This window comes from Telmatherina bonti (genome assembly GCF_933228915.1).
Source record: "Telmatherina bonti genome assembly, chromosome: 15".
Taxonomy (NCBI): domain Eukaryota; kingdom Metazoa; phylum Chordata; class Actinopteri; order Atheriniformes; family Telmatherinidae; genus Telmatherina; species Telmatherina bonti.
Genome location: NC_136613.1, coordinates 11,427,590 through 11,571,768, shown reverse-complemented (window position 1 = coordinate 11,571,768; position 144,179 = coordinate 11,427,590). Strand labels below are relative to the sequence as shown.

The 144,179-nt window shown below is 40.1% G+C and overlaps 1 protein-coding gene across 1 annotated transcript; it reads right to left on the bottom strand.

The window, feature by feature from the left end:
- Positions 1 to 24,829: 24,829 nt before the first annotated feature.
- On the bottom strand, positions 24,830 to 136,490 carry sema5ba (sema domain, seven thrombospondin repeats (type 1 and type 1-like), transmembrane domain (TM) and short cytoplasmic domain, (semaphorin) 5Ba). The gene is made up of 21 exons (XM_079253892.1): positions 136,271 to 136,490; positions 117,764 to 117,863; positions 117,148 to 117,193; positions 85,075 to 85,137; positions 84,272 to 84,370; positions 83,962 to 84,175; positions 77,014 to 77,299; positions 64,186 to 64,321; positions 63,288 to 63,495; positions 62,965 to 63,172; positions 51,366 to 51,483; positions 49,642 to 49,826; positions 48,302 to 48,445; positions 47,284 to 47,431; positions 46,503 to 46,728; positions 43,940 to 44,152; positions 37,439 to 37,609; positions 34,818 to 34,955; positions 32,454 to 32,498; positions 30,589 to 30,794; positions 24,830 to 27,412 (listed from the first exon to the last, which is right to left on the bottom strand). The coding sequence occupies exons 1-21, from the start codon at positions 136,452 to 136,454 to the stop codon at positions 27,236 to 27,238; spliced, it is 3,315 nt and encodes a 1,104-aa protein (XP_079110018.1). The 5' UTR covers positions 136,455 to 136,490; the 3' UTR covers positions 24,830 to 27,235.
- Positions 136,491 to 144,179: the final 7,689 nt, after the last annotated feature.

Here is a 144,179-nt window from a genome sequence, read left to right as displayed (position 1 = left end):
ATCTGAATGAATTTGTTGAGGCTGACCATATTCTAGCTTTGTTTTATTTGGTTTTACTTGGATATAATGTAAACCATAATACTTTCTTTAAATGGTGGTCTTTCTGTGTGGAGTTTGCATGGTATCTCTGTGTATGCATGGGTTCTCTCTGAGTACCCCTCCTTTCTCCCACCGTCCAAAGAGAGTGAATGGATGTTTCTCTCTCTGTGTGGCCCTGTGATAGACTGGTGATCTGTCCATGGTGTACCCTGCCTCTCGCCCAGTGATTGCTGGGATAGGCTCCAGCTTCCCAGCAACCCTAAATTGGACTAAGTGGTTCAGAAAAGGGACGGATGGAGAAAATTGGATGGTTTTCTGGTATTGATGTGCTGAGTAAAGGCTTGTCTTAGTTTTCCTAAGTTTACTGCTTTGTTTGCTTCTTTTCTAGGAGTGAGTGGCGTTTACCTGGTTTCCATGTTTGTTTGTTTTTAGTTGTACTGAACTTTACTTCCTGCTTTATAATCTGCCTCATTTTTAGTAGTTTTTCTTCCTACAAACAAAATCTCAGTGACTGGTTGCAGTTCAGCTGCTGCTGCTTCCATCTGCATATATAACACTTATTTGTTTTTTATCGTTGCTTTTCCCCACTTGCTCCTGCCATTCTAGCTCATGTGGGATTGTCCTTTTGATCACTGTGGACTTTAAACAGTTTTCTGCTTTGTCTTGTTTGGAAATAATTAGACTTGTGTTTGCTGTCTTGAATTTGGGTCTTGAATATGGGTCCTATTTATCCCCTTATGTTCTGACACAGATACGGTAATGTGAGAGAAGCTGTTGTTGTTGCAAAAGTTTTAGTAAAACAAAGCTGTTTATATAAACTTGTTTGTATATAAATAAAGTGCTTATGGGTCTTTGTCAGCTTGGTTTCACAGATAAATCTCTCTGTGAATTTTGAACACATCCAGATTTTTATGCTTTCAGACTTTGATTTGTGAATTTTCCTAGCATTCCTTAAAAAAAAAGTAATTTAATTTTTTTTTTTTTTTAAATAGCAACTTTTTCATTTAAGTGCTAGTTTTACTTCCGTTCTCACGAGTGACGGCAGCTACATTAAATGTTTTTCCACTCAGGGGGGCATTTATATGTTGTCTAACTGTAACAGCTATTTTGGTAAAAATCCACCATTTGGGATGAACATGACTATATTTTTGCAAACATAACGAAAAATAAAGAAATGAGCCACAAATGTAATTAAACATCATAAAACCCAGAATTCAACCATCAGCTTATCCCCTTAACTTTTGGGTGTGGGATATCTTTGGCTCAGTGTCGTTGGACCCCACTGGTTGCCCTCCAAGTGCATCCAGGAACTTCACTTTATTTGACAATTCTTTAGCAATTGTGACAGTTTGGGCAACATTCAAACCATATAAATGTGATCAAATCAAAGCATTAGAAGTTGAATTGAGGTTGACAAGTTACAGTGACTGAAAAATGACTCTCCGTGTTGACTGAATACTTTAAAACTAAGCAGCCATAATGGTAAGACCTTCCTTTGTCCTCATCTCAGACTTGACTGGTTGGGGCAGGAGCTTGGGGCCTTTGGGGTGTCTCACAGTGTCTGGTACCACAATGCTGACAGCTGAATGAATCCTGTGGGTCTCAGGGTGGCGTTCTTGAGTTTATTCCCATCAGATCCACTTTTTAAAATGTGATTTAGAGAGTTTGAGAAAGGCCCCTTGGGTTCAGTTTTGTGATTCTCGAATCATACTCGTGCAGTAATAACAGTGTGATGGGGCGCATTCTTTTGTTCTTGGAACTTGAAGATAAAAGTTAGGTGCCATCCATTCAGATAACAATTGTGTTTTAAAATCCAACATCATAAAGTTCATATGTGAATCCATCTGTCCATTCATTTCCTAAACCTAACCCATCCCTGTCATGGTTGCAGGGAGTTTCAAAATTCACTGTATGGACTGTAAAAGAAACATTAAATTTGTCAAAATCCTGGTCTAACAAGCAGGCACAAATGGGTCCAGCTGGAATCTTATTTCTTTCATTTATTTATTGTCTTTCAGACAGTATGGTGATGGTACTATCGACTGGACCACCACATTGCTTTTACACTGATAAACTGACAGTGTGTGAAGTTATTTAACTATTTGTGTCCTAAAAAGATGCAGTCAACCTAGTAAACGTTTTACAGAAATCTATTTTAACTGTAGGTCAGCTCTTTGACCCTAAACAATAGTCCATCAACATTGTAGTTCATGCCACATGAAGCATGACTCTCCGTCCGTTTCAAAAGGGCACACAAAAAGTCACAGTAATGCTGGTTGCTTTAAAACTGGTGGCTTTTGCCTTTTGTGACCCCCACTGGGCAGAAAATCAGGGGGGCAACATCTTGGTTTGTGTCGGGTCTGGGTCAGTACTTTTCATTAACCCTTCCTTGCTCCTGCAGTGCAGAAACAGGGCACCATATTCTGCAGCTGGAGTTAGCCATCAGCAACCTGATGTTGACTTCAGAGAGCTGCTGTAACACGCCAAACAGCCACCAGAGGAATGGTCAAGAAATATGTGTACTGACATGAAACACAAGAAAGCTGAGTTTTTATTCAGAGACCAAGTGACCCAAGAAACACAAGCTGCTACTTCAAATCTTTTCTTTTGTTATCTCAGTTTTTCTCCTCTGGTGCCAATTCTGAGCTGAGTGAGATTTATTTTACTTAAAAGCTGTCTATTGGATAATATTACTAGAAATTTAAATGAGAAGAATCATTTTTAGCAGCATAAGTAAAATAACAACTTGCCCCCATGATAACCCTACTTTTTCTTTAATTCTCAATATAGGGATGCCACGATTGCTTATTTCTACAAATAATTGCGGTATTAAACATTATGATTATTTAACCATAAAGATCCCACAATATTATCATTTTCTATAAAAGATTGAACCATAACAGCAAATCAACGCATCTTCTGCATGGAATGAAAACAAAGTTTGCTGCTTTTGTTGCTTGGTTTTGGCTTGGTGTGAGTTGAAAAAGTGTTGAAGTGGGACACAGCAACAGTTATTCCATCCAAACAAATGGATTAAGCCATCGTTGTCGAATCTGTTTCTTTCTTTTTCTTTTGTGAGAGAAGGAGAAAAGCACTAAACGCCTTAAGGCAGAGGGGATTTAGTTGGAATGTAATGACTTGGTTATTTTACTTTGTAATATTAAAACTTAACCTATCAGTAGAGTTAATGTGGTCGTAGACAGTGATAGTGTTTGGAAATTAACACACAGGAAATTATTTGGCAATCATTCCACCAAGAAAATCTCTAGTTGTGGTATCCATATTCTCACGGAACAGGGGTATCCAGCGCCGGCCCTTGAGGGCCACAACCCTGCAGATTTTCCATGCATCCCTGCTCCAACACACCTGACTCAAATGAATCAGTCATTGTGCAGAACTTCATAGGCTGCTGGACCCTTACAGTGCAAGTCTGGAACATTTGAACAGATGTACATTAAATGACTGCAGGACAGCGGCCCTCAAGAATCAATCTGACACTCCTGTCATAGAGTAACAATAAGTTCAGTTAGACATGAGTTCAGTTTTTATTTCTGGTACACATATTAATCATAAGACAAAAATAAATCTATTTTAATTGGAATGCATCCCAACCAAATCACATTACTTTGTTACTTTTTTGCCAACATGAGAAAACTTGGTGCCATATGATCACATAGTTTTTCTTTTTGAAGTTCTCTCTTTGAAACAGGATGCATGCAACATATCCATAATTTAATACACACATTTCCTTGCAGCTGCTGGCCTCAGAATATAGAGCAAACTCTAAATTTAGATGAGAAATATTAGTCTTATGTAACAGAACTGTTTAGCCTTTACAAAAGTATCACTGCTGTTTCCCAATCTCCAGCATACGTAGGATTAAAAATCTTTAAAGTACACAAACAATGAAGTTAAGTCCTGGTTTCTCTTTTCAGTTAAAGGCTTATTTTCATACTAGCGTTGATTGACCTTAAAAATGTTCATTTTACTCACTAGCTGTGTGTAAAACACTTGGGACTTTACTTGGAAATGGTCCAACAGACTGAGAAGCTCTAATTATCATGCCCTTTTTATTTTAGCTTTGTAATTATGTCATGGCTAAAGCTGTGGCCATTTGGCTTTACCAAAGTTGTACATCATGATTAAGTGGAGAATGGGAACTAATTAAGCAAATGTTTGTATTATATTGTCCACTTTCCAAGAGTATACTTAGGTTTTTCTTCATCCTGGTCTTCTCTGCTGTTCATTAAGGCAAATAGACTTACATGCTGATAATGCAAATTTCCACTTTAAAGCTACAGGATCAACTGTAACAATGATGGCAGAACACTTCTCCCAGGCACACTGATGTGGAATTCCACATTTGAGAGGGACTTCATTGATTATTTATTTTAATATTTAACTTTAAATTGTAAAGCTTAATTAATTTAGAATCAAATCTTTTAATATGAGCATTTACCAAACCAAAATTAGATAAATTTTATTGCTGCTTTACACACACTATATGTGTAGCTTTTGCTCTGACAACCTGAAAAACATAAATATTCTGATATCTAGAGCCAGCTCCTCTGAAAGGATTTCTTTTTAAAGCTCTATTTGCTGAAATTAATATTTAAAACAACAATAGAAGTTTTGTTTTCACGTAATGCACACCAACAGCAGATGGTGTACAGTTGTGCTTCAGTTTAATTGCTCGTCATTTTTATCACTGCAGAGTCTGGTCTATTTCACAGTGCACAGAATCATGGCGAGAAGCCTCGTAATGCTGAACTTTCCGTGTTTTGGATAGATGTAGGAGGGCTTTCTCTGAATTGGAAGGTGGGAAGCAAAGATGAAAGATGTAGCCAAATCTTCCTGTGTTGCTCAAAACCCAAAAGCTTGCAAAGCTTGCAGCCATCTTTCGTATTGACTGATTTCATAACTGGGATGCAGAGCAAAACTGCACAGCCAGACTGCAATTCTCCACATTCCTGGCTTTAACTCCTACACTCTGCTGATCTCAGCGGAGCACTCATGAGCAAGATGAAAAAAGAAATTATGTCCTTTTTTCTATCAAAACAACCCCAGTTTGCATTGCAGCAGGCACAAAGATGCACCGTGACTCATTTCAGCTTATTACTCTACATAACATTTTAGTGATCGGTTTTTAGAAGCAGTGGAAGAGTGAAGCTAAATTAGTACTGGAAGTAATAATGCCCTAAGGCGGAGCAGTGTTGAAAATTACCTCATGGTTCACTAAGACCTTGTCTGTCTAGGCTGCTGTGTAGCTTTAAAAACAAGTTAGCAAGGGTCAAAGCTGATGTAAAAGAAATATTTCTCTGATTTTTTTTAAAACTTGATTGTAATAGACATTTAATCTGGTGGTATAATGTTTGGATCTTGACAGCTAATGTGCAAGAAAAGTTTCTGATAGAAGCTTTTCTTTGAGAAGATTTTGTAAGTTAATGGAACACAGTGACTTTGATCCACATTTATGTCTGATTGTACTTGAATGACATTGCAGGAACAAGCATCAAACAAACACAAGGACGAGAAAATTGCTTAAAAGCCTGTCGGCGTGTGGTGCATGCCTGCTCTGGTCTGAAACCAATTTGTAATTACTTTGTCAACCTCTGAAACTTTAATACCCATTTTTGTTGGTGCATTTTTAAATTCCCATGCCTCAGTTGGAACCCTACATACAGGTGTAGCCTTAAATTACATTGTATAAGTGAAGCTGAGGCTTGGAAATGATTTTGTTGAACAACATGTCCCCATCTAGACCTGGAAGCAGAAATTGGTCTGCCAGGGCTGCTTAATTCAGACCTATGAGGTCCACAGTCCTGCAGGTTTTCTATGCAAATACAATGACTCAATAGAGTCAGGTTATACATTGAAAAGCTTCAGACTTGCAGCCTCTGTAGGTCCTAATTGGTTATCCCTGGTCTGTGCTGGATGGATTAACCCTGCACCATGACAGTAGGCATGGAAGTCCATGCTGCAATGCAAGCCTACCTTTTTACAGGGTGGTTCCACTTTCAGTGACTGAGCTTCATGAAGTACTACTACTGCTTCTGCAGAACATAACATGAGCCCAGAACTTAAAGCATATTTGGTTAGGTGTGTATGTGGATGAAGTGACAGTTTTTGTAACTTTGCATGTGTTTACATCACAGTAGAATTGTAATAAAGCAAATGAGATCTCATTGAGGTGTAAACAAAACCAGTGATTATTGAGAATTTATAGGCTTTTTAGTAGATCCTCTAGTCAACAGTAAGCATGCAGTGTGGTTGGAGATACTTAAATAAGCTGCAGGAAGAGCTGTGACGGCATGTTGCCTTCCTTCACATCCAGACATGAGATGTCCCCATCAATATTTCTGTGTCATCAGCAGTTTTATTTACAGCACTGCCATCAATATAGCCTCCTCTCAGTATGGCTGCCAGCCTTTACAACCTCTGTCCGCTGGTTAAGTAGATTGAATAAAACGCAAATGGCTCACTCAAGCTCTGCGCTGCGCAACTACCATAAACTCCAATGTTTGTCAAATGAGCTTCTTGGAAACAGGCCCTCTACTTTGCAGCAGCCACTTTAACGGCTTGGCTCTGTGTGAGAGGCAGGCGTTGGAGGTGATTTAACATCGTTTGGCCTCCCCTCTCTGCTTTATTAGGAGGAGGAGAGGACCCTCGATCACTGCCTGCTCACTCATTCCCACTCATCTCTCTCTGTCAGCTGGGGTTAACTAGTGGTACCCCTAACCCATCCTGTCCTCTTACAATGAAATGAAAGAAGAGCACGCCAACTTCTCCTTCAGCTACATGAACTTGTGACCTGCTGGATTAAAAAAGAACTGTTAGAGAGGTGTTTATAGTTGTTTTTAGGCTTATCATGTTTGCATTTGAGGTGTTAACAAAAAACAAAACTGTAAACTACTATATATATATATATATATATATAAATATATAAATATAAATATAAAAAAGCAACACATTCAGATATTTTCATATTGTAATTTACCGGCAATGCATCTGAATGCCACTGAAAGTTAGGAATGTGATATCATTCCTTTTCTACTGGATTCCACAAAAACAACATGTGAAAAGGCCTTATTCTGGTGCAAGTCACATGCTGATATTTATTACCTCCGCCAAGGAGGTTGATTTTTACCGGCGTTTATCTGTTTGTTTGTGTTCAAGATAACTCAAAACTTTCTGAACAGATTTTCAGAAATTTTCAGGAGTTGTTGGAAATGTGAAAAGGAAGAACTAGTTTAATTTAGGTGGTGATCTACATCACCGTTTTGGATCCAGGAACTTTTTAAAACTGTGGCCCTTGCTGGAGGTTTGAGCTCTCCCAGTGCTATTCTAGTTTATTTCTTTATTTATATATTAATCCTGCCATGTCTGTTGGGTGTGACAAGCAGTATGAGTAGCCGTGTTTGATGCACCCTTTGCTAAACAGAATACAATTTGGGATCAAACAGACTACAAAAAAAGACATAATCTTGCATTAATGATGAACATGTGAGGCTGCAGCTATTATAGCTAGTCACATCTGCTGGGTTCATTTTTCAAATAATTCAATTTTCAAATCAATTCATTATTAAGTTATAATTTGAGAAACACAAGGATAAGTTGGATGAGAAATGTAAAGGAATTATGTTTCTGTTCTTTGGTAGTGAGAGCATGTACTTTAAAATGCTTATTTCTTTAGTAAAATGTGGACTAAGTGTGATTTCTGGTTGTGTGCAATAGAAACATGCTGAAAAAAAGAAAAAAGTTAAAGATTAAGAACTGTGACTTTAATGTTCTTTCTAGTTGAGCACAGCTGATCAGAGAAAAACTGAGGTTTGATTATGTTTTGTTATATAGGTTTATGATTATTTTAGATATTGATGAGAAACTGATATTCAGCTGACAGTCATTACCTCACAGGAACCAGCCCACCTATCTGAAACCCTCCACAACTTCTGTGAAGTGTGGTTGACTAACCAGGCAGTGACAAATGGCAGAAAGCTATAAAAAGTCTCACTAAAATTGTCAAGAGAAAACAACAAAAAGCCTGTGATTCAGGGAATTTCCTGAAAGATTCTTTTCAGTGTTGCAATATGTCTTGTCAAAAATGTGCATCTTGGTTTCGCTCAGTAAGAGCTGAACACTTTTTTAATGTTGTTTAAAACATGACGGATGTCACTGTCATCGAACAAGTCCGGAACGTGTTTTAAGGTCAAGAAGTCACGTAGCGCGTCTTTAAAATGATGTCATGTCGGCCAAGAGGTCACTGATGATCTTTTTTCTGCATTTTGTCAACTTTGCAATGAGCCTTTTATATTGTAACCTATAAAACCCATGGGCCAATTTTTAAGTATTATTGCGACTTATAACAGTATTTGTGGTGTGATTTATGATCGTCATGGGGAAACCTGAATGGAGGAGTAATGCATGTTGGTTGAAACCCCAAACAGAGTAATCTAATGATGGGTCTGATGAGTGAGTGTTCGTTAGACTCCTGCATTGTGTACCACAGTATATTTGCTTTCAGTGTTGTCTACAGTTAAGCAAGTTCCTGCCTCAGAAGAACTAGTTCAAACTTCAGTTCACATAAATTAAAGCTAAACTAGTTTATATTAAAACTTCACAATTAAAAGTTCTGAACTTTACACTCTCAAAATGATCTAGTTTATGTTCATTTCTCTTTTTTCCCCATCTAATTTCCTTTTAAAACTCTAGATTATGGGGTGTATAGTTTTATGGAGTGTTGTAACACACTGGAAGCCCAGGTCCAGGTCATATCTGCTGATTCATGAACATCTCTGCATTTATCTGTTTTATTAATGTCCACCAAGAAACTAAATCCAACTGTGATTCAGAACAAACAGAAAGACCAGTCATAGTCGACTCTGTGATGATATGTGCACTGATTATAGCGTGATGCATGCACCAGCAGAGGCGCAGTGGCAAACAGTCTTCAGTTAACATAAGGTAACTTCAGCTGTTGATGAAAGATGCAGCTTCAAACAAACCAACAAAATTTCTATGTCTAAAAGACGGCAAGAAATGAGAGCAGCAGCTGTTTGACACAATCTGGTGTGGAAGCTCTGCGGTGAATAAAAATCAAACCTTGGCAGCTCATGACACAGGTGAAGACAGTCTCTCAGCTGCCTACACAGAGGCCAAAATAACAGCTACATTTGCATTTCTGGTTCTCTCCTCTGGCTTTATGCTTTGCAAAGCTGCAATTTAAATCCTCCTTATTTAGCTGGCAGTCATCTCTCTTGTTTTTTTTTGTTTTTTTTAAACCACCTTTTGGATACCACTTCTTGTCTGTTTGTCAAACTTAAGAAATGCTGTTGCTTTGTGTTCCACATATGTAACGTCACATATCTGTAACTGGCCTAATACTTGCTTTAGCTGTGCATACAATGCCTTTATTTCTGTGACTGGAGCTTTTATGTAAAACAGGGCTATTAAATTTGGTCCTACAAGGGATGTAGTCCTGTCGGTCTGAATGTTTCCTTGCTTCAACACACCTGTCTCAAATTAAATGGATCCAACAGCCTATGAAGTTCTGCACAATGACTCATTAATTTGAGTCGTGTGTTGGAACAGGGACACATGGAAAACCTGCAGGACTGCAGCCCTTGTGGGACCAAACTGAATGGCCTGATGCAAAGTTTTCACCTCTGCTGGAGGATGCACCCGTGTTTAATTCACTTATTATGCGATTTTCAATGGCGTGAGAAGGAGCTGCACTCAATGCCCTCTTTGTGTTTGTCTGCAGAAAAAACTTGTTCACAGAAAATATCTTTTACTCCTGTCACGTGCGATATTATATTAATACAATTATGAACAACGTTGTCTGAAAAAGTGGTGGCCAATCCCAGCCTTCCAGAGCTGCAGTCCTGCAAGTGTTGGTAGTTTCCCTGCTGCAACACACCTGACACACATCAATGGGTAATTTGCAGACTTGTGCAGAGTTTGATGCGTACGTCTGCTAATTAAGTCAGGTTTGCCACCCCTGGTCTACAGCCAGCTAAACTACAGTACAGTTGACTGCAGTGTGTTTTTAAGTTTTCTGATAGTACTGAATTCATGAGCAAACAAGCTGGTCAGTCGGTTTGACTCACTGTCTCTCTTACATAAAAACTTCTTACAATCAAATAACAAGGAGAAAGCTAAATGGGTAAATTAGGAAATGTTCTTCAGAATGTGGTGAACAGTGAGATAATTGTGACCTCACTGAAGTGAGTAAAGTTGTTGTAGTGTGTCGTACATGTATGGTTCTTCTTTGTTGGTAAATACAGGAAACAAAAGTATCACATTAGATGGACAGACTTAAAAGCTTCTCTTGGCCTCCACATGATTATCCTTTAATGGTGTCAGGACGCTTAATTCCTATGCAACAGATTTCCTGTGGGCCCTTTTGAAGACTCCAGTGCACCTAATTGGTCAGTGGATTTCTATTTAGCTGATGAATCATATCAAACGGTTGCTTTGTTTTCCCGTGGAGAAGGATACAGAGTTATAATGGCAGAGAAGCAAAGTCTTAATCCCCGCAGGCTGTGATGGCATTGTTGGGCTGAAACTTCAGACACTGTGTGATCTGCCCATCCTGTGTCACAGAGTGGAAACACAGACGTCTGTTTGCCAAACGCCTCCTGAGACACTGAGTATTACACATCAAAACAGCAGGCTGTTCTCTCTGTAAACATGACAACATGGAATCTTATAGTCACATTATACTGCAGTGAAGATCTGTGGAGGCTGATTAGTATTTCAAGTATATCAAACCGCTACATGGCCTTGCAAATACTTAATAAAATTGGTTTTGTATTATGATTGTAGTTTGTTAATGATGAACTTTATTAATTGTTTATACATTTGATTCTTCAGATCAATAAAAACACAATAATGAAAGAGAAAATGAGACATTTGTAATTCTGCATTTATTTGGGAGCCAAATTATTAGACACAGAGAAAACTCTGGACTGCATGTTTATAATTAATCTTCTGATTAATTTTCTGATTTCCACAGTGGTAATGATTCTTAAAACCTGCTTATGATTGTAAATGAGAGCACATCATTTCTTAGTAATTGATAAATAAACATGTCTTTGGAGAATTTGGTTTTAAAAGTATTTTATTGGATTTGGATCGTTCTTGCATTTACTTTAATATCCACTGCAGACTTATAAAAATGTTTATTGATATTTTCTCAGAATATGGGCCTGTGCTTCCTTATTCAACTTTTCAACTATTTGTATTGCGTCACTTCACAACAATGTTGTCACAGGGCACTTTACATACACGAATTTCAAGCCAATTCATACATATCCTATAATAGAAACCAACTGATTGTATTGAGTCTTGACTTCAATCCAATCCTCCATCCTGAGCTGCACGAGGCAACAGTGGGAAGGAAAAAACTCCCCTTTAACAGGAAGAAAACCTCTGGCAGAACCTGGCTCAGGGAGGGCAGCCATCTGCCTCGACTGGTTGGGGTGGAGACGACAGGAAAGACAGATCAGGACAGGAAGGACTATCTCAGATCTGCTTTTATGCTGTTGTGCCATCTATTTTAGTGTGTGTGTGTGTGTGTGTGTGTGTGTGTGTGTGTGTGTGTAATAGAAATATGGTATCATATGTAGTAATGAGTCTGTTTTAACTCTTCAGTGTAAGTTTCTTGCATGTAACATGCATACAGGCATAATAAACAGGATTTAATTGTTTCATGAACTCTGTAGCTGTAGCAGCTAACCACGGTGTGAATATGACACATGAGAAAATCATTTAAAGGCATGGTAGGAGATGTTTTCCAGGAGCATCTTTTACTAAATTGCTCAAATCCCCTTCACAACCAGATAGTAGTCAATAATTAAATGCTCTAACACAAAAATAAAAATGTACTCATATGTGGGACGGACAGGAATTAAAAAACACCATTGATTGTTTTACCAAGCTTTAAAAAGCTTCAGGTGGCATTTCATGATGCTTTTAGAATATTGTTGTTACTTCCAAGATGGACGAGTGCAAGTCAGATGCTTGTCTCACATAGTGTTCCTACATTTTCATGCTGTACTGAGGAATTTCATGTAAAGATTTGTGTGTCGATTGAGGGAGTCAAAAAATGTAATTGTAATGGCTATGACTGAGCCAAAATGAAGTGACACAAGGTATTTCTCCTGTTTTTGGAAGCACTGGAATGAATGTCTGTCTCTACAGATCTTTTTATAATTATTATGTGTGTATATGTAGGCTGTGTGTCTATATATGAATGTGTTTTTTTTTTTTTTCATTAATTGCTGATAATGACCGATGCGTCTGGAATAAAGATTATTGATTAACCGGCCCGTTCCAAAGGATTGGATAGTGATATGTCTATCATGAATTGTGCACTCTCAGAGGCCTGAAGTACTTGTAAAGCCAACAAATCAAGAGCCAAATCTTAGCTAGCTTCTGTCATCCTCCTCTAAATGTAAGGCTGCAAATTTGTCAGTGTCTTTTATAAGTAATGGGGATCAATTAATTTGTGGTGGATTATCTTCACAGTTGTGATGAAACACCCAGACGCCAAAAATCTGCTTCTCTCACCGAGATATTGCCAAATTCTGATTTTAATTTGCAACATATAGTAACTATTGTTTATGCAACAAAAAGATATGCAAGAAACAAAATGCATTAATTCCAAAGATTAATGTTTGCATTAATTTAACTTCAACACTATTCTATTAACTGGTTAAAGACTACAGCAATGCTCATTAACTGTGACTTTAAAAACATATCTAACACCACTATACAGTCAGGAAATATTAGTTATTTAGGTATAATAATCTCTCCCAGACTAACCGAATTAATAAAGTTAAATCATGATCAAATAATAAAAACAGTAGAGGATGACCTCTCAAGGTGGAACCGCTTGCCCATATCACTTATGGGGAGAGTTTCCACTGTTAAAATGATGGTTTTACCAAAAGTTAATTACCTTTTCTCAATGGTTCCCATCAGACCATCCTCCACTTGGTTTAAATCACAAGACTCCCACATATCCAGATTTCTCTGGACAAACAAGCCATCCCGCATTAGTCTAAAAACTTTACAACAGACCAAAGACAGAGGTGGGTTGGACCTGCCAAATTTTAATCAATATTTCTTATGTAATAGGCTGCAATGCATCTCCAAGTGGCTTAATCCAAGTTCTTTGGATGAGCCATGGCTGGATGTTGAGCAAGCATTGTGTGAGGATTTAGTCATCTCTGATTTACCATTCATCAGCTCAACTGTCAAGTCATATAAGTGTTTCAAAAGCATTAACATCAGCTCCAGTTTAACGGCTTGGTGGGAATTCCTGAAAGTAACCAAGTCTGCGCTTATTCCATGTAAGCTCACACCCATCTGGAACAATCCTGACTTCCTGCAAAACAAAAAGATGATAAACGTCCCTCAGTGGAACAATAAAGGAGTAAAGCAGTTAGAACATATAATAGAAAATGGAAACTTTCTGCCATTTGATGCAATTTCTTCATGGTATGAATTCAGCAGTACCAAATTCTTAGAATACCACCAACTTAAATCTATTATAAGTAAGAAATACACCACTGATCAACTAAACTTACAGTTACCCATAAGGGTTGCAGAATTCTTAAATCTTAAGGCCCCGAAGCTACTATCCAAAATATACAGATTACTATTGAAGCTAGAAGATTCCATCTCTCTCCCAACTTCTAAATGGGAAGCAGACTTATCCAGCAACTTCAATCAAAATGAATGGTCACAAATCTGCTCAAACACATTCAAAATGACTAAGAATTCAAACATGCAATTAATACAATTCAAAATTCTACACATAACTCATTATACAGGACACAGGATGTTCAAGATGGGTCTGTTACACTCACATATCTGTTCACACTGTACTGACAACATGATTGACAGCTACTACCATGCCTTATGGTCTTGTCCACCTGTCCAGAGATTCTGGCTCCAGGTATGTAAAGATCTGTCAGACTGGTTTAAATGTAATATCCCTGCAAACCCCAAACTGTGCCTATTGAGTCACTTAGGTGAAAATAACATGGGGTTTAATTTAGCAAAACCAATCCTCAGTAGCCTGTGCATTGCAAAGAAAACTATCCTTGTGAACTGGAAAAGCAAACAGAATCTGTGTATCCAGCAGTTTAGAAATCTGTTATTAGATTACATGAAATGATGTCTGCCTCCTCAAAGGATCAGTCAGTTGAATTTCACTCTCTCTGGTCTGCTGTGATCAGCTCCATCACTTAGTGTAGGGGGGAGAGTGTGACCTCATCCCGCTCGGGGCTGGGGAGTGGCTGGGTGGCTCAGGTGGCTATGGGTCTGGGGTGGACCCCTGGACGGGGATCTTGGCTGCTTCATTACTGGGGGGGCTAGGTTTCCAGACCTGGCGGGAGGCCTTGGGTTGATCAATGGTTGGAGTTGCCTTGCGGCGGTGGGGCGAGGTCGCTGGCAGAGGCTGGATTGGTGGGTATTTGCTCCGTGACGGGTGGCCGTGCCGCTGTGGGGTGGGCTGGGTGCGGGTCCTGGGCTCCGGTGCCCGGGGCTGTCCCCTGCTTCTCGGGGATGGGGGGTCGGCCCTGCCGTGGGGAGGTTGGGCTGACCTGGACCTGCCGCTGCAGTGGGGGCGGGTCCGTGCCCTGGTGCCCGGCAGAGGGACCCGGGCCCAAGATAGTTGAGGATGGGGGGTGGCTGTGTATATATGGGGTGTGTATGGAGGAGTGTATTGGTACATGAATGTATGGGGGGTAGGGGTGCGTGTATGTGGGAATGTGTTGAGGCATGTATGTGTGGGGGTGTAGGTGTGGGGGTTTAGGGGAGTCCGAAAGTACATGAGTGTGTGGGGGTGTAGGTGGGGTACATATGAGGGAGAGCGGTGGTGTATATGCGGGGTGTGTATAGAGGATTGTAGTGGTACATGAAGGTATAGGGGGTGAGGGGTGTGTATATGCGGGAGTGTGTGAGGGGTGTTGGGGTGGAGGTTTAGGGGACTGTGATAGTACATGAGTGTGTGGGGTGTAGGAGGTGTGTGGTGGTTTATATGTGGGGGGTTTATGGGGAGTGTAGTGGAGCATGAGTTTGTGGGGGGTAGGGTTGTGTGTAAGGGGGAGTGTGTTAGGGCATGTAGGTGTGGGGGTGGAGGTTTTGGGGAGTGTGATAGTACATGATTGTGTGGGGGGTTGGGGGTGTGGATGAAGAAGTCGGTGGTGTGTGTGTGTGGGAGGGGGTAAGGGCTTGTGTGTGGATAATGTGGTGTTAAATGCATGGGAGATAGGGGTGTGTATATAGAGGAGTATTGAGGTGCATGTGTATGGAGGGTAGTGGTTCGTGTGTAGGGGGGAGTGGGGGGTGCATGTGTATGTAGGTGTATAGGGGGGTGAAGGGTCATAATTATGAAGGGGTTAGGACTTCAGTGAGAGAAGTGGGGAGTTGTGGTGGTTTGTTCTAGGGTAGGTAGAATGGGAAGGGGTGTTTTGTGGTGGGCAGGGGGGTGAGTGGGATGTAGGGTTTTGGAGGTGGACTAAACTTTTGGACGTGTGTATGTGTATAGATGTATGTGTGGGTCTGTAGGTGTGTCTGTGTGTAGATGTGTGTGTATACCAGGCTGATGGTGAGGGGGTGTGAATGTGTTGGTGTGTAAAGGAGGAGGGAATGCAACGTGTCTCTGGGTGGGGGCGTCTCCTGGGGGTGTGGGGGCGGTGGGCCCTTGGTCTGTCTCTCCTTCTCCCGCCCCTCCTCTTCCTTGCCCCCCCCCCCCCCACTTTTGCATGTGGTTCGTTGGTGCCTTCTGGGGCCGGTGGCGGCTCCTTTATTGGGGTTGCTGAGGGCCCTGGTTGTTGGGGCAGCTGCCCTTGGCCTGTCCTGGCCTTCGGGGGCCCCGGGAATGGGGGACGTGCCTCGTGCCGCAGGTGGCTCATCTTCTTGAGGGAGGCGCGCTTCCCTCGGGACCTAAATCCCCGGACCCCCCTCCTTCCCTTCTTCCACCACACACAGGCAGGGCGTTGGGAGGTGGACACGTTGATCTGGATGGTGAGAGAGGCCATCAAGGTGGTCTCGATCGCTGCACCCAGCATCGGTTCACCTCCCAGTTTTAATTACACTTAGTCAACATAACACAAAAAACACACACGGACAACACATGGACATATTTTGGGGGGCAGGCCATGCGGTGGGCGGGGCTGCTTTGGTGGTCCCGCTCCCAACATGATGTGGTTACTTCTTCCCAATTTTAATTGCAAACAACACACACTTCACAATCATTCATAAGCTGGGAGGGAGGGGGTGACAATGGGGTCCTGCCACGCCCCTATTTCCGGGGCTGTGCCGGAGGAGTTTGGGCGGGGGAATGGTGCTGTTCAGGGGGCCTGGGTCTGGGATGGGCTGGCCGGGGTGGGACTGCTGCTGGCCCTGGGTGGTGCTGGATCGGCTGCATGTGTGAGGTGGTGGGGGGGCGTTGACAGGGGTGGGGGGGTAGTTGTGGGGCCCTGATCGGGGCCCTCCTATCCCCTGCTCCCCCGGGGGTATCTCACAGGGGACATGTTGGGAAAGAAAGGTGAGGGCGTGCATGAGCCAATGGATGAAGTGGTGAATGAATGTTAGGGTAGAGGGGGGAGGGGAGGGCAGGGGGGGGGGGAATCAGGGTGAAAGAATTTAGGAAAGTGGGTAGCCGCTGGGATAGGAGGAAGGGGGGGTGTATGCAGATGGGTGGGAGTGTGTATGTGGGGTTATGTTGGTGGTATGGGGGAGTGATGGGGTGGGTGTACAATGAGGAGTGTGAATGTGGATAGAGGGGTGTAGGGAGGTATGTGTGTGTGTAGAGTGGGGTATGCGTGTATGGAAGAATGGGTGATTATAGAGGGAGCAGGGATGTGTGTGTGAGGGGGTGTGTGTGTATAAAGAACGGGGGTAGGAGAGTGTGAGTTTGAGCGTGTGTCAGAGAATGGGTGGATAGGGTGTGCTTAAGGAGGAAGTGTGGATGCGTGTGGGTGGGGTTAGGTGTGTGTGTGTGTGTGTGTGTGTGCGTGCGTGCGTGCGTGCGTGCGTGCGTGCGTGCGTGCGTGGAGGGTCTTGGTGCTCGGGGAGCGCTGCTGGTGCACTGGGGTGCGGCCTGGCTGCCGCTCGGTGGCGGTCTGGGGATCCCGGCCCTCCGTCGGTGTGGGCTGGGCCCTCTGCCTGCGGGGGTGGGGGGTTGCTTCTGGGCTCTTGGGGCCGTTGGGCCCGCGCTCTGTCTGCCCTGGGTGGCCGGTGCCCGGCGGGGCCGGTCCTCGCTGGTCCGGGCCTGCTGGGGCCTGTTCCCCCTGACTGCGGGGGACTCTGGCTGGGACCCCCCTCTGCCGCCTCCTGGGTCGGTGCATGGCTGGCTCCGGGGTGGGGCGGTTGGGGTCTGCGCCTGGGGGTGGCTGCCGATGGCCCGGGTCTCGGGGGTACTCCTGGCGTGCCTCTTGCCTTTGTGTGGGAGGGGTCACACTGTCATGATCACCTTTTCCGGAACACGTTCCACTCTGCATGTTCTGCATGTGACACAGTCACCGAGTCGTCACGCAGTTTTATTCACTAATAGCAGCTAGTTTTCTCATTTGTTTGTTTCTCATTTATATTTAACTTTTTAGTTTCATAGTTTAGTTACTATGATCTAAAGTTGGCTTGTATGTGTATGTATATGTGTTAATACTGGCAAGTGCGTATATGTTTGTACGTATGTATGTGTGTGTATGTGTGTGCATAGAGGTGTGTGTGTATATGTATGTATATAGGGATATTTAGCTTTCAGGTGAAATTTATGGAAAACGCAATATGTTCATGCTACAGTGATATATCATAAAAGTAAGACATTTAAGTAGAAGGATGCACTACTGATTTCCTCATCTCAAAAAATTCATTCAACACAAAAGGTAACAACAATGGTAGTTACACCACAACAAAAAATTTGAACGTCTCAATATCTCGTCATGTGCCCTTGAGCATCAATTACAGCTTGACAACGACGTCTCATGCTGTTCACAAGGCAACTTATTGCCTGCTGAGGCATGGCATCCCACTCTTCTTGAAGGGCAGCCCTCAGGTCATTGAGGTTCTGGGGTGCAGGGTTTTGAGCCTCTACACGACGGCTCAGCTGATCCCACAGGTTTTCAATGGGATTCAGGTCTGGAGAGAGTGCAGGCCATTCCATCTGAGGTACACCAGTCTCCAACAGCCGTTCCCTGATGATGCGGCCTCGATGAGCAGGAGCATTGTCGTCCATGAAGATGAAATTAGGCCTTTGCTGTTCATGTAGGGGCACAATCACTGGATTAATGATGTTATTCAGGTAGTATGGGCTTGTCACTGTACCATTCACAAAGTGTAGGGCAGTTCTGTACCAAGTGGACACCCCTGCCCACACTGTAACACCGCCACCACCAAAAGCTCGCCTGGTGACAACAGTGGCTGATGCATAGCGCTCTCCCTGACGTCTCCAGCATCGTTGCCGGCCATCATTTCTGCTCAGTGTGAATCGACTTTCATCAGAGAACAGCACTGAGGCCCACTGGTTCCTCGTCCAGCGTAAATGCTCCCTGGCCCATGCAAGAGGATGATGCCTGTGCCTGGTGGTGTGGTCAGGTACCCGTGCAGGTCGTCTAGCACGCAGACCACGCTGATGGAAACGGTTTCAAATGGTCTGACGTGACACTTGGGTGCCTCTCATCTCTCTTAAACGTGCCTGGAGTTGAGTGGCATTCATCATCCGGTTTCTCAGGGCAGTGTTCATAATGTAGCGGTCATCAGCACAGGATGTGGCCAAAGGACGTCCACTTCTAGGCCTTTCTGTGACTCTTCCAGTCTCTCCATATCTCTGTTGCAACCTGCTGATGACACTCTGTGACACTCCAAGCTCAGTGGCCACTTCTGTCTGAGAACGTCCTGTTTGAAGCATCGCAATGGCAAGGGACTGTTGTTCCATTGTTAGGTGTCGTTTTGGTCTCATGATGTCAAAATGTGAACAGCATGATGAGGACAACTGTTTAAACACCAGCTCTAATTGAACCACAACATTTATTGGTCAATTCAAGGATCACACACCTGCCATGATTTTTGCCGTTAAGCTCCTTGTTAGAGAACAGCAACTTGTGCAAAATTTATTGAAACATTTAACAGTTGGACATGTGCATTTAAAGGCTCTTTCTTTTTGTTTTTGGGTTATTTTTTAGTTGTTTTTATTTCTCTCCCTTTTCTCTCCCTTTATCTCTTTCACTTTTCTTATGAGGTGTTTTTTCTCCTTTCTCTTTCTGTCTTTCGTCTGTCCTCTCTGGTCCAAACTCTACAATTCAAACAACAATACAAAATAAATATAGAAATAAAATAAAAATTCAGAAAGTCAAGGGGATCATTATATCTATAAAGCTTCCCTTGGCAGAGAAAATTTGCTCAGCAGAACACAGCATCCAGACCATCATTCTGCTTGCCTAAATGCTGGACAAGACAAAAAAAGAAGAAAAAAAAAAATTTAACTTCAACACCCCTGATTAAAGAGAAATCCGATTTCTTTTCCTATAGATTTAGAATATGTTTATTTAGAGTGATATGGGCCCCTGAAACTATTTTGTGACCACTTTGTGGATCGGGAGGCTGCTTTAACATGACACTCAGTAAATTCTGTGCTGATCAGACCCCCCCTTCCTCCCAGTAACATAGCTACGGTTATAAACAGGTGAGTGAGTGCGTGAGCAACTGGAGGAAAGGTTGCAGAAAACTTACTTAGTTTCTGATGTTATCAGACACTTACTGAGAGTAAATAAGCTGCAGTAATTATATACACCTTGAACTATGAACAGTAACGGGTTACAGATTAACGGGTCAGTACAGCAGACTACAGGAAAATACTTTACTTCGTGACCCACATAAAATCTCCTGTAACCCACTTTGGGGTTAGGACCCCATTTTTAGGAGTGACTGGCATATTATATCATAATACGGTGCACATGCTCCACTTGGCTTTGGAGGGGGAGTCTGCAAAAAAGGGTTTGGACTTCTGAATTGTATATTTTCAAAATATATCTTGCTTGTTTATCCAGAATCTCTTACTCTGCCTTTATATGCAACGTGAAAGCTTCAGTCAGGTGGAAACTCATGTTAAAAGAATATTGGATCCATTTTTAAGCCGTAATACGACTAAGAGATGACTGTGATGATGGTAGATTCAGCTTGTTCAGGTATTTACGTCCCTGCGATGGACATGAAGTTCTCGGTGTAACAGCAGAACAGGAGAAACGTTCCGGCTGATCCTCATTGGACCACAAGCGTTCCCATTGTCACTTTCATAGGAGAGTTTAAACTCTACTATTTTTGTTTTGCTGGTTTTGTTTTCCGGTGGGTGTCAAGAACATCACTGACCTCTTGTCTGCTGACTAAAGTTTGCTCACGTGTGTGTGTATGTGTGTGGCATCAGGTCAGTACTCTGCTGTGAACACAGAACAGCAATGACATGCTGTCGTAACTCAAATAACATCAGCCTGTTTAGTTTTTAATGAAAAATCACAGTGTTAAGCTGTTTTAGAGGAAGGGGAAGCTGAAGTTTCTTCTGCTGTAATTTGCTGCTGAATAGAAAAGTGAAAGTGATCTTCTGGTGGTGCAGTAGAAAAAAAAACAAAAACACCTGAGCTTCTGTTGCACTTCATTTGATAAGAAGTCATTTTATCATTGCAAATGTTGACACATTTGTAAACACTCACCCTTGGGTAGCAAATAATTTTCAAGATAGTCTGTGATGGAGTGTGGCGTTTCTTTTGTTGGAGACAGACTCATTTTTCACTCTGCTTGTATCCTCTTTTTTATTTAAACCCAACTCATTAATATTGCAGAACATCACAAAAGGTAGTATTTTTCCCTTTGTTCTTGTCCGTGTTATTGTCGTCCCTCACTGTCTTGTGGTGGGTGAGTTATACAGCAGAGTGTGTATTCTTCCCACTCTTTTGCCACCATCTCCTCCCCATCTTCTTCCACCATCTTATCTGAGCAGCCTCCTTCAGCCCAGACTCCTCCTGGCGACCTCCTCCTGGATGTCAGCCAGAATGCCGATTTCCGCAACTGTCTGTCAGCAGAATACCAACGGATTAATGCTTTCACTGTGGCCATTTATAAAGCTGCGCAGAGGCTCCCCTAATTGAGGAGTACAGCTTAGACTGCATTGGGCCAAATGAGAAGACTTGATGCATCATGGGGTTTGTGTGTTTTGAGCGATCAGCTATGAACATTGGAGCCACTTTATGCTCTGACAGTCATAAATATAGTCCTTCTGGAGTCAAATGCAAATGGAGCTTTTCAGTATTTATTATTTGTGCACGATACTGATACACGTGTCAAAGCTCATCTACAGCAGTAGTTAGTTACAGCACTTAGTGATGATATATTTAGTACATTTTCAGACCTCTGACTTTTTCAGGTGTTATTGGACACTTTTTGAGACCGACGTGAAAGCACGTCTCCTGCGAGTGCTGCCACAGACCCTCCCCAATCCATCGCACAAACAGAACCTCGTCGTCCCGCAGCATCAGCCAGACAGTCAGATTTAGAGGTGTTCTGTTGCCAAAAGCTGACCCCTCCCAAGCTTAAAATAAATGCCTTTTCATGAAGAGTGGATGAAAACATTAAAAAGTTAGAAAACTGTAATGTGTTGTAGACTCTTGATTGCAGACCAGTCGCAGTCTTTAGTTAAAATACTTGAAATGGCACTTTAGCTTTATGTCAGTTCAGTTTTGCCTGTGGATATTTTCTGTTTTTTTTCTACAATTTTAAATCGAAATTCAATTTAAGTCATTTTTCAGAGTTCACAGTATTAATGTCTGTGTCTATTATTTGATTCAGTTGACCGTCAAAATCCATTTAAATAAAAAAATAGTTGCTTTTTTAGGCAAATGTGTTATGAAACTTAAAATCTGATAATTGAGATTTATTAATTACAAAACCTAAATCATTACATTTTAATCCCCATCCCTAATATTCATGTAAGGGCTGAATACTGCAACTGTACTCCATGTTTTCCTATTTATTGTCTTTCCCTGTTGAATATGATAAAAGCTTTTGATCTCAACTTTCTGCAAAACAGCATTGTATAGTAATGATAAAGTATTAAAGTCTATGCCACTGGCACCAGTAGTGATCCACGGGCACTCTGCTGGACACACCCTGCCTACTTGGCTCTTCTGTCTCATCCATCTTTGCTGTTTTCATACAGTGGAGGATTCCAGAGCTGCAGTCATTTGTTCATTGGATGAAAGTGAGAAGATATACTTGTATAAGATTCTTCAAACTTTTTTTCTGGTGTGCAGGTTAGCATGTGCACATTTACAAACGGGATAGTTTAATTTAGAATACAACTGCATGATAAGTATATTTTATTCTTTTACTTCTTTAAATCTCATAGACTGCATTGTCCTAAGATTTTAGCTGCATTTGCTTAAATTCACCTGTTAGTCATGCACTTTACAAGTGAGGTTTAATTAATTGCTAACAGGTAGTGCAGAAAGGGGAGCATGTCTCAATCAGAAAGATATCCCCTTAACCTCTTCATCACGAGGCCTGTTATTATATACCTAAGGTCTGAAATGACATCCCCAACATAAATTATCTTCATAACCACAAGGCCTGTATGTATACTCTTGGTTTAAAATGTAGGATTATGAGACAAGATTACTGCACAAGTGTCTGGTTCAAGATAGGTGTTACTGAGTCAGTAAATTACCTGGAAGACAGTAGAAAATGTAAATGGTTATCTCTGCTTAAAAGAGAACCACGTAATTTTAGTGAAACCCATTTGATAACAGCCCAGCTTAACTGTGCCAAAGTAGAAGCTAAAAACATGAATCTGGACAGTTTTAACAGAGGTGTTTTATTGGTAAACATCTTTGCAATCCACCAGCAGATTTTGATTATCAGCTCTTCTCTTCATCATCATAGTCAGGAGAATCAACAGAAAGCCCCAAAGTTTACCTCAAACACTGAGCATCCAGAAAGAATGACCCCAAAACAGTATTACAGGATGTGGGAATACTTCACGATAAAATTGTCTTTAATTGTGTGTATTTTTTTATGCTAGCAGCCAGAGTCGCACAGAGCTTTTGTCACACAATAATGAGACAGGCATCTGTTACTGCCTTCATATGACACCTTGTTTGTGTGGTTTGAAATGGAGAAAAGAGCAGAAACTCCAAAGTGAACAGCGCTGTTCTCATGTTTTTGTTAATTGCCAATATAATGGTTTGAGGTTTGAACTGTGCTTTTGTTTGGATGGCAATGCTTCACAGCTCTTGCCCAATGATTTTGGTATGCTACATGTTTGGATTGGTGTTTCCTTGTTTGTGCAAAGATCTTCTGTACAGCACGGATCTCATGCTGGCCCCATACAGGGTTCTCACACGAAGACGAGGTTAACAGTTCTTGTCTGTTGAGCCAAAGAATGCCACTTATTTATCAACTTAATTCCAGACGGAATAATGTGCCCATCAGACCTTGCCTACCTAGATGCTTTTCTCAAAGATCACTTATCTCCTCAGTAGAAATGTTACACATCTAAAATGTAGCTGCCACCAAACTGTCATAAACAGAGACGCTTGTGATCAAGGCCTTCTATTTTGTTAGTGGTGTCTTTTGTCACAGGACTTTTGGGCTGTTTTATGTGCTCATAGTTGACTGCCCTGTATGTGATCAGAAAGTTTTCATTTTTGGAACGTTTCAGGATTGCAGTGCATGATTAAAGAATTCACTATAGCCATTTTCAAATGAGTAATAATAATAGAAATAATATTTCCATCTTTGAAAGATTTTTATTCAACAATTTGTTGGTAAAAACAAATTTTGATTGGACCATTTTTTCCTTATTGGTAAAGAAGGGAGCCATCTGTTTTTACAGTCAAATGGATATTTATCATTTTGTCCATTATTCTTCTGTCGCAGTTTATATACCTGGTGTATAGCAATTGATTAAAGGCCTTTTATTTTTTGGCTTTTAACACTGTGTGAGTTATGTGGTCCTCTGTGTCTTTTTTTTTATTTTTAGTTATTTTGTTGGATATTTATTTTTGTTTTACTGATTATTATGGCGACATTATTTAATTTTATACCAAAGTGCGGCACTTTGGTGACATTCTGCTTTTAAAATGGGGTTTATAAATTAAGTGGATTGGATTGATTGAAAAAAACCTACTTACCTGACGGTGGTGGTGGTGATATCATTTTGACAACAAGCCGGGTTTAATAGCTACTTTAAAGCAATTCCTGCAATATCACTCTTTTTTTTTTTTTAACCATTTGGATCTGAAGCAGTAAGATCCAAAAGAAATAACTAATTGAAGTTATTTCACAAGTTGACATCAACTTTTGTTACTGTTAAAAGAAAAGAGTGATCTGTCTGTAGATTCATGGTGGTTGCCAGGTCTCTAAGCTCTGCTGTTTTATGGAAACAGGAAACACACCACTACTTTTGGTTGTGAGGATTGTTGACCCTTTTTCAGCTTTTTCCTGAAAACCCAGTTATCTTGGTGTAGTTTGTTTGGGCTGGCCAGCAAAACAGGTGTGACAATGGATTTTTTTTTTTTTTTAAACAAGGCCCAGTATGATGCTAATCTTCCAGGAAAATGCATTGCACTTGCTACACTCCTATGACTACCAGCAGTAGATTTGCACCCTGACTGAACAAGCATCCTGTAATGTTTGAAAGTAAGAAACCCATCTTGGGCTGTTTGTGTTGGCATCAAGGTTTATTGTCCTTTATATAATGTACAACATACAAAAATATAGGGTACAAAAAAATTCACAGTGTCTAAAAGGCAGTGATTATAGTCTACATGACAGGTCTAACAGTACACCTGGTAAGTTGCATAGAAGGGCAGAGAGCCTCACATCACGGGAACAGAGCTCAAAATCTCCAATCACATTAACGGCTTTAAGACCAGGCCGAGAACGTCTCATTTAGATTAAAATGACATCTTTTAAATTCAATTAACTGTTACTTGATTATTTGCGGTGTGTAATATTTCACACTAATAAGTGCTACAGTAAGTTACTTTCACTCTAGGTTCAAGTGTTTTGGAAACGTGATGTTTGAGCAGCTGGGAAAGGCCATTCAGCCACAGGCGGTTGGTCACATTGTAGAGCTCTGTCCCCAAACAAACCTCATGTTTTTTGTGTACTTAGCTGCTGCACTTTTGTTTTTAACAACTCTAAGGCTTTTTTTTTGTTGTTTTGTTTTTTTCTTAAACAAACAGTGTTAGCTATACAATATACAGATAAATTTACACAATCCTCTCCAGGGACATTAAATGGGCCGACGGGTGCTGCTCCTATATACAGATAGAGCTCATCTCGTGCATGTACATTAGCGAAACAGAAAAGCATTGCTTGATTAGCATTCATCAGTCAGGCAATAACAAAATATAGCATTGAAAATGCCCTTAATAAAACCAAGCTGTGACTATAAATAATGTCCATTTCACCACTGTAGGAACCAGGGGTGAGATTCTTTAACTTAAAATGGTTACCATAGAAAAACCAGTAAAATGACGACAGTGACAGATAGAAATGCACAAATCCTCCCCCCCCCAAAATCACCTTTTACTCATGTAAGCATTTACATTGTACAAAATACAGTAAGTTCCTTTTGTTTACTCTGGCACTCAAACAGTACATGGGTTTGCATGTACACATTCACACACCCATGCATCCGTTTTGCTTTTCTTACTGGCAAACAACTAAGCAAGCATAAGTGACTTTATTTTCAAGTGAATTGTTAGTATTTGTTTTAACAAAGCAAACAAAAGAAAATAATCACAACTTATTGTTTTTAATTTGGGAACACAATGTACTGGATATGCAGTGGTTATGATGCTGCTGAACAACCACAAACCTAAATGTGTTCATTCAATGAAGTGAAATTAGGGACACAAAAAGTACGCAGTTAACTTATTTAACAAAATATCTCCCACTATGCTTACGGCTCATCTGAGCATAAAACAATCATCTTGGGAAAAAAAAAAAAGAAGTGCCACTTTACCAGCTTATTCTACCATCATAGAAAAACCCAATCCACTTGTTCAGCTCAGTGGCCATATTTGATATGACCACAAAGCTATTTAGCACTCAGTAGATTCGCGTTCGTTTAGTGGAGAATTAATTGTAGAATCAATCAATTCTCACCCAGAAATCTTCTTGGAGACAAAAAAAAAAAAAGATAGAAACATATAAATGAAGCTGATATCGCCCCTGCCCTCTATTGTATCCAGGCACCCACGGCATCCCCAAAGCTTTGACAGTTCTGAACGCTCTCCACACTCCTAGTTTTGACTTAAAAAGTAACTATCCTTCCCAACAAAAAGCTTGGGACTCTGATCCTAAACTGATTTAGAAAATATTTCACTCCACTTGAAGGTAATGTTGCGTGTTACTTTTACACAGTTTTACAAAACCTTAATAATCTTCAAAGTCTTTCTTTCCTGTCATGAACTACCAACAATGGAGGAGAGCATTTCCCCCCAAACCACCAAGCTAATATTGATCTCTAATTTATTTCATCGACTTCATTGAGTTTTTTCTTTTGTTGTTCCCTTTCTCTGTGCTGTGTGGCAAGGACATGATCACTTTCACCTTTTGTTCTCTGGAAGTGCTTTTGTTGTGGAGGGACTCTGTTCATTACAGGCTGAGAATGGGGTTTGTAATGAAGATGCATGTAATGGTAACTTAGATCCACAGATTTTTTTTTCCCCCCGTCTTTTTGTCATATTCGTCCAATATTGTGGGTGTTCATATCCTTGCATCTGTACTGAAGTGGCGTGGTCCCAACAATGTCCCCAAACCAGAAGTTGTCAAGTTTTTCCACTTGTTCCCCACATGAAGCAGTGAGTTGACACAGCTATATCCAGTCAGATCCTCAGAAAAACAAGCCTTCAGCTGGTTGCATAAGTTCATTACTTTAGCAGGGTGAAGGCATTGTTCTCTAAACCCACTTCTCTTGGTGGAAAGTTCCAGAAACCCCCCTGAAAACACAAACCCACCGTGCATGAGAGACTATGGGAGCATAAAGGGGGAGGCAACGGTGAGCAGAGGAACCTAGCCAAGCTTGGAGTAGAATTTCAGTTCATGTGGGTTCAGTTGCGTCACCATGGCATTGAGGCGGTGTCCATTAGGGGCGAGGGCATAGAGAACTGATTGCAGATCTTTTTCAGCTGTTGTTGCTGTGGTTGTAGGTCCTGCATGGAGAAGGGGAGGAGTTGGGTTGGTAGTCGAATTTGCCAAGTGTTGTGGGATAGTAGGTGGTGGTGTAGACGTTCGTCTGCTGGTGTGGCGTTGGGTATAAGTTGGATCTTTCATCTGGCAGCAGGTTGTTCTTGTTCAGTGTCTGAAATGATGGCATTGTAGAAAAAGACTTTAACACTTTTGTGGTGGAATCACACATCTTTATTATGATGTTCATATTACCGGATACAAGTAGGTATTTGTAATCAAAGACAGGCACATTTTACCTCTTATCTTAAAATGCAGCCCAATAAGCTTTTCTTCTACCTTGTTTCTTTCTCTTTAATGCTTACTGTGTTATAACATTTAATTGAATGCCTCTACCTAAACGATATCATAGTTTTGTCGAGGAAAAAATTCTGTCAATCATGAGGACGCTGGTTCTAAACTGAAAAGATTGCAAAGTTTATTGAACAGTTTTGAATGAACAGAGTGATGCTGATTCGAATCAGCAGAGAGTAAGTCATGATCTGCCTAAGGGCAGAGATCTGAAAATGCTCTTAGTTCAGAACTAACCATCCTTTTTACCCTTGCATAAGGGCGTCAAATGCCTGCCCTAAGTCTATGTTCATCTAAGCAAGAATGGTCTGTTATCTCAGAGTAAAAGCCAGATCTCCACCAAATAGCTGTAGCCTCATGACATCCGACTCTGCAGCTATAAACCCATCTAGGTAAATCTGATCACAGAGTGCAGACACCTCAAGGCCCTAGAATTTGGTATGTCTGTCTGTGAAGACACTGAGCATACACTGTAACTAGACTGAAGTTCAGGAGATAGACCGTATATGAAAGATGGACGGAGCCTCCGGCGGTTAAAAGTAAAGCCTATGCGGAAAACTGCAGTTCTTCCCTCATCCAGTAGGGGCTGGTTGCAAAACAGAGTAAATCCCCATTGACACCCATGTTAAAAAAGCCAACTTCACAGCAGAAAAAGCATGTTTACAGTCTGGTACAAAAATCCATTTTCGGTTAATAGGTCAGGTTTACCTTCATGACAACTGTGGGGGGAGTGAATTTTTTTTTTCAAACTATCCCGTTTAAAAGTAATTTAATCTCAAAATTCAGCACATTTAGGGGTGTGTCCTTCTGATTGACAGGTACCCGATCTTCCGCTTCAAGTAAGAAGAACGTAGAACAACTGCGGTTTTTAGCCAGTTAACAACGTGACTTAGCGTTAGCCCGCTTACCTCCGTTCGCTGGTTATCTCTTAGCTACAGGCAGCTTGGAGTTTGCTAGATGCCAATCATCCACCATGACGCTCACAGCCCCCCTCTCAGCTCTACCTCTTTGCCATATTTGTGTTTTCTGGGCCAGGCGACACGCATGCCCCTGCCAAGATGGCGATGGTAGGAACCTCCCACCGAGCTTCAATTCAGCTCTTCAGAAACCTATGGATGATGTCACGGAGGCTCCGTCCATCTTTTTATATACAGTCTATGGTTCAGTATCATCACTTCAGACCTATAACAAATGCATAAGGAATATGGACTATGGATTATTTGAATAAAAAGCTAAAACATGAAATTTCCACAACAGTTTTATAAGGATGAAATACATAGTTTAAGGTGGTCATTGTATATGTAACACATCTGTAAAATGTATAAAGCCAAGGGAACTCCAAGTCATTTTACAGAATCACTTCATTCTTCCCTTTCTGAAGTTAGTTTTTAAAACCCAGTTTTTCTCAGTAAGAGAAATTGACAGCATAGAAGAAATTCTTGGGGGAAAAAAACCCAACAAGCTTTGAGGTTGTTTGTGTATTCATAACTAAAACAAACCATTTAAACTAATTCAATTTGAAGCTTGTCAAGTATACTCAGTACTCTAATAGAGAAGATGACAAAAATTTGCTGGAGGTCTGTTCAAGAAAAATAAGACAATTGCCAGGTCTCTAGTAAAAGCTGAACATGGGGCAAAACACTTTCCAGGGGAAGCATTAGACTAATGTAATCCATCGGAACAGCTCTGGGGACCAACGCAGGAAGATAATCAGGTTAGAGTCAGTAAAATATACAAGCGGGCCAACATAAATTGGCCTGGAGGAGAAGGAGCATATTGCACAAAAGTGCTGTTGTAGTACACAGTGACATTGCCTGCACATCCAACATAGCATGGGCCACCTCCTGTGGTCATTATAGGTAATGAGTTCAGGCTCTCCACACCACATCCACATAACCACAACAAGTATCAGGAGTCACAGGTATGGGGAAGTGTAGCAAGGTACATTATTACAGCCGTGCTTTGGTTTGTCAAATATTTGAGCTTTTCCTACATAATGTGTTCATAAGAAAAGTTTTAAGGTAAAGTTGTGGTGTTATTGTATTTGCATATGGCTGTATGCTGTATATAAAGTAATTTATATTAATCTGGTATTATATTCTAGTCATTCATCACATTACAAGGCACCAACAAGGTGCTCCTAATTTGTTAGATTTGGACATTTAAAAAAAGATGGTGAATTCCTGAGCATCGAAAGTCCAAATTTTGTTCAAGTTTCACATTTTACTCATATTAACTCCAGTATCTCAAACATGTTGGAAAATAAACCCAATGTGACATCCAGACAGCTTTTTTCTACATATTGATTCCAATATTATACTCATGTTATGTCTGGATATCATAGAATCACATCTATCTGCTGCCCAGTGTAAGACTGATGTAATGAATGATTTTGGAGGTAACGACTCGGAATAAATCCTGTTATTCTGATGCATTAACTGTTTTCATAAGAACAAAGCGACATGGCGTTTGTCAGAGACACTAAATCTCACTGACTGATGGAATGATTATATTTACGATAAAGTTCTGTTGCTTGGTTTAAAAAGTTTTAAAGCAATTAAACTTCCTCCCATGTATGAATGGACAGGAAATAATTAATAATAATGCAATATAATAGAAGTCAGGAATAGGATATTAATTTACAGTTTAAAATCTGAATAGTTTGACTTGCTGTAAATGTGAATGCACAGCAGACGGATGGTAACGGGAGGCAGAGGGCTTACTAATGCTTTCCAAATTTAATGGGACCCATTCATATGAACTAGGTTTGTGTGTAGGTAGAAAAGCATAATTCCTCCACTACAGTTTCTGTGTTGAAACAAGGAGGTAGGAAAAAAAGAACAGTAATTCGTCTTCTGTGGCGTGTGCACTATTTAGGTTTATGAGTTGTTAAAAGCTCTCGTTGCCCTTGAATCCAAACATTGTGATTGTGTGCATTTAAATAACCCCAAATTACCAATCTTTTGGTAAATAAAGAATGCTTCGTTGAAGATTACATACCTTAAACTCCATGGGGGTGTACTTTTCATTCTTTGGTGTGGTGTTGCCCTTGTAGTTTAGGTGGTTTGGGGTGGTGGGATGAATGATGGCAGACTCTTGTGATGGTTTGTGGAAACGCTGACAGTACACGTAGATAAGGAAGGACAGCAACCCCGCCCCAAGGAAGCAGGAAACACCGGTGGCAATTAGATGGATGGAGGTGAACGCTGAAAAATAAAGAATCATGGTGTTAAAAAGGTGGACATACATCATCCCTAACCTACAGAATTCACAGACAAGCTTTATAAACCTTCCATATTTATCAGAAGTCTCATGGCTTCAGCGATTCTAAATTAATCTGATTAATCAATATACAGAAGAGAGACTAGTGGTTAATCAACTACACTCATATCCTTCAAATGAAATTGGTTAAGCTTATTTACATTAATATATCTGTGGCATGCTGTTAATTTAAAGCTCTGGCAGTCCCACCTGGAGTCAGTTTATTTTAAAGTCAGTTCAAAGACGCCACACCACCCTGCTTCCAGGTACTTTGTTCATTTGTAAGAGAACAGCGTGTGTATTTAACATAGAATAAAGATAAAGGATGTCCTGTGATCATTATGCGACCTTGAGTTTGTCATTTAGTCATCACTCTGTGAATTTTGGAACCAGAATTTCTCCACAAGGGATATTTCAGATTAGCAAGCCATTTGGGAAGCATAGCGCACACCCAAGGTGGCCTTCAGTTATGCATAACTTTAATCTGGAAAGCAATTTAAATCTGGTCAACTACCAAGAAATTTGTAATAAAAGCTAAAATGTTTTGTATTTTTAAACAGCCTATAAAGTTATCTTTGCCTATGATCCTGATGTATTATGCTTTTATGCAAGAGAATAACTCCATAAAAGTCAGTAATCAACTGGTAAAAGAAAACCTTTTTTTCCCAAAAAACCTTTGACTTCCAGTAGTAATTTGTAGCGCGATTAATAAAAACAAATCTAATGTGTAATAGAAAATGAGCAATTTAGGGAGAGTTAGGAACAAATTTGTGCTACCAGTAAAAATTTGGAAAGAAGAACAGTTGGATTGATCCCAGGCAGGAAAGCCCCCCCCCCCGTGGTTGAATGTGAGGCACAGTTGCAGTACGTCAAGTGAGACACCTTCACGCTCTAATATAACCAACAAGTGAATTGTTTGCACATCTGGTTCCAGAGAACTTGACCGTCCAGCTCAGCTGACATAGTTTTTATAAATCATGTTGCTTTACAGGCCAGCTCCACTAACTTGAACCTGTTGAAGTGGGTGTTTGATAGCTGAGCTGCAGATTACAGCCTTGCATACATGTTGAATGTTGTTGTGAAGCATTTCATAGTAAAAAAAAAAAAAAAAAAAAAAGTTTTAACACTGAATTAAAAGTGCTGCTTGGAACATTTACTGAACTCAGTGAGTCAACTTGTAATGTTAGCTGGCATCGTGCTCAAAGTAAACCACTGAAAAATATTTTGCTGATTTCAGTCTTAATGTTCTTTTTGTTAGCTTATCGAAAATAATTTTCTAAAGTGTTTTTCTTTTGTTGATCTCAGCCCAAACAAACAAAGCAATATGCATTCTGGCATGTCCTTTTTTCTGTATTAAATCTGAGAACATGAAGGAAAAAAAAAATCCATTTTGATGTATTTACAGTTTCCTGGCACATGAAGCAAAGCATTTTTCCTCTTTCCTGACTAGTTATTAGGATTTTGCAGAGTGAAATAACAAACATGAAAATGCACATATAATGCATGAAAACAGACATGTTCCAGACCTCTGTGGAAACATTCAGGGGCAAAACAAACTTGAACGTGCACACAAACAAAGTGGTGGCAGCTGTTAATCCACTTACCTCCACATTGTTGGTCCTTATCAAAACCAGATGCTGGGAGAATGACTGCAGAGAGGAGAGGAACACAAGTCAGACACACATGCATGCACACACACATGCAAACACACACTCTCCCAGGAAAAATGGCACAGAAACACAGCCACCGACTTGTGACATCAGGGGAGTTGACATGCAGAAACAAAGACTGAATGACAAATTGAAATGTTTTGTCTGTGTTGTGCAAACAGTCCAAAGGGATTTATTCAACTTAATGTATCAGTGAATTTTCTGCCCCATCCAACTGAGCTTGTCTAGATGCAGCTAAACAGTGAACAGGTTCAGTATGTCCTTTCTTCAGAAGGGGGAAAAGAAGGGTTGGTTTGTTTGTGCAACATATCAGAATTTTTTTTAAAATTAAAATTAATTTTCAACTTCCTCACAGCTGCCTCTCCTTTGTAAGTGACCTTAACCAATACATCCGTCACGCCATAGAAATTTACAGTAAAATTAGATGTGTTTTGGTGATTTAACACCATATTAATATATAAAAAAAAACAAAAAAACAAACAACTCATTATGTATTCTGTACCCAGGGAGGCATAGGCTGGCAGGCCATGAAAGATTATTCCAGGAGAAACTTTGAGATCGACATCAGCATGACAAGATGCACTGAGGGCAGACAGAGTGAACTGCTGACTTACTGGATTCACATGGACATAATTAGGTAGGTAATTAACATACACAGATGAGTTTAGTGTACAGTGGAGACGTCAGTTAGACACACAGTTATGTTTATAGATGCATGAGTGAGGATGGTAAGAGATGGACTAAATGATATGAACTTTTCCCTTAAATTAATCAAACTTTACAAAATGCTGGAGCTAAAGTTAAGCTGAAAATGCACAAATAGACATTAAATAACTTCACACCAGATGTAGTGTACTTTTCTTTTTGCACTTCTGCAGCAAAGCAAATATTGTTCCTATGTTTTTTAAACATCTTTTGTTTTACTAGTCATAACTACAATTTGGTTATACTGATCTGCAACCAAACACTATTTCTCAATAAACTCAACCTGGTGCTATTATATTTTAGTGTATTGTTGACAGATTAACAAACAGGCTTAAGATGATTTGAATATTTTGTCTGAATAAATGGCGTGGCAAAATTCTGTCCAGTGATTTTGCGAGTTTTATGTATGTACTGATGACTTTATCATATTATTCACATCCAACAGACACATAATTGACCAATCAGAGAAGGTGTGTTGACAACGTCACCAGAGTTGGTCACAAGCCATGCAAGCGTCAGCTGTTGCTGCTTTTTGATTCAAACTTTCTTTCACCATGGCCAAGTGATTTATTCTTAATTTTATCAGATTCTTCAGGTTACGTAGTTCTTGACTTATGACATTCATTTAATATATGTGAATTAAAAAAAAAGATTGTTTTGAAGTTACGAGGGTCCATATAAGCTTTTACGACGTGTGACACGGAAGCCGAGATGACGCCTCAGTGTGTATTTTAATTACATGTACTGTTTTTCTATTAATATGATGTAAATTACATGTATTTAGATAGTTATTTAGTGATAAAGGGGGTATTTATGGGGTATTTACACAGAATTTCGGGTTCTGTCGCAGCGGCAGGAACGGAACTCGTCCATAAACCGAGGGTTGCCTGTAGTTGCTGAACCAGATTGTCCCACAGACATCCTGAAGTGGCCATGGTCCAGCTTCAGCTCCTGGCCTTATTTAAATTCCCCTCTTTTCTAGAATAGGATGTACCCAGCATCAGCTTTGCATCAGCACAACATCATTGTCCCTTGGTGTGGAATTCATGTTCGTTTTTGCCACCTTGCCTGTTTTAGAATTTTAAACGTTTATTCACTAATTTGCACAACGTTTGGTGTGCATAGACAAAAACGTTGATTTTTCACGTCTGGATTATTTGCAGTTTTGTGTTGTTTATTTGCATCAGTGTGTAATAGCCTTTAATCCGATGAAAAGAAATTTCTTAGACTCGCATTGTAAAGTGAATATTCTATGTAAACTCTGAAGTCTTGTGATTTGGTTTCTGGTGTTCCAAGTTATTTTCTTTTAGTAATCTTAGCCACCATTATCACAATACCTGCATACTGCTTCTAACCTATATTGGAAGTGCTTACCTTTTACATATATTCCAAAAAAAAAATCTTCCTTCTACTTGAAGGTACCCCACAGTTTTTCGTGATGCATAGACCTCAAACCAAAAATACTTGCAGTGTGTACTGAAACTGCGTCCTTAAATTTCTAACAAAAGAACAATGCTGTCATTTTGCCTTTGAACAGCCAACCTCAGCCTCTTGTGACGACATGAAAAGGCATCTGAGAGCTGACTGACTCACCAGGTATTTCATTGCAGTCTCTGCGCTGAGTGCTATTCCCCACACAGGGACTGTTGCCCTGAGCACCACACACCCGACTCCTCATTTGCAAGCCTGATTCATCACAGGCTGACCACAGCGACCAGGCCATCCAGCCACCTAAACAGAAAAAAGATCAATCAATGCAAACCCAGACAACCACAAGGCAACATCAAACTTGGATGGCCTGGAAACCACTGCGCCCACCCAAGCTGTCACCACCTGCCCCAGTAACCTCACAAACGGGCCAAGAAACCCAAACACACCAAAGCGTTTGTGATGTAAACAGAATTGAAAGAGTAAACCCAAAGAGTTTGTTTAGTGCATAGCAGAGATATTTGTCTCCTGAGCCAAGCTTTAGTGCTGTTTCCCCGCAGCAGGCTACCAAGCAGTAAACAAAAGCTCCTACCCAAGAGGAAAGAGAAAATTCCCAACTCTGCTCCTCCCTTTGAACCATGCACTTAGTGCACTCTTTCAACCCACATTCAAGTGCACCGGAGTGGAGGGAGCCAGGCCACTGCAGTGAAAGCCTGATAAAAAGCTGGTTTGTTACTCGGCGTGCTCTCAAGTGTGCAGTTTTGGCAGAAAGAGCCCAAGTGGAAGCAGAGGGAAAAGCCCTTTTACCTTTCCTATCAGTCTGGTGTTCACCAAGCAGCTGCTTAACCTCCACAATCTGTTGCTGTTTTTCTGCGTAAACATCTAAACATACAAAAACAACCACATGAAATGTTCTCAACTGCGTGTGACTTAAAGCTGCTTTACTGGCTTCATTTATTCCCTTTCGTCATCTGAAAGACCTGGGTGATCGTTCTGTTGACTCAGACGAAACATCAAGCCTGGGGCTGCTTGTTAGTATGCCATACTGACTATTCTTTCTGCTGTCCTCCATTACCGGCAGAGACTTTAATCAAATGACCTGCGACAGCGGCATCAAATATCTCTGTGACAGCCAGCTTTCCTCTAATTACACATGCAAAGAGGGCCGTGGCACCGGGAGGACCCCAATAGATGACTGATGGTGTGAATGTCAATAAATGAGCAGACAAGGAGACATATTGGGCCTGGTGCAGAGTTAACAGGATGTGCTGGTCCACGTCAAGCAGGAAAGCATTAACTTGATATAAAGGAAGCTTGATTAGCATCTGCTAGAAGAAGGGGCACAAATCCATTAAAGATTCTGTGTAATTACCAGGGAGGCTGACTATATGAGTTACTCTCTTTGTGACTGACAGATGGAAAGATTCAAAATGAAAAGCCTCTGGAGAAAATTTGGATTAAGGAGTAACAACAAATGAATCCAGGCAGACAAAAACTAACATGAATTTAAACCTGTAGTGTTAAATAAATGACCTTTCTGGGTTATTGAGTTAAAAAAAAAAAAAACCCCAAACATATTAAGATCTCATATGTATAATTTCCCTTCAGGGAATAATAAGGAGATTAAATAAATTGTATTTAAAAACCTAGAATCAGAGTAAGGCTGAACCCTTATGAGTCTTGATGCTGTACTTTTTAGCCTTCTGGATTGGCTGGCAGATTTCATGAATATTTTAGTGCCCTGCTGAGCAGAATGGGAGTTAAAGGGGGAGGCAGGGAAGGCATTTCTATACTTCGCATGTATTGTGACATGTAGCAGGAACAACACTAACCACCACAGAAAAATGAAAGGTTTAAAAGCCATTTTTGCTAAAGAGTTAACAGTCTGAGCTAAGTTGTAATTTACAGAACAAACAGTCTGCAGGAAATAAGGTATCTGAATTTTACAGAAGGTCACAGCTGTAGAATGGAGCCATGAAATCATGTGGAAAACATATTTGCAAGGTTTTGCACTTTGATTTACGGCCTGGTGCAGCACCAACTTGTATTATCTATATGCTTGTAGCAAAACAAAAAAAAAAAAAGAGCAAAATGCTGTTTCCTCCATTGTGAGCTCAGCAGAAACAGAATATGTTTTCTCACACAAACCTTGTAGATGGACACGGGAAAAGTAAACCAAATGGTACAAAAAGCACTGGATGTAGATACAGGTTAGTAATCATGTTTAGACATCCTCTACAAGCATCTAAGACTCAACAGAGGGGTAGCAGCAAAAATACAAAATATTGTTGTAATTTATGCAAATAAATCTGAGGAAGATGACCTTTTGTGGTCTGGGTTTCATGGTTTGATTATCAAGTATTAAATGATCTTTTTGCATAAATATTTGGCAAGATCCAGAATTTTGACAGACTTTAATTTTGTGTCGTTTCCGTCTTTTAGTAGAATCTGATGCACATAGACAGCCAGAAGATTTCCTTATGCACAACGACACGACTCGTTCTCTTTAGACCTTTCTGGAGAGGTTACCATGGTGCTCAAAGCTCCAGCAGCACATCGGACGCAACGCGGTCGGAGGATGGCTTGTTTTCTCCGCATGAATGTTTATCTCCATTTATCTAAGAGCTGCTTCATTCATTAGGATGGAGATGAAAGAAATCATTTAACTCAGGAAACAGCACAGAAATGACGTGGTGTGGAAGCTGACTGCCAGCTTAGAGGTGAGATGAAAGTAGGTCTGGATGTGGTAGCATGACCAGGTCGACTTAATTTACTTGTGGAGTTACCGTCACATGCATGTGTGTTACAGAGGGCCTCCTCGGTGTGTAGGCCTATGCAGATGTCTCCTCCATTGGCAGGTGCAGGGCTGTTACAGGAGCGTGTCCGTTGGTAGTGACCGCCACCGCAGCCCACTGAGCACTGAGTCCAGGGGGACCAACACGACCATGTACCTTTAACTGTAACACACACATTTGCATTATTCATGTGGTCTTTATAAATATGATAATGTGCTGTAATGTCAGGTGACCCAAACAATTTAATGTAGGAAAGGCATCCTCATAAACCTCCATTTACCTCAGTTTTAGCATCTTAAAGTATGAACAGAAGTGAAACTTTTGTCATTTTTATATTTTTCTGATTATGTAGGTTTTTTTTTCTCCCACAACTGTCAGACTGAACTCATCAAATTCTGGAGAAAATAGTTTCCGCTCAGCTACATGCCCACCTGAGCAGAAATAATTTATGCGAGGAGTTTCAGTCAGGATTTAGAGCTCATCATAGCACTGAGACAGCATTGGTGAAAGTTACTAATGACCTTCTTATGTCCTCAGACAAAGGACTTGTGTCCGTACTTATCTTGCTTGATCTTAGTGCTGCATTTGATACAGTTGATCATAACATTCTGTTACAGAGACTAGAACAGGTGATTGGAATTACAGGTACAGCGTTAAGCTGGTTTAAATCATATTTATCTGATAGACTTCAGTTCGTTCATGTAAATGACAAGTCCTCCTCACAAACTACAGTAAGTCATGGAGTTCCTCAAGGTTCTGTACTTGGACCAATACTCTTCACGCTATATATGCTCCCTTTAGGCAAAATTATTAGACAGCATGGAATAAACTTTCATTGTTATGCAGATGATACTCAACTATACTTATCCTTTAAACCAGATGAAACAAATCAGCTCAATAGGCTACAAAATTGCCTCATAGACATAAAGACTTGGATGTCTAGAAATTTTCTCCTCTTAAACTCAGATAAGACTGAAGTAATTCTCGTTGGATCTGAAAAACTCAGAGCTAAATTTTCCGGTTTTGTAATGAACCTGGATGGCATTACTTTAGCTTCCAGTGCTACAGTGAGAAACCTTGGACTAATATTTGACCCTGACCTCTCCTTTGGCCCACATATTAAGCAGGTTACTAAAACAGCCTTCTTTCATTTACGTAATATAGCCAAAATTAGGGACATTCTGTCTCAGAGTGATGCAGAAAAACTGGTTCACGCTTTTGTTACTTCGAGACTAGATTACTGTAACTCTCTATTACTGGGCTGTCCTAAATATGCCCTGAAAACCCTTCAGCTGATCCAGAATTCTGCAGCCAGAGTCCTGACCAGAACCAGCATGAGAGATCATATTTCTCCAGTTTTAGCCTCTCTTCATTGGCTGCCTGTTGAATCTAGAATAGAATTTAAAATCCTTCTCCTTACATATAAAGCCCTCCACAACCAGGCACCACTATATATCAAAGACCTCATTGTTCCTTATATACCAAGCAGAGTACTTCGTTCGCAGACTGCAGGCTTACTTGTGGTTCCTAGAGTCTCAAAGAGCTGAGCAAGAGCCAGAGCCTTTGGTTATCAGGCCCCTCTCTTATGGAATAAGCTCCCAGTTAGTGTTAGGGAAGCAGACACCCTCCCCACCTTTAAGACTAGGCTGAAGACTTATCTTTTTGATAAGTCCTATAGCTAGGGATGGTTAGCATCCCTTAGTTATGCTGCTATAGGTTTGCTGAGGGACATTTCCTGATACACTGAGCTTCTTTCTTTTACCACCCCCCCCCCCCCAATAACAGTGTTGCATCATTAACATGTATGTCTCCTGTCTCAGCAGGTCTCCCTGGCCGGGAGTAGCAGTTCCTGTTGTCTGTTGTCTTTCTGTCCTCTTCCCCCCACACAGCAGAGGCAGATGGCTGCCTGTCCTGAGCCGGGTTCTGCCGGAGGTTTCCTTCCTGTTAAAAGGGAGTTTTTTCCTTCCCACTGTTGCCAGTGTGCTTGCTCAGGATGGGAGATTGAGTTGGACTCAACTCAATCTGTTGGTTTCCTTATATAGGCTGTTATGAATTGGCCTTCATTATGTTTTCCCCTCTGTCTGTAAAGCGTCTTGAGATGGCATTGCCGTGATTTGACGCTATATAAATAAAGTTGAATTGAATTGAATCCGTACATTCATAATATGTATTATTTATATTTCATTGTTAAATACCTCCGTTTTAACTACCTACATCATCACACTCTTTCATAATCCACCATCACCATGTAAATATGTATATGGCTTGTGAGATTGCTTTAATTTACACTTTTATATGTATATGTTTATGATGCATGTTTTTTTCCTGTTGCTTTCTGCACTTGATTCTGCTGCTTCAAGAGCTGCTGTAACAAGTGAATTTCTCCACTGTGAGATAAAAAAAAAAGTGTATGCTTAAAGAATTTAGATGTAAAGATTTAACTGAAAAGATCCTAGATTTCTGTGGACTCGACACAGTTGGTTAGATAAAAACGACAATCTGAGGTTTTAGTTTTTTTGAAGTCGCTGTAAGAACAATTGCATAAAGGCAACTTGAGCCACAAAGGAAGCCTCAAAGCTGAATGTCGAGTGTTTTTCTACAGACTCTAACAGACACTGTGATTCACCCCCCAGCAGGTGGAGTTGGCCAAGAGGAGAAACACTCGAATTCCACAACGATACATAAATGTTTCCTTGTTCATCTACTGGCTTGTCATAACAAATCAGTTACCACTTTTCTCTCAGGGGGCACTATTGACACATGAACAGTACACGCTGCTGCTGATCATACTACTTCTTTCCTGTGTCCTACACTGATATTTATTCCCATGGAATGGTTGGCGCTTCATCAGAGAAGTGTGACCGACTAATTGATCGGCTGGTTGACTGGCTGATGTCTGAGTGATGGAGGAAGGCAGCGTTGCCAGGTAACGTCACAATGCTGCAGAAAACTTCTCTAGCTGAGTGGATAAGCGTCGACACACAGTGAGGCAGGCTGTGACCACTTAACTCTGACTAGCTCTCACTGCCAGCCACAGCTCTGCCTGACTGACTCTCACTAACTGGCTATTTATTCGGCTGGCTGGCAGAGCATCTGACTCACTGAATTACTGAACAAGTCACTGACTACCTGACTGACACATTGTTTTTACGACTGTCTGCCAATCTTCTTGTGTGGCTGAGTTGCTGTGTTCCTCTGAAGTTTAAATGTGGGAGAAGTGCCACTATGAACCACCGACTATGTTCACGTAGCTGCTGCACAAATGCCAAAATCACAATGTGTCCTAAGTGATGGAGATGGGTGACAACTGCAGGTTTTTTTTTTTTTTTTTTAACAGGAAGCATTTCCATGCTCTTTTATGGGCAACAACCCGTTTCCATTTAAAAAAAAAAAAAAAAAAAAAAAGGGGGTGCGAACCACATGAGTAATTCAGGATAATTTTTTTTATTTGAACTGAACTGTTTCCATCAACTGTGTCTAAAGCTGCCCTTTAACATACGCATTAACACTGATGTAGATTCTACAGAGAGATTTAACACATAACATGCAGCTTGTTCAGTATTGAGACCAGCTTTATGAGACCTGATTTGGACTGACCTGAAACTTGCTATGATTGGTTTGGGACTTGACCTGAGCTTGTATTACATCTGTTCCAAATTGTCACTTCCTTTGATTTGACAGCAAAAGCAGTTCAGGGACTGAGATGGAGCCAGCTTAAATATTTATAGTTAACTTTACATCAAATGAGGCAAAGTTGTGGAGTTATTACATTTTTAGGTATGAATACATTTTCATGGAAAGATTTCAGTGAATTTAGGTCACTGATGGAAACATAAGAGCCAGTGGCTCAGACCTCCGACCACCACCAAAACATCTGGACACCAGAAATGTCGATGGAGACAAAAAGGTCAGTTGTCTTGGCACATTACTGGGGGAGTGGATTGGAACCACCAACCTTCCAGTCATTGGACCACCTGCTCTAGTGCCTGAAAACAGGATCTTGCCTTGAATCACTAAATCATCTGACAATCTGCTAATGAACTGTTGAATGTTGACAGGAGTCTTATGGTGATGTGGGGAAAAATGAAACATCTTTCAATTAATAGGTTTAATATCTGTGTACATCATGAAAATCTTAAATTGGGATGCTTATACAAACACAGATTAAACCTCTTTGTCATTATGTGGCACGTTTTCTATGCTTGAAATATAACAATTGACATGTACTTTAATTTTCACGATGGTTCTTTGATTAAGTTTAATGTAATTTAGTATTTAGAGTTCGGAGAATAGGTGCCAAAGTCTGGGCTTCCCTGCTTAGGCTGCTGTCCCTGGATAATGGGATAAAAATGGATGGATGGACGGAGTTTGGATAAAAGTTTCCTGAACAGTTCTGTGATAGTCACTGATTCACTAAAAGGCAGCTTGAGTCCAGTCCCTATGCTATTTCTGGCCCTCCCACTTGATCCGAACCCTCTATTCATAAGCGGTAAAGACCCCTTTTTCTCTAATTAGTGGTCACCTCACCATCCCGTGGCAATGAAAGGTCCAGACGAAGAGCGAAGTCAAAGGTGATTAAATTTACTTGGGTCGTGATCTCTGTTAAAAACCAGTAATCTCGTTTACTGGTACAGACATCATCCCAGCTCGTGTCAGGCACTGGGGTTTCAGAATACATACTCGCGTTTTTAGGTCAGAACTTCCTATAAGGAGACACATAATTGGACTCAGGCCAACTGTGACTTGCCAACTGTCATAGTGGCTGCCCACAGAGACATCCCTGCCCTCTTCATGCACACTAACACCCAATTCATTTTAATCTCCTCAGCAATCTATATTACTTCCATCCCTCTCCCTCTAATTTCATCATCAATTACTATTTCGCCCTCATTCTCTCTTATGTCACTGGCCTTGTCCTTCTCACCTGCATGTCTTCTGGGGACTCACGTGATAAGGCTGGCTGCAAACGTGATTGTGATAGCAAAATGCTGCTTACTGCTGAGAGGTAACCAAGGCCGCCTCATATAGACTTCCTTTAGTTACATGTGTTGGTTGTTAGGCCAACCCCTGAGGATTGCATCTTGATATACAACTGCTATTCAAATACAGCACAGGAATTTGATAAGCACAGAAGAAGCCAATCATAAATCATTAATTCATACGGCGCCACGCATGAATATTTAAAAAGATCTCCCAAGAGGTGTTCAGACCTTTATATAAGGCCAGTGCATGTGTGTTAGCAAGCGAGTGCATGCTCGTACTCAGTCTGTTTAATAATTGTAGCCTGTCCGTGCTGTAGTCTGTGGTCAGCAGAGTTCTGGGTCAGCTGATTATAGTTTGATGAGAAGTTTGAAACAGATAACTTCATTTGTTCAAGAGCTCTTCCTGCACGGCTGCTGGTAACCATTAGCTAATGAAGTTAATGATCCACTCAGCATTATTTTACTACCATCATTGACCTCCTCCTCTGTCTCCATCTCAGTCCCTCTCTGCTTGTCTCTTCTTTATGAACCCATAATATACTGAAGGAGTTAAAAAATAAGCCAATTAGAAGCTTTACATACATTCCTGCATACCACTAGCTTCTTCAGCTTCCTGCATGTTATTTTAGCCGAATGGAAAAACTGTCTGGACAACTTAATGGTAAAGAAAACAAACAACAAATTGTTTAGATCTTAAGGCTGAAAAATATTCTGCAAGTATAATGAGAGTGGCAGTCTGCAGTAGTGGTAGCTGTAGCTCTTAATGACAAGCTTGGACGTAAAAATGCCACATTAAGTATGAGTAGTGATTTTAAAACTTACTTGTGCTCGTCATTACCTTTAGTGACACTTAAAGTTTGCTAAACCAAATAACGTGCACAGATTTTATACCCTCTGCTCTTAAATTATTTTACTGCTCTCAGAAAACTCTAGCAGTATGACCGCGAGAATATAAACAACATAGAACAAAAATAAATGTCATCATGATGTCAATAGATAACAACCACTGTTATTTTTTTATTTGATATTAGTTGGTATAACCATGGTGTTTTAATATTCTGGTCATATATTGGGCTTTAGGGGTTTTCATAGTGATATATCACTATATATAGCAAAGGGAATAATTCTCTGCCACGGAACACTGATCCAACACAGTGTGAAATACCTTATTTGTTGTTGTCCTTGTTTAGAGGCTTTTCTTCTGTTACTTATCTGTGTGCCAGTGTAGTTCATTTGCATATCTGCCTACAAGCTACATTGGTATGCCTCCAACAAAAAAGAGCTACTGGGATCTGAAACATAGCTTTATAGGATTTGTCACAAGGTGCTGCAGCAATGAATTATAAAAAGATATGAGATTGTTTAACATTTACAGACACAAACCGATTTTGATTGACAAGTTAACATCGGTGATGTGTAAATTAGCATTTATTGGTGTCTTAAAATAACTTATAGATTATTTAAATCCTCATGCGAATATAGTTGTGTTATTTTGTGCATCTTCACTCACCAGGGCAGGGCTGCACGTTGCAGTCCTGGTACTCCACAGGCGAGCCGCGGCATGCAACAGGGGCGCTCTTCCCCTCTGGCCCAGCACAGGTTCGCCGACGGGTTCGGTAGCCTTTGGCACAGCTCTGTGAACAACTCGACCAGGTCTCCCATGCCGACCAGCCTAATCCGGCTATTCGCACTATTGGGGTCTTTAGAAGTTCCTCAACGAGGCCTGTGGAGAGAAAATGAAAACACGTCCGGGTTAAAGACAGAAAGATAAGCACTGCTGTCATAATGAGTTAGAAATTTGAAGCAAATTGCATGTGACTTTGCTAATGGCCATTTTTCTGTCTTTGCATCCCACACTTCCCAGCTGAAGGTGTTTCATCAGTTTCTTAGAGTCGATACAACCCCCCAGGAGGCTGACACAGGGAGACAGATAATCGATTTAGGAGAGGGGCATGGAAAAGCCACCAGCGGAGAGCAGTGGACTGTGACCGTGTGCAACTCTCTGTGCCTGTGTGTATGTAGGAGCACTGGACTGTGACCCTGTCACTAACGGCATGTAGGGGAGCTAACAGGTCTAATGGGGGGCCTTTTAAACATGTCACACTCTGACTGGAAGAAATCTTTGCATGCTGTTGCCTTCGCGTTGATACAGGACTGAATTGTAGTCTCTGCGTGGCAACTGCAGTACTGGATCCATGTTTGTATATATACATGGATTTTTATCGTGTAAAATTTGAACATTTTTTGCTCTGCATACTTGTCTGTTATTCCTATAGGATTTATTTTATAGAGTTAATTCCTATTGGTTTTCATCTAGGCAGCTGTATTTCAAAGGTAGATGAGTCTGCATCACCAGCATTAAAACACTGAATCATAAAATCAATGAAAGATGACAGATTTACAAACACTTGAAGTTTACTGCAACTAATTGAGAAGAGATGGGTTTTACATTCACACTTAACTATGTTAGCTTACCTCCAAAATCTGTAGTGAAAGTGTTTTTACTGAAGAATTCAACAAAGTACCTAGTTACAGAAGATCCAGTTCAGACTTTTGCCTTGTCCTGTACATACAGAGATTCCTCCTAATTCTCTGAATCCTTTAATTTCATATGCAGATGGTGAGGGTCTTCAAAGTTTTTGCAGTTTTAAAGCATCCACCCATCTTACATCGAAGAGGCCTCTCTATATCCATCATGTTAGTGACCTGTTGCCAGTTAATCTTACGAGATTTGTCCCCCTATCCCAACATTTTTTAAGATGTGTTGCCTCCATATAATTTAAAATGAGCTAATATTTTCCATAACACTATAAAAAGTCATGATTTTAACATCTGATATGCTTATGGCTTTGTGAGATTTGCAGATCATTGCATAATGTTTTTATTTACATTTTACAGCGTCCCACCTTCAATATGAGGTGGTGAATCAGGAACTAAGCCGACTAGAGAAGCAGGGAAATCCAGTGAAATGAAATGCCCGTGATATTTTATATTTAATGTTAACATTAGCATCCCCACCAGAGGAATGTATGTCCGGGTACTGCTGTTCTGAGATTGGCTTGATATTAAAATCAGCACCTTCAATAAACACCATCTGCTCATTCTGTCATGTAACTGCTGATGGTTGTGGAAACCTGTAAGACCAAGATCAGCTCAAAACAAGCTCAAAAAGCACCAGATGCATATAGGAACCTTTTAATTCAGCCACCCAGCAGAGGAGAGATGCTGCTGAGAAGGAGAGAAAGTGATACTTTTTTTGTGCCTGCTCATCTGTCCTCATGTCATTTATACCACAATGTAAACAAAATGTTCTGCCCTTGCAAGATTCATGTGTTTGACATCAGAGATATTGATCATGGTAAATATGTCCTTTTAGATTAGTGCTTTTAACGTCAAGATTCATTTTATTCCGGGAATGACAGCCATTTAAGGCCTTTAAAAAGTCCAATACTAATTTGACCTTCTTCTATTATAACATGTAAATTAGTTCCCACGGTAACCATATCCAATTCTTCTCATGAAACTGCCAGAGTGCTAAATAAATAGAAACATATGGAAATGAATTGTGCAATTAATATGACAAGTAATTGCTACAAAAAAATTAATTCATGCAACACTACCAGCAGCAGCAAATACAGCACGTACAACATATTTAACATCTGGAAACACCGTTCAGCTGTTCAGACTGCTTCAGTGCAAAATACCACAAATACAAAGATACCTCCCCTTGTTCCAGTTTAGCTCAATGCCTAATGCAGAATAAAAAAAACATCACTCAACGGAACAAAAGCAGCCATTGCAAGGCCTGCAGAGAAAAAACTGAATTTATGGTATTGATTATATCTCCATAAAAATGTCAATGAGGTGTAGAATGGCAGCCAGAGCAGTGCGGTGGGTGCTACATCAAAGAAAACATTCAACATCCGATATTAAGAAGAATGCATTGAATCCAGCTATTTTGTGACAGTTTTACACCGACTGTGTCGTTACTCTGTCATAGAGAAGGTTTCACTCGACTGTGGAACTGACACGTTTCTACATGCACTAGATCCACTTCCAGCTGGTCAACTTACTGTCTGTCTCACATGCCACCGTTCCATCATTCGGACAGAAGCGCGTCTCCACCTTCCTCCGGCCGATCTGCAGCTCGTGGGGATCGGACAGGTGGGCCCGACACATGAAGCGCATCCTCTGCTCTTGACGGGCTCCGCCCTGGGTTACATTAACAGGTATCCAGGGTGTCCAAGGTGTGTTCCTCTTCACTTCTGGACATGCCTCCAGGTTGCAGGCCTTGTATTCCTGAAGGTGATTCGTGGATTTAGAGTTTCATTCATCATTTCACAGCAATTCCTATGTTAAAATATGATGGGAATAAAGAAATCTTCTGTGTTTCTTAAAAAGTACAGCTGATTGTGTTATGTGATGTCCAGAAAATATTTCCTGCATCTCTTAAAGAAATAAATGACAAAATTCATTTCTCATACAAAAATGACTCCTGGTGTCAAAATATTTGTGGAAATGTTTCTGTTGCCATTTTCCTTGCCAAAATATAAAAAAAGAGATATCAGTGTGTAAAGTTTGACAATCTGATGGATCCATCAGAGTGATCGGGTCGGGAAAATGTCTAAAACATGCAGTTTTACTGTTGTGCACACTTCATTTTCAAATGAGGATTTTTCTAAATGCAATGATATTAATGATTATTTAACTGTAATTAACACTTTGCCATGTTATGTATAACATTAAATATACAAAAGGTGCATATTTGACATTTTTTTCTATCATATTAGCTGGTTCTGGCTATAATCATCTGAGCATGAAGTGTGTGTGTGCGTGTGTGTGTTTGTTTCCTACTAGTGCACATCCTGGGCAGCTGTTTCCATTCTCACAGCTTCGGACTCTGGAGTGGACACCACCTCCACACTCTGTGCTGCACTTGGTCCAGGAGCCCCAAGGGGTCCAGAAGATGGGCTGAGGACAGGACACACCTTCATTGCAGAACCTGTGGAGGTATGAATGATGTTTAAAACCATTAGAAATAAAAGAAAATGAATGTAAACTGCACTTTCAACCTCAGTCCTTGAGTTTTACTCTGAACATAGCATGGACATGTGTGTGCACATCAGTACATTAAGCTTAACAGTGAAAATGTTCCACACAGTTTTTTTTGTTATTTATATTTTAAAAATCGCTTGGTGTTTCTCACTCATACAGGGCTGGGTTTTGTATTACAGATGTACTCTGTATGCAGCACTTATTTTCTGTTTTCCTTCCTTTCCACATTCACTCACATGAGCACAGCAGGGATAAGTGGACAGCTCAATATCTCGCCCAAGGACATGGGGTCCAGTTAAATAGTCTATTTTAGTAAGGAACCATCCTGACCGAGTGAAATGGCCTGGAAGTATCAGCAAAGCCATTAAAAGAGCTGTTTGAATTCTCTAAAATACTAAATAAAAGGTAATATTGGAGCTCCTTTTTGTATACATGGCTCATGAATGCAACTTTCCAGCTGTGCCAATGTTGGGGAAAATTGTTATGAGTTTGGTTTGAATTAAGTATTAGACATATATGCATTGATTTGCTGTGATCCTGCTGTGTTTTGTGTCTATGCACAAAGCTTTCTTTAAGTTGTATGATCCTTTCCACCACACCAACTAAGATTTGTGGAGATAAATCGAGGATCTAGGGGTGAATATAAATTGCACGTAGCATGTTTTTTTTTTGTTTTTTTTCAAATCTTTGATCGTAAAATATTACATATATTTAAATACAAATATGATACAGATGTTTATGTGTAACACTGTGATCATTTTTATTAAAATGTTTTAGGAGATTTTATATGTTACTCTAATAACATGCTCATTCTCACCTTTCATCCCGGCTTGGCCCTACACACACACGGCCACCATGTCGGGGTGATGGATTGTTGCAAGAGCGCTGACGTAGCTCGAAGCCTGTTCCACAGCTTGTGCTGCATTGTCCCCATGACGACCAGGGTGTCCAGCCTCCATTTCTATGGCAAAAATCACATGGATATTAACTCCAAATTCACAGTTGTTTTGAAACTGATGGATTCAGTGATCTAGCATTTTATTTCCACATGGTTTTGTTCAATGTTTAAAAAAAAACAAAAAAAAAAAAAAAAAACCCCACAGAACTCATCAGACACAGTCAACTAATTATTGCTATGATCCTAAACTTCTGGAAGCAGAAATACAACGACTGGGAAACATTCATTCAATTTGCTTAAATGCTTTGTTTCAAGGTAGCGCACCTCATGATTTAATTGCTACTCTCTGCAAAAGCACAATTCAATTTCAACACTGAGGATTAAATCTGGCCTCGCTATCCAGTGGGATGAAGGTGCCTAAGCTCTCTGTCCTCAGTCGCTGATTGGCCGATTCCTCTGTAGAAAGAGTCGGTAAAAAATGTCACAAGGAGAAACTAGATGTCACATACATTTTCTAATAAGATTCTTCACTTTAATAGTCTTTCTTATGTTCCGTCTGTGGAAATTGTCCCCTGAGGTGGATGCTTCAAAGTCACTTTGCTGATATATTGTCAGAGTTTAAGAAAGGAGTGTGGAGTTTGTGTGATCCTGCTCCAAACTTATCAGGAAAATGGCACATTTAATGTGGTCAACTGGAGCATTAATGTGATAATCTCTTGTATGCTCAGTTAGAATTCATAATATGAAGACATTATGAATCCAACACAAAGAGCGTGACATGAAGAAAAGTGCATTAAAGTTGATATAATAGAGTACAATAGAGTAGTAATACAGTACAATAAAAACAAATATTTAGATGAAAAACAAAACAGACTAAATGTAAGAAAGACTTTCAAATTAGTAAGGGAGACATGTAGTCAGTCATTATGCAGCTGAAGGTATGCTGTGCAAATTGCTTCTGTTGAGGTACTGACTGCCTTTAAAATGATCTTGGGACCTGTTGGCTTTATATTCTTGAAGAATATCAAAAACTTATTTTCCTCACAGGCTGCTGAGTAACTTAGACTGTTAAACAGCTAAGCGAGTGCTCACTAAAAACACTTAAGTCCTACATGCAGTAAAGCTTGGAGCAGAACCATTTAATTCTTTCCTTGGTGTAAGTAGAAAATGATCCTGAACCAGCCTGTTTTTTTTAAAACATACAATGCAAGGCCAAAAAACTGAATAACATGGACATTATTTCTCATTCTGTTTTCTACCTTGAGCAGTTTGAAACTTCAATCGTGGGGCCTTCGCAATTTTTGCCCCCACAGCGAGGGGCAGGGCTGTCACATGATCTGGATCGACAAAAACAGGAGCTCACACCGTCCACAGGGTCATCGTTGTTACATGGTTGCCACGGAGCCCAGGGTCCGAAGCCCCCATCCATGGTCTGGTTTCGCAGCTGTAAAACATACATCACTAATCATTCATTCAAATCACTTTATTAGTTCCCAAAAGGCAAATTAAAAGGGCATGGCACCGGCTCAAAGGACATATAAAACATGTCACACTCAGGCACTTTCAGATTAAAATTTAAAAAACACATAAGACTGACCAAGAAAGTCAGTGTGAAAACCTGTTTTCTACACAAGATGCTTGTTTTTTGACACAGTTTTACCTGCCAAGAGAAAGTTGTCAGAGGATAATAAAGGAAAAAAATTGCTGCAATTTACTTCAGTCAAATCTCTTGATGCAAGTCTGATTTTGTTCAGTTTGATGCATTTTGAACAACATAGTCCGAGCCTGTGTGCAACTGGACAACTGAACAAAAGGATGTTTTATAGACAGCAGTGGGCTAAACTTTAGAAATGGCTTAATAAATTAAACAGATCGGTTCAGGTTTGGAATTGATTACAAGTATTTGTTTTTTGAAGCTGCTGGCGTGAACCAAAAACATGAGCTAAATAAACCTTCAGTGAAAGAAAAGAGCCTATAATTGGGCTGCAAAAGGCATGCTTCCATCAGAGAGACTGCAGGAATATTAGGATGGGTAAAAAATAAACTTAGGTGCTTTAAGATATGTTTTAAAAAGCTGAGAATTCACAGAAGCAAACATTGATGGAATACAGCTTGCTTTCTAATTTTCCTTCTGTGGAATAAAAGATTGCCAGTAGTGTTACTCGATGCTTGAGATTATTTATTAACTGACACTGTTTGGTGAAAGAACAGACAAAACTTCACTTCCAAGAACCGTCATCACAAAGGATGAATAAATACAGAGAAAATTACACTAATAAGCATCAATATGTGTACATTTTCTGTTCACACTTTTGATATTATCTAGATCAAAATTTGATAAAAATGCCATTTAATTTCTGTGGCAAAGAGTCATGTACAGGCTCATTTCACCAAGACGTTTGTATAGCTCTACAGCAAAGGCTTTGGGATATGTGCATGTACCACTTTCGTCTTTTTACAAAGAAAACTCCCTGCACAGCATCCAGCCAAGGGAAGAGCTCTGTAGGAGGCATATCATTGTGCAAATCTACTTAAGAAGAGAAGTCTTAAAAGAGCAAATACAGAAGGTTCACCACAAGGTGCAAACTATTCATAAGCCTCAAGAACAGAGAGGCCAGAGTAGACTTTGATAAAGGAAAACTTGTCAAAGGCCAGGAACATTCTGAAACAACATGCTCTGAATGAAACTTTGATAAAAAGGTAAAAAGAGGGCTTGGAAAGACTTGACTCGAACCACACATCATCTGTTAAACAGGATGGCAAATGCGTGCATGGGTTCAAATGGCACCTAACTACAACATCCTTTTTCAGTGTTTACTGTAGTCACTTCATCAGTGTTTACTGGTGTAATGACAGAAGAGAGGAGCAACCAGGTGAAGAGTGGAGTGTGCAAGGAAAGATGTTCTGATTTCAGCCAATAACAGAAGATTAACAGCACCGGGAGCCTTTCTTACAATAAACAAGTCAGTGACATCTCACTTACTGGACAAATGGTGATGTTCTGCTTCCACTGACTCATGTTGGAGCTGTCCTCCAGCGTGGTGCAGCGGCGCTGCCTGAAGTCCCAGCCGCAGTAGGGGTCCCTTGCTTCCAAGCACAGCCTGCAAAGAGCATGGGAGATGAGCAGAATGAGGGATTCTTCTCATCTGTAAGAGAATGGGAGACTAAACACCAGCACAACTTCAGCTTTGCACATAAAAACAATGAGGTACGACATGATTTGAGCTTTATGGATTCTGATAGCTTGTGAAAAGCCAGGAGACGTAGAACTTCTGTGTTTTGGCTGTGATGTAAAGCCATTTAGAAATTTGTTGAGAACAAAATGTTTGGTTTTTAGAGACTTCATACAACAAATTGTAAGTTTTTTCCCAAAAAATCATCTGGAAAAACTTCACAGCAAAAATTAAAATTAAAAAAATAAATCACGTGATCTTAGAAGAACACAGCTGGGTACCTGCACAATGAGCCATATCATACATGGTTTCAGACTCCCCCTCTAAAAAAAGCAGGACTTTTAAATGTGTAATTCTTCCCATCAGACTCACGTCAACAACACTATACATGGTACATTACCCAAACAGTGATTAAATATTTGTAAGCTCCTCCAGTAAAACAGAGGCTTAATGAAGGCTAATTAAATCTAAAGCTGTTAATGACGAAGCTAAGCTGACGGAGCTGATGTCGATGCTTCAGGAACACTAAATAAAAAGGCTTTAGTTGAATAACTCTTCTCTCAAAAGGCTTCCCTTCATTTCTGCAACCCTTTCTTCATCACTCTTGGCGCCGTAATTAGAACATCGCAGCATCTCCTCCTCTTCCCATTCCACTGAAAGCAGAGGCTTGTTTTACCTTTCCTGGTGCTAGCCTGGTGGTTTATTTGAAGAGCTCTGCAGTGTTTAGCCTGAAGGTTGAGGAATCTCTGTGTTGATACAGCTCTGTAGCCGAGCTGGAGCATCGTGGCGAACCTGAGGTCAGTTTACATCCAATACAAAGGACTGCTGCTTAGTCAGCACATCAGAGGTGACCCCACTGGGGGGGGATGAGTGAGCATACAAGTGAGGGGAGGCATGCTGTCAGGTGATGTGTGGCACAGATGGAAGATGAAAACTTCCTCTGCAACAGTGCGACTGTCATATTCTGTCATTTTATAAAGCGACTATCGCATCAACACCAACTACCATCTTTTCTACAGATAAGGCGATAATCATAATGGAGTCGGCCACCAGTTCACAGTCCAGTGAACATTATAGTTCCTCTGAGAAGGCAAACGAAGGAGCTTGTTGCCATTTTGTGCTCAAGGTCGGCCATATTGCATTTTTGATGACTGATGATTTTTGCATCATCATGGCTGAAATTCTCATTTGGGTTTCTGATTATCAGTGCACTCAGCTTCAACACATACCATTACAGAGATCAGCTATGCAGAAAAATTAATAAGCACATAATTCATGAAGGCAATAAAATTAGAGGGAGAGGTGGAAGCGATATGAAACTATATTCTTGCCCTGTGTGCCCAGAGGCAGGCTGGGGGGCTTTTCACCTGGAGAGAAAAAACATTTAGTTTTGGACTCACTTCATTTACATACAAGAAAAATGGGAGTAAGAAGAAGAAGAAGAAGAAAAAGACTAGCACATTGTTAATGCATCAGCTGGAAAGAGATGCTGACCGACTGACTTCAGCACAGATGTAAACAGAGACAAATCATGTCCATTAAAATGTTCAAACAAGAAACACGCTAACAAAAAACTTTGCAAACAGCTGGTTTTGCCTTTTTTAACTAGTATTATATATATCTTTAATTTGTTCCCCAACTTGTTGTTAAAACAATCATGTTTAAAATAGTCTACTTGTAATTTTGAGGTAAATGTTTAAAAGACGCTGCAGAAAACACATCTACATCGACATCATTTTACTAGCTTTATTATGGCCTTGATTAACCTGCACAAAAACCTGACATAAACCCCCAATTACTGCTAACAGGGTAAAGGTGAGGCAAAGACCACTGAAGCGCTCATGGCTGCGAGCAAATTGCTGTTCAGATGTGATGAAAAAGGTCAGAAATGTGGAGGGTGTCTTTTTCCCTTTTTTAAAAAGAAAGTTAGTACTTTAGAATAAAGCATTCAGAGTGCTCAGCATTGACTATACCCAGCATTTACACCAAGCACCTCTAAGTTTAGTCAGGTTTTAAGATTGCATTGGAATGAATTTACACTGCAAATAATAAAGCCATTTATAATGACATGCTGACTAGAATATAACTTTGGTACACACTAAATGTCTGCAGCCAATCTGTTTTTTTCATTGGTAGCCATTTTTCCTATAATGTAAAAGGAAAAAGACAACAAGGTGTAACAGTATACTGAACTGTCACTTTGACCTTTCAACCAAAATCTCTGCCTGCCTGTCATGACAGCTAATGGTTTTTTTTTTGTTTTTTTTTTAAACACCACCATAAAAATTAATTGAAAGCACTATTGAAAATAAAAAACAAAACTGTGACTGGAAGAGAAAAGCTCATTTCTGTATAAGAATGTCCCGAGGGATGTCAACCAAAAGGAGAGTGGCTGAATCTGCAGATCGACAGGTGCACAGGGAATGTGAAAGAGTGTTTTCTGATCAGACACCTTCTTGTGTACATTTTTAAGGCTTTCACTTCTACTGTGGATATTTCACCACCTGCCAAACAGTTGGACAAACCTGATGGGCAGTGGCGGGTATTTATTTCAACACACACACCTGGTTGCACACTTTCAGAACAACTTAGCTGCAAAGCTTGTTAAATTTTAAGCAGACAGAGGAGCAAAACTCACCAGGCATATAACAGTATGACTAATATCAGCGGATAAATCTGCTGAATTCTCTCTGCGGAGATGTAATTGCCGTTCTAAATCATTTGTGAATCCTGTAAAAACCAGTGTCTCTTGTTATTGCAGGACTCTTAACAACTAGACATAAAAACAATACACCACCTTGCCTTTAATGGCGAGCTGTCATTGAATGATTACAAATATGATCACCAGAACTGAGAACTTATGGATCGCATTCAGCCCTTATTAGCCCTCGAGCTGCCACTTTTGGGTTGTGTTGGGCTGTCTGGAAGGTCTGACTCAGTTCAACATGTCTGAAAACACCGATCTCTCCTCAAGAGCCATAATGTTTCTGCTTCCATTCTCAGGAGACCACCGCTGAAGCAGTCTCCTCATCCAATCTGCAGGGGCGACAGTCTGTCCCTGGGGCTTTTTCACCAAACTGTGTTGGCCACTTAGAAAGTCAACTCCTGATTAACCAGAAACACAGAACCACTGCTAGCACTCAGCACTAATACATCCAATTAAACCCAGTTGGAGCTGGGCTGAAGAATGACGGTGCTTGCTGGAAGAGCAGAAAAAAAAAAAAGCAGGAATAAAAGTGAGATGGCAGTCAGCCAGTAGAACTGATACAAAACCTGCTCTTCAGCAGTGTTTTCCTCCCCTTTACTCTAAAGAAGAAGCAGCTGCTTTAACAGAAGACTAATATGATGGCAGCCTCAAGAATCTGGCTGAAAGCAAGGAGAAGAGATGCAAGTTGGGTTAAGGCAGGTTTCACTGGTTTTATTATGATTACAAATCCATCATAGGACTGACACTGATATTTAAACTATATTTATAAAATAATCTAAGACTGACATGACATGATTATTTTTCCTCTTAATTCCTGACCATCTGTACCTCCAGATTAGCTTTGCACTCATCATGGCTCCATATAAGATATAATTACTTCATAACAAGAATTATTGCATGAAAACGGAGAACTTTCTCCTGAGGATTGTCTGATTGGTCGAATTAGATAAACTCCAACTTGTGGGTGGGCAAAGGGGTGATGGTGGTTAGTGAGTATATTTGCGGTTAGCTGTACAAGCCAGAAAAGTATCTGGAATATGCAGGTGAACAGCAAAACAAATCCCCAGGCCAGCTCCACAGAAGCGTTTATATTCAACCAGCGTGCCGGCACAATGAAATTACTTCCAGTACAGTCCGTCCAAACAGGACCAGGCTGCTCATGTTTCTAATATTATATATTATGTTATCTATCAGTTCACCCCAATAGTATATTCACAGCTGAAAAAAAAAAAACAAAGTGGAAAAAAATGTCTTAGTTCTTGATTTTTATTTTTATTTATTTTTATTTTCTATCCTGCTTTGTCCAATTCAGAGTCGCAGGGAAGCTGGAGCCTATCCCAGCAATTAGCACGCGAGTGGTAGGTACACCCTGGTTGACAGTCCACTGCAGGGCCAAAACAGAGACAGACAACCACTCACACCTACTCCATGGGAGAATTAAAGTAACTGATTGAAAGCATGCACGTCTTTGGATGATGGGAGGAAGCCGGAGTACCCGGAGTGAACCCACACATACACAGGACCTTCTTGCTGTGAGGCCGCCATGCTAACGTCCATGTCAACATGTAGCTGTTACGACCCCAGTTGCGTTTTGTCCAGGGGGACAAGAGGTGGCAACATTAACTACAAGGAAAGCAAGAAAAATATAAACAATAAAGGTTTATACAAGACCCACAAAACACAACAGGCAACAGAGTAAAAGGAGATTCTGTTGGTGTGCCAACCAATGCCAATGAAAAGATATTACCCAGAGCAACTAAACACAAAGGCTGTCAAAGGTTACACAATGTTTCATCTCACTCTGAACATTGTAGATACAAATAATTAGCTGATCAAACGTACGCAAACCTCTTAACACTCAGAGTTTAGTGGAACTACAAAGATCTCCATAATTTTGAACACAAAAATTCAGTTTTTGTCGGCATCAGGGGATTTAAAAAGAAAAGGTGAGCGGGAGGTTAAGACATAGCTCTGGTCCAAATCAAGGCAGAGAGGAGGAGGAGGGTGAGAAAACAATCCAGACAGGAAGTGAGAGTGAGAATGAAGCAGAGACCAAAGTGATTACACTGCGACTGGGCCAGAACAAAGCCTGTAATAAAAGTAACAGCATTCTGGAGCAGTAATAAATACATCTACTGTGTGAACACCATCCCTCGCTTTCTCCCTCAGTCTTCGGATGGTGAAGTCTTCTCCTGATTGCTCATATGGGCTGCGCAGCAGTGGCTTCTGCTGGCAGCTCGAGCTGATGGTAAATTAGTTTTGCAGCCTGCAAGCTTCACTTGTACAGAGTTAGACAAGAGAGACCAACACTGTATGAGCATCCTATAGGGGATGATGGTTAGTATAGCAAAGGCAGCACTGCAACATATAAGCACTGTTTTTTCTTTTCCAGATAGACACGCATACTGTGGTTTGGATGTTAATGGTCAGTGATTTTGTCCCCAATGACCGTTCAGTGGTTTCCCGACGTTGTTTTAAACTCTTGCTCCAAGGCAGGCTGAGCCTCATGGCACCATGGCTGCTGCTGGGTCACCGTTAATCACACACATAAAACCACACACTTACACACAGCAAATTTAGCTAGAGCCCTACAGGCAGAAATGTAACATTCATCAGCAGGACAACCACACCTCTAGTAACATGATGAAATGTTAGTGTGGTTAGTTGAGTTTTTTCTGCAGAAATACAGCTACGTTTGTTCCATTTCATCCTACTCAACATTATCCTCATTATTTATTCAACACTTCCTCCTGCTCATAGTTATTTTTGTTTCCATTTGTCTTCTCACTCCTCACTCTCAGTCCTCATAATTCCCAGCTTTGAACACATTCAAAACATCCTCAAATACTTATAACACATATAAAACTGCATCTCTCACATTCAGCTGAAATAAATAAACTGATCCTGTCAACAAGAGAGCCTTTTATTTCTAAGTTTTGTGGGGTGCTGCTATAAAACTGGAAGCATTTCCCTTCTTCAGAGAAAAGTGGTATACATTATAAATAATGAAATAAAAAGACCTGATGAATGTAGCATCACAGCTAAGCTTGCACATCACTGAAGCCAAAATAAATCACTTTACTAAACAGAGTGAGATCGAGAGATAGGAGCTGTGTGGAGTGGCGCTGTTAGCCAGAGGTGCCAACTGGCCAGGTCAAATATAATTACCACAAATAGAGGACAAACACACCCAGTCACACACACAGAAACTAGCCTGCAAGCTATCACTAAAAGGAAACAAATCATTGGCAGTTAAAAAGGTTTAGCAGAGGAACAAAAGCGCTTCAGTTAAAGATAATGCTAATTTTATTCCACTCTGACGTTTGCCGGGCTTGCCAGAATTGCTGATATTGATCAATAACCAAGGGATACAAGACATTACATGCACTTAAACATAATTGCATTGTCTGATGGAAATGGCTGTGCAAGAATTAAGAACAACATTTGTATCTGCAAATAACTGGATATGCTGCATTACAGCTGCACCTAAAGCTTAATTATTTCCTTTTAATCCAGATAAGAACTATAAATTATAGATATATTATAAATCACGTGTTGCCTCAGCATTGCCATTGTGTGTTTGTGTGACAATAAGACCTGCATGTGTGGCAGCTTTCTAGCTGCAGTTTCAATGGAAAAGAATGTGAGAACATTCGGTGTGAGCGAAAATGATTTTCCTGTGTGTGGATAAGATGGCCGCACACAACGCAAAAGAGTTGAACGGAAATCCATTCAGCTCATTTAGACAGCAGCACAATGACCTGCTCATGGTAGCTTTGAGTCAAACGGTAGGGGGGTCTTTTTCCACAGTCAGAGCCGTGGGGGTCAGAGAGAGACAGACAAAAAATTTTTTATTTTTTTTTAAAAGAAAAAGAGACAAAAATCACCAGAGCAAGACTACAACTGGCTTCTGCAGTACTTCTCATGCAGAATTATCCTTTACCCCAGGACTTCATAAATTAGTGATGCCTGCAGCCTTAAAGGAAAAGATTGGTAGTGACATTTTTCCAAAGTGCACAACTCTCATGCACATTTATCTATAATGGAGTATCTGTTAACTCTCAACATCATATTACATCTCTTTTAGATGTTTCCTTGCATCACCTGATCCGACGTCATGGCCTTGTGCAGAAGCTGACAAATATTTTCATTATAACCAGGCATATTTGGAGCAGGGCAGTGGCCACCGAGGACCTCAGCTGGAGAGCTCTCCTATAGACGGCTAAATATCCATGAAGTTACCAACTTTGTGTCTGTTGTGTTCTTTCAGATTAACCTTAAAATGATCTTTAAAAACACAATTTGGTCAAAATGAATCCAGTAAATAGATTTTTTTCCTGAATGTAACCAAGTCACCGGTTAGATTTGTCCTGCGGTTATCCCTGTGCTTCAGCTGTCTGGATATTCAACCATAACTGAATCCCATCTCATTCTTAAGATTCTTGTCCTCTTGTGACTGAAATGCCTCTGAAGGGTCAATTTATCAGTCTGTCACAAGCTAAAATAAACAACTATGGAGCTTGCTGAAATTACTGAAAGTGATTTAAAAACTTAATGCAATGAATTGCTTGAAGCCAGGACAGCTGGTGGTGAAATATCAGTCTTAAAAATAAAAAATGTGTCTGAAGGGAAATTAATGATGGCTGCCATCAATAAATGAAAACAAAAATAAAACAAATGAGCAATTTTTACCAATCTGTGATGGGTACATGAAGGTTAGAAGAGCAGATGAAGTGCTTCACGCATCATGTTTACTGGCCACTGTGCAAGCCTGTGTGATGGTCTAAGGTGGTTTTACCTGGTCAGGTCTAGGCTCAGCAACGCTATTTGGTTTAAAAAAAAAAAAAAAAAAAAAAGCTGACTATGTGAATATTCCAAGGTGACATCTTCATTCAGAAAGTCCAGAACTTAACAGCATTGGGAATCTTTGGGATGTGTTGAAGATATCACACATCCTCATTTCTGGATCTTTGACAAAAAAAATGAACACAATTCAGAAAGAAAATAAATGTGCTGTTGCATCAGTTGCTGATGGGTGCTGTGTACAATGCAAAAGGTGCTTTGAGAAAAGGGTGTGTGTGTGTGTCAGATTTTCTTTTGGCCCAGCACATAAAAAATGGAATTATGATATGATCTTTTCAGCATTTTTCTTTTTTAGAAAAGAGAAATTATGTTTTAAAATAAAATTTTATTTTCATGAGCTTTAAAAGGCACATTGAATAAAGTTCTGACGCAGTTAGAGAAGCAAAGCACGGGACGCTTTCTCTGAAACAATTTGTTGCCGCAGTGCTTCATCTTTACAGTTATTGCTATAGAATAACTTACTAATACACATGCAACATTTGAAGTTGGTCTACAAAGACATGCAAGTACAAAACAAAACCCGGCACAGTAACTTTAAAAAGCTCCTCTGATGAAATTAATATATTCAACCTTGTGACTTTAACATTTTCAGGAGGTCTTTATTCAGAAGACAGATCAGGGATGAAACTAAGTTAATGCCACAGCCATGCCATCTCACCCTGGAGCTGCTGTAAAACTATACGTTCAGCATTAGCAATGTTTTATTAATTATATGCGAACAAAAGGTTGTTGAACTGACACCTGCCCAAATAAATTAAATGCAGTACATGCTGGGAGTGTCATGTCGTCTTTACTATAATCCAAGATGTCCTGAAGTAGAGATTAAGCTGGAGATTCTCCATCTCTCTCTCTTGATATGGCTTATTTATTTCCCTCTTTCCCAGACATTATTGTTACACTGGTACAAAGCTGCAGACCAGAATAATAAGTCGAGGAATAACTGGGAAGGCTGCAGGGGCATTGTGTAGAAGTTCACGGGCTTTTGGATTCATTTAAGCCAGTTGTGGAAGCAGGGATGCATGGAAAACCTGCAGGACAGCCGCCCTCGAGGACCGACTTTGGACACACTTGCTTTTATACTAAATATGAGTTCATTTGAGATATTCTAAGGAATAACATTATCCAACCAAATTAAAACTGAATTTTTAAAAATAAAATGGTGAGAGATTCCTTCTTGGAAGACAGATCAAACCAGGATAAAGAAAAATTTTGATGGTCGTATCAGCTGTTTAAAATATAAACAGCAGTCTTGTTCACCCTCTCTTACTCTGCTCTTTTGGCCATAATTTTGCTTGATCTCCTGACTCCAGCCTGTACATCAGCCTTCTGGATTCCTCTGCTGCCTCTAGGATGACCAAACAAGCTCAGCTGTCAGCATGCCTTAAGCTGCGGCAGCGTTGGAAAGATGGTAAGCATGAGTCACAGAGGTGAGCAGAATATTGCAAATTTGATTAAAGGCGGCCCGTCCTACCTCACCTCCTCCTTCCCACCCTCCTTCTGGTACCCTTGGAGCCCCGGTGCCTTAAATAGGCTCTGTTTCTTCCCTCTGCTTCTCATGGCTTTTCTTCCTCGCCTCTCGTTCCTTTGTGTCTGACTAGAATCTTGTATGTCATCGACATCTTATTAAATGCAATGATTACCTTGCCTGGTGTGTGTGAAAGTGTCTGCTGCCATGTTTCTAGGAGTTTGTGCGCTGACTCATCTTGCAGAGTGAATATGAAAACTTATTGGAACACCAACCCACGCACAAATCACACCAAATAGACTGGCCTCCACACACACACACACACACACACACACACACATATACAGCACAGCAGCATTAAGCTATTTATATGCTAAAATGAAGTTGACTTTGAAGGACCGCAGTGGCCAGCTGCAGATCCTGATTGAGTGCGCTGATGAGATACAGAAGGTTGGAGAAACAGTGAGCTTTTCTGGCTTCACGTATCCTTAAAACAAATTTCTACATCAATAATGCCAGAGATGGAGATGGCTGAGCAGAAGGCCTCTGTCTGCGTCTTCCTCAGAAAAAAACCCTGCTCCTGTGAAGAAAAGTCTTCAGCATCTTTTTTCAGATTCAGGAACAAAAACTCCCCCCACTCAAGTATTGTTTGTATGATGTAGAACTTCATTACAGCAAAAGCAAAACAAATTTATTTCTAATTTATTTCCTCTAACGAGCAGAGAGAGATACCACCCTCATCATTTGTCTGCTTCCATACGGACTTTAATGATTATCAGTAAAGTCTTCCACACATTAATCCTTGTTGAGGACAGATAATTGCCTTCAGCTGAGGACCAACTGGGTTAAAATAAATCCACTGTCAAAAGTATAAATTGAACATTAAAATATAACTGTGTATAATACACAGCATCGAGAAAACAATATTAAACTTCCTGGAATGTGACAAAAACGGTTGGTGTATGTGGTTAAAACACACACACACAAAACTACTTAACCTCTTTTCATACCTTAATATCTGTAACACAGCTGCAGTCTTTTGAACACATGCCAGTCATTCATTCACACATTTGTGTTCTGTATATTAGACATGTGAAAGTGACAGAAAAAGCAACAGCACACACCATATTCGCCATTTGTATGAGACTGGACAGCACATGAGACACATGGTCTTTATACTGTTCAGAACATGTATTGATTAAAAACCAGCGGTACAAGTGATCAGTTAAAAGTTAAGCCTAATCGATAACCGTCATAGTAAGAAAAGAAAGAACATAAACTGCAAAAACTGAAATCTAAGTAAGATTAAAAATCTTAAATTGACACATATGCTTATTTTTTTTAAAGGTAAGATAATTCTTAGTTTTTATGCCAGAGAATTCCTCTTGTTTTAAGAGTATTTTTACTTGTTTTGGGAAGTCTTGACAAGCCAAATTTTCTGTGTTCTTTTGGCAGATAATTTCTCTTATTTTAAGCAACATTTACCTCATTTTTTAATATTTTTTTCTTGTTTTTTAAGGCTGAGATTTTGCAGTGTAGATGTTGCCTACTTCAGAAAAATGTGATGTTTATGTCTCTTAGAGCCTCCATCTCTGCACTGTTGCTGTTAGAAGCTGCAGCCTTCTACAAAACCTTGTGAATCTGCCTGAAGTTCCATTTTTCTGGAAACGGGCCATTGCATTTGGCCTTCATTATGTTTTCCCCTCTGTCTGTAAAGCGTCTTGAGATGGCATTGCCGTGATTTGATGCTATATAAATAAAGTTGAATTGAATTGAATTGCATCATTTCATTTCAAGCCAACTAACACACATCGCTGTGTTACGCTGAAAAATCCCTGAATCCCCACTGCTCTTTGACTTTTTTTTTGCTTCATTCTTTAATGGTAAAACGGAGACAAGCTGTTGATGTCCAGGACTCGTCGTTCTAGCATCCCCTCAAAATCAACTCGGACAGCTTATCCTAATTTCATCCTGTCAGCCAAAAAACTTTGGAGGAAATAATACAAGAGTTTAAGTCTTCATGTCCTCTTGTAGTTCTCCCTCCAACCAGCTGCCTGTCATCTAACTTTCTGCTTCATGTCAACACCTTTCTTTAGTAAGACTTTGTCCCTGAAAACTGCAATAATGGAAGAGGAAAGTTTATACAGCTGTGTTTTCATCTATGTATGCATTCTGAACAGCATGTGTTTATACTTCTGTGCCTGCAGCAGTCACACTTGTGTCATGTTGAATGTGATGCATAAATTTAAAAAAAAATGTTTAAAAAAATTGCAAATTGTTGTTCTGCTCCTTGCATGCTCCACCTAATTGGCAATTACATTGTTCCTGTTAGGAAACTGAATGAAAAACTGAACATTGAGACTTGTTTACTCACGTTTCGGTGAGATATGTGGAGCACCTTTCGAGAGGAATCTTCAGGACTCTGTCGCTGAGCCCAACAAAGAGTGTCCTGTCGCTATGCAGGATCTGCAGGCTCAGGATTGGTTCTCGCACACCTGCTGGGTGGAGCTCTATCTCCTCCAGGTAACAGCCCAGCAGGTTCTTGTTTGGTGTTGCCAGCGCCTTTAAGATGGTGCCATACTCTGATTTAAAAATTAGGAAGATAATATCGGAAGAGTTAAAAGCATTTATTTAGCATATTTACACTTTATGTAGAGCATAAGACACGGTTTATTCCACCGCTTCTCTGCCACTAACCTGTGCTGATGTACATCACATGATAGAGAGTATCCATGCCCTGGACAATATCCACAACGAGGTTTGAGAAACGAACGTCGTCCTGCATAACCAGCGGATCCACAGACTCTGGCTGCACCACGTCGTTCATCAGGTAAAGTCGCTGCGCATCCTGCAAGCTGCGTTCTGTCAAACCGTCATTGGGACCCTTGTCTTCTATAGTACCACACTGTGGAAGACAGCGGGACGTTGGAAGAACATGTGAAAGCAGTGAAAAGGCTGATCTTTGTTCGAGTTTTTCTGCAACTGCATTATCTTCATGGTAGCGCAAAATTTGTAGCATCACTCGTTCTGCCACATGCTGGTAGACTGACTTGGTATTCGGGGAAAAGGTTTAAGTCTAGTCAGTGTGTTTTAAGTATAACAATGGTTTTTCAGCTGAACAGATTTTGTGATTTTAACATTATTAGCTCATTTATTACACTAAAAGTAGATGTTCCCTGCTTCACCAAACCACATTTTGGGGTGTTTTTGCAAGCCCATGCAAACATCGGCAGGTTGCAGAGGTTGGTCATAAATAGCAGGTTAATACATCAACAGAAATTCATGTCTGCAGCAGCTCGGAACAAATCCTGTAAAAGTTTACTCTAATTTGAAGAAGAACCAACAAGGTAAAAGACATTACAATTAGAAGAAAGCTAAGTGTTGAAACTGAAGAGGATTTTATCTGGGTTTAGTTCTAAGTTGGATAATATTTATGGAGTAGATTGCAGTGATACTTTTTCACCAGTTTAACAGAATTACAAAAAAAAACAAACAGTTAAAATGTACAAAGAACAAAAAATGAAAACTTCTTGATTAGTTGTCTGTATCATTGTTGTGATCATGGAACTAGTAAATGACCATTGACTTGACAAACCTGGAAGTTTTTGATGGGATTGGGTGTGGGAAGCCAGGTGGAGCGGGGATTCTCCTGGGAGCGGAAGGGCCCGTTGAAGGCCTGGGTGATGGCGCTCAGGTTGAACGCACACACTGCAGATGCAGCAATACTGTTGCTTTATAGAGAGAGAGAGACAAGACAAAGGATGGCAAGGGGAGAGGAAGAGAGAGAGAGAGAGAGAGATAAAGATAAACTATGATATTCAGAACAGTTCAAATACTGTCAGTAACTGAAGGCATATCAGAAATCAGCAGCATGCAGCAGTGTAATAAAGCCATTCTACAATGTATTCCATCCTCGTAATGGAAGTCCTTTTATTTATACCTGCACTAAACATGAGCTACGCATCTGCCTTGCTTTGGCTGCAGGCTAAGCTATGCTATCAGTGCTGCACAGTGAATGAGGAGGATGCTAAGCTGAGGACATTGGAGAAAAAAACTGCACACATTAAGTGCAAACAGGTATGCAGACAGGACTGACTCACAGATGTCATATGCGATAGTAAAAACCTCAGCTATGCTGCCAGCGTAGCGAAGCCGTTATCACGATATTCTTTAGTCATAATAAGCTGCAAGATAAAAAGACTCTTAACTACCAGCAACTGCTGACTGTTTTTCTCTTTCCTGTACAGCCACGACACAGACGTTTTACTACGCCACAGAGAACAACCTGATAAAACCTCCACTTAGAAGATGGTGAGTGATAAAATTATGATGAAGGATAAAGACAAAAGGAAAGAAAGAGGTCCTGCATGTTCCACTCAAGTTCAGCCATTGTAACTGCAGAAATCTGAGCAGAAAGGTGCTCAGAGTCGGTGCGGATCTGTGAAATGACCCCTTTGTAAACAAGCTGCAAAACAGAGAAAATACTTTTAAAATCATTTCCTGGGCCTTGTGAGGTGTGCAGACATCTTGCAGTGTTCGTTGACTACAAAGGATGAGTCACTAGGGTTTGGTAAATGGTTATCGCAGCTACTCTTTTATTGCCTTTGTGTCCTTTTCATTCCCCTCGTTTTCAGCTTTCCATGCAATTTTCTCCCACATCCTACTGAGGCTTAAAAAGAAGGACTAAGTTTGAAAAATCCAACTTGTGCAGAATCTAAAATAGTCTAAATTGAAAGGATAAGACATGATGCTTGTCTGCAGTTTAGTTCTTTGCTGTTGCTGTAAACAATCAATCCTGATGAACATTATGAGCCTTTGTCATTTCAAAGGTATTTTCATTTCATTTCAAACTTGTTTCTCTAAAAAACACTTTTTACAAAAGCTGTGGGAAAAAAAAAACCCCAAAAAAACTTTATGAAAACATTTGAATGATTGCAAATCATTCAAACTACGGGATTCAACTGAAAATAGTGACAATAAAACATAAATCAGTGGAATAAACTTAAAAGAAACAAAGATCTATTGATCCTTTGGAGTGGAAACGCTTCTTTTTATCCTGAATCCCTGCAGCATCTCGGAACAGGAGCACTATTTACCACTTTGTTGCATCACATCTTCTTTTAACGGCGCTGCATTCAGGGACTGAGGTGGCTGATTGATGTAGTTTTAAGAACAAAATGTTTTTCTTATCCTTGCTACATGTAGGATTTCAGCTTCTTGATAGTTTGGAAACTGTTTTTTTGTTTCATAACAAGCAGAATGTTTTCAGCATGGGACAGTCTGGAGTCTTTTGGAATAAAACCTGCTGCTTAGAGTCTTTCATGACAGATGTAGTCCTAATGGCAGCAGTTTCTTCACAGATGTGCACAATATTCCTGTAACTTTGGCCCAAGAGCCCAGCAGTGACTTGAGATTGTGCCATTTGTGAATTTGTCTTGTACTTGTGGATGAACAGTGATTCTCAGAAATGCTTCTGAGCAGTCATGGAAATTTCCACAAAACATCTGGATTTTAACATCTAAAATCCCAAAGTAACCAATATAACCAATATGAAGTTTTGGGAAACGCTCTGTAAGAGATCTGATGTTTCCTTCTCGCCACTCACTTTTCCCAGGATGCTCTGCTCTCCCTTCCCTCCCAAACTGTCAAATCGTCCATATTAATAATGTCACTGCCCTGGTCCAGTGGTTTTTCTGTTTCCTCAGTCACTAAGCCAGTTGATCCGTTTTAGGTTGATTTTAAATCTCTCTTCTGCTGTTGTTATACTGGAACCATATATCATGCCTCCCACCTCTTCCTCAGCTCGAGCTTCTGCAGTTTTCCAAGATGGTGTCTCACCTGAAATTTGCTCTCTCCGTTCCCAGTGCCATACTGGGCTCCAGGCTTCCCTCCCATCCTTCATGTCTGATCCAATTCAAAATCTAAACTTCAACTTTTTAAAGACCAATAAATTTACATAGACCTTTAATTTAGTCTTTCCTTTTTTTCTTTTTTTTTTTTTAAAAAAACAAGCAAGCCAGCCACAGGTTACCTTTTTTAAAAAAAATAAAAATTAATTAAATTAAAAAGTCTTTAGTCTTTCCTTATTTATTCTTGATTATTTTTTATTTTTATTTTTTTGCTCTGAGCAGTGCAACGGGGATGTGCCATTTTCCTGTGACAGCTGATCTACACAGTACATTTGAACTGAACTTATAGATACTCAATTACATTTGAAACAAAGAAAAACTCATTTTACAAAGTGACAATGCAAGTAATTATATTTTTGAATGACTTTACAACTTCACTGGGCCAAACATGTTCATTATTTAGAGCAAGAGAATCTAAGCTGGGATGTGATTAAACTGGACAGATATTCATATTGTACATATTAAAATGGGAGACTTTGAAGAAAGGAGTGATACTACTATTACTGCCTCTGGACATCCATTTTATAAAGTAACCTGAAGCTTGCTTGTTTAAAAATGTCATTTATCAGGTTTTGCTTTGCATTGTAAGGTTTATTTCAGGACTGTAAACTCCAGTGTGCATCTTGTTGGTCAACAGCCTCCTGACTGCAAAAGAACCTGGTTCTCATTTTTGTTCAATGCATCTGATGGACATCTGATGGAGTTCCAGGGAGGTTAAGTATGGAAAACTTAACTTATGGTCATGGTAAATTGATGGTAGCCAAATCTCAAACTGGAGGAAACCACAAGCAAATTAGATCCAGTCTGTGGGGGCGGCCACAGCAGTTTGCACGTACAAACGTTCAGACACAGTTGTGACATAATGGGAAGTTAAGCTGTGGCTTGTGGTTGAACTGTAGCAATAATCTGTGTCATACCCAGTTTGTTGTCTAGATTATGTGAGAACTCTACTTTAGACTGTGGAGGAGAGCAGAACTGCATGAATTGAAAGGGATGCAATCTATTCTAATATGTTTCCACTCTGCTTGAAAGAATGGGAAAATGATTGAAAAGCCGTTTGACATCCACTATGCTGTTTACAGTCGTCGTACTGCACATCTCAGAGGCACAGCTCCATGATGACTGCTGTCATCATGTGGGAAGCTCTTTTTCCATGTGATTCATCTCATTCCGACAGATCCTGCCGCTTGTTGCCCTTTCGGACTCTTCCTGATTTCCCATCTTGTTTTAAAGAATTCATGCCAGCTCTTCTCTCTGATGTTCTTCCCCGTTTCTTTTCCTTTGCTATGAACTAATCTTCATCCCCCACGTTGCTTCGGGGAGCTCAATGTTTCCGCTATGCTCTCTCCACATCTTTGTCTTTTATGTTTCAAATAAAAAGACTGAAGGGGAGAGATGGGATGATGGAGAAAGATGAATAGCAGGACCACAAGAAGAATACAGTATCTGTCTCTGGCTTTCTCTTCCAGTTTATTATTTACTCCAGAGCTCAAAGTGTCGGAGTTATCCAGACATAGCAGCATGTTTTCCAAACAACTTGCAGTTTGTGGTCCAGGCTGCAGGACTCAATGTAGCAAACAATTATACTAAAAGTAACATCTGTCAGTTTATTTATTTATTTATTTTAATTCAAGTTCCTGAGCAATAATTGGAGGTTGCTGGCCATTGAACACAGCCATTCTTTGAATTACATGAGCATTGGGCTAAGATGCCATTGGCTGCTCACCTGTACATGAACAGGCAGCTTATTAGGACTTAAACTACAAGCATATCTGATGTTAAACTGACTTAATAATAATAATGGATTAGATTTATATGGCACGTTTTCAGGCATCCGAAACGCTTTTACACTGAATCGATTGTTCATTCATTCACCCACTTGGTGATGGTAAGCTACATGTGTAGCGACAGCTGCCAGGGACACACCGACAGAAATGCAGCAACCAATGTGTGACAGCAGCTATTACTTTTATTATTATTATTATTATTATTAATAATAATCATTATTAGTAGTAATATCATTAGTATGATTATTACTCAGCTCTCAAGGGTGCGTTTTACATCAGGTGGCAGAGATAAACTTGGGGATAGTTCACAGACTCATACACTGAACACACACACACACACACACACTCACTGTTACAGACACACTCTCCTATCTTTCACCGCCTTCTCCGGACTTGCCTGTGTTGTCTATCATCTGAATTTGTGCTTATGTGTACATGAGGTGTTTTTTTGTCTCTCCAGACTGCGCCGGCTGCGAGGCCTCGGGACTACCTGGCCTGTTATCTTTGTTTGTCTGATCTTGGTCGGGTTGTACTGGAACCTTGAATTTCCCCTCGAGGCTGCATAAAGTTTTCTTGTATCTTCTGTTATTATATTGAACTGCCAAAGGGATACTCTGCAGCTACTTGTGAATATGGCATAAAAATCGTTTTCTTATTGAATCGGTTCGGTGGACATAGTGGAAGAATGCTGAACCAATCAGTAGAATAACATCTGAACAATGTCTCTTGTTGCAATAACAAATAGACAGCTAATAAACATTTCAATCTAATGTGCTATTCTTAAGTGTGCTAATGAGGACTGTGTCTCTTCTCTGAACTCTCTGAAGCAAGTAAAAGTCAGTCTGATGGTGATTCTTTTACTCTGTTTCTGTTTTTCTTCCTCCCATAACATCCAGTTGGGTTGCTTAACTGAATCAGCCATGGTGCATGTTCAAAATGCCTGGTGTGTTGACATCTATTTACTGGTGTGTGATGCGTTGCCATAAAGCATAATGCAGCATTAACATGATGCCCCGGGCTTGAAATAATAAAGTTGTGCAGTTTCTCAGCCTTGGGAGCCTGCAGCTCCAGCTTGATGAATGTGCATGATGAATATAGAATGCCATCAAAATGAGACAAAAAGGATTTTTTTTCCAACATAGTTTGAAGTAACACAGTGTGTTTTTTAAATACCATGAGAACATAAAATCTTTTTCAGCAAAACTTTGTGTTGTGGTTTTTTATTTAAAAAAAAAAAGAAAAAAAAAGAGGCAGGTAACATTTTACATTTTTCTCATTGTCAGCGAATTATTAGATAGGCCCAAACTAACACTGAACTGACCCAATTAAGTAGGAATTTGTGGGTATCTGATGTCCAACAGACAGCATATTATATATCCGAGCCACAAGACTCCTTTCAGCCAAACAAATCCTTGATTAATCTCCCCCAACAAAGTTTATTTAAATTCCATCTCCACAGTCCTGCTGCCAGAAGGACTCATTAAAAATGTGAATTAATTCACCAAAGAAAATAGTCCCCCAACAAAATCCCTGTTTACTGCTATCTGAGTAAACTGCAGGGCCAGCTGTTCCAGGAAATTAAAAATGGAACTGTATTAAAACATAAGATTTGTCGATAAACACACGGCCTTATTCTTCGAGTAAGAAAAAACTTCTGCTGGTCGTATGTTCAGGACGTATCACCGAGGAAAAGAAAAACAACTGTGTCGGAATGTAATAAACTCCTCAGAGCTTCACTCTGCAAACAACAATCAGTAGAGATCAGTCAGCACTGAGGCTGTCTAACACAAGAGGCCGATATGCATCTTGTGTGATAACGTTTCAGACTGGATGCTCATACAGCTGCTGCTGCACGTTTTAACCAAGATCCAGATCTTTGTCCTCAAACTCCTTTGTGAACATAATAACTGATAAGTGATATCGCATCTCCATCAGTTTGCAGTTTTTTGTGTGCACTACAGTATGTTTATATATACCTACCTGTTTTTCAAGTACTTTTTGAATAAATGCGTGAATATCCTTTGCATTCTTTCCTTCGATGCATACTCAGACCTCGCTGTACTGAGTACCGAGCACAGTGGCTTCCAGCTAAATCCAATGATTTTAGGCTAATGCGCATAACCTCAATTCAAGGGGAGGAAAAAAACACACACACACAAAAAAAAACAGCAGCAGCTAAAACCACATTAAGGCCAATGTTTCAACCTCAGTTAATGCTTGCATCACAGCAGAAAAAGAGCCAACTCAGCAGAGCCACAAGGCTGCAGGGACCCGTAACAGAGCATAGGCTGCCTGGATTATCCATACATATTTTTACACTACATGATATGCCAGCAAGCTTTGTCCCAAAACAGTCCCATTCCCAGGCAAACAGAGTCAGCAACACCTAAAGTAAACTATACATCTACACCCCAAGAACAGGGGGGCTGAATGACACACCAGGTGTTTTAACTATCAGGAAAAAATTGCAGTACTGGTAGTACTGGTACTTTTCAATGTAAGCTTTGCTTGGCCTATTTTTACTGGAATTTCAGTCCAGTGAAAATGGACCAAAATGGAAACAGAGACAGAGGAAAGAAAGGAAAAATAGCAAATGCAAAAGGAAAAATCCATTGCTATACCAGCAGCTGCGTTCAGCTCAGATCCAGCTTTTAACTTGAGGCTTGCACTTCAATTTGAGTCAGACTTGATGTCAGCAATATGATGTAAAGAGAACATTGTATAAAATCAGAAATATTGCAGTTTTATTCCCTCAGCTTCTCTTAGGAGAGTATCGTCCTCCATGTCAAATCTGATCCCGCTGACTCCGTTTCATGTTTCATTGCATTGAAAGGATTTTAATCTCTTTGTGAGCCAAGACTGAGTGATAATTAAGAGCTCTGCCTAATAATCAAATGAAAATGTTCATTTCATCTTATGACACGATTAATGTTCAAGGGTTAAAGCTTCTGTTAAGACAGATTGGTCATAAAAATAACTTCAAATGTGTGTGTGGATGGGGAAAAGACTCATTTCCAATGCTGTATCGTGGCAAAATAACCATTTCTATGGCTGTGAGAAACAATCCAATATTTGTACTTTTCCAACTGGGTATTCTATGTTTGACTGTGAAAATCAGGTATAATTTAAACACTTTTGTCTTTCAAAACTCTGTTGGACAGCCACAGATTTTTTTTCTTGCATAACCTTCACAACTGGTGTCAATCTCGCCCACACTTATGAAATAAAGATGAATTCCCCCCTGCCTCGGAGTCAAGATTAGACCATTTGTGCTCGTCAGAATAGCGCACCTACAAAACGTGAAGAATTGGAAACATCTAAGATGAATTAATGAAGAGAAGCTTTTCATGTAGGAAGATGAAAATAAATATCTGAAAGTTTTGCCTGGAACAAACTTATGATGAATCACTTATAACTGTAGGCTAATAAATGAATAGGCTGTTTGTCTCAGATTCCTTCATCCTAACATCAGGCTCGAATGGAGGAACAGCTAGTGAAATAGAGGGTCAGTGAAGGCACCTAGAAATAGATAAGGAAGCTCATAATTAGTAGAGAATGGCAGGTTAGATGTCCCTGCAGGACAATCTTGAGTCCACGACAGAAGGACCTTGCCACTAAAGACAGAGTTCATTAAAAGACTTTCAATGGGTTTATTCTGATGGGATGTAATACCTGCCTGACATATGACTTTCACAGCCACATCTTTAATGTTTTCCCCTTCACATCTTTCTTTTGAAGAAATGTTGGAGAATATTTAGTAATTGACCACTTTTTTTGTCCATTTATCTAATGTGACAGCATTTCTTTCCTCAGAGAGTTGCTTTGCTGCTGAAGACAGCAGTAAAACAATGTCCTCTTTTTATGCTCTGGATTATCATAAAACCAAACACAGTGGTTTCCTGATGGCATGCATGCTGATCTCCAGATGAGGTAAAAGGTGTTTGACATACTCGACCCCCCCGCTCAGTCAGGAGGCCTGGGAGTGTGTCAGGAGGAAGTCGGCCTCAGCCCCATGTAAAACAATGTCGACTTCTTGGTTCAGTTGTCCATATAATTTAAAGGAATGTGTGGAACTGGAACTGGAAATGTACCTTTGTTGCCAGACTGTTTCACTTCCAATGAAGTCAATCGCAGAGATGACCTACACTCTGCGCTCCTCCTGAATGCATCTTGTGTACGCGCAAACGGAGGACCAAAGCTGCTGCGTTGTTCATGTCCTGTTTTCCCTTCATGGGTTGTGTAACCATGAAGGCCATCGTTAACATGTAAGGACAAACTTTTATTACATTTTCTTTTGCAATTCTCCAAACTTTAAAGGGGGCAATAAGAATAAAATAAGCTTTTAGATTGCCTTTGTTTTGCTTCTCTCCTTCCATCACCTGAAAATATCCAATTTACACAAAAACTCCATGGCATTTAGCCCGTTGCATGACTTACCAGGGCTTTAAGGGATTGACTAGTTTTTTTTAACATATAACTTCATCCTTTTAAATATCCCAAAACAGAGTAAATGAGATCAAAATAGGCCACTAAGTGTTTTAGGGTTAACAAACTTATCTAAAATAGCAATGCATGGCAAAGCCACAAAATGGCTGCAGTAACAATGTAGTCATTGTTTAGTAGAAGTTAAAACAATGGAAGTCATCTGGTCAAACGGTTTTTGGGGAATTCCTTTCATCTGAAATTATTCTTTCATGTCAGTTTATATTACATTAGATATGTGTCCTTTTTAGAAGAAGAAACAGCTGGTCAGTCAAGCTAAAACGGTCTCTATCTTTGATTATGTTCATCATATCTTGCATAAGGCAAAAACAAACAAAAAACACCTTAAGCAAGCCAAAGGAAAAAGGTCTTGTGCTTCTCTATAGAATTTACCAATGCACTTCTTTAAAATAGAAGCAGTGCAAATACAATTAAGTGCCATCTAAGACATTCACAAAGTACTGCAGTGACAGGTCCCAAACAGGTCTGGGACCTGCTTGCAGACAAAGATAAGTACTCTGTTCCAACTCTCCCTGTTCTGTTTCACAGCCCGAACTCCTGGGAGCAGCTGTGAGCCTGTTCAATTTAGGCCAGACAGATGGAGACAGTGTTTATGGTGATTGCATTAACATATCCAAGGCCAATGAGCGAAGCAGTTTTGGAGGCAGGGCCGATGAGTCCCTTCGGACAACAGCGAAGCAACAATGGAGGAAAGACAAAGACTTGGAGCGCGAGAATTTTTGCCATTGCTCCTTCTTGTCTTTGCCCGCTTCCTTCACCTCCCACTCTCTCCGTCCTCCCAGCTTCTCAGTTCATTCGCCTCTCTCCTAATTCCTGCTCTCTCGCTCCTTCCATCACTACAAATGGCAGCAGGCTGATGGGAAGCAGCCATGTAGTGTCAAATGCTGGCAGCTTAACAGGTGAGCGAGCAGAAGGTGAGAGACAGGATTCAACTTCTCCCCTGACAGAACACAGAATACATCTGAATACCAACAACTGCACTTCCACACACGTGCACGCTTCACATGCACACACACACAGCATCATCCGTACAAAACTCTACCACACTGGAAGCATTTAGTGGCAACTTTTAAAAGTCTCACATGAGATGTGTTAAACTAAATATTAAAGCCATATCAGGACTGATGGGTTTAAGGTCACATGTTTCTTTTAATCAGATTATTTAGTCCTTTTGGCTTCATGTCATTTATAGTTAGTTAGTTTAAAAAAAACAACAACAGTTATACCATGTTTTGGGTCATAAAATGTTCGTCATTAGCTAAGTCAAGAGGAGAGGTTTATGTATGTTGGGGCTTAATTTGCAGGGAAACTATGCTGATCTATGTTCTCATATAGCTGTACTTTGGGTGACATGTTGTACAAGTGAAAATAAGCCTTGTTTTTTACAGTTATCTGGGCAGTTAAGATGCTTCCCAGATTAAACATTTAGGAAATGTTCAACAAAGAAACACAACCTGGTGTAAAAAACAAAACAAAACAAACAAAAAAAAAAAAACAGAAGCTCAAACAATAACTTTTGTTCTCAAGCAGAACAGACACTCTTGACAATCATTTGCTGGTTTTGGAGTCTTAGCTCCAGGACGGCTAAACTAATTTAAAAAGTACTGAAGGTGGCCCTTCATGCCTAAAGAACAGGAGTATTTTGGCATCTATTTTCCATTTGAGACTGATTGTTTTCCCTGTGGGAAAAGCTGAAAGACGAACTCAGTCAAAATGTCAGAAGACTCATTTAAATGATGAAACTAAACGTAGTTTTAAAAAGTCGAAGCCATCGATGCAAAAATGTTCCTCTCCCTCAATATGCTGATAATCAAAGCGAGGGAAAACTCTGAGTTGACAGTGACGGAACAAAATGGATATCTATCTGCCAAATATCACTAATATCTTCCATGAAATCTTTTCTGACAGAAGTGTTCGATTGACTGACCAAACCCATGTGCACACTTTCATCTTCTAGTTAGATGTAAATGAGATGCAATTGTACTTTAACTTTAAAGGAAGGAAGAAATCTCCAGCATGCACACTTTGGATCTTAGCATTTCCTCTCTGTAATGAAGTGTGCAGCAGCCCCTCCAAACAGGAGCAATCAAACAGCAGTGAGTCAGTGTGTGCACAGAGCACAGTGTGGAGCGCCATGCATCCACACCGATCATTAGCAGCAGCAGGGAGGCTTTAAACTAAGGAAACACCGCGTCTCATTGCATAGGTGAAGACATGTTGGAGCAACAGACCGAGTGATGAAATCAAAAAGCTGAATGAAAAGAAGATGAAGTGTTTTGGTTTATGTTTGTCAAAGTTCCCGCCATTAATATTCATGTTGGCAGTGAAAGGCCTCTTCAGCACAGCTGCAGCAAGTACTGCTGGAGATGTGCATTCTCTTAGCTCAGCAGTAGGACGTGCTTTACATTTCACTTCAAACAAATGCTGCCGTGTGACATTTTCTGCTGAAATGTTTTTATGTTCACCTTCTGCACAGCAGAGCTATAGGAGGGTTATAACAGGTTGGAGCTCTGGATACAGACTAGATTCTTTCTTCTTTTTGCCTCATTTTGCAATTATTTTGCAAGTCTTTTAGGTCATTTTGAATCACTACAGGATATCTACACAAAGGTTCTGGCCCAGAGGCCACTTGTTGCCTCAGGTCCTCAGCATCTAATCAAGTAGGACCATTAATCATCTGAATTAAGGTCTAACAGACTTGAGGAAATCATCTTAAAGGGTAGTTGCTCATATCTACATTTGTTTTAATCAAATATCCAATTGCGGTGATAAATATCAAGAGTTTTATACTTGGCGGAAGCATTTTCTGCTCCTAGTCTTATTAAATCAGTTTTATCAGATACAAACATTTCTGGTTAACACTTTACTCATGTTTGCAGAAATTAATCTTCTTAGCAAAAAATCTTTGAGAAAAATGTGCAAATGCCAATTTTGGGACTGCAAAGAAATACTGGTTGATAGTGAAGTTAATAGAAGATTAATGATCCCAAATGGTAAGAATCAAGGTTAGAGATGAGCTGTTAAAGAGCGCTCAGAGTAATGAACAGGGGTAATCATCAGCATGTGCCTTCACAGATAATAAGTTTCCAAGGATCTGGAGTGCTCTTTCATATCAGGAACTGTTGTCTTGTTATGACTAAATTCTCATTAATTTTCTATACTTGATGCTTGTGTGTGTACACACATGTTCACCTGACTAAAACCTTTATTGATCTCATGTTGCTTTTTATGGCAACATGTCTGGATCAACGTTTCACATGCAGCTGTTGCTTTTACATTTTTTCATGCTAATAAAAATAAAATTTCAATTGCATAGCAAAGCCTGTCAACAAGTTCAAGTTTAGTAGGTTTTGCAGAAGGGCTGGGTTGGTGGGAGGCAGGGAAGATGGGTTGGTGGGGGACCCAAGATGACATCAGAAAATACAAAAGTTTACATAATTTATATGTAAAAAATATAAAGTTTTACTACTTCTTAGAGTTTGTCTTCTAAACCTCAATCTTTTTCTGCATTCAATGTCTTACCCAGCAGCAACTACCAGACATTTTGTTTCTTTAAATTACAACATGTCACTTTTTATGTGGCATGCAGTGCTTTTTGTCTGTTCGTTATATTAGCTTTATTCTATACTGTACAAACTGTGAAAGCTCTAAAAACAAAATAAGTAGGTTAAATGACAGTGTTATGTCAGTAACAATGTCCTTTTCAATTTAGTATTGTAAGAAAAAAGTTTTGAGAACATTACAGATCAAAACAAAACCAAAAAAGATCAAAAATAAGAGAAGGAAAATACTACAAATCACAAATCTGTCAGCTACTTTAGCACCATAGAGAGCCCCATGGATTTATCAATATTCAGTGCAGTTAGTCAGCTGATATTTCAGTCGCAGCAAAGCCATAGATTCCTACTTGCACAAACCTCAAAGGATGTGAGAGAACCTCTCTGTCTCTGCAATACTTGCTACAAAGGCGTGCGCGCGCGCGCGTGTGTGTGTGTGTGTGTGTGTGTGATGGTGGAGGGGTTGCAGACAGAGGCACTATCCTGGACTTTTGTTGCAGACCTGCAATCAACAGATCTGTCAGTCAATGCAGCAGAAACCAAACTGCACAACATGTTGGCAGCTTTTCAAAGAGAAACACAGCTACATGATAAAAATCAGAAAAATCTCTACGATGATTAACTCGGTGCGCAAATGTAACTGCTGCAGTGATAGATATCCACTCACACATTAGTTGTAAAGATGCCGTAGATGAGGTCCTGCTCGGGCAGGAAGAACGTGCTCTGCAGCTCGTTGTAGTAGAAGGGAATCTCTCCGGAGCGGGAACAGTTAAGCCTCGCCTTCATGAATGTGGTCCAGGTATCTTCCAGGAGAAACCGCCCACCAATGTCATTCTTGCACACTCGGGCCACGCGGGAGTAGACCGTCTTGCCACAGTCGTGCTCCACTGCGTTCTCCCTCAGGAAGAAGAAGGTAAAGAGGCCGATGTCGTACGCTGAGATGAAGTGGGGCTCTGTGGGGAGAAAGAGGGAAGGTGGTCATTATCAGGACTCCAAAGGGGGCAAAAAAAAAAAAAAAATAAAATAAATATATATATATATATATATATTTGCAGCATATATCTTGCTGACATTGTTGCTTTGACCTTTGTTCTCATTATTGATTGCAATAAAAACTTGGAAACTCTACAGTTGGACTCCTGTTTAAGATGGTCTGGAAAGGAGCCTCAATGTCAAATGTGTAAATAAGAGGAGAAGCTGCAGAGGGAGAATAAGAAAAAACGGTTTCTAATAAATCTGTCTGATGTTTTGATGGTAAATCCATGAAATCCATGTCTGTTTAACTGGATACCCGTGCTGCCTTTATTACCCTGGGTGACACAGGAAATGATATATAGCTCCTCCGTCTGCATGGGTTATAAAAAAGGTAAAGGGGACTGAATAACAGGGACGTTACTGTCAGTCGTTGCAAGCACATGACTCATCACTGAATACTAATTTATTGCTGGGCAAAGAGAAAATGCTCCAACATAAACATCTGCTTTATCTTAAAGAAATGCAACTAACAAACATATCATTACTTTGTTTCCGCATCTAGTCATGCAGATTTACACGGTATGTACCAGCTGGAGATGTCCGAGCAGATCAGTCAGGAGATCTTAGATAATTTGTAACTCAATATTTCGTGATGCTCAGCCTTTAAATGATGCCTGTAAAACTTGGTGAGCTCATTTATGGTTTCACATAATTCTGCCAGGACTGGATGGAAAAATCATGAGAAATGTACAGATGTGTCTTTAAAAAATAAAGAGGTTCTGTCAGGGTGATGGACAGCTCAGCTAGATGAGTGTGAATCCCATAACCAGAGACTGAAGCTTGGGGCCATGGCATCCTCCTCTTTAAACAGTTTCCTTTCTAAGTGTATTTGCATCAGCAAACGTAAAAAGAAAAAAAAAAAGAAGATTGAATTAGTGAATATAAAAATGATTATTTATTTAAAGATAATTTATAATCCTAAGAATGAAACATTTCCTGCAGCCACTGCTTGTCACTTGGTAAAACTCTGGAGGATGCCCTTTCTTCTCACTACCTTCTCGTGACATTTTTGAAGCGGAATATTACAAACGGAAACGCTCACGCTGTTTTGACACATTCAAGATTTGTTTTTCTGCTGCTGTTTTCTTCCGTCAGACAGTTGCGTGTGAAAACAAACAAAGAAAACAAGACTGCTGCTCTTGCCGGAGAGTTATCTGCTGGAACTCATTTATTGTAAGTGATCTCACACTCGGACACGTGCACGCAAGCGCAAATGAAATAAGACAACGCTAATTTGCATGCATGCATGCATTAAGTAGAAAAAAAAAGAAATAGACGCCGACATTGCCAACAGTCTCTCACTCGCACACCCACACAGTTAAAATAACCTGTTAACCGTGCTGGAATGCACCCCAGGACCTTTATATTTTACTCTTTTCTTTTTTTAAACAAAAGAATGAAATGTTGAAACAGAGCTGAAGGCAAAACGGCCCAGCAGCCGCCTAATTTTATTTCACATAAGTGATAAAAACAATCTGTGCTTCAGACTGTGGGGCGGATGAAACCACTTGTGGTCCACAAAAAGACAAAGACACAATCAGCTGGAGGAGGGATGTGGACTTGGTTTGGTTTTTATTTTAAGCTTTAATCAGGTTTTATTAAAGAAGAAGCGGCTTCAGAAGTCCTCCTGCTCTGATTAATCTACACAAATATGGAACATTTTAAGCGGTGCTGGCTAATTTAGCAGGTGATCTAATTAACTTAGCTGCTTTACATTTAATGAACTGGAGGTCACTCTGCATTTCAAACAACAAGCAATTTTACCATTTACAAAAACATAACGCATCCAATTCATTATGCACAACACCCAAAGGTATAATTTAGTATTTCTATCTGAATAAAAAACTTTAGATGAGATTATGTAATATAATTCCCTATTCAGTGGGTTAATTGCTGCTAACAAGCATGCAGATGAATAAGCAAGTGGTGTCTCACATGTTTACAAGTGGCAGAACAGAAGCTGATGAGAAAATAGGTTTTTTTCCTCATAGATACATGCTGAGCAAAGGATCCAAATCATTAAAAGTGAGTATCAGCTGGATAATGTACCATAATGCGTGAGCTGATCCATGGATGCAGTGTTTATGCTTACACATGTCATCCGAAGGGCATGTAGAGCTGACAGATTCTGCATAACTTAACCGAATCTGGTGGGTAAGAATGTGACGCACAGCTTCCTTTTTTTCCCTCCTTGTCTGATAACTTGTGGAGTGGTAAACAGATTGTACAATCTGACAGGTGGGCTGGGCGCTGGAGGAGTAACATGACATGATGCTTCGGATCACAAACAATCACAGCAGCAAGAGAAATGTGTCTTAATTACAGACAGAAATGCTGCAGGAGTGACTGATGCAGAGTTATGCTTTCCAGTTTCCAAACAGGACAAGATGCTCAAATGTGCATGTTTATATATGTCATTTAGCTATTCATCTATACTTACTATGGAGCAGGGCTGCTGTTCTGCAGGTTTTAGTTCTTGCCCTGCTCCAACATAGACAACTGAAATTAATCCGGTATTATAAAGAAGCTGACCTACCTACAGCATAGTTACCCTCAAAGACTGGAGTTTGACACCCCTGCCGTCAAGGAACGGCTAGCCATGCAGTTAGAGGCACTTGACTTTCTAGTAACAACGATTTAAGTGGAGAAACATTGAATTAAAACCTAAAATAAATCATGAAAACTTTACAGGACTTCCATCGGCTGCAATCAGCAGACTAATTTTATATAGTCCAGATTTGAAGAGTGTTGGATAAACACGGTTGGAAGACAGCAGGGTGTCAACAAGTCAGTTGGCATATATGCACAGCAAAGCAAAACTAATTAAACATTCAAACCTGAGGGATGCCAAATTCCGGCCCTTGAGGGCCGCCATCTTGCAGGTTTTAGACGTTTCCATGCTTCAAGACACACCATTCAAAATAAAAGGACCTCTCCAACAGCTTTTCAGGTTCCTAACAAACATTTTAATAAGCTATTCATTTGTGTTGAAGCAGGGAAACATCCAAAACCAGCAGCATGGAGGCCCTCAAGGACCAAAATTGGGTGTTCCTGCTGTACCTGATTTTAATGCTAGACTTGAGTTTTAAGAAGCAAATTCCATCTTTTGTTCTGGTTTCCTCTGCATGCATATTAAGTTATTTTTCAACAACATGTTAATTTAAAGAATCTTGCCAGCTTGGAGTTGAAGGTGGCTGAGGCTCAGGTGGCGGAGTGGATTCTCTATGAACCGCTGAGAAGCTGGTTCAATTCCCAAACCTCCTGAAGCTTAGTTATTCTTCAGCAGAACACTGAAGTAGCTGCAGCCGATGGCAGAAGTCCAGCTTGTGTGTTGACACAACGAAAACCGGAAGGTTGGAGTCTGAAATATTCTGTTTTCTTTTGCTCCATTTTTAGGACTTATATATGATACTGGATGTGCCAAACGTAAAAGCTGAGAGAAAGCTTAAAAAGAACAACAGCAACATCACTTAATATCTGGTTGTGTGTGCAAGCAGCACACACACACACACACACACACACACACACACACACACACACATTCTTTAGAATGTTTCACAGGCAACTCTTTAGTTCCTTGTGACATTTAGATGCTTGATGGGAAACAGTTGGTCAGCACCTGGCAGGCTACCAATCCAATAAGAGAAGGGATAGATTAGATCCAAGACCCCCCCCCCCCCCCCCCCCCCCCCCCCTACCTGCAGCTCTCCTAAACTGGATTGGCTTAGAACTGGAAATGAGATTTTCATTCACACCCCAAATCCACTGGGAATGCTGTTCCATCACCGTCCAGAATCAGCCACGGAGGAAGACAGGCTGTGAGTGCTGAGGTGGGGGGGGGGGGGGCAACATGTGTGCTTTCCCAGCTGTGATTATGCTGATGTGGACGCTTACTTTGTTACTCAGCTTCCTCTGACTCACCCTGCTTCACATGCTCTCTTTCTGCCTGCATGTAGTTTAAAGGCAAACACACACACACACACACATCTGCAGCTCACATGAAAGCACACACAGTTCGGATACTGTCTAAATACTCTGACACAAGTACACACCCGCATGCACACACAGGCAGGGTGCCTGCATGGTGCGACGCATGCTGTGTGTTGTAATTTCACCCTCTCCGTGCTGTGAGGAATAATTACATCGCTCACTGACTCCTCAGTCCATCTTCTCTGCTTCTTCCTCATCCTCCTCCTCCCTGCTCTTCAACTCTCTCTCACCCCCCATCAAGACCCACAAACATGCATCTTCAGCCTCGCCTGTCTTCTCTTTGCACTCCACTTTTCCATTCCTCCTTCTCCTCTGCATCCACTCCTTTTTTCTGACCAAATGCAAGTACAACTCAAGGAACTACTTCCTTCTAATGAAGTACACGTTGCCACATTATAGCTCAATAATTAGCTCATTTATAAGCACCGCACTAAAAAATGCCAGCTTCAGAAAAATTCCTTTTGTAAATGAAGGATCACATTTACTAACAATTTGTGTCTGGTGTTAAAAACTTCAGTGATTAAAGAGAGGATGTGTTCATTCTTCTGTATTTGACATTACCAAGCAATGCATTATCGCTCTACATAGATTGTTCAGTCACGTTATTCTTAGTTTAAATAATGAAAACAAACAAACAAACAATCTTCCAGTGACCTGGAACATTTAACAAGAGTGATGCAATTTATTAATTTAGCACTTGTGACTGAGGTTGTGACCAAATGTTTCCTGAAAGACAGATATTATAGCAGAATTGTTGTTGTAATTACATTTAAGGGTTTAATGACAATCATCTCACTCTCATGCACTGTTCATTGTCCTTAAAGCATCACTTCACATGTTTCTGATCATAAAACTCATTTTGATGCCACATTGTCACTCATTAGGCACATTTTAGGAAATGTTGTTGCCCTGCAGCATCTCTGGTCTGACAAATCGCATTTCACCACTGTCTTCCAGCCTGGAGCATCACATGACAGCTGTGCTTTGCTTTATGGCGCACAAGCCAGCCACTGGATATCAACATACACAACAAGCACACCATGGCTGATTCAGCAAAGAAATTCAAGAGCAGGTTTATCAGAGGAAGGCTATGCAAAACAGATGCTGAATCTGCCTTCGTTAGGGGGTTACCAGGGTGCAAAAAGTCCTGCAGTGTTGCTGTTGAAGTTTTTGGTCTTATTACTTGTAAAAGAAAGATTATCCAATGATGCAGAACTTGTAAACAATATTTTTCTCCATTATCAGAGTCAGAGAGAGCAGCTGAAATGACCATGAAGACTGAGGTGGTAGCAGGGTCATTGGCAGCTGATGGCACAAAAATGACTGCAGGTTAAATCCTAAAAGTATGGATGCTTTGTTTGGTTACGGCTGAACCCATCATACACCTGAAACTTTTAATCAGTCAGATTAAAAACTGAGAAACTTGCAAAATAAGGTTATTTTATATATATATGTTTAGGTGATTATTATAGGCACACTGTTTTCACAACTTTTAGTTCTACTTTTTCTTTCCAATTCCTATGAAAAATGAGCAGATGAAGCCTTTTGCTGTTTACTATTTGACTGCTTACTTCCACACAGGAAGCCACCGCTAAACATTTAGATTTGTGAAAACTGGACAGATTCATTAGGCAACAATGTAAAATAAAGTCATGCCACTAAATGCATCATTAAATAATCTGATATTTTTCTATAGAAAGCAGCTCCTCTTCTGCACAGCTACAGCGGGAGAGTTCCACATCCATGCAAGCTATGAAAGTGCACCAGGTATTAGTCATCTCTCATTGTCTGACACACAAAATGAATCTGACCTTTACTTCCAAAAGCACATTTGCTTAAAATAACTCCCCCCACTTCACCATTCTGTGCACCCTCCATGAATCCAGTTATCCGTGTGTTTTTTGCACGTTGCATCAAAGCCACTTGATGACAGCCTCTCTCAGTCGAGGGCCCGTCCACATTTCTGCTGGAGTCAGGGTGTGTGTGCAGGAAATTTCTGCTGCAGTGTGTTCACAGGAAAAGACACTGTGTCAGCAGCATGGAGATTAAGACACCAACACGAGTAGGATAGACAGCATTTTATGTTTCCACCGTTTCATAAACCCGACTGATTCCTATGCTCAACCTGGGCTGTGTGTTCCACACACAACTTCAAACCCAAACAGTCTTTGTAATCCTTTCTAAAAGCCTCAGTTGAATCGATCCCTCTGGGTTATAACAAAATAGGTGATTGTGCTGGAAGTACAAAGTGCAGACTTGGCCCACAGTGGTTCCAAAGAGGCCTAAGAAAATGTTGTAAGAAACAGCAGGACTTTTCAGAGGTTCTTAAAACAACTTTTGTGTGGATTATCTGAAAATCCAGCCAGGGTTTAGACTGGATCAGATCACTTCTCCTCCAAGATTAGAACTCTCTCACCTGAGAGTGAAACAGAAAACATGGACTGATGGGTAACAGCTTGTTCGCTTTTCAAACTGCTGATCATTTCCTCTGCACATTTTCTAGACATTTTCTATTTCAAACACTTGCTCTTGTTACTGCACATTTCAAAGAAGCCGCCTTGTTTTTGGAGAGCGTGTGGTATTACTGTACCGTTGAGCCATTTGGAGTTGTACTGGGCAGTGCGCAGGGGTGGCAATCCGCCCATGCTTCTGTATATGACCGGGTCACGGCCTGAGAAGTCAATGACAGTGGCGGCGTACAGCTCCCCACTTTCTGTCACGACGGCCGTAGAGTTGTGTCGAGGGTCATACGGGCAGCGTGCCACGCCATTTACACGCTCCAGCACTTTGCTAATGTTGCCCGCCTGAAATGGAGAGAAAGATGGAGACAGAGTTAGAATGGGAGAGATTACAGAAAATGTGTGAATTACAAACTTAACTGCGCTGCAGCTTAACTGTACCTCTCTGGTGATGCATAATGGCTGGAAAGCATTGGTGCCGCAGGTCATGACCTCGGTCTTGTTCACCAGCAGGACTCGTATGTAATTCTGACATTCGATCTGCAAAGAAGAAAAAAAGCCACTTACAAAGTTTCTGCAGAGCGAAGAGGAGTGCTGCTTCCATGAATAACTCTGTACAGATTTCTAAAAGGAACAAAAGACTGAGTGTTCTGGCGGTAGATCGGCGTGTAATCCGGTGTCTGTAGCCTTTGATTCTCGGTGTATTGTTCCGAAATATGAATAACAGTTGGCAACTAAATGGAGACGTATTTGTGGCATCGACAAAGGCTCTACAGCAAGTCAAATACGAGTTTCAGCAAAAAGAGTCAAATCTGTTTTAACAAAAGCATGAAATTGATTTATTGGCCTTTGATGCTAAGAACTGATGTAATTGCAAAGAAGCAGGATTTCACAGAAAATTGTTTTGTGCATTTAGAGTCAGTTTTTCCTCTATAGGCACTGTGGGAGATGATGTTGCAATCACAAAAAAATCTAAGTAAGACGTTTGAAAGAAACAGTGCTTCTTGGTGTCTTGTTATGTCACCCTCGGCCCTCTGACGCACATTTTCCTTTCCTCTAACTTTGTCTATTTAATGCCAGCAAAAAAAAAGTTCCAAAAAAGGCTCTTCAAGGGTCTTTGCAGAACTTTTCCAAGACACCCACAAGGACCTTGCCACAACGGCAAGAAGATATCATAATGGCCTTGCTGTGAGGCAGATAGAGCCGACATGAACAACTGTAATTGGTGGCGTGATCGAGGTTACCTCTGTTTTGCCTTTGCTTTGACAGGACTTCCTGGTTTCCTCATCCGGTGCCCACTCCGTCGCCTAGGAAACAAACAAAAGATGACAAAGGGATGAGAAAGATTCCCGCAAAAGCCGCCGGCCATGTATGTAGGACACTTCAGCAGGGAAGCAACAACTGGCTGTTACAAATACTGTAGGAAGTCTCATAAAGCTGCATGAAAGGACTTTAAACTCACGGCTGTTTGTTTATTGAGTAAACACGGCGACGGCCTTGCCAGCTAAGTGCCCATTCTTGGGTTGCGGGCAAGGCATGCAGCGAGGCAGCTGAAGGACTGAGGACAGCATTAGCATGTAAATGGCTTTCCTCTTTCTTCCTCTCTCTCAAAGTTCGCAGCACTCACCTCCACTCCACAACCCCCCCCCCCCATCACTCCTACGAGCCAATTATATTCCTGTTGATGGTTATGTCCTGGGCTTAATTATGGATGCAGGCAGCGGCACTGCACGACTGCGCTGCAAACACACTACTGCTAACACACTACTGCTAACACACACACGGGCTGCTTGGCCATCAGTCCTACGCTGGCTCTTGTTAAGAGGTTTGCGAGATGCCCCTCACTTGGCATGAATGGTGTGTGAGCAGGTGCCAGAGGAGCCCCTGATGTATGTCGCTGGACTCATTTCACCAAACTTCTCCCCAGCTTCTCTCATCCTGCTGCCACAGCAAGAAGGTTAGCTACAAGTCTGCTTTAATATAACATTACTTCCTGTGCTTGTCCACATTTCTCTGACTCCCAAAAGGTATATTATTCTTCTTAGTGGGAAAAATAATCTAAAAACAATCCTTCCAGGACATTTGGCCAGTTGTGATCCAAAGATTTAGTGAAAGCTCCCACTGATAAAGAGACTTGATGCTGATCTGGGTCACTCTAAACAAACTTCTTAGACTAAGAAATAAATTAAATGAACTTAAAACTGAGTTAAATGAGTCAAAACTCATCTTTACCACCTGAATGAGCAGTCTTGGACAGTGTCATTTTATCCTCAGTGAGTTTGTCCTGTAGTGATATCACTCACACTGCTGTCTGTATCCTCATTTTGCTTTAATTACAGCTCAGCAGAAGAGCTTCAAATTGTTTAGCCTCAAGACTGTGCAAAATGACAGTTTTTATTTAATCACATTTCCTACTCTCTCATTTCAGAGAATGTTTCACTTTTAGAATTTAAATAGAGATAAAGAAAATTTAAGACAGTCAGAACGTAATATATATGCCAAAACCGTCGTAGGGATAAAATGCAGAGCTTCTATCCTCTGAATATGTGAACAGAATCCTTTTTGTCCTCAAATCATGAGGGTTTATCAAATGCGCTTGGAGGAATGGAAGCTTGTGATTTTGGATGATTAGCTGCTGCATAATTTCTTGCTAATGAATGAAAAACAGCAGACTGAACAGTAGTATCCACAACCTAATGAACAAGACAAACATCAACAAATTAACCCGGGATTTCTGGGGTCTTGCTTTTATAGTCAGTTATCGTTTGTTTTTTGTTTTTTTGGCTTCTACTGCCAAAACACTCCTACTCATTTTAAACATCATTCTTGTTCTGGATGCAGCCAATGTGATTAGATAGCTTCCATCAGAGACATAATAAAGTGATGATACCACATGACCGTTCTGAGTAAAACCACAACAAAGACAATAGACAAGGTCAACAACTGCTGCCTTACTTTCACAAGCTGTGTCAACTCAAAGCTTAGTTTACATCTTTTCTTTGTTTCATGCCACAATGTCAGCGTGTGTAAAAATAATCAATCTTTTCAGAATAGACTTTTCTTTTTTAAACTAAATTTGGACATTTTTTCATTTTTTAGCAATTCCTTCAATTCATGATACCTTACAGGTAATAACTTTAAACAGTTGATGACCCAAAGACACATCCTGTGGTGTCTCCAAAAGACAGCAAGACACATTACGCATCACTGAAGCAAACAATCCTTAGTATTTAGTGGCACCGTTCTTAACCGTTTCATTTTACAAGTGACAGTCTTCTCAAGGAGGAGGTATCTGGAGCAGATGGTTCTATTATGTGCAGCACCTTCAGCCATGGCACTCATTCAAAACCACAAACAAAACATACGGCAATACAGTAAAGCCAAAAAGCAATTTTTGCATTTTTCAGCAGTATATTTTGTATGTTATATTGCAGTCTGAGCCTGCTTCCAACAGAAAATGTATGGTGCATTATGAAGCACAAAATACAACAACGGAGACCTCGGACTGTTAAGCAAAAGAACAATGAGAAAGAATTCCACCTACAAAGCTTCAACAATTAATGTCCTCAGTTTTCAAATGCTTGAGTGAAACAAAAGGTGATGCAACACAGTGGTAGACATGCCCCTGTCACGGCATTGTTGCTTCATGTTGCAGACATTTGATTCGAGTTAATATTTAGAAAAAAGAGAGAAAAGTTTAGTTTAAACATTAAATATCTTGTCTTTGTAGTGTATTCAATCAAATATGGGTTAGAAAGTAGGGTGGGAAAATCCATTAAAAAAAATTGATTATAGTTTTTGCTTCACAATTTTAAAATTGATTATTTTGGTAAAAAAAAAAATTTTTTCCCAAATATATATAAATAATCTATTATAAATTTTTTGTGATTTTGATTGTTTTTATTGATCTTTTTACTTGTCTTCTTGGCCATTATAGCAGGAGAATGATGGTCTGCAAAAAAGTTTGGGACTTTGTTTGGGACTTTGTTTGTTTATTTAGGCCACAAAAATCAACAATATCAAAGAATTGTGAGAATTGCAATTTAAATCTAATCAGCACCAAAAAAAAATCAGAATCAAATCGGGACAAAAGCATATCATCACAGCCCCATTAGAAAGGGTTTGCATAACACTAGAGTGTTTTTATTGACATTTTATGCAACATCCTGATTTTATTGGAACTTTGGATGTATTTTAACTTCTGTTTACAGAATATACTGGTATATACTGAGTAGACCAATGATTAGATAAAAATAAATCCAAATAAAACTTGTCACCCTTTGCAAGTGAAGGTTAAAGGCAAGATGGAAACAAATTCATGAAGCTTTATTTAGCCTCCTCCAGCCGGCAACACCTGTAAGAGGCTCTGGCCCATATTGATAGCTACAGCTCATCTCCCTGTCTCCCAAAGCAGAGCCTTTCAATTAACCTGCCTCAGACTGAGAGGAGGGAGGGACGGGTGTAATAATACAAAATGATTAGAATTAAACTTTTTTCTATACAATGAAAAAAAAGTGTGTATGTGTGTTGCACTAATCCCATTCTGCAGTCACATGACCACTGTCAAACAGTTTGCAGACAGTCGGCAACATGAAATCCAACATGTCACCTGCCACTCAGAGAGCAGCTCCGCCCCCTCCACAGCGGTCCATCAATCTGCCTGTTGCAATGAAAACACAGCTCCTCCACAGCTTCTGCCTGTCAGCCTGTGACAGCCTGGAGACTAATGGCATGACGTCATTGTAAACACACACACACCCACACACACACACACACACACACATATTCAAGCACAGGGAGACGGATGCCTTTCCGATGATTCATGGCTTAGAAAATTACCATTTTTTCGGCAGGGCCCCATCTCCAAGAATCCCCATGGGCTTAACCCGTTGACCTTCACCAAAAAAGTGCCACCCTCCTCCTCCTCCTCCTCCTCCTCTCCCTGTCCATCTCTTATTCTTCTTCACACCACTCTGGAACAAAGCCACACTCTCACACAGCCTGTGAGAATACCAGTTCTCCCTCAACATCCTCTTCCTCACATTGCTCCTCTCTGCTCCTAACAGTGAACCTCTAAACTACGAGCAACTAAATGAGGATGAACTGTGGAGCTCGTGTTTTTATCAGAGCCCCTACTTAGTACATTTTTATTGTCCTACGCTCTTCTTAGTGCAGTCTAACTGCCACAACCTGATCTTTTAAGTGTTTCAATAGTTGTGTTAAACTTCACTGTAAAAGAGCAAATGAAATACTTTAGCATAAAATTTGTTTAAACAAATCTTCAGAAACTTTTACAGGAATTAAAACAAATACAAACCCTGATGAACATCACATTTTAAAGAGACACGACAGAACTTTAACTATTTTCCCGTCACACACCCCCTATTGTCGACTAATTCTGCATCCATCTTGCATCCTACCTGACCTGCTAGCTCAGGAGACATTCTTATGATGACTCTTGTTTTGCCTCTTTTTTATCTCTTTTAATCTTCTTGCATTTCTTTGCTGAATCAGAAACGTTGCGTGTTCAAAACAGCCAACAGCGTGAAGCAAAACTGTGCTGCAGCATCGCATCGCGTACCGGATGTAAAAGTTGTTCTTTCTTAGCTTCGGGACGCTGCAGGGCAACAGCAGCTAGAAACGTACATAATAGATGTCAATATGTCATCGAACATGTCCAGAATGTGATATTTTAAGGTCAGAAAGTTACGTAATGTGTCTTTAATGTATACGTTTGTACTCAGCCAAATAAAATTTACATTTACTGACATTTACATTACAAAACTTAATTTTCTTTTTTGTTTCGCACATAAAACTCATTAAACCAGCTTTTTTTCCCCCCCAACATATTCACTTGCTTTCTATTAGCAAGAAGATCTGATAAACAAAGCCTCAAAGTTTGCCCAACTGAGAATTTCCTCGAAAAGAAACTCAAATACAAAGTTTATGTTTTTTTTTAAAAAAAAAAAATCAAAAGTAGTTTATTTGTTGACAGGACTTGTGCCAAGGTAACTTGTTGCTTGTTTTAAAGGCTGCTCACAAATCTGTGTGGTGAATTCACAGCTTCACTAAATACCAAATAATGAACGTTATCTACTTTCAGGAATTTTGTAACATGGTTTTTCCCCATGAAAGGCAAGAATGGTGTGATTTTTCCTTGATATTACTTGAATATTGAAAAAAACAAAAAAGAGCAGAGTCGGACCGACGAACATAAGACGAAAATTTGTTATTGTAATTCTAAACTCATCTGCCAATCGAGTTGCTGCCATTTTTCATTTCCAAATACAGCCCCAGGCCACCGATGCTGTATCATTTGTTCCTCAAGTCTCAGATGCATGTTGGAGTTCATTTCCATCTATTAGTGAGTCCAACAACCGTGCACAACCCCCCGCCATCAACTCCCGTCTCCAAACCCGAGCTCGACACCATATTTCTCCACATTCCACCCTCACTTTCACACAATAAAAATGTCCTGCCCCTCCTGGCAGTATTTCCTAAAGAAGGAAGGTGGGGGGGGGGGGGGGGGGGGGGGGGCGGTGAACTAACAAATTTTTTTATTGGCAAATAAAATGGCAGAAAATACAATTAGTAGCGAGATAGGGGATTCATCACTTTTACTGCATAAAGATGGAGTCTGGGCTCGGAAATGAATTCTATTTTTATGAGGAATGGAGTGAAAGGAGGTGGGGGGGGGGCCTGAGAACTGGAAACACTAATGAAGTAAAGAGTCTGTGGAGCAGCAGCGACTGCAAATGTGGCCGTTCCTGAAATGTGGCTCTGTGGTGATAAGGCCACCTCTCACTGACACACTGCTAACATCATGTGCGACAACTAATTATAACTCATGAATATTGTAAATAAGCGTGTCGGGGGAATAATGACTGTTTGAATAGAAGCTGTCTGACACTTGTTACGGTCCAGATAAATTTGTGTACAAGGGGAGGGGACTGGACCTACCCAGTGTGGGTTTAGTCCAGAAAAGTATTTAAAAATGGTGTAAAAGTACATTAATCAATTTAGAAGGTTACTGGCATAAAAACTGTTTGCGTGAGTCGGCAGCATCTCACTAACTTTCCTTCATTCATCCCGATAACAAATGTCCATCAAGTTCATCTTTATTAAGAGAGTAAATATTTGAGATCATATTTGTAACCCTTCACCTATCCACTGTTTCCAGTCTCAGTCTTCTTCATTAATCGATTTCAGGCAGCAACCCTCAGATTAAAAACTCTACACATGACATTGTGACTATATTTATCTTCATATTTATCGTGTTCCCACCCAAGGTGGGACAAAGAAACCACACCTCCACCAACACAGTAACACTAGAAGAACAGCAGCAGGTGTGACCGACTTGTCAAACACGCCACTGATATTGGCTTTGCTCCAACTGTCCTAAATGTATCCATATCAAGCGATACACAAAATATTAGAAAAGTATAAAGCAGTGTAAACCAAAAAACTAACAACTGATGTTTCAACACTAACCTTCAGATTTATTTCACTTTTAAAAGGTACAAAAGAGATTTAAGGCTGGAAAGAACTTAAGTCCTGATTCTCGTCAGTCATCAGATCTGCATTAAAAAGATCCTTCAAGTCTATATTCAGCTCTGGGAAAACAATGAAGCTGCTGCACACAAGCAGCCATGACACTGAAACCATCCACATTGTGCTACAATTCACAGTTTACAACTGTGATGTGCAAACATTTCCCCACGTAGATGTCAATCTCATGAGATCTGCAACCACTGGTATTAATGTGTGTAAACCTTAAAGTGTATTTCTATAAAACTATGTATTCTGTACATCAAAACCCAATAATGTCCTCAGAGTTTGACCCATAATTACATTTTATGTCTAATTCTGCATAATCCTGAGTGAAAGGATGGAAATGAGTTATGGGACGGTTAAAAACTGTACCGAAAGAGTTTAATAAAAAAAAATAATTTTTTTTAAAAAAAATGGCTGAAACGGTTTGTAATTGTTCAAGCAAAGCAACACTCTGGAAATGGTTTACACAAATGTTAGTCTTAATGCGGCGCATTCGACTCCTCTTTTCTGACATGTTTTATCTATCGTGTTTTATTTAAACATGTCAAAAATTGGGAAATATAAAAACATGTGAATGAGAGCACCTTTTCTGTATAAATGTAGCCTTATTAATGTCCATATAAGCTGCATAGATTTTACAAAACTATGTGTTTTTGTCGGATTTGTGGAGTGCAAAGTGTATTACTGTGTGATTCTGATGCGACGGAAAGACCTGACCAACCGTAACAAAAGAAACAAGAAGAAATGGATGCAAACCAAGCCGTACCACCGCTTCCCTGAAGTCATTCATTTTCTCTGAGAAATAAAAAAATCTCCAGGCTGACTGGACTTCTTGTGACCAGTTTGATCATTTGACATGTGACCCACTTCATGTGGAAGACAAATGAAAGACAAGGACAACTGTGGATTTAAATTTACTCAAAACGAAGATGTGGAGTTTCTGGAGCTGCAAAAGGATGGCTGAATGCAACGCGACATCTTTTTGTCACACAGCTCATTGTCTCAACAAGAATCCCTGGGCACACCCACATCCTCCTCTTTGTCTTTTTCTCTCAGACAACACACTGTTCACAATCCAAAACACACAGAGACACACTTGTCATCTGTGAGCTGATCTGCTCACACCAGTCTGTGTCGAGCAGAGTGTTGCAACAGCCTGAATCAGTGCAGGATTACACCTTCATCTACTCACTGCCATGGCAAGAACAGCCTGCTGGAGCAGAGTGTTCACGGTGTGACGGGATCCCGTAGAAAAAAAATCTGATGAAATGTTTCACATTTTGATGAATAACACACTGGTGCCAAAAATAGCAAATGGAAAGCAGCAGGAAACGAGCTCAACAGCCAAAAGTCCTTCATCCAAGGAACCTACTAACACTCCTTTTTACCTCCTCTATTAGAGTTTGCAAAAGCAGCATTTAGGCAAACATTCAGTCCCTGAACACAACATAGTATTGTTTGAATTACAGAGCTCAGTTTAAGTGGATCTGGCTGACCGGAAAGCTGCACTGCCACAACTGGGTACTCAACATAAGTATGATTTTTGGGGCTTTTCTGCACAACAGCACAAAACCAAAATGTGCCTTACATCCCCCAAATGCTGAAAAACTGCTCAGACTGCCAGCCAAATCCTGATTGTTTGCAGGTATATTTCACCAAGTCCCCAACAGCAAAAGGCACCATTAAACCCAATCTTTGCAAATCTGATCCCAACACCATTTGGAGTTGGTTTAAAATGCAATTCTAACCCCGTGTGGTTTGTGTCCAGAGCGAATCAATGCTGCTACTGGCAGAACACTATACAGGACAGCGTGAACAACAGTCCATTGATGGGCGTTTGTAGCACTTCTATACTTCACACAGCAAAACAGGAACAGCACAAGTTGTCTGCAGGGAAATCACAACTCAATGCTACTAATGGATGAGAGTGGTTACTTCCAACTCCATTTTAGTTTTCATTAAATATTCTGCCTTTAAAGATGAGTAAAGTAACTATTATCCACAGGATTCCTTTTAAAAACAAAGAAAATGATGAAAGTAGTTTTTACAGGAAACAGGAAGTTTTACTGCTTTCAAGCCGACATGTTTGGTTCGGTTTGTGCTTGCAGCCTTCCTGTCATTGCCCACTCTCCACGCTGCAGACACCTACACACTGTAATTCCACATCAGGGAGGCTGGCAGGTGAATACAGTCACTCCATGACCAACCAACCGGCACAGTGGGTTATTCCTTCCTGTCTTCTTTGAAACATTTACTGTACTGAGTACTCCCACACATGTCCAGAGAAAGATGAAGCTACAACAGGTGAGTGTGCACACTAAGTGCATTAGTACACAATGTGTGTACAGAGAGTTGGACCATTTTTAGATTCTGTATGAAGAGATTTTTGATATACATCTTTGAACTGCTGAGTTGTTTCTAAACCTCAACTTGGTCAAATCCATCGTTTTATTCATTGTTCTCTGGGAGAAGCCGTCATGACTCCCTCCAACATGGTGGGAACACAAGCTCATACAAACAAAGCTTAAATAGAATATAGTGAGCCTGATAACTGCATACGCGTGCCACTCTAAACTGTTTTTCTTCCCCAGCCAGCTGGCCAGGCTGCAGCACATTACGGGGGTGACAAGTGGCCCTGTTTTGCTCACAGCTCTTGGATTATTTCTCCATTCTGACAAAAGCTGCATCAATAATTAAATCTCCGGCCCAGTTGTGGCACAGAGATCTAATGAAGAGTGTGATTGAAATCAGCCATGAGTCATCAAACAAAAGGGTGCAAGGGAGGAGTTTGATACCGTGAGCTAAACAAGAGCAAAAGAAAAATCTCAGCTCGATGTCTGTCCATGGCCTTCATGTTGTTTTCATCCCAGGCTTTCTACATGAATACACTCTGTGCTCGAGCACTCTGCATAATGAAGATTATGCATACCACACTTCAAACTTAAACCACAGCTCTGGGAAAAGATCAGAGTGTATTCAGTAAAAGCAAATGTCAAATCCTTCTGCCCCTCAGGAGTTTCCCAGTCCGACAATAACACCTACGATAACAGATGCATTTATTTTCTTTCCGGTGCTCTGAGATATTTCCAGCTATCTCTGTTGAACAGGGAGTTTGCACAAGATGTGTCCTGTAAACGGGAGCAAACAGGAGCAGTTGACCTGTTGACTCCTCTGATCAGCTGCTGGGAGACCAGGCATGCTGGGAAACAGCAGCAAACAGTGAAAACAGCTGTTCTCCCCAGTAATGAAACCAGCTCTATGACAAATCTGGTGGTTCCATCATCTGACCACTGAACTTTCCACAAAAAAAAAAACAAAAAAACCCAAACATTGCTGCAGTTAAATTCTGCAAACTAACATATAAGACTATCACTACTCTGAATGCTTTCAGGTGTTATTCTTTACATGATTCAAAACCATTTTAACATGAGCTGATTAAGTGGTAAATCTCAATCCACTGTAACCCCCCCACCCTGATGACCACTGTGGCCTGTAAAAAAAATCATAGTGCATGCTCAGTGTGCTTTTACGACAGATATAAATTTTAAAAGGCATTTCTGCATATGAAAAGCCCTAAATGTTGTACAGATAGACAATTATTTGGTTATATAAGTATATAATATATATTGTCAATAATTTCTCAGGAAGAGTTGTGTCTATCTGTCTGGTATAAAAAGTTTCTGATTCTCCTTCAGGTGATCTACAGAGGCATTTATATCCTGTCCAGTAGTAGTACAATTCAGCTGGAAAATGTTGTTTATTCTGAGACTGTATGGTAAATCCACAGTGCGAGACCAATGATAACAGCAATTTTATCATAAAAAAAGATCACTATCAAGATGTTGAGACACATGAGAGTTATGATGAGCCCCTTCCTGTCAACCTTTTTAATCAATCTCACTGCTGATTGCCATGATGAGTTTTAATCAAGAGCAGCTTAAGATAATGGTCCTCTATGGCTTCCATCGAGCTGAGATGATGTTTGTGATAAACAGCGGCACCAACAATAGGCTGAGTTTGTTTCATGAGGATGGGGAAGGAGTGGAGAGGAAGGTGAGGAAAAAGTCTGGTCACTTCTGATCTGTTATTTGTACAGAAATAATAACTTCTACTTTGTTTTCTTGGTTGACCTTTAAGGTGCTAAATTTACTGATAGTTTATTTTTGTGTGGGGTTTTAGCTGACAGCACCAAACTTTATGGTTAATGTGACCATAAAAATAATTAGGAATTACTTCTTTTTTATTTTACAGTGTCAAACTTATCCTTAAACTTTCCTTTATACAACTATAACATCAATGAGTAAAGAAAATGAGCTGTTACAAGGATATGATCAATACGATTAGATCCTCTTTGGAAGAATGAACCACGAGAGAATTGTATCAGTGAAAGCTAAAGCCAGAAAGGTCAAATTCAGCCTCAGCTGGTGCAGCTGAAGGAGAGCAGCTGCAGCTCCTTACCTGTCCTGACTGCAGCTGCCTCACTCCTAGGAGCTTTAAATATCAAGACGGAGGAAGTTTTACACCAACAGCAGACAGAAAAAAATGTCCAAGTGGAATACGTGGCTCTCAGACAGTTAAGCATGAGAAAATGCAGTGCTGTGCAGCTCTTTGTTGAGCTGAATGCACATTTCCTCTTTGTTTTGTGTTGCACATACTCAGCAGGTGTGTTAAGAACACCTGGAGCCCGTGTAAAAGCACGCTTCATATCTTCCTGATGGGGGAAGAAAGAAACGGCAGCTTCTTTGTTTTGTTTTATAACACTTGACTGATGACTGATTGTCATTTTTAAATTTTAGTAACTGAGCAAATGAAAACAAATGTTTTTATGCTTTAATGTTTTCAATCGCCTTCCTTTATTTAACTTGGATTGAGGGAATCATGTCAAACAGGACAGATGGAAAGAAGATAGAATAATGACACTCTTTCTAAATGCAATTCCATTAAAGTTAATGTTTGTCAGCATTATATCATCACCTGTGGCAACAGTGTTTTTATGCCAACATGGCTGCAGACTAAAGAAATAACACACATTACGTGCCAAATTAGATTGCCAACCATAAAAGATGTTGGGAAGTCAAAACGTCGAGGATATACTTGGAATAACAAAAAGTAACGTCCCTCATAACTTTCACCGATGATGCTCTGAAAGGTAAAACCACAGATGACAGAGTCGCACCACTCTGCAGTTTCGCTCGAGTGCAACTGTCAGTCTGCATTTAAAGAGACAGCCCGTCGTGTCACATAGCAGCACAGCCACCTGGGGGTTGCGCTCATCTTCAGCTGGCTGTGGGAGCCAAAGATCACGGCTCAACCCAAACAACCGCAAACACAAACACCACCTTCAGGACATATCCCAGGCCCTGAGCACACTGGGGACCAGTCCTCATTCAGAACTTCTGACATTTCCCAGCAAGGAAACTATGAAAAAAAAAAAAAGAAACTACAGTTACCCACTTGGAAATGAAAGGAGAGAAAAAAAAATTGATGTGACCTCCAAAGAAAGCAAGCCTTGAAAAGTCTGGACCCTTCATACCAGGGATGGTAATCGGGTGTCCTTTCGCACAACCCCGCTACCCGCATGTGCATTTACAGAAAGGGCAAAGCAATCAGAGGGAAATTGGTGCTCTGTCACATGGAACGCTGCAGATCAACAGCGGCACAGATGCCGGATCAGAGACAAAACCCACAAGTCAAGCTGAACTGTTTTCACTTGTCTGCACTGCAGCATGTTTTCCAGTCCCCACTGTGACTTGGTTTTCGAGTGGTGTGAGACACGTCTGGATGAACCAGAGGCTTTGCCGTGGCATGTTGGCCCATACAGTGATGTTTGGAGAGAAGATCTATACATGCTTTGAAGTTTGACCTAGATATAATGGAAGACAAGCAGAACGGCGTAATGAATAGGCGAACACAAAAAAAGATTTGAAGGAGGCATGAACCTGACAGAAACGCAGCAGCGGCTCCACTCAGGAGCAAACATAATGTTCTCCTGCAGGGAAATGTCACACACACAGGCCTTGTGATTTCCTCTGGTTGGTGGGATTTAGAGAAGGATTCGGAAAACTGAACATGTGCAAAGGCAAAAAAAAAAAAAAGAAAGAAAAGAAGTGGGGATGGCGGAGCGTGGTTAATGGCCTGGTGGGAGGATGGAGTTAGATATGTGGAGATCCAGACAGTATTATGGCGTTTACATTCCTCCTTCATGTTATGCCGTCTTCTCTATGCAGCCATTATCTGATGGGCCGGCGAGGACCCTCATGTGTCATCTCTCATTACTTCTCTACACTCACAGGTCTTGCCAAGGATAGAAAAAAACAAATTGTATTTACCTCTTTTGGCATCATTAAAAAAAAAACTGAGTACAAATGAGCTCAAAATGATTCTCTTCTTTCACATCTGCTTCATACAAGGTCAGTTTCTAGCAAGCCTTTTCCCCACAGAGACCTCATATGGTTTCTTTTCTTTGGCACATCTTTATCTCATGTTATACTTTAAACATCTAATTGTTCAGGCTCAACTTAAATAACATTTTCTATCCTAATAATATCAATTTGTCTTACTTGATCTATTCCATACAGCTGTGCTAATGTTTATACACCGTTAAATCTATCATCTTCTTTTCTTCTGAAGCAATCTTGGAAATTCTAGTGGAAAACACATTTTGTTACACAACTTATTATTGAAAAGATAAGTGCATAGTAAAGGATATTATTTTTCTGTACTTCATGAGCTCTGGACATTGTACAACATTAATCATTAAGTGCACCGGTAAGCACTACGGGTTCCTTCTACAACTAACTTCAGTACAGATACAAGTCCACTTCCTAAACATGGCCACCACTAAAGTGGTCTTCATGTGGCAAATAAAGAGACACTTTCACACCCCCTTAAAGTCGCCATCTTGCATCAACTCTCTTCTGAGTTCTCACATGCTTTTCTTTTCATCTATCTTTTCTTTGCTTCCTCTAATATTGTCCTCTTGGATTTCTTTGCTGGACCAGCTAAGAGAGAGAGAGAGAGAGAGAGAGAGAGAGAGAGAGAGAGAGAGACACATTATGACTGAATATTTTCAGCCATAATGCTGGTGGAGTGAATATTCAGCCAAAAGGAAACTGCAGACTTTTCAAAACCACCACAGACGCTCAGAAGACATGACTGTATTGTAACAAAAACACTTGTAAATAAGTGTTTACATATTAAAATTTAAAAAAAAAAAAAAAAAAGCTAGTGAGACTAATCTCAACTTGGCTCCATACTTCAATCAGAAGATGTTACTACAGGCTAACTTTATGTGAGGTTATAATTAAAATACCTAAAAAAACAAAAAAGCAAAAATAAGAAGAAAAACAAAAGCCAGAATAAAGCTGCTCTTAAAGAACATATGTGGAAACTAGAGACATTAATTAGTACAAACATGCAAATTTCTTTTTTTCCAGTTTACAAAGGATACTTTTAGTGATCAGAGTACACAATGCCTGCATCAACTAAGAGCAGGTTACATTTTCCACTTGCAGTCGGCCTCCTCCTAAGGTCTCCTCCAAGTTCTCCCTTTATTTCCACACTGCATACACTCTGAAACACTCCCTAACGGCTATGACCTCGTACCAACCGAATGGCTGGTACTAGGTGTTACATTTCTCACAATTATCCCCTCAAAAGATCAAAACTGCAGCGTTTGATGCTCTGACCTTGAAAGAAAACAACTCACCTGTAAGGTTATGAACTTGTTTTTGAAGGGTAAAGAGAGAAAAACTGAGAGGAAACACAAGGATTAAGTTGTGAGAACTAAGATTTGAAAACATGTTCTTGACATGCCTAAAACTACTGAGCCTTTGACAAACCAGAAAAAGGACAAAGCAAAAAAAAAAAGAAAAAAAGGAGCAATTCATCCAATGACAAGAATATTCAGTGCAATTCTGCAGCTCTGTGGTCAAATCAATATTCTATCTCCTGTTAGAACCATGCAACATGTGGAAGACAAAGGTCCAGAGAAACATACGGCTTTGTGTTATTTTCTGTTACTTTGAGATGACAAAAGAAAGTGAGAGTAAAGGAAGCAGGCAGAAGAAAGCATCGATTCTTTGCTGACACAAAAAGTTTGCCCATCAAAAGTTGCTGCTCCTTCATTCTTCCCTGACAGAGGTGGAAGTACTAATAGCACATCTGTCAAACCTGCATCCAAATACAAAGAAAAATAAATGAAAGAAGCAAATGACAGAAAAATAGAGCTCTCGCTTTAGCTCTCCTGTCCCTCTCCCACCCATCAAACACTCCAGCTTTTCTATACTTCTGCTGTTTTCACCACTCTCCCACTTCTGTCTCCCCTCCCCCAACACCACCACTTGCACATACATGCACTCACACATACCTCCCACCACCTTCCCCCTGCTGCTCTGATTGCGGCGGAGACCAGGCCGACCGGCACACCAGAGAGAGGAAGCTCTGTCAGGGGGTGCTGCTTGGACGGTGTGTGTGGGTGGATTGCAATCAGGCCTACCTCCAGCACAAATACAAGAGCTACATTACACAGAAAAGACAGTAGATCTGAAAAAGGAAGAGGAGAAGAATGAAAAGAGCTCAGAGTCTAAACATCAGATGCAGCTGCATGTTCCTATCGTGCAGAGTAGGAAGCCTTAGCAGTCCCACTGTGAGGTTGCTGTGTGGGTGAAGGTGTTTGTGTTTATGTGAGGTGCAGGATGCTTTCAAGTATTTCAAGGATATGACTCAAGAAGATATAATAATACAGCTCCATTCAGATGTTCAGGGTGCCTGTTTATGAGTTTATTTCAAAAGCAAAAGCAAAAACAATCATGCAAAGCTAGTAATTCCTGAATCTGGTCTAGTCTCCCGAGTGCACAACAGATCAAGTTTCAGAGCAGGATAGGGAATGCACACGTTTATAGACTTTTTATAATTAAAAAGGTTTTATTAGAATAACATCAGTGAATTTTGGTGATTGGAGAGCTGACATATTCCATCTCTTGTGAAGGTCTAAACACAAGCAAAACATGTCCACCACAATGAAAATGTAGAAATAAATAAACAAATACAAGATTCTCTAAGTCATTCACAAGCAAACCTCAAGTTTGGGATTTAACTAAACATTTTATTAAAATTGCCTTTAATGGCCACATAAGGTACACAAACAGATACTCTAGTCTCGACAATGGAGCCTTGGAGCTTTAAGGCTGATCCTGGCCTATAACTTCTCTGACTGATACTCTCCTTCCCTTGACTGTGGGTTTTGGTAGTTTGTCCTTTTTGGCAGGTTTAATGTTCTTTACTCTCCAATAATGGACTTAAATTGTGCTCTTCATAGTTGTAGTTAACTCATTTCTCTTATGGGCTCCTGCAAGGTGTCCCTGCACATCTGGAGAGTTTATTTTCTCCACTGTGCTTCATGCTTTGAGACGTTACAAATGTAACGGCTTTTCACACTGCATACATACTGAGGTCATATCATACTAAATTTACATATGCACATGTAAAACTGAGTAATTGTCACAGTTCAGTGAAGGTGTGGACCCAAAATGCAGAGAGGGGAGCCAGAGATGCAGAGTCAAGACATTTGTTCCAAAAACCAAAACTAAACTGAGGGCAAGTAGACAGGCTAACAGACCTAAAAGCAATGGATCAGCAAACAGAACTGAAACCAAGGGCTTTAAATACAGACAGAAACCAGACAAGACCCAGGTGTAATGAATAAACTAACAAGACCAGGTGAATCTAACTAACAGGAACAAAGGCTACACAGGAAACAAGACAAGGGAACTAAACAGGGAAAAACTACAAGAGAAAACAGGAATCTGGAACTTAGAAAAGACATGAAACAAGACATGACGGTAATGACGTAACTTCTGAGGATAGGTGATCACAGCATGTAAAATAGCCATTGGGCTAACTCTGGTACATTTACAATAATGTTTATTAATATACAATGTCCCTCTCAAACAAAAGAAAAATTAAATCAGTAAATTTAGTTTTTAAAACAAAAAGTGTACAGTAAAACAAACAAACGGTAGTTTTCATAATAAATCTAAAGCTCTTCTTGTTAAATATGTTTTGTGGACATCTGAGATGAAACAAGAGGAGGATTTTTACTTTGCCACCTTCTTGCCCGACTTAAATCAGTCATCTTTGTTTTCCTGTCTACACTCTAAATTTTACCGCTTGTCTTCACTTGACATGTTTTTTTTAATTGAATTTCTTGCAGCTTCATGTTACCAGAAAAAAAGACTTTAGGAATGACTGACCTGCATGTGACAATCCTTACAAAGTCAATATGCAATCTGCTGCAACAGCCTGAAGACTCACCCCAAACTATTTCAAATTTATACAAGTAAAAAAGTATAATTATCTGGAAATTGATTTCCCAGACCCTCATAGTGACTAACATAAATATTTAATAACAATGAGGGTTATTGATGCCACTGTGTCCTGTTTGTGGTAATTACAGTGGTATTCCTAAACTATTGACTTTGCAAGTGTAGTATAGTGATTATTGATGGCTTTGCTATATGAAAACACATATAAAATGAATTAACATAGGTTTGATTGTGACCCTTGAACAGATAAAAGGGAGGGATATTTCAGCATTTTCTTTTTAAACAGGAAAGTAATGATCACTGAAGCGAAACTTCAAGAACCAACACATTTCAATAATTTAATTTTCTTTACATTATTTAAACTTGGTTAAAATACACTGCTCATAAAAAGTTAGGGATATTTGGCTTTCAGGTGAAATTTATGGAAAATGCAATATGTTCATGCTACAGTGATATAATATCATAAAAGTAAGACATTTAAGTAGAAGGATGCACTACTGATTTCCTCATCTCAAAAAATTCATTCAACACAAAAGGTAACAACAATGGTAGTTACACCACAACAAAAAATTTGAACGTCTCAATATCTCGTCATGTGCCCTTCAGCATCAATTACAGCTTGACAACGACGTCTCATGCTGTTCACAAGGCAACTTATTGCCTGCTGAAGCATGGCATCCCACTCTTCTTGAAGGGCAGCCCTCAGGTCATTGAGGTTCTGGGGTGCAGGGTCTCGAGCCTCTACACGACGGCTCAGCTGATCCCACAGGTTTTCAATGGGATTCAGGTCTGGAGAGAGTGCAGGCCATTCCATTTGAGGTACACCAGTCTCCAACAGCCGTTCCCTGATGATGCGGCCTCGATGAGCAGGAGCATTGTCGTCCATGAAGATGAAATTAGGCCTGTGCTGTTCATGTAGGGGCACAATCACTGGATTAATGATGTTATTCAGGTAGTATGGGCTTGTCACTGTACCATTCACAAAGTGTAGGGCAGTTCTGTACCAAGTGGACACCCCTGCCCACACTGTAACACCGCCACCACCAAAAGCTGGCCTGGTGACAACAGTGGCTGATGCATAGCGCTCTCCCTGACGTCTCCAACATCGTTGCCGGCCATCATTTCTGCTCAGTGTGAATCGACTTTCATCAGAGAACAGCACTGAGGCCCACTGGTTCCTCGTCCAGCGTAAATGCTCCCTGGCCCATGCAAGACGATGATGCCTGTGCCTGGTGGTGTGGTCAGGTACCCGTGCAGGTCGTCTAGCACGCAGACCACGCTGATGGAAACGGTTTCAAATGGTCTGACGTGACACTTGGGTGCCTCTCACCTCTCTTAAACGTGCCTGGAGTTGAGTGGCATTCATCATCCGGTTTCTCAGGGCAGTGTTCACAATGTAGCGGTCATCAGCACGGGATGTGGCCAAAGGACGTCCACTTCTAGGCCTTTCTGTGACTCTTCCAGTCTCTCCATATCTCTGTTGCAACCTGCTGATGACACTCTGTGACACTCCAAGCTCAGTGGCCACTTCTGTCTGAGAACGTCCTGTTTGAAGCATCGCAATGGCAAGGGACTGTTGTTCCATTGTTAGGTGTCGTCTTGGTCTCATGATGTCAAAATGTGAACAGCATGATGAGGACAACTGTTTAAACACCAGCTCTAATTGAACCAGGACATTTATTGGTCAATTCAAGGATCACACACCTGCCGTGATTTTTGCCGTTAAGCTCCTTGTTAGAGAACAGCAACTTGTGCAAAATTTATTGAAACATTTAACAGTTGGACATGTGCATTTAAAAGCTTAGAGAAGATCACATTAAGTTCACCTGTACAGGTTTGAATGCATTTTAGGCTTGTTGTGAAATTTCACCCAAAAGCTGAATATCCCTAACTTTTTGTGAATAGTGTACTTTAGTTCCTTTTGTTAGCGTGCACATTGAGGAGTAATTGTATTTTGCTTACTTTTCTTTTTACTGGTGCTGAGGGGAGCCATTTAAACACTCGGGGGCGGGAGTGTGCATAAGGGGGAAGCCAGTGCACAGGAAATGCTTCAGAAAGGTTGCCACCGTTCAGAAATTAGAATAAGAGACACCTACCATAGCCCCAATCCACATCAGTGGTATGTTTTGTGCTAGTGTCTTAAAGGGGGGATTAAGTAATCAATGAATGAAACTTAAAGATTGAAATGCTTTATTAGAAATGAATACATTCTTTGTTGAACAACATTGTTGGACATAAAACTTTGCTAATTAGGTGTCATGAAGCTGTAATTACATGGGTGTCTACTAACACAAGGAACATAGGCTACTTTATATAATAACGTGCCATATGCACAATACTTAGCTATTGTGTAATTAATTAACCTAAAGAAGATTTCTGTGTGTAGAGTTTACAACATTGAACTTTACAAAAAATAACACCTGTGTCACTTCACCTGCATGCGGTAAGAGGGGAGGAGTGGGATGACAATTTCACTTCATTTATACCGTGGTCACTAATAGTTTGGCAAGTTAAATTACTATCTTATCATTCTGTTATGGGCATTACCATGACAACGTATTCATCAGCTGGTTCAGATCAGCTGACTTTTGAGAGGTAAATGAGAGAAGCAGGACTTGACAACAGTTATTTAGCATGAAAACGGCATCGAGGCCAACATAAAATAGCTCCTATAGACCTACTTTAACAAATTTAGCAAGTTTTGTGAAAACAGAAATAAACATTTGTAATAAAATGTTTACTGTGCGGGACCATGGTTGGACACTGGGCATCGTGGCATAAAATGCACAGCTCCTTGTTGTTATACTTACATATTGGACTGTATATGTTTGCTGCCTGTCTTATGGCTTGAAGGGAAGCCATGTCATTATAACAGTCCAACAACACTAACAGGCTAATTCATTGAATGATCACTTCACACAGATTCCTTAAAAAATTGACATAAAACACATTAAGCTCTAAGCATTTTAATGGAGGAAGTGCCTATATATATATATATTTATTTCTGTGTATCTGTTAACTTTTCATCCATAAAGAATATGTTTTTAATGGTCATATATGTTATTTTTAATTGGCTAATACAGCATATGAATAACGCTCTAGCATGTTGTTAGATGTTGGACAGTTCCCCTTGCCCGAGTCGCTGGCACATTGTACAATTTGCTTTGTAAACATTTTCAGTGATGCTTCAGCTGCGCCTCTTCCTTCTCATGTCTGTTTAGCAGGGCTTTTGATTTTGAGGACAATAGAGTATAAGGAACAGTAGACATTTTTAAAAGGCGTCTGATTGGTCAACTACTAGGAGTCATTATACTGAGACGTGTAGGTGGGTGTGGCTTTCTTCTCGTGAACATGCACAACCTAGAGAAGATGACCAATCACTGAGTTCTTCCACAATGTTACTAAAATTTCAAAGTAAGAAAAACTCTCTAAAACCAATCGTTTCCGTCGCCATGGACACTAAATGTAAATAGTGCTGGAAAACTCAAACATGCGTTTAGGTGATAAAAAACAGCTCCACTCATATGCCTGATGAGTATTCAACACTAATGCTGTAGAAAGCTCAGAAAACTAGAAATAGCACAAAAAAGGCCCCTTAAACATCTCGATAGTAGGGTGGCCAAAGGGATCAGAAATGATCTGTAAAGCTCTTGCTTTGTAAATGTCCTCCAGGACGGGTAGGTCGCAGCATAATGTCCGTTGGACTTTGATTTAGGTTTTGTTAAGTTGACCTCTTTTAAAGGCCTCATGCTTTTTGTTAAACTGAAACCTGTTTCTTTTTGAAGCGACCTGTGTTCCTGTTCCTTTGCCAGATCGGTCCTTAACAAGCAACTACTCTGTTGCAATCTGCTGTTTTCCCCTCATACTAAACTAAAACATTTGGCAGCCATGCCATGTAAGCAGAATCATCTGTCAAAGCTCTGAAAGTTCTCCACGGTCATGCTCTGTACTGCATGGTGCTTCTTCATGAAATAAATAATTATTTGACTGCAGAGACTCACTTAGGAAACACTGAGCTGAAGCACTTTGAAACCCTGTCTCCAACCTCACTCATATTCACGCCTCTTTCCCATTTGTCCTCATCTCAGCTCTGAAGCCTGTTTGGATATCTGACTTGTTCTCTCAGTCTCTGCTTCTGTTCCTCAGTCGTCTTCTTCCTGTTATCTTTGCCGTCTTTCATTCTCCAGCTCCTGCCCACTGCTTTATCCCCAGTGCTTTTCGTCTGCCTCCTCTCCTTCTTGCTCTTTTTCTCCGGTGATTGCCTACGCATTCATTCTTCTACGCTTGCCTGCTCACTAATGACCGTGGCAGGTGTTCTCCCAGGTGCTGGAACAGAATGGCCCGGACTGAGCCTTTAAAAGCCCTGGCATCAGCACCTTAGCAGCCCTTCCCCTTGTACAAAGGACTGTTTCTCAAAACCCTTAGCCATTGAAAAACACACACTCTTGTTTCTCTACACACCCGCAAAGATGTTACATATATCGTGAGAAAACTACATTTATCCCCTGAAACCAGCAAGAAGTTCTTCTCTTAGCTTTAGGTGTGAAAACTTGTGCTGGTTCGTGAATTTGGTGTTCATTTGATAACTTGCCAAAACTCTAACGCACATACCCCAACAAATACGATCTCTGATAGGGTCACACAACAAGGAAAGATGACACAGCAGTGTGTGGTCGACGTTGAAAGCCCAGGCCAACCAGTCTGCACAGATGAATGGGAGAGAGCAGAATGCAGCATTGTGGTCAGACTGTGGGCAGGCCACCCTCTTTGGTTTACTTTTCAATCAATCACTAAGTTATTTCTCAGTAGCTCCAGGATGACTTTCCCCGACTCTCAATGGATGACCTGTATTTTAAGGTAAACCCAGTCCTCCCTTGTCTCCCCCTGGCCTGGCTTCATTTCCTCCAGTTACTGAGCATAGCGGCTTAGGTGAGCTTTAACTTCAGCTCCATGTTTACCTCCAGAGGATAAAAACAATGTATGACTAGCATGAAAGCGATTTGAAGCTTCAGTGTGTAACTTTTACTGCAAAAACCCAGCATGATATGTATAATTGTTCTGCCATTATTGCATTATATTATTACTTACATGCTGGACCACGATGTGATTGCATCTGGTCACAAGCAACAAACAGAAACATTTTTAGGGAATATAGGCGAGTTGGAGAACAACATTTTTCAGTCTATATATAAAATTCTATGCCTGGATCTTTTCAGGTGTGAGATAAGCATTGTGACATTTGATTCAGACAACATAACATGCTCACTTGCAATGCCTTCACCTTAGCCAGCAGGTCCAATCTGCAAGCTTCCAGAAGGCTTAGTATGCCACTATATATAACAAAAGCCAAGAAAAGCAGAACTGTATGCAGGCACACAGACAATCCTCTTACCTACAGGACACTCACAAGTTTGACTTGTACATTGAACCAGTGCTCTCCCATGATGGTACCAGTGCTAAATTAAATGTTCCATTTCCAGTTGTTGTTTGCTTGGCTTTAAAGACAACAGATAACATGTTCCTCCAGCAGGGCTACCTGGAACTTCCTGTTGGAGTAGTTTTGGGGGCTTTTTGAGTGATGTTTACATAGTCTACCTGTGGATATGTAGGTTCTCTGCAGGTACTCCTGCTTTCTCCAGTCCGTTGTAAATGTTCCACTTTTAACTTTTGATACATTTTCCATGTTCTACTGGGACTAAACTATTGGTTTGAGAATGGTTTAATATAAGCTGCAGAACAACTTGTGTAGAACAGAAAGTTTTGGATTGATATTGACTTTATAAATACATAATTTTGAACTAAATGTGCCTAAACTCACGAACTATGATTTTTTGGAAACTTTGTTCAAGTCCTAAATGGGTTGATGCAGAGAGGAAGTCTTTGGTTTCAGTTTTAGTGATCATCCTCTTCTCTTCCTGTAGTTTAAACCTGCACAGAAGGACGAGTGTGTTGCAGCAACGCGTTCCCAGAGACCTGATTCTGGATGATGGGACTTTAAGAGAGGCTAATTAAACAGCCACAGAGGTGGAGACTTTACAGAGAGGGTAACTGCTTCAGTGCTGGCAGAACAGAAGACGACCAGTCTCCTTTAAAGAGCTTAGATTTGCCACTTAATACCAAATGTTCATCTAACAGGTCTTGCAGAGATTGGAGTGTGGGGAATAGAAATATAGAGTTTCACTATGTATTCCTTTAATCCACAGCATCAGAATATTTTCCATTTGTACTCCTTATTTCCTTGAAGCCCTCCAGCTATTGGAAGTAAGAAAAATAAAGTTTTAAGAACAAATTCCATGGGACGTTTCATTTGTTGCCATGGAGACTTGTCTTAAACATTGGAAAAGAGGTCAGGTGATTGGATTATATCAAAATAGAAAAAAAAAAAGATCTTACCGTGGACGAAAATCTCTTATATCCAAGTGTCAGTCATAATAGAATGTATCCTGAATACTTTACAAGCTTTAACAGAACAAAACCACAGATAAACATAACGTGCTACATCAGTCGCTGAGCTACTCATACACCAGTAACCTTACAGGCGATCCCTGTAGCGTTCTTGTTTTGCGGTGAACTGAACAAAGAAAAACTTTGCTTATGAGGACAGAATCCTCAGGGCACTGAGGACATTTTGAATTTTCAGGCAGTGCCTTTATACTGTGACATTATAGTGAGTGCAATGATGTCGACATGCTTTGATTTATAATTGTGATATAAAAAACGAAGACGTTAAAAGCTCATTTTAAAAGAAATGCACAGGCATGAAGTCCACCAGTCTTTAAACTGCCTATATTTTACATTTTTCCTGTTTATATTGGCACAAGCGGTGATGTAATTTCCTGGTCTTGTTCAAGGAGCTGCACTTTAATCAGGAAAAATGAGGGTCATGAAAAGAGTCCAGACAGCTGAACACACATCTGGGCCAAAACAAACAAACCCAATGTGCTGGTTTGGATGTTTAAAGGACACGCAGTAAGTTCTAGGATATAAAATACGCTCTTTTGATGCAAAGGGAGATTTATTTTTTGTTTTATTAAACCACAAAAGAAAAGAATTATTTCCATTTCGGGATGCTACACTCCTCTGTCTTTTTGGACAGGTTTCGTGTAGTGGCAAATGAGCATGTGGCTACAGACCCTCCTCTCTGCTTGACTGAACAGTTTGTCTAATGTTCTCATTGATTTCAGCCTTGGCTTTACAAATGACACCTCTGCTCTGGCCTGGATGAAGGAGGATCTACTTCATTTACCCTTACAGTTCACCACAAGCAGAGATGTGTGCATGGGAGCAAAAAAAAAAACAACCAACAACACTGTGTGCTGGAGTATACGCTGTTTGTGTGATTGTGTATTCTTGCTGTAGATGAATGTGTGTATGCTTCCTACATGTCATTAGCAGGACAGGATGGAAGATGCCTCTTTTCAAGACAAAGAGAAGAGCTTTGCGAAGCTGGAGAGAACAACACGACCAGGGTGAAAACAAATGAAAACCCTCATAAGTCAACATCTCTCCTCCGAAACCAGACAAGTAGGACATGCAGACAAAGGGTGCATTGATACTGGCGGTGACACACGGGTGGCAGCTGTACACATCATGTCATTCAGTTGTAGCTGCAGTGAAAGGAGACTTTGTCAGACAAGTCGAGTCTGGTGATGGGCTCTCATCTTGTGTAGAAATGTAGTGTAAGACAGAGCAAGTTGTTTACGGAAACTCGCGGGGAAAACGCTGTTTTTGGTCATTTGAAATATTCAGAAATATTCTATTTACATATGAAAAGCAACATAAACCTGTCAACAAAATACTATTAATGGTGCATTAGTTTGAGTTAATTATCTGGCTTTATTTCTGACCCGCTAATTGGTGTTTTTCTTTTCTTGTTTTGTTTTGGGGTTTTTTTAAAAAAAAAAAACCTTCATTAGAACTTTTTTTCCCGATTTCACTTTGCCTGGAGCCTTTGTAAAACACAAACTAGAATTATATACATCGCGCCAATCAGTGTCGTAATAATATGTTTGATTTTTATTATTATTGTAAAAAAGAAACGTGCATAAAGACAAAACAGTTTTACCTAAAATTACAAAGCCAATAATTATGCAATCACATAAAGAAAATCAGAAGCACAAATATTAAACCTATTTGCAGTACTTTGTAAGTAAATATTCTAGGTTTTGTGCTGCTTTTGTTCATATTATCATTTGTACCATATTTAAAAGCAGTCTGAACTGCACAAACAAGGGGGATGGGAAGTGTCTTCAGGAGGCGGTTGCTAATGGAAACTAACTTTTGAGATTACAGGTGAATCAGATGCTCCAAGTGATGTAAAGAAAAAAAAGAAGATGAGAGAGAAAATGAAAGAAATTCTTCAAGAATGAACAGATTATGTGTTTAGTTTGTCATATCCATCCAGTCCAGGCTATATTGATGTTATTGATGCAGAAACAGCTGATGGTTGCTGCAGTGGGTCATGTGATGGTATTATGACAGAACTTACTGGTTTGAGGCATTTGTCTCATGTGCTGCATCCCATCTTTAAAAAGAGGCAGAAACAACACAAACAGCACTACGATTTTTCACAGCAGAGAATATTTAAGTTTGCTTTTCCCATAAACTTTTCCATTAGCCTGCTGCATATGGGTATAATTTACTTTAATTTCACATTTTGCTTTCAGAGTCACGTTTTGGGACTTGTGCACTGAAATCCTGAAGCCTTCAGGAGTGATGATGCTGAGGAGAAGTGTCATTTGCATCTCTGTTTGATTTACTTTATGAAACTTAATTGTGCATTGATGCTCAAACAAAAGGAGGCTGCCTTTATTTACTTTTGGGTCATTTCCATGCCAAGAATATCAGCTAAATTAAAACATAAAATTGACTAAAAACTGCAGAGTGCATTGCACTGTGAGCATATTAAATGTGTTGTCATGAGCAACATGGATGCCACCCTCTCTCATACATTTAAACCATTTAAAATAACAGTGAAATAATATATTTGTTTATTAGCTGTGGAACAATTTTAAAATGGGATAAAAATGCCCCACAATCATATAGAGAATGGAAATTGTCTTGTTTTACACCGTTTCTCTTAGTGACAGTAATATTCTGGTTTAGATTTCACAACTCCATGGAGAATCTGCAGCTTGTCATCTGTGGTGTGTGATATTCGTTTTTGGGCCATTCCCATGCTAATAATATAAGCTAAATTAAAACATAAAACTTACTTATGCAAATATTTCATTTATGGTGGAATGCAGAGGTGAAGACTTTTAGAAAGGAAAAGGGAGTCAAGCCAGGTTGATTTAATGTGCGATGTATTTGATACTGGAGCTAAAATGCCTGTGCTGAAACATGCGTTAGCCAATAACCCAGTGTGCCGTTACTCAGCAGCATCCTGCAAAGCCTTTGAAACGATACCTGAAAATACAGTGACCATAATACAAAAAGTATAAAGTAAAATCACCTTTATTCTAATAAAATTACATATTTTGTAACTACTAGACATCCTAAACATGGCCTGTTGATGCAGAACTCCTAAAATGCTTATACTCTATCTGCAACAATGCAATAGTCCATGAAAAATATTCAAAGCCATTTACTGTGCTGATGAATGTATACTGAATATATTGTCCATGCTACTTGCCCTCTTTTTAAAATGCAGGCAGTAGGTTATTTAGCTCCTTATTCTGTGCTTCTTTTAGAAGCAGTAAATCTGTTTTCAGTAAATAACACGTACTTAGACATTCATGGTGCAACCATCGGCAGCAGCTACTCCATTTTGCAGAATTTCATTGGCCTTAGCTCAAGCCTGTGTTTTTGTATAAATGCTTGAAAATCAGTCTATTGATACGGGGCATGCTTTGGAAAATGAGTGCAGGAAAACATGATTTTCAGTTAATGGTTTAAAACATGCAACACTAACAGTGCATTGGTGCAGGGAACAAAGGTTTTGTTGTTACTATTTTAGTGAACGTATAAGTGTGTTGTCATGAGCAACGTGCATGCCACCCTCTCTTATACACTTAAAAAATTAAAAAGAAATAATGAAATAACATATTTGCTTGAAACTCTGGAACATTTTTTTTTTTTTTAATAGACAAAAACTGCCCCACAGTCATATAAAAAACGGAAATTGTACTGATATACATGGTTTCTCTTAGTGACAGTAATGTACTGGTTTAGATTACACAACCCCATGGAGAATCTGTAGCTTGTCATTTGTGGTGTGTGATGCAACTGTACAGCAACCCTATGGCCCAGAGCTCACAGTCCTCGTATTACCAAGCCTACTTCCCTGCACAGTAGGCTGCTGACAACACTTACATCACCCCTACAGGCAGATGACAAACGAATATGTGGTTTCACACACTGAATCCAGTTGTATAGTTTCACAAAATTATCTAGAAGAATAACAAATATCTACATATATTTACCCTGTTTGGACAATGTTTTGTAGGACCACTTTTAGTTATGATTACATCACATACTGCAATGCCATGCCATTTATTTCCATCTCGAGCTGCATTTATGCTTGTTTTTCTAAGTTCTTGTATTGATTCTGAGGGATCCAGACCATTAAATCTTGCATGTCACAAGGATCCTCAATGGGGTTAAGATCCAGACTGCTGAAATGATGCATCATGCTCTATTAATGGAAAAGTTGGGGTAACTCAGGTGACTGTAACTTTCTCAAAAGTTAATAAATCACTTTTATCAGGGTCCATTCATGTGCTGGATAGGTCCAAACTCAAATGTTAAAAGTATAATCCATGTATTTAGTTGTTTTGCTAGCTTCACAAACAATTTGACCCTACTGGAAAAGAGTAATGTATTTTTCATGTCCACAGGGTGTCTTCGAACGATAAATAATAAGATGCCACTCATTACCTTGGAAATTAAAAACTAAACGTGCTTTTATTGCAACCATGTCTTGTCGAGATGTCCTGTCTTGTTATGTCTGCTTTATACATTCCCAGATTTTCAAATTTACAATACCTGGAGCTCTTACATACCAGCAATATTTCAACTCGAAGAGAGATGCAGTTCTCCAAAAACAGAAGAAGTTTAACATCTAGAAGCTAGATGTTAAACAAATGCTAACTGGCTGAGAGCCTGCTTGAGCCGGAAGGAGCTCACAACCATTTTTCACAACCAAAAACAGCAACACCTTCATGTCACCACAAAGCAAATTCTCTGTGATTGTTGTTCTTTTTTAAACAGCATTACAGAACAAAAAGCACCAACACCAGCATCAACATGACCAAGAACTGATGCTGCCCACCAAGGTGGTGGCAAAATACTTTGACATGTAGCACACCCTTTACATGCAGGAAACCTCAAAGAACTGAAGATTTTTCAAACCCTGAAAATAAGATCCTCATGAATGCAGTTCAATACAGCAAAAAGCTCTACTTCAGGGAAATCAGTCACTGCACTGATAGATGGGCCAACACAGGAGAGCCAACTCATCACACCAACACTCAGTGCTTTCCATTCATCTTACCGATAAAAGACATTTTTTGAAGCCCACAGTGTTAAAATCTTGGCGGTGAGGAAAATTGGTTTGAACAGGGAGTGAAAGAAGCCATTTATGTCAGAGTAGAGAAACTTTTACTCACAAGAGGAGCAGAGCTAAGGTCACATTCATGCTGGTGCTGTTTAGTCAGCTCTAAACTAACTGTGGTTAATTTCCATGCATAGTCCCATCTGGAGTAGTGTGAACACACATTCAGTGCAGAACTAAGGGAAAACTGGTGCTCTTCAAAACTGAGGTGTTGGCTTGTTTGCAAGTGAATACAGGTATGGTCCACCGACCGTGTGAAAGCAAAAGGAACATCCGTTGGAACAAAACGAGGAAGTGACATAGGATGCATCAACTTGATCCATCCAACCATCCATTTTCTGCCGCTTATCTGGGGTTGTTCTGGCTATGCAGGAAGTCTGGATTTCCTTTTCCCCAGCCAAGTTCACCAGCTCATTTTGGGGGATCCCGAGACATTCCCATCTAAGTGATACAATCCCTCTTGTGCCCTGAGTCTTCTCTTGGGTCCCCCAGAGGGACGTGCCCAGAACATCTCACCAGGGAGGCGTCCAGAGGACATCCTAACCAAATGCCTGAGGCACCTCAACTGGTTTGTCTTGATGTGGAGGAGCAGCAGCTGTACTCCGAGCCTCTCCCAGATCACCAAACTTCTCCCCTATTACTAGGTGAGACCATGACCACCCTGCAGATATTCCCAGGCCAGTTGAGAGATACGGTCCCTTCAGGCTGTCCTGGGTCTTCCCCAGAGAGACGTACCAGTAACAACTCTCCAAGAAGGCGTCCAGAGGACATCCTAACCAAATGACTGAGCGAGCTCATCTGGCTACTCTACTCTGGAGGAGCAGTGGCTCTACTCTGAGCCTCTCCCAGATGACTGAGCTTCTCACCATATCTGTAGAGTCTGGCCACCCTGTGTGGGAATTTCATTTCCTCCACTTGTATTCGCCCTAAGACTTAATAAATTTGTTTACTTGTGGCGAAAGAGCGAGTTTCAGCTCTGATCACTGGGTGGAAATATCTCCGTCCTTCTTCCAGTGAGCAGCTGTTTTATTTGCATGACATGGTTGAGCCGGTTTGCAAGTGTGTGAGTATGTGCAGCGTAAAAGCAAAACAAAGCAAAAGGTGCAAAATTTTTAAGAATTCCCAGGTGAACCAAGTCTGGTGTGAATGCGCCCTGCGACAACACCTTGCCCCCACATTTAATAACATCTTTCCAGCTATTACAAGGAGACTGATGACACCTTTTCAAACTTGTCCACAAGTGAAATTCACAGCCAATGCTCTGCTAGGCTCAGTACGATGGATGGCTTGGTTCAAATCGGGTTTACAACACTAAGCCGGTTCAAGTTTAGGAGCAAAACACGGAGCTGCATCAAATGTTGCTATCAGAACTTTTATCGTGTTTTTCTGGGTCAACTTCTGACCAAAACTCATTTCCTCACGATCATAATACAAGTGCATATGTATTAGTAGTGTTTACCCCAAGCGGCAACCTCCGGCGGTCAAAAGTGAAGCCTATGCGGAAGTGCATAAAACTGCAGTTCCCCCTTCATCCACTAGGGGCTGCAAAACAGAGCAAATCCCCATAGACTCCCATGTTAAAAAGACCAACTTCATGGCAGAAATAAACATGTTTACAGCCTGGTACAAAAATCCATTTTTGGTTTATAGGTCAGGTTTACCTTCAGGACAACTGTGGGGGAAGAGAATTTTTTTTCTAACTTGCCAGTTTTAAAGTAATTTAATCTCGAAGTTCGGCATATTTACGGGTGTTCCTTTTGATTGACAGGTACCGATATCCAGCTTCAAGTCAGAAGAACGTAGAACTACTGCTGTTTTTAGCCGGTTAGCAACGTGACTTAGCTTTAGCCCGCTCGCCTCCATCAGCTGGTTAGCTCCCGTTATCTCAGGGTTAGCTCGGTTAGCTTTTAGCTACAGAAAGCTCGGAGTTCGCTCGATGTCAATCATCCGCCATGATGCTCACGGCTGCCCTCTCAGCTCCACCTCTTTGCCCATATTTGTATTTTCCGGGCGAGACGACACGCATGATGCTGCCAAGATGGCGATGGTAGGAACCGCAGACCGAGCTTCAATTCAGCTCTTCAGAAACTTATGGGTGACGTCGCGGAGACTCCGTCCATCTCTTTATATACAGTCTATGGTTGTGACCAACAATGTCCCTGCATTTACTGTGTAATTACTCACAATGCAATACCATGACAAATGCACGAAGTGCCTTTTTTTTGTAGTCTGCAGTCTTTGTAGTTTGATACAGACTGAGAACTGCGATTGTAGGCAGAAAGAGTCCATTTCTTTGATCCGAATCAATTTGTTTGGTGCATTCACACTTCCCCAAAAGAAGCGGACGGTCCGAGTAAGTGGATAGAAAAGGCTGATGTGAATGTGCCCTCAGACCTACATTTGTAGGTGGACCAGAATTTGTTTCTTTGATCTGTATCAGAGTCTGCTGGTGTATTCATATCTCCCAAACTGTACCAAACTTTCAGACAAAACAAATTAGGATTTAAATCAGGCAGCATGGTGTGAATCCACCAAACAAGCAGCGGTTTCACAAGCTGCTTGAAATCTCCCAGACTTTCCATCAAATCAGAAGAAAAAGCTTTTCTAGTTGACAAAACATCTTCTAGAAACTACAGAAATGTGGTATCAAAGAAAATAAGCCAAAACAAATATCCACTAATTTAACAGCTTAAGACAGTTCTTGGATGTTTTCCAAATATCTGAAACATAACTCACTTTAAATCCTCTTTTTCATGACACCAAATTTACAAGAAGGCATATGATGGCCAGTGTAGGTCATAAAAATCTAAAAAAATAGAGGAGGGAAAGGCTGGTGATATTCCAAGAAGAACTCAATTTCTTAGATGAAAGTGGATTCATGAGAGAAACCCCCCCCCCCCTCCATTCATAAAGAAAAGCCTGCGTTAACATCAAGCTCTGGGTCTGCGTTTCCTCAGTCCAGCAGTCTGATGAAAGTAACAGAGAAGAGGGACTGCCATCATGCTGCTTTGTTGCTCCGAAGTTCGTCTCATTAACAAAAAGAAAAAAGTCTTTCTACTGTCAGTAAACATCTTCGCTTTAAAAGTTAATCAAAGCAGGGGCACACAACTGTCTGAAGGGCTCAGGTTGAAGCCCTAATCATTTTTTCTGTTAGATTTCAGTGATTAAGTACTTCAAAAACATTTAATCAGATTCTGTTTATGATCCCCCATAAGTCATGAAGATGTTATAAACCTGTAATGAATAACTTTTGCTCCAACATAACACTCGGGAGCTGGCACTCATCTTTTATGGGCTTTCTCCTGATTGCATCCTGACCCTGACCAAAGCCTGACTTTATAGAATCAGTTCAATCCTCTTCTCAGTGCTATGAAGCAAAGCCTCTCTCTCTTAGCAAATGTTACAGCCACCGTTAAAGCTAAAATGCTAATAAATTGCCCATAAATTATTTCATCACAGTAATAAACTGGTTCAGTTTTTTTTAAAGCATGATGTTTCTTCTGATTTTAGTTTTAGATGAGCGGCTCCCTTTGATATTAAAATAAAACTGTAAAACAGGAAAAAAAATCTGTTCAGTAGCTGTTACTTTTACAACACAGCAGGTAAAGTTACAGGTTCAGGCAACAGACCAAATGTTCAAATAAAACATTAAAAAACTTTTCTGTCTTAAAATGCTCTTCCAAAGAAGATATTTTTTGCTATGAAGACTGCACATGTCTGCATGCTGTGAGCAACACACATCTGCAGCTCTAAATGATGCCTATTGCACCTGCTGGACCACTGAATTCAGTAAAAAGATGTTCACACACTTACAATGTATCATCAACTTTATCAATATCAGTAACCAAAAAAGCGGGGATATATAAACTGGAGAGTTTGCCTACCTGTAATAGAGACATGTTGCTGAGGTCCAGTCTGAAAAGGTGGTTTCTGAAGCGAGAAGACAGCAAAAGCAAATATGTTAGTGACTTTTCTTCAAGGAGATCTTTTTTTCTTGTTTTTTAAAGAAATTTTAAGGCTCTAGTGGGCTTTATTTAAAGGTAGCTGGACAGGAAAGAGGGTCTAAATAGAGGGAATGACATTAAACAAAGGGCCCCAGTCCAGGACTAGAACCATGGCTGGCTGCACTGAGGAGCTATAGCTCATGTACATGGACCGGCCACTGCCTCTGTTTGGGTCATTTGGGCATCATTTTACACATTCATGCAATGAGAGCTGGATCTGGATATGAATGACTCTGATGAGGCCAAATTAGGCAAGAAGTGAACTCATATCCTCTCATCAGGATAGATGCACATACATAAACTAGTGAAGAATGACACATCTTTCCCAATTTCACCCCAAATCCAAAAGCTTAACTTGGTCCAGCGAGGCCTCAGCAGAGCACTTTAGAAGCGTCATTATCCGAAACCTCACAGAATGAGTGAGTCAGAAAGGGTCTCACATTCTCAGTAATATGCTCCACAGGGTAAAAAGCCGGCTGGATTTACAGTTTCTTACCTGGCACCCACAATGAGCTCATTCCTAGTCAGGTCAAGGGTGAGCTGTGAGTATTCTCTCACGCTGGGGTGTGAGAAAGAGGAAATCCACGGACTGAGAGCTAACAGAAGGACACAGAGAGAGAGAGAGAAGTTAGCAGGGGCTAAAATATAGCAAGACGTAAAAGCTGTGACATTTAGTTTACTTATGCACAGAAAAACCTTTTATTGGGTGTTTTATGTTTAAGTGGGGACACATAAACACAAGATGGTTGATTGATATAAAGAAAAGTAGAAATAATTTATGCATCTGATCTTATTTTCCTTTTTGGTCATCACTGGACAGACAACATCTGAGTTTACATCATCTCATCTGACCAGTAAAGTAATCATCAGGGAAGTGATTAAAATAGTACAATCAACAGTGAAAGAAAAGCTTCCCACACTGAGTTGGTGTCTCCCACAGCGAGAGACAAAGCTGTCCGAGCTTCATCAGGCACAACAATCCTGATTCAGCCAGACGTTTGGACAAACGGAGCCCCATGAGAGCGAATACTCAGCACTGTTTGAGCCGGGTATGTACAAATCAAACTTTCAAAGCCGCATAGCAGAGAGGCTGCTTAGCGCAGCTTTTAATTTCACACTAAATATTGTAGAAAAAGAGTACTTTCTCCTCAAATCTTCCTGTGATTCCATATGCCAAATTCTAAACGGATTTTACTGCATGGAAGTTTGTGCAGCATAAAGGGATTTGTGATATTTCTCAAGCTGTACAGAGGATCACAGCAGAGGTGACGGGCTTCACCAGCTTAAAAGATGTGTTACGCCCCCCGCCTTTCTTAATATGTGCGGTTATAAGTGAACGCTTAATATAAATGTTCATGATAGATATTTTAGGGGTTTCCATAAACTTAAAGACAAGAAAATGCCCTGAGATTACAAAAGAGAAAACAACAACATCTGGGAAATCATCGAAAATATCTAAATCCAGCAGTAACTCATGCAGAAGTGAAAGGATACACACACATACCACAGAAACTGACAGACCAGCAGTCAGTCTAACAGAACCAGCAAGTCCCTCAAGTGTGTACTGTAGTGGATCCAAATACTGACTGACAGGCCAGAGGCAGGCAGGTGAGGAAAAGAACTTTTCCTTACAGACGGAAAGCACAGGAAGCCCATCAGGTAGAAGAAACATAACCGAGCATGAGGTAAGTTCTGGCAGAAGGCAGCAGAAACAAGGACGACATGGAGTATGTTTAGGGATGCACAATATTGTATTTTGGCCAGTTTTTTTAAAAAAAATTGGAAATAAAACTCTGGAAATAACAATTAATACAAGTGTAACAATTAACTGATGTGAAGGAAGACATGTTCCATTATCTTACCTGTGTGAAACATTATGTGCTTTAAAGGTGGAGTAAGATTTTCAATATTTAAAAAAAAAAAAAAAAAAACCCTAATAAAATAACGACAATCATAATTAGATAGTTTTTTAAACATGTAGGTTCCATTCTGTCCATATTTTATTTGTTATTAAATTAGAAGTTTAATTAATGACAAATACCCTTCTTAAATGTTTGCCTACCAGTAAAAAAAAAAGTGCTTTTTGTCATTTGTCAAGGACAAAATAGGGGGGGGGGGCTGGGGGGTGTTGGATTTAAGAGAATCAGATTTTGGAATCAGAGACCCGTCTTAATTCTTGCACATTTACTGTAAATCTTTCAATGAGCCTTTTCAGAAGAATAACATTTAAACTACCTGCTTAGTCAAAAACATGTAAAATGTGCAGAAATCTGAGCAGTTTTAATTAATCAGGCCCAGTAATCTAGTCCAGTGTGTCATTTTGTGTCTTGGCAATGTCACTTGGTAAAGTCCATCCCTCTCTCTCTCTTTTCATTTCCATTCCCAACAAAGAGAAAATAAACCATCTTCCTACTGATTTTTTGCAATTTGAAGAAGTCACTAAACTTTTTAAATCTATAGTGTAACTGAAAGTAACCTTAAAATGCTTAAAATGAGTGTGTTTGAAAGACCACATTACCAGGAAAACTCCCAGCCAAAAGGGAAACTACTCTCTGGCTTGCAACAAGATGGATTTCAGGATGGATGAGGCACATATGGCCCCATCATCTGGAAAGATAACTAGAGAGATGAGTGATGAGAAGACAGAAGGCTGCGGTGACAGTACAGGATGGCGCTCTTCATTTAAAATACGGATAACCCACACACACTCACACACATACACACTTACAGACAGACACACTCACAGATGTGGATGTGAATTGTGTGACTTTCACAGCTGAACTTTTCTCCAGGTTTTTGCAGTTTGAGAAGCGAGCAGAGCTGAATGAGGGGACCATTTCAACAACCACTATTCTGGAAGCAAACATTGTTGAAATCCCCAAAATAATAAGGCATAATCCATCATGGATGACCTCAAGAGGCCCCCGCGGAAGGTTTTGCCATGGCGGTTGCAGTCTCTTAACATTACAATTGTAAAATATCAAAGGACAGACCTTAAAAGAGCATCTCATGCAAGCCTGCTGAAGAGTTTCACAGAAATAAAAAACCTTTCAGAGGTTCCAACCTGACTGAGAACGTTAGAAAAACAAGAGAAGTGGACAAGAGCGAAGCAGCAAATACGCTGAAAATCCAGGGATAGTAGAGAAATGCAACCTAATGCATTTTTAAAAAAAACCTCTATACTCCCTCACACCTCTATAGAAAGAATTTAATCTCTGCGAGTTGCATAAATAACTGGGCCAGTCATCCTAACACAATATAAATTCTGGAAGAGGCCTCCTCCTTTTCTAACTATAAGCATGCATTATACACCATGCTAGAGTTTCCACTTCCCTTATTGTTTCTTTCTGTGTGTGTGGGGGTGTGACTGCGCGTGTTTTTTCATTATCTCTAACATGTATGCTGGGTCTAAAGGCCAACGTTAACATGTGTGCGGGACGACCGTTGCAACACTGTATGATTAATGGCATTAAGTCTGAAACTGGAGGAGCGTTTAGAGCGCCTCTACCCCCACAGTCTTATGTAAACAGACCTGAACTTGATTTAAAGACTCCGTCATGATCCCGTTTGGTAAGAATGTTCCTTTAAACAAGAGTAGCTTTAACCGACTAAATGAGACCATTAAATATATTCTAGATCAGTTACGTAACTTTGCTGACATGTACAGTAACATTTAATACACAACAGATATGGTAAAATAAGAGTGTTGACAGTGCTGTGCAGAATATCATGAAAGTTCAAATCTTCCCATACTTCAACATGTAGTTGTGCCAAAAAAAAGGTTCTCATGTCTCATTCAGTCATGTAATAATATGAGTTCAAGCTATATTCATGATATACTGCACTAAAAAACAAAAGGAGACTCATGTACAACAGTTAACGCTACAGCTAACGGTCGCCAGCTATCTTGGCAGACCTTGGATTCAGACCTTGTGAGATGTGATCAAAAACCTTGACATAGTACCCGTTTTTCACTTTAAAAATGTTTATTTATTGAGGTTATTAAATATAATGTAGGCCGAAATCCTGCCAAACCCAGGACAGGATGCACATATCTTCCTTGTTTGCTTTAAAAACAATAGTCGTGATTCAATTCGGCATGTTGTACATAGTGCAAGTTGAAAAATGAGTCTTCTTTCACACAAGGACTGAGTGTTACATCATTTTCAGCTTTGTTATGTATGTGTGTGTGTGTGTTTGTGTGTGTGTGGGACAAAGAGTATCCAATATAAACACTTTTTTTCCACAGAGGAAACCAAACAGTCTCTGCAATTAAATGCTTGTGGGGATGGAGAGATCACTTATTGGCCAAATAAGTTGTAATATATCAGCATATTGGCCAAAAATCCAATATTGTGCATCTCTAAAACACAGCAACTGAGAGAGCCAAATGAAAAAGCAATTTGGAGAAGAGAGAAGAAGAAAAAGAAGTGCTAGCCGAGTCAGGTATGATATTTGGTCATTAGCTCCTCAGACTGAGGTTAAGGATAATTGGACATAAAAGAACTTGTGAGGAATATGAACATATACCGGATTGAACTAATGAACAGCTTGATATCACGTAAACATGCAAGAGCAAGTTTAAATGCAAAAGCACAAAGAAGTAAAGTGATCACACTGTCAGAACTCCTTTTAGGACTTATACCTTAATATTATGAGATTTGAGGTACAGATGCCAACTTGAATATCATCAGCAACAATAATGTTCAGTATTACACACTTAATGTTACTTCAAGTTACAATGACTTTTAAAAGATAGCAAACAAGAGCTTATTCGTTTAATAACAAGCAAAAACATTTTTTTTAAACAATATCTAAACGGCTCAAAGGAGACAAATGTAATAGAAGTTTTGGAGTTTTACACAGCATATGCATACAATATCACTGTCTGTCTTCCTTTTCCATGTTTTTTTTTTCCAATAAAACCACTATATCACCTTAACAGCAACAAAAACAAAATGTTGCTCTTAAAAGAGAAGGCAGCATTTCAGGCTAATGCAGCCAAGCACCCATTAAACTGGAATTAATACAGGTTTGTTACTTTGTCTATAAAACACATGCAGAAAACATCCACAAATAATGAAATATATATCATTTTATATATCATTTTAGAAAATGAAAGCGTGTTAAAAAGTGACTTATCCTCCCTATAAAACAGAGCCATTAAAAAGGAGCATACGACACGAACCATAAAACAGGACTGAGCGGTGCAGAAACAGATAACAAGAGTATAATTTCCATAGAGGCATAATGCTCCTGACATTAAAAACAGAAGCTGTTAGTGTTCAGTTCAGAGGGTTTAATGTGGAGGATGAATCACTAGAAATCCATACTGAGAAGCATATAAATATTCCCCACAAAGCTTGCAAAAAAAAAGAGGCTGATTTTGATGCAGTTGCTTGTTTTCCCCTTTGAGAAGGTTCCAACCAGCAGCCAGTGGTTATCGTCCCACTTACAAGTGGTTTCACAAGTCCTCTTCTCATATAACTGACCAGGTGGGGGGGCAAAGAAGAGGACAATAATGAAGGATGAATATGAAAGCCTCTTCCTCATGGCTGAATCGTGAGTCTCGATGTGAGTCTTGATGAATGATCACATCTTTCTTTCACTCATGCAATCAGCAGGCAGACGGATTAATGTGTCGGCCCATGACTGCCAGAGGGATGAGGACATTTCATCTCACACAGACATAAATCAAAATCTTTCTATCTTCTTCCATCTGACAGCTTTTTTAAACATTCACTTCATTCCAGTTTGTAAGAAGAGTGAAAATTCACACAGAACTAAGCCACCAGGGGTCCTCCAGAAAAGCGATTAAATCTGGAAAATGCCAACATATAAAGTTGAAATAAAAAATGGAAAAGATTCCAGAAACGTGTCTGTAAAAATAAGCTGCTCCTCAAAAGAAACTAGAAGCTAAAAACTGTAATATGTTGTGTAAAACTTGCTAGAATGTGAAATCATTTGCTATAATAGATGTCTTGTGTGTCCTCTTGAGACTAAATGTGTTTTCACAGATACAAGAACAATATGAAAGAAAAGGGCTCAATTTCATGCCAATTTTCTATTTGAGTATTAAGAGGTGCAGCACTCTGACAGCGTTTCACCAAGAGCAGCAATACACAGCTAAAGGGAATGAAACGAGTGATACACAGATAACAGTCTCGGAGCCTCCACTGAAACTCTGGATGACACTTGCTGAAGTTCAGCACCTGCTTCTCTGCCTCTACGGGCAACGCAAAACTGAGTCAGACTCACACATAAATGTTCAAATTTGGCAGAAATGAGCTGAAACACTGATGCAGTGCCATGAAATGACAGGTGGATACTGTCTTCACCGCATGATTACAGGGAAGTTTGTTCTTGTTCTTCACTTCCGGTCCCTGTTTCCACCCAATCCAACATCTTTGACTTTCAGGATACTCGTCAGGTTGAGATGACGACTGCCTTAAATCACCAGATGAACAACAGTCCAAATGACTTAAGATTTTCAGTGAATACTTTTTTTCCATGCAGGACAGCCCAAGTACTGCATCAAAACCCTCTTCTTGCAAAGTTAAGTTACACTAAGACGGCTTGAATCCTAATGTCACCATAAAATTTGAGCTGACATTCCTTTTCCTGAAGATAACCAAATTCTTTTCGCTACAAGCAACATTTCAACTAGCCAGCTGGCCACCAAGCCAAAGCAGCTGCAGTAAAGTTGCATAATGCATGGCAGCACATTGAAATATCCACCCTTTTATATGAAAGCCTGCCTTAATGTGACTTTTTGCATGATTTGTCAAAAATGCATAACTTGCGTGTGATTCCTTTTTTTTTGAACCACTGCCACATATAAACAGGCCTGGCTGACTTTACTCACATTAACGGGACGAAAGTCATTTGGATTGTTCATTAAAACTGAAACCAAAGCAATCCTTCAGTGTGTGCCAGGATCAATCCATCAATCAGTTAATCAATATTTATAAAGCACCTTTAATGCAATCAAATGTAGTGCAAAGTTCTTTACATCAAACGCAAAAAAGGATTTTAAAAAACTATTTATCATATCCCACTAAATAGGATGGATCCGGGTCAGCCATACTTACAGGGAGATGGAAGAACATTGTAATCATGAGAAATACAATAAAATGCTTGAGTTACTTTCATTTCATCACATCTAACCAGCTGGAACCTGTTGTTTGGCAAAAACAGATGAAATATTGGATTTCTTTATGTATTTTACTGGTTCAGTCCAAGAAAAGTCAAACCAGTCCCCAAACATTTAAACTATTCTTATGGTGAAATTCCTAGTGGGAAGTTCAAGGAGAAAAAAAATGCAAATTTGACAATTTTCTGGACTGTTAACTTAAAGATAAATGTACTGATTAAAAGTCTTATTTGGTATTTGTAAGAAGTGGAGATTAAACTTTCAGCAAATATAGAAACCATTAAATCAATGCTAAAAACATTTCTTTTCCAATGTGTCTGTGCATGACATCTGCACAGTAACCATTTATCTTGTTTTTAATTATTTTAGTATTTATGATTTTATTGGGCGTTTGCTATTCGCTGTTGTCTTTTATGCTTTGTTGCACCATCTGTATGCTTTTAATGTTTCATGTAAAGCACTTTGACTTATCTTGTACATGAAAGTTGTTATACAAATAAACTTGCCTTGGCAGGACAGGTCTCTTTCTATCTGAGCAGAAGGTAGAGTGTCGTCTTGGGTTTTCTTTGTCCAGATAAAGGTTAAACAACCTACAGAGGTTATTCACTACCTGGAACCTTCACACCGACACATAACAGTTTTTATAACATTTCTAATTTCAAACTTTCTATTTATGACGCATGTAAAACGACTCATATTTCTTCACTTTTGACTTTTACGTCACACAACCATAGACTGTATATAAAGAGAAGGACGGAGCCTCTGTGACGTCACCCGTAGGTTTCTGAAGAGCTGAATTGAAGCTCGGTCTGCGGTTCCTACCGTCGCAATGTTGGCAGCATCATGCGCGTCTTTTCGCCCGGAAAATACAAATATGGGCAAAGAGGTGGAGCTGAGATGGCAGCTGTGAGTGTCATGGCAGATGACTGACATCGAGCGAACTCCGAGCTTTCTGTAGCTAAAAGCTAACCAAGCTAACCCTGAGAAAACGTGAGCTAACCAGCTAACGGAGGTAAGTGGGCTAAAGCCAAGTCATGTTGTTAACCGGCTAAAAACCGCGGTTGTTCTACGTTCTTCTGACTTGAAGCGAGATATCTGTACCTGTCAAAAGGACACGCCCCTAAATTTGCCGAACTCGGAGATTAAATTACTTTAAAACGGGCGAGTTAGAAAAAAATTCACTCCCCCCACAGTTGTCATGAAGGTAAACCTGATCTATAAACCGTAAATGGATTTTTGAACCAGGCTGTAAACATGTTTATTTCTGCCATGAAGTTGGTCTTTTTAACATGGGAGTCTATGGGGATTTGCTCTGTTTTGCAGCCCCTAGTGGATGAAGGGGGGAACTGCAGTTTTATGCACTTCCGCATAGGCTTCACTTTTAACCGCCGGAGGTTGCCGCTTGGTCACAACTCACAAAAGGTTTGGGATATTTGGCCTGTTGAATGTTTTCAGAAATGAACCTAAACTGTATTATAAACATTTACAGGTTAACTTAATTTGTCTTTACAATTTTGAATGCAGATGTATAACTGTACAATGTTTAAGTACTAACTGCACAACATGGCTGTTCTATGACAAGGTGATCGTATGAAATTTACCCAAAAGAAGTATCTAAACCACAATTCAACCACTAAATCAGGGGTATTGAGCTCCGGCCTTAGAGGCCCACTCAAAGGAATCATTATGTAGGACCGGTTGGATCCATTTAATGGAAGCCAGGTGGCACCTAACACATTTAAAGTTACTGAGATTCTGACACTTTATGTAATTGTTACCCATTGTTGGTTTGTGCTACAAATTGTCTTAAATGGTGGAATTACCATTGCATAAATTCACTGAAATGTCATGAATTCATGATAGATTCAGGATATATTTATTGGAAAGTTGGAGAACTTAGTTCTTTCCAACAAACCTTATGGTATTAATTCTTTGTATTATATCATAGATGGTATTATGGGGTGGGAAGGGAATAAACAAAAAAACTAAACAAAAACAAAAACCAAAAAAAAAAAAAAAAAAAAAGCCTGTAGCACTTCATGGAAGCACCTGCGTCCAACTGGACAGTCCACTAGCACCTTCCTACGATGTCCTCTACTGTCTGATTTCGTGCTTGTGTTGTTCTCACTCATATGTAAGTCGCTTTGGATAAAAGCATCTGCTAAATGTATGTAGAATAGAATCAAATAAAATCGAATAGAACAGAACAGAATAGAATATCAGTGCAGCATCAACTTTTTACATTTTCTGTTGGTTCCACCTGAAAGTTGAATATCCTGAACTTTTTGGGAGCATTTTATGTACAACATGCTAAACGGCAAAACACTACCATCAAATCTGGATGTAAATGAGTTAAAGTGGATTAGTGAAAACTACACCATTTAAAATGTGTGTATAACACTGTATCGTCTGCGCTGGATACAATTCAGTTTAAAAAAAAAAAAAAAAACACTGGCGGAAGACTTTTTTTTTTTTTTTTTTTTAACATTACCATAATAATGAGACGTCTAGTTGTTTTCTCCCTTCAAGCGCTTCAATGTTTAATGAGCTCTGAATGACAAATACTACACTATAAGGTAGCTGTCTGTCACCTTCCTTCAGGCAAGTCACAGTAACAGCATCTTGCTAATGGAAATAAAACCCGCTGCAAAGGGGCAATACTAAAAATGGCAATCTTTAGGGCAACATGGTTGTTTCAATATTGTTAACACAACAGACCCCATGGAGGCCAGCTGCTCTGTCTCATTTGGCAGATGATTCTATAAATGAGGAATCACCTTCACATACTTCAGCATTCTGAATGAATTTAGCACAGCCTGCGGTAGGAAATGGGAAAATAATCATGGTTAAACCAGTGCATGGTATAGGAATTTACATACGATATCCATTTACAGTAAGCACATTTTTGTGCAAATAAGGTAAAGCAGCATTATAAATGCCACGTCTCTTCACATTATTAGATGAGCTTAGTACTAAAGGAGAAAAACTTTCCCTGCAGTCAAATATTTTCACAACTCACTTTTCTCCTGCCAACATCCCTTAATATATGTGATGCTTGGTCTTATTTTTTCTTAAATATACCATCATTCCTGGTTCTTCCATGCCAGATAGTCTCCTGATCTATCAGACAGCTTTTGATTTTCCCACTGGCTGACTTTCAGAGGGTGAGAGTTTGAGAGGAGCAGTTTTGCGTCAGTGGAGCACAACTCTCCCTCCATCCGTTTGCTCTGCCCTCCCCCTCAGCTACTTGACTGAACTCAGATTTAAGGTTCTGCAGGTTATGGGCTGAGCGGAGAAAGCATGGAAAGTCTGGGGCCAGAGCCGCCACAGAGGAGACGTCGCCGGGGCCAGGAGGCTAATAGCCTCTCAGTCAGCGACCGGTAAAGACGTCTGTCGGCCTTCCAGAGGTGAGTCAACATCCAGAGCTGCTGACAGGACCGCTGTGCTCCAGCTGTGCAAGAAAACTGACATAAATCTGAGAAGAGAAAAAGTTGGGGAATCGGCAACTACTAAAGATCAGAGTAAAGGACAGATTCTAAACACAAGGACTGTGAAGCATGAGAGTCACTGAATGAAAGAAGGACCCAGCTTGAGAAAGGTAGCGTTATGGTTATGTGGCTCTCTTTAATTGTACGCTTCATTTGGTCATCATATGGAACCGCTGTGGTTCCAAGTGTACCAAGTCAACGCCATACGATGATGCAGAAACACCGTACATTTGGCTGGTCATAGAGCCATCACCTATATATGCGAACAGCTCCCTACAGAAGCACACACTGATATGCCTCTTATGTCCCATCAAATCGTTTGAAAGTCTAGCGGAAAGTTTTACAACATGAATCATGAACTGTATAAGTTGCAGACGGCGAGCGGGGCTCATGAAAACATGAGCAAGTTTATTGACTGGAAGTTTGGATTTACAGATGGATTTATTTTTTCCTGACTGAACACGGCTCTGCAGCTCAGCCCTGATGATCAATGCTGGCAGATATTTAAACTCCTCTGAATTAAAAGGCAGAATCAAACTCATCCCGAGCAATTATCAGTGTGTACTCCTCTATACTTGTCACTTCTAAGTCTTTTAGGATAAAAGCATCTGCTGGATCAGTGTAATGAATTAAGCATGCACAAAGCAAAGTGCGTTTACACAACAAGAATTGGATTACATTTTCATTTTGCACTTTTGTTAAACATTTTTCTGCGTGTAAACAATAAATGGAGCATACATGTGTGCATTCTGATTTCAATAAACTTAAATGGAAGGAAAGAAATGCTGGCAACAGCCCCTTATGTTGCTCACATAGTGGACTTCAATGGCTGCATGTTAGTGCTCTTAAACACGCCCCCAAAAAAATTTAAAGAAACACTTAATGATGTGGAAAATACCATCTGAATTATCAAGGTAGTTTCTGCTTCATCTTGACTGTCAGACATTGAGAAAAACACCATGGACGGACAATAAATCTTTGCCTGAGGGGGGAAATAGAAGTGCATTTCTGAAAGGTGCTAAAATAACTGATAGGAAAGGAGACAACGTGGATGCAGAAACGAGCAATTTTCAAGCTGCTTTCCACTTTTCAGGTAAAGTGGCAATATCATTATCAAATGTTCGCTACTCTCTGATCCTGCTTGCTATCTCTCCTGGCTGCATCAGATATCTAGACACGGCATCGGCTGACCCCAGCAGTGTGCTAAACTTGGCCCGATCGATGGCAGCATTTGCGCCGACAGATCTGTTACGAAAGTTCCAATTAGACTTACCACTAAAATGGCGAAGGAGCTGCGGGAACTGAAACAGATGACAATGCCACACAAGATCAGCAATGTGTGGCAAACAAAGTAGCAACATTTGTGCACCTCAAGAGCCCTTCAGATGGCACCATGACAGCTAAATGGTAGAATTATTACCCAGACACTGCAAGAAATGGGACGCCGACAAAGTGCACAATACGTTTTTCTGCTCGTTATGGAGCAAAAAGTGCATGATGACGAGAGAAAGTGATGGATGGATGAAGGAACAAATGGAGAAGGAGGTCCAGAAAGAGACAGAGGAGAAACATGGTGAAACGTATAATGAGGGAGGAGATAAGACAGGGAATGAAAAGCAAAGGAAAAAGAAGATCGTACAGAACGGAGTTGGAAACGGCACCAATGGTGTCAGTTTCCGTTTTCCTGCTCGTCTTTAGGAGAACATAACAGTGATTTAAATGGAGCTGATGACTCGCAGTGTGAAGCAATTTAATCCATCAGAGAACTCCTCCTCCTCTCTGAAGAATGTAGTAAAACCAGAGCCAGTAGGTCTTACTACCTTTCTGTACATACTTCTATGTGATGTCTTCTTTTGCACCTAAACGTACTGCCGCTCTGGATGCAAACCAAGCTGACCCTTTGCTCAAAAATGTGTTTTTGAGCCATTTAACACAGACCACAACTTCTCAAAAAAAACTCTTAAAAATCAGACTCCATATCTAGACCTGGAGCACCCCAGTTGCGGGCCTCTTGCCATGATCTTATCAGGCCTGTAGCCTCACGCTCTGAGCAATATCATCCATCTAAATCATGAGCTGGCGGCTCAAACAGTGTGAGCGCGTGGGTGGAGGTTACGTGATTCCACTGCTGTATTCCTGCACTGTGGTGTTGTTGACATGAAACACTAGTACATAGTGTGGAACAGCTGAGGTATAAACATACAGTCAGGAGTGTTTACGGTAGGAAAGAATGTCACAAATGCAAAATAAAGTGGATGAAAAGATATGGAACGTCCTGTCCTTTCAGTGATTTTCATCACTTCTATCAACTACAGCAGAGGGGAACAATCAGGGTCCTCCTCCAGGCCTTAAAAAAGGGACTATCATATTTTTAAACTACATTATAACCATCATTTTTTTGTACTATTATAACTAAATTTTCCAATTTCAACTAAATGTTTGAGAAAAAATAAACCCCTTGAACTGGTTCATTTGGTTTGTTTTTTCTATTCAAAAGAAGCTTGTTTATCATTGCATCTGAATTTTTCCACTCTGGTTGGAAGGAGACATTTTAATGTGTTGTGGTAAAATACGAGCAGGAAACATAGTAACTGAATATGAGCTCTATTTGACAGTTAAACTGACCAATCAGACATAGTATTGATCAACTGCGCCTCAGTATAATCTCACACAGGAGTCATATTAAACTGATAGAATGGAGTGTGAATAATAAAGATGATCATAAGGACAGTTATTTTCATTGATCTACAATATCAAAAAAGATCTTTTAATTCAGTACAAATGTAATTCAGTCGATACACATTGTGTGCAGCAGTGTGCACACCACTGATGGCCGACAGCAGCGCATGCAGCTGTCGAGCGTCTGTCAACATGTGGTTCAGGTGAAAAACAGACATCAAAAGGGTTTTGCGAGGAGAAAGTATCGTGCATGGCAGACCGTTTCAAACACACATCAAGTGTAGTAAGAAAAAAAAAAGTGATTTTAGATAAGATTTCAGAAGCTGTTTGAGATCGAGTTATGTTTGATTGCATCATGATCGCAAACAGCAACAACAGAAACATAAAAAAACACAAACAGCAACACTCGCAGATGATGCTGATGGATGGTGAATGTTGAGTCTCTGCTTTGCCTGACTGCTTTAGATGCTGAGAAGTTAACTGATGCACATTCGGCTCCAGTATATATTTACTGTTTAAGAAAAAAGTGTTGATCCAGTACGTCAGCAAAATGTGTTGAAGTACTGGATCAAAGAGCCATTCCTATTTTCTATGGATGGACATATGAGTGGGTTTTTTTTGTTTGTTTTGTATTTCTAAAGGTGTTTTGTATATTTTTTCTAAAGGTCTATGCACTATAAAATGTATTTTTGAGCATTAAATGATCTTTATTGTTATAAAAACAATCTGTTAGATTGAATATTAAAATTTCTTGGTTAAAATTCATGATTTTGTGTTAAAATTAGCTCAACAACCACTTGGTTGAAGCTAATGGTTGTGGTGCTGCTCTGATTTTCCTGTTAAACTGACCTCTTCAGTTATCTTTAAAAGGAGGAAGCTGAACCTGTCCTGTTATTAAGCAGCATGCTGAGGTTCAAGTAAATGCGAATCTGTATAACTCAGTCAGTCACCCCCTGTTCAACCCCAGCACCCTCCCCCCACCTCTTTTAGCCTCCTGTATTTCCCTAAATTCAACAGGGAATGCAGTCACACTTTAAGTAATCCTCTGAATTCAGGTGAGTAAGTAAGATTAAAAGTGTTATCAGACAAACAGCTAATATTCAAACAGAATGGCGTTATAGTTTTACATCAATCAGTCTATATCCTTTAAGAAATTTGTGTGAAAGTTTGCCACGAAAAGCTTGTGAGTTTTGAGGTTTTGTAAATATTACTGTGCTTTACAAGGTTTCCGTGACCTTTAGCCACCAATTTCTCCTCAGCTCATTCCTCGAGTCTGACAGAATCTGTTTGCAGTATTTCAAGAAATTCCCTAAAGTGATTCCTGAGATATTACTGGGACAAGAGTGGGACGATGGACAGTAACCGGACAGATATTTCCACTGAGAGCTGCAACAGAGCAAAACAGCTAAATCAAGCTGAAATAAAGTGAATATTGCATTGACTGAGACAAAAACACCTCTCCACAGAAAGTATTTCTCTGTACATGTTGCTTGATCTGTAAATGTTTTTGCTTATAAAGTATGTATATATCAACTTGAATAGGAATGACACCCCAAGAACCAGAACTTTGTAAGTGGAATTAGTCTAAAAACTGAAAATTGAAAAGCATAAAAAGGAAAAACAAATTACACCCATTGGGTGGTTTGAAGTGAACAAAGTTGGCCTCACAGTCTCTTAGCTCATGTACTTATAATTCATAAATAAAAGCAAACTTCAGAGGAAAACATGCAGCAGACATTCACAAAAGAAAAACAGAAAAGCATTTTCTTCAGGAGTTATTTTCATATCTGGGAAGATGCTGGTCAGACTGCTGGCTGGTGAGTCAAGCGGTTTTCATCTTCGTCATATCAGATGTCTCTTCCAAAGAATTTCCATACTCTCTCACGTGCATGAAGCTTTCTTCAAAAAGCAGAAACAACCTCAAACAGGAGTTTTTAACTTTTTTAAATCCCAGTTTCTAACTGAAAATCAAAACAGAAACCGGGTCAACGGTGTGTTCACAGCTTTTCTTTTGCTAAAAAAAAATGCTAAAAAGGAGCTTTAATAGTTTTACGGCAACATTATTAAGTGTCATATCACGGTCGCCTACAACTTGAAAGGAACATATGTCAGGATTTGGTAAAGTTTTAGGCAAAAATAAATTAGAAATAGCTTTCTTTGAACAAATCTGGAAAAAAAAACCAGCACTGTGGTCATCATGATGCATGTGTGTGAATAGGAAAAATTCAGTTGACTGGAGTTAAAGGGGAGATGCTAAAAACCACAGAGAAGAAATCTGATTAAAAGCAGAAAACATGCTTCAGTGACAAGGCCTAACTTGAAGTCTGAGGATGTCTGACACCTGCAACCTGCACAGAAATACACCCCAAGGATTAAATCTCAGTGCATCACACATGACCGCAACAAAAAAGGAAAATCAGTTAAAGAGGAAATCCTACATTCAAACACAAACAATTAGCTGAGAAGCAAAGCATGCATTTTTATTGCTTGCCTATCCAAAGTTCTTCTTAGCCGACTCCTCGGTCTCCTCCAGGTGACTGCTGTAGCGCTCCAGCAAGCCACTATAAAACGCTCATCAATCACGGAGGCTAATCTCAGGTTCTCGCTGGCACTTTCATTGTGCAGGCCTTTTCTATAAGGCTGCCTTCGCATAATGCCCTGCTCTGCTTGCTTTGACAGGCCAGTAGCCCTGCAGCTCCCTGCCATAAGAGCCATTCTCAAGTGGCACGTCTTTGAAGTGAAGCACTGGCAGGGCTCCGGCTAATCTGTACATCTGGAGGCCCGGTGGGTGAAGAAGGAGAGGGGCAAGGACCCTGCATATAGGTGACCTCAGCCTGGCTTTGTGGGGAACCATTTCAATGGTTCGGTGGATAGGAGTTAAATTGAAAGGAGGTTGAGTTTTCAAACTCAAGTAAAAGAAAGTCCAACAAGAAAAGAACAAATGACATCCGAGTAAAAGCTCAGACCTGCAACTGGAATGATTTGGTTCAAAAGAAGAAAAGGGAGCAATACTGTGGTTCAGTAAAGAACAACAACAAAAACATGGAGGGGGACCTGCAGGAAGGTTTTGCAGGGGCAGAGTTCATTCAAAAAACTTATGGGCACCTCTCCAATTTCGGTATTTCTGCCTTCAATCCCCACCGCCTATCATTTTAGCCCTCCAATTTCTGTTGCTGCTCTTGGCAGATGAAACACAAACAAACCTATTTGAAAATAAACATGGGAATTTTGTGCATGTTTACCTTTCATTCTGTCATATCTGCGATTCTGTGCTCCAAAGCGTTTCATTTCACACTGTCAAGCAGACCTTGCCTCGTGGCCCACTGTACACACGAGCAGCTTAGATAGTGAGCATCATTATTCCCCACAATCACCCCCATCTTTTGCTTTTCAGATGGTCGCGCATGCTGACCTGACTGGAAGCCAGTGAGCTTTTATTTCAGTTGACGTGAGCATGTATTAATGACAGCCGTTTATTTTGATGCTGTGAAAAGAGCAACAGGGCTCTCCTTAAATGCATGTACACAGATCAACCACATCACATTCAACAGAAGCCGTCCTCTATTCACAGCAAATAAGCTCTCAGATATGTAGCGGGTTTAAATACTGACTTGAAGAGTCAGTTTTTTCAACCATATATGAAGTTAAATCAATTCTTTGTCTTCTAACACATTAGCATCTGGTTCCTGGAAAAATGTGGCAGCCTGTCTGTGACTGGACAAAAAGCCTAAAATGTCTTTTTTATGGCAGATACAGACACAAACAACACACCTTTACAGCAGCTAGGTTTGGGAAAGTTCTGCCTGGTTGAAAAATTAAAAGCTACAAGGCCAAATTTCTTTTGTTAAATACATGCATGCTTGCATGTGTTTAGAGACTATTGCCTCCGAATCAAGAGAAGCATAAAATGGCAGTTTTTAAGTTGTGGTGTTCGACCCTTTAAAACAATTGTATGGAGGAAAAAAAAAAAAAAAAAGATTGTTTTTAATCATCGAGCATCACACTGCCTCAGTGTGCTCAGAAAGCATCTATCTCACTTTAAATACTCAGTCAAGGTTCCCACGAGCCACATTAAAGCATCATCAGCTCAATTGCCCTTTTCTGATCAATGTGACAGTACTTACTTAGAAAATCCTGCTATGAGATACTTAAAAGATCAGATGAAATATATTCATGATATAATTACATCTGGCTGCAAAAGAAACTGGATGGTGAAGACTTGTTACTGATTTCAGAACAAAACTTTCTGTGGGTCCTGTCCCTGTGATTAAGCCACTCTTTCATATCCATTATCTGGTTTTACCTAATAAATGTGAAAAAAATAATTTTGTGCCATCTTATACTGTCTGGAATTGAAAGGGTTAAAAGTACTTGTAATATGAAGACTATTTATGGCAGGGGTCACTGTGAAGAGGAGGTCTTTAGCGGCCTTAGAACTGAATGTTAATTCATTTGGTCTAAAGAAAACTAATAACCATGCCAGGAGAAATGTAACAGATATCAGGATTTTTTTTGTTTGTTTTTTTTACATATTTCTCATTCTCTTAGGAATAAAAACTTAAATTATATAATTATAGATTTTTGCTGACAAAATGTGATTTTTCAACCAAGTATGAACTTATTACTGAATTTCCAGCACAGGAATAAAAGGGATTAAATGAACAACACTGCCTAAAGTCAAAGATAGTCTGAATAATTAAATCAGTTTAAATTTAATTAAAACTTAAACACTAAGGATAAAAATAGACATGTTTTTACATTTAAATAAATCTGAAACATATTTCATGAGATTATAAACCTATTCCTGTACTGGGAGCGTTTGCATAAAATCCCCATCCAAGGCGAACCCAAAATAAACAGCTGTTTCAGACCCACATTCAGCAAACGCTGGATTCTGGTCTCTTTTGCGAGCCTTCACTCTAATTTTCTTTTTATTCCCTTAAACTGTCAGAATTACTGTAGCTGTAACTGGGTCAGTGTCAAGAATATTTTCTTTCTCCGTCCACAGTTTCTTCCCTGGGAATAAGATATCTAAAGGTGATTGAAACTGTATTCTATTAGTTTAAAAAAAAAAAAAAGCATGATCAGTCCACAGCTTAGACCAAATTGGGCGAGACAAGCAGAAAAAAAGTGCTTAACAAAATACAAGTATATCCAGGAGGTCAGAAAGTACTGTTGTTGGCCATTAGGCTAACAACATGATGGGAGATCCTACAGGCTTATATCAGGTGTCAATCAAAAGCAGTTTCAGTTTGGAAGACCCATACTTCAAATATTTACATGCTAACCAGACTTTGGGACGATCAGGCACATCTGACAGCTGCATGATGATACAACAGCAATCTGTGTGAAAATATTGAAGCGACAACCTTCACTGAACTCAACTCTTGTGAAAGATGAGTGCATTACCAGAAGACCTTTTTCATTCAGACTGTCATTTTGCCTGTTTTTGACATTGACTGTTCTTTCTTTGGTTGCAGAAATGCTTTGCATAAAATAGATTCACAAGAATTTTGCCTTTCCAATGTTATGATGCACCTAAACGTACGTTGCACACGACACTTCTATGAAGAAAAATGATGTTTCTATGTCAGAAAGTAAAACAGAGTTTCTATGACATGGCATATGTGACATGGTATTATCAGATGGATCAAACGAAACATTATTACAGGTGATGTCAGACCTCGGATGGAAACTTTTGGATGCTCTTTCTTTGTGCACTCTGGTTGGGTCAGCGGGTCGAACAGAGGTGGGGTAGGGGTTGTTGGGACGGCGTTGTACTGCGTGAAAACAGCGGGGATGAGAAGAGGGAGTAGGAGGAGGCCAGCCATAAACGAGGGGGTGGAGTCCCGCGAGGACGCTGTCATGGTGATGACCTCTCCTCTAACTGCCAAGGTGGGCCTCTGGGAAAAAGCTGGAGAAGAGAAGAGACAACCTCAGTACCTTAATGCAACTTTTTTTTTTTTTGTGCCTGGCTTCAAAGAAAAGAAGCTCTCTGAGTCACTTCAAAATCATTTTGAGCGTCAACTTTCAATTCCTCAGGGCTTCCTGCTCTGAATCCAGCACAGGAGAACAGAAAGAGAATACAAACGAGATGCAAAGGAGGAAAATTTGGTAGAAATCACAAAACAATTTGAAAAAAAAAAGAATGTTAGATAACTAGAGGGTGACTGGAAACTAGATATAAAGCTGAATAAACCAGAAAAACAAGAAGCTGTGAAGGACAACATCTAAAAACATTCAGCATGTACTGCAGCAGTGAAGCATATGGAAGGACTATCTAACCTTTGACCATGTGATAACTGTTTGAAACGTGTAATTAAACTCTGGAAGGTAATTTAATGGCTGATTTAAATAGGAAGATCGAATGGTATGGTGGACTTATCAGTGAAGTCAATGAAGCAGAAATCAGCTCAGTTATTTGTAATTCTTCACAAATATGCTGGAAAAAGAAGTTTGCACAACTTTGATTCCAGCACATTTCTGACTGCCAGCATTTGTGACACATCCCGGCAAATAAACGACGTCCCCATCAATTCCCTGCTTCGGTATTCAAATATTATGCAAGCAGACTGAGCGAGACAGACAGACAGACACACAAGGGTACCTCAAAAACGCACACAGAGACTCCCTTGCTTCCTGAGCAAATGCAATCTCCTCCAGTCATAACATATGAGTCTACAGTGCTGAGCTGAGTCCTGCAGTTCATCATCACCCGCCCTGCGCTCCTTACAACGTTAGCTTAGCGAGGTGTAATATCATTAAAGTAGATTAAAAAACTGAGAGCCCCAACTTTTTGCAACACTTTGACTCAGTTACATCTCTCACAAATGCTTCAATCAATAACAAATTATTAGCTTGGTTGAGTTGCAAATCAGCCATAATGCCCTGCAATCAATTATCCCACTCACTGCAGCTAGTAACTAATTAGGCAAATGCACACAGTGGCCATGTTTGTCATTAGGATGTGGTGGAATCAACAGGCCCCAAGCTACAGATGAAACAGGTGGAAGTGTCTGATGCACTCTGATCTCCACCTGACTCAGTCAGGACGAATGTGTTTTTAGGGTTGGAGCCAGTAACTATGGAAAACTAAAAGAACAGAATGGTTTGCATTGATGTCTTGCTTATTTACCTCCACACGACTTCTCCATTTATGTCTTATTCCTTCCTGACATGCCCTCCGACTCTGAGTTTGTGCAATCTTACAGGCATAAGATGTAACTTTGATGCAGTGTGCAAGACAGCTGCATTGTTTAAGGAAATCTCCTGCTCCAGCATTGTGCGCTGGATCGTGACTGTATAGAGTTACTGGATTAGTTTACTGTCTTTACTTTGTGGCATTAAATAGTTACAAGATTTCTTGACTGACTGGTGACTCACTGCTTTTACAAGCATCTACTATTATATTGTGCAGCAAAAAAGACCAAAACAGCAGCTGTGCAGAGGGAGTTAACAAGTTTGGGACTCAGAACAAAAGAACCAGGAGTCACAGAGAAGCAGATGTAAAGTAGAGGATCGGCTCTGTCACACAGAACAGAAAGTAAAACTAATTAGCATTTAAATTAAACCAGAAAAAGCAATCTCAAAACACAAAATACACACCAACACGAGGAACTAAAACTAAGAACTACACCAAAGACCCAGAGATCAAGACACACACACTGTGTAGTTCTCTCATTCTTAATGTTGACTGTCATTCCCAGATCTTGTTTATTCCTTCTGGACGGAGCTTCATAGTCCTGTAATGTAAGTTTAAAAGTTACAGACGTACCTTTGTGCTCCCTGCTGTTAGTAAACTAATGTTAATGCATCGCCTCTCATTCTCTTTCTGTAAGTATTTACTCAGGTTTTTAAATAAGTTCATTATAGGTTTATAGAGGTCATTTTATTTGCTACATCTTTGAGTATCTTTTTTGTTTTATTCGCTCTTTTTTTTTTTAGGTTCATTGTGTTGTTCCATGTTCCACTCGTGTTGAAGTACGTTTATATAATACCATCATATTTTGCTAAACTAATCTCACCAGGGATAAAACCTGGACCCTGAGACATGGACATAGGAGAGTAAAGATGAGATGAAGGGCGATTAAAATAAAGATGTTTTTACAATTCCCTAAGCTGCCACCTTGCCAGGGTGGAGTGGTCCAATGAGCGTTGTTAGTGGGGTGAGGTCACCCGTAGATGCTCAGGATGGGAGATTGGATTGAAGTGAAATTTCAATAGAATCTGCTGATTTTCTATAACTATTTATTATTAATTAGCTTGAATCAATGTATCTGTAAAGCGTTCTGAGATGACATTGTTGTGAAGTGGAGCCTTACAAATAAAGCTGAACTGAATTGAAAAGGTCTCCAGGTGAGCAAACAGAAAGTGCGGCTTAACAGACTATGATGGGAAAAAAAAAAAAATTGGGGAAGTTTTTCATTTCCTGATGCAGTGACTCAACATCTCCACCTCTAAGACCATGGATGGCTGGGCACTAAATTCTGCAGCTAATCATACTTGTAGGAGCCATATTATAAGTCATAAATGTCTGCAAATATGCTGATGTGTGCAGGCTTGATTGGCACTTGGGTGGAGGGTGTGTCACTTTGGGTGTGAACGCACATGTTAGAAATAGTTGCACTCACCTGAGCGCTTCGTTTGGCTGTAAGGATGCAGTAGTGGGGTGAGCTCGGGAGTAAACTTTTTGTTGACCACAATTAGATGCTTTTGCTCTGCGTATTGTTTGTTCATTGTAATTTATTTAAAGTAACGATGAAAATAAACAAACACAATAAGGAGAACATATATCTTAGTGCGCGTCATCAATATCTCCCGTGTTTAGCCTGCAGCAGCTGAAGTAAATAATGGCGTTGGACAGTTAGCCACAACAATACTTGTTCACAAGAGACGATGAATAGATATGTGAACCTTTAATGCACCTCAAGACCACATCAGATTTCCTTTACTTTCATATGGAAGAGCAAATTATCAGTTCAAGAACACATCCACTAAGTTCTCCATCACATAAAAATGTAAAAGTGAGTTATCTTTGTGTGATGTCTTATTTCAAGTTTGACAGCTGTGGTTGTTTAAAGAATTTGTCCTTCCATTTAGTTAGTTTTAGCAATTAAAAATTAATTTAGCCAAATTTGTACCTTTATTTTATGTGCAGCACTTCAAAAAGCTCTTCAGTCTTGATTTTTCTCACTAATCAGCACTAATAGCTGCTGTATTCAAATGAATCACAACGCCTTCTGATGTTAATGTTGAATCAAGGCATTTAATTGTGACTTTAAAAGGAGGAAAATGTTTCCGATTTCAGCCCCTTCAAGATTCTTTTCTCTGTATTAACTCATTTAAAGATCAAAATAGAGGAAATTTGTTTTCATAAACTTTATTTTTCTACATCTTATTCTTTAATTTCTGTATTTTAGCTCACACTATTCATTATTCTCAAGTAAAAGAGAACATGCCCTTCGGTCCAGTTTTGCCTTGAAGCTGCATCATACCAGAAGATATAAAGCTAGAAACCATCCCTAAAATCCTAGAGATTGTACTTTATATTCTTATTTTTCCCTATTTATTGTCTTCTCGACATGGGAGGGACATGAAAACAAGGAGAAAGACAATGCAAGATGACACGCAATTAGGCTTCAGCGGTGCTACTTCTGAAATGTATTCACTAGAATGTCCCAATTTCTCCACTTTCATTATCTGCAAGAGCAATGTTGGCAGGTGCTTAATTCACATTTAATCACCGAGTCCTGAAAGTCAAAGGATGAATCTACGAATGATCTCATTACTTTAGAAGTTGGACTGAGTGCCAGCTGATCAGGAGATCATGACAGATGACCGACATTCTCCCTAAGTTCAGGTTTGGGTGGGTGACTTGTGATTTAGGGAAGAATGCTGTCAGCAGCGGGACAAGGTTTGTGTGTGGATGGCAAAAAACTTCATGTCACGTATGCGAGCAAACCCAGATGCACACAAATACCAGCTCCAAAAACTGGCAAAACCCAGCCGTGGACAGCTGGTCACACTCCATATTGGGTCACAGCATGTGGGCAGAACTGATCCATGCTGTGCACCGACATCAGTGTGTGTGTGTGAGTGTGTATACTTTTGTCTGAAAGTGTGTGTATAAAGGAAGCATGACTCTTTAAGGCCACTCCAAAGAAGCCTGAAGGAGTCCATCCAATTTCCCATCCTGCTGTGTTCAGGATTAGCAGTAGTTTGTCAGTAAGGAAGCGGGACAATCTATACCACGGAGAAAGTTGTCTCTGCAAACACACACTGACACACACAGACATACAGATGCCTTTAAAAAGACTCACTAAGCTTCTGTTTGCCAGTCATTCAGTCAGAGACAATGAGTCACTTAAAAGTACTCGGCTTTCTAGGAACTTTCGGGCTACTTGTGTCGATTGTGCTAATAAATGTCCAGGCACGTCTCTTCATCAATACATCTGTGATCAGTGAGGTGAAACACTCGGGGTTTTAGTGCACTGGATTTAGTGTCTGAGGAGAAAAATCTAATTTTTTGGTCTTTCTAAAATAAATTGTCAATTATACTTATATATACTTATTATACTGATTCATTATACAGTCTCATAAACCAAAATTTTACTCACAACAGTGGAAACATGTCAGACTTGAAGTGAAATATTTTACTGTTACATGAAAAATTTTAGTTTATCTTTGCAGCAACATCAGAGTGAACTAAGCCATCTCTTGGGTCCCCCAAGTGCACTTAAAATGTCAAGTTATATTGATTTAAAAACAAAAAACATTGAATTATTTTAAAAAATATGGTAATACAAAAATATTTTTATACTGTTTTCATCATGGTTGTGTGCCAACTGTAAAACTGTCATGCTAGGTACACAAACAGTACTGGTTTAATGAGCTCTGATGCAGGATACCACCTCTGTCCTATGACTAATGACTTTTGTGCTGTGGAGCTTTTTAGAGTTTTTTATGTTTATTTAGCAAGAAGTCAAGGAAAAGTTAGCTGGTTTAAGCTAGTTCGCAAAGTAAAATGGCATTTCTGCACTGATTAATCTAGTTCATTTAAAAGGTGTCCGTTACTGTCAAACAAACATTTGCATCACTCTAAATCTGCATTTCCAAAACCAGGTCTTCAGGACCCCTTACCCTGCATGTTTTATAGGTAGCTCTACTTGAACACACCTGGATGAAATAAAGGGCTTGTTAACAGGCTGCAAACAACTTAAAGGGGAAGTTTAATAATCTGACTCATATGCTTTGGAGGAGGAACATGTCTAAAACATGCAAGGGGGGTTCTGAGGACTGGGAATGAGAACCACTGCTCTAAATCTTCAAAAGTCCTCATTAACATCACACTATTTATCTGAATTTGCTACCACAGATTTAAGCTAGAAACCAGACACAGTTGTGCTTGTATGATGTAAGCCAACCACAAATAATGCAATTTAAAATGTGTGTATTACTGATTATGGCAGCAGTGGTGGTGTGATGGTTTGGGGGCGGCCCCCAAATCAAATTCGGCTTGAAATCCTGTTACAGCCTGGAGCAAATTTGGGCGATATGTCTCAAAAAAGTTGGGACAGAGTGAGATCAACTACTTTAGTTCAAAGACTGGTAGTTTTCCAGTTCAGGTTCAAATATGGTGTCCTTTTTGCACAACAGAGTTTGCATTAGCAGATGGTGCAGTGGCACAAGCGAGACATCAAATTCTCTGAATCTTTTTGATGATCTTGACTCTAGTCAATGACGTATTTGTGACTTAACATCTTTCTGAAATTACTCTTCAATTTGGATATTCCTGAACCTGTGTCCCTTTTTTGTTCTCAGAGAACCCCTCTCTATGGTGATCATTTGACACCTACCCATGTTATTTGCCCTAATTAGTTGCAAGATATTCCTCCAGCTGTTTTTTTAAGCATCACTTACTTTTCCAGCCTTCCATTAATGCTTCCAAACTTTTTTAGACATAATATTGCCATCGAATTCAGGAAATTCAGGGTGAACTAACATTATTTTTTTAATGAAACAGTGGGATGTCGCACTCCTAATTTAAAAATCGGTGCAATTTCTTGGATTTGAGCACACTCACCGTTCACAGCAGAAACGCAATTTGACTTAAAGTTAATAAAAGCTTGAGGCAGTATATATCTTGTTCAGGTTTGCTACATTCATGTCTCACAGGAAACAGCTTGTCTAAACAACCCATACTGGTACAGCAGCTCTGTTTATACTCCTTGTTGCGTGCAATCAAAAGACGACAGTATTCTCATGTCAAGGTATTTTTGGAAACCTCAACCTAGATAAACAAGTCAGGCTGTCATTAAAGAAATAGAAATTAATCCAGATGGCAGTTTGTGAATTTCAACCTTTCCTGCTCAGGCACTCATAAGTCCCTGCCAATGCCAACTTGTAGCTATGGCAACAGAGCAACAAGTTGGTAGTCAAGCAGCGGGGATCCAGGTTGAGTGCATTTTAGTTCAGACATCAACAGGCTCCTAAGGGGGAGCTCTATGCCGAGCTGCCCGATGATGCAACACAGTGAGAGGAAATGAAGTGCTTGAGACTATAAAAAGCCTGAAGAGGTGCATGTGAACAATGTGCGTTGTGCGACTGTCTTTACTGCACACACATATGTGCAATCTACGCTGATTTTTATCGACATGCTTGTCAAGTGTAAGATGTTATTGTTATAAAGAGTAAAGAATAAACATAAAAGCATGTCCCAGTAGTATAAAGCAAGTTTTTTTTCCCAGGTTATTTCATTACACAAACTCCATTTTCATTTCTCTTTGTCATGTACCTGAAACTGTCTCATAAAGATCCTGGTAGCCTTCTCACCAAGTGTCCAGCTACAGCTCAGAAATGAGGTCTGGCAGGATACAACAGCTGCTTTTCTAAAAACGAACCTCATGTATGACAAACCACGTTGCATCCTTTAAATTGGCCAGACCTCTCAGTAGATTCGTAGATCCTAGTCATACCGGTCCTAAAACTCTTCTTGCATCTTATCACTTCGCTTCACGCTGTAGAGACCAAGAGTTTCCACAGTCCAGTGCACCTTTGCTGTTTGCTTGCCTCTTAATTTCAACCTAGCTTGCAAGGAGGGTGCCTCTAATTACAAGTTAATGCTGACTCCCTGAGAGCAATCTCATCAGAGTCTGCTACGACACTGATTAAATTGCTTCTGGTCCGTTGGGGAGCAGTTTCCGCCTGCATAAAGGAACTGCCTGTTTTATACCATTTTGGAACAAGGGAGGAGGGAGCATGTATAAAAATAAATGTTTGTTGCTTGGATAAATCTGTCATCACAGATTGAATATAAAATATATAATTGGTAATCTCTGCAGCAAAGCATCCAGAGGGCCAATCCTTCTACTTTTTCTTTGATTGTTAGAAGTAATTAGATATTGTTAAGCATCTATTAGCAGTATTTCAAGTTCAGTCCCTCCAGAGCTTTAAGTGCATGAAACATGTGTTCTTCTTCCAGAGCCTGCAGTGATCGTCCCAACGCTCATCATTAGCTTTTTATAGGACAGGAGTAGCAATATCTCCCCCTCTGAAGGCTCACAGGAATTCTCTGTCTCACAAAAATGGAGGTA

Coding starts and splice junctions, on each gene's coding strand:
- sema5ba (XM_079253892.1), bottom strand. CDS start 136,454: ATGACAGCGTCCTCGCGGGACTCCACCCCCTCGTTTATGGCTGGCCTC. Junction 63,496..64,185: donor ATCCCATCAAAAACTTCCAG/GTTTGTCAAGTC, acceptor TGTCTTCCACAG/TGTGGTACTATAGAAGACAA. Junction 34,956..37,438: donor TAACACACATGCATGTGACG/GTAACTCCACAA, acceptor TTTTCTGTTTAG/GTGGCTGGATGGCCTGGTCG.